General features: G+C 46.4%; 1 protein-coding gene across 1 annotated transcript; it reads right to left on the reverse strand.

Moving 5' to 3' along the window:
* Positions 1–9,461: 9,461 nt before the first annotated feature.
* Positions 9,462–88,247, reverse strand: POLR2B (RNA polymerase II subunit B). Its single transcript, XM_069742013.1, has 25 exons — positions 88,104–88,247; positions 87,954–88,026; positions 85,551–85,701; positions 80,871–80,983; positions 77,978–78,197; positions 68,958–69,116; positions 68,547–68,711; positions 56,914–57,110; positions 43,929–44,048; positions 43,635–43,821; positions 43,092–43,235; positions 38,735–38,874; positions 38,352–38,463; positions 34,827–34,981; positions 33,376–33,574; positions 32,661–32,829; positions 25,537–25,633; positions 20,209–20,303; positions 18,451–18,701; positions 17,844–17,933; positions 16,105–16,212; positions 15,905–16,018; positions 11,516–11,676; positions 11,062–11,257; positions 9,462–10,620 (listed from the first exon to the last, which is right to left on the reverse strand). The coding sequence occupies exons 1-25, from the start codon at positions 88,120–88,122 to the stop codon at positions 10,531–10,533; spliced, it is 3,525 nt and encodes a 1,174-aa protein (XP_069598114.1). The 5' UTR covers positions 88,123–88,247; the 3' UTR covers positions 9,462–10,530.
* Positions 88,248–115,302: the final 27,055 nt, after the last annotated feature.

Below are 115,302 nucleotides of genomic sequence, written 5' to 3' on the forward strand. Positions count from 1 at the left end.
ACCTTTTTACATTTCCTTCAATGTAGCTTATATTAGTGTTTTTTTTTACAGTATGAGTTGTAGTTTCTATTGGTGGGATTTTAGGGTACATATATTTTGTAGGCATGGTAGAGAAAATAAAAAGCAAATCTGCATTTTTTTTATTCATGCAAATTCCAAGTGTGGTGAAATTGCAAAAAAAAAAAAAAGATCAATTCCACAGTTTTGGTTTTTTTGTTACCATGTTCATCAAATGCTAAAACTGACCTGCCATTATGATTCTCCAGGTCATTATGAGTCCACAGACACCAAACATGTCTAGGTTCTTTTTTTACAAAAAAAATTGCAAAAAAATGCAAGTACCACATTTGCCGGATCGCGGCAAAACCGCAAGTGCCTCACATGTCCGCAAGTCCCATAGGGAATGAATGAAGCCAAACGCAGTGTTGCCGTAAGTGATCAGGAAAAACTGCCGGATTTGCTGCAAAAGGCTACTTTTACATCAGTGATTTTTGCCAAAATCACTGCCGATAGTGTGATACTTACCAATGGGGTAGGCAGCACTAAAAGTGCCTAGGGCAGCATAAATTCTAAATACGGCCCTGCCTGTAGGTTAGAAACAATCCAGCACTGAAGCAAAACCGATAAGGTCAGAACGGAGAAGGCAGGGGGAGAACGACGGTGATCTCTGCACCCTGCGAAAAACGCTTTCCAGGTGTGGTGAAAGATGTGCTCCGATAAATGCACCCCTATACAGGTTTCCGAGCGCGAAACATAGAGAAAACCACGTTACCCCTATCACAGGTATATACTACTTATGACAACAATTTGAGATGTTTCACCATCTTGATCATGCGATCATATGCACATACTATGTGAACATCCTTGCGATAGTCCTTGCGAGAAAGAGAACTATGATGCCATGGACTATAGCACCTACCCTGGATCTGCCCCATCCACCTCCCCTATGCCATGGACTATAGCCCCCACCCTGGATCTGCCCCCATCCACCTTCCCTACAGCTCCTACCCAACATCCCCACAGTCCCTATCCCTATTGTCTTTATACACTTGCTTTGGCAAAACTGATGTGTATTTGGTCCTGCCAATAAAGCTTCTTTGAATCTTGTTATTATATATGCACAGCCACTTTATATGAGTATACCCGATCATCTTGATTATATATATCATATGCACATATCATGTGAATATTGTTCGCTGCAATTATTTGATATGCACTGACATATGCACTGTCACTTTATATGAGTATATGCCACTCTTAAATTAAATTTTATTAGTACAAAAATTTATATTCTCTTTTACTTGTTGTTATGGGGTTCACAGTATATTATATATAGGTTATCAAATAATTTATTATATATTATGCATGTGTGGTACATATACTATAACACATTCACTAATTTTTAGTATACTTAATATTTTTTATTCTTGATTTGGTATTACACACATGCATATATATATATATATATATATTTTTATTTTTTTTCATATATATTTCTTTCATGATTTATTATATGTAATTTTCTGGTTCGTAAGTAGTATGCGTCCCACTACTCTGTGTTTTTGTTCCCACCCATTCCAAATTTTATATTGATTTATTAATGTTTCCAATAAAAGAATATTTTAATTATATCTGAGTTTCCTAGTCGGTGTTCTCTTCGCGTATAAATATCCCACGGCAACAGTGTCTGGCAGATAGTACATGAAGTAGTATACACAGTATGTACCTGTTACCCCATTTTAGATTCGGGAGAGATATAATGCACCACGGTATACTGGCATCTTATACTGCCAATATCCTCCAATAGGGAGAGGAGCCCAAATGAACTGCAGGGAAAGGCCAATATGGGCTGCTGTGTATGCTGCAGGGTCAGGGCTCTTACTCACGTACTTTTGCCCCAGAGTGCTGTCGGTCTGCTGTGGCCCTTTGAGACCACCACTGGGATTTCATTGGCACCGTGCCAGCCGAGAGCCGTCCGGGTGGATAAAGATGGCCCCCGGGAGATGTGGCGTGCGGAAGTCGAGCAGCGAGCGAGAAGCACCAGTTTGGGTGGCGGGGCTATGGGTTCAACGTCATCCAGAGGGCAGAACTTCGGGATTGCTCCGTGGGCCTAAATTTCAACGGCCGGCAGGAGCGTTACCCGGGGGACGCCACGGGGGAGCACACTGCAGCCAGACACAATCAGAGGAACTGAATCCCGCAGGCATTTGTGAGTCATGTTTGCGCTGGGGGCTGCTCTTGGGGTGTGCACCACGTGTAGGACCCAGACACCGATGCTGCCCCACACAAGGCCCATTTTTCACTCCCACGTATGACAGGCGCGCATACTGAGAATCTGCTGCAGGGGCCCAGCACCGTCCTGGATTCTCTTAACAGTGATGCGCGTCCTGGCATGGTACCGCCACGGATGACTGGGCTTTAGTTCTTTTTGCAATGTGGACAGTGCCGGGAACCCTCCATCCACCATCCCGTTGTCCGTGAAGTGGAATAGGACCGTCCGTCTCCTTCCATCGCCGCTGTTCCGTCAGTGGTGATGCAGTGGGGGCCGCCCAGATGCCATAAGTGCCTCTGGACATTCTAGGGGTTGACTCCCTTAGGATGGAAGGCTGTTAATCCAGCTGAAATAAGCCTGGCTCAGAAGAGGGTACATGGAGGCAACACTCCATGTTCTCGTCCGTTGTTGGTGTGGGGAGATTGGAACCCTGAAGGGAACAGTCACCCCTAAAGAAGCTCTAAATTGTCTTACCCATGTTAGTGTCCATCAGCAGCCCCCTATATATGGCCCCCTGGTGCTGTAGATAGGGAGTTCTTTATGGAAGGTCACTAACCAAAGAAATCTCCATGCTTTATAGTCTTATCGTCTCCACGCTGTAATTGGATATATATATTTTATGCACTAGGCACTTTACGTGGATATGATAATAGGATCGGGGAAATTACTGATTATGAGACATTACCTAGACCCATGTATTTTGTCTTATCTGTAGCAATTTTACATCTTGGCACCTGTGGCCTAATTTGAATAGGTCTGTTTGTACATGAATAATCTAATGATTGTTGTCTTTTTATTTGTCAAATTAAAGGGAACCTGTCACCCCCAAAATCGAAGATGAGCTATGCCCACCAGCATCAGGGGCTTATCTAAAGCATTCTGTAGCATTTGGGCGGCACGGAGTCCTGGGTTCAAACACCACCAAGGACAACATCTGCAAAAAGTTTGTATGTTCTCTCCGTGTTTGCGTGGGTTTCCTCCCACATTCCAAAGACATACTGATAGGGAATTTAGATTGTGAGCCCCATCGGGGACAGTGATGATAATGTGTGCAAACTGTAAAGCGCTGCGGAATATGTCAGCGCTATATAAAGATTATTATTATTAGATAAGCCCCCTATGTATCCTGAAAGATGAGAAAAAGAGGTTAGATGATACTCACCCAGGAGCGGTCCCAGTACGACGGGCGTCGTGGTCCGGGAGCTCCCATCTTCTTACGAGGACGTCCTCTTCTTGTATTCACGCTACGGCGTACTTTGTCTGCCCTGTTGAGGGCAGAGCAAAGTACTGCAGTGCGCAGGCAGCGGGAAAGGTCAGAGGCCCAGCACCTGCACACTGCAGTACTTTGCTCTGCCCTCAACAGGGCAAAGTATGCTTGCGCCGGAGCGTGAATACAAGAAGAAGACGTCATCGTAAGAAGATGGGAGGCCCCGCCGGACCCGACGCCTATAGGACCGCACGCCTATTGGACCGCAGCGGGACCACCCCTGGGTATAATCTAACCTCTTTTAGGTTACATCGGGGGCTTATCTACAGCATTACAGAATGCTGTAGATAATGCTGGTGGGCTTAACTCACCTTCGATTTTGGGGGTGACAGGTTTCCTTTAAAGAATAAGTATAATCTAAAAAATTTCTCTGGTGTAGTGGTGTATATGCTTCATATTTTGGTGGTATACCTCTTAACAGTGCAGGAGGGGGTATGTGGAGGCGACACTCCACTATCACGCCTGTTGTTGGTTTGGGCAGATCGGAACCCTGAAGGGATCCGTCGCTCTCTGTAATACATTAGAAGGAATAAAAAGTAAAAATAAAAAATTGTGGTCTGAAGACCAGACCCATGTGCCTCCTACAGTAACTAAGCGTGAACTGGTTTGGCTGTAGCCAGGGTAGATGCATTTTGCAGAGGAGTTAATTTTGTTATATTCACTTAGTGTCAGCAGCATACACCCATGGCCCTGTGTCCCCCAATGAGGCAAAGGACAAAATTAAATCTCTCAAAATATGGTGATGCAAAAACTTCCTTTTGGAAAAAAAAGCGTCTTTTAGTGTGTGACAGTACCAAACATAAAAAAACGGATCTAAATCTGGTATTGCTGTAATAGCACTGACCGAAGAATAAAGTTGCCTAATCACTACAACGCACGAGGAACGGCATTAAATAAATAATACCAATTCTTCACCTGCTGTGGATTTGTTCATTCTGCCTTCCAAAGATCGCAGTAAGGGCACCTTTCCACTTGGCAGGAAAAAAACGGTCCGATTTACGGATCGGAAAAACGGATGTAACGTATGCGATTGTCATGCGATTTTTTTTTTATCGCAACATCCGTATTGCTGTCCGATTTTAACGCACCGGTGTCCTTTGAAAAGCCGGTAATTCAGCGCAGTGTACAGTAAAATCACACTGATAGGTTAAATTAGAAAATCATATATACCAAACCATGCATGCACCACAGAACTTTTCAGAATATTTTCCCACACTCGAGTTCATATGAGGACATCCACCAGAGGGCGCATCACCGCAACTCGAGGTAACTACATGTCATTGACCTACATTCCATTCATTCCCCGGGGTTTTACAGGCAGGAGCACAGCTGCATTAGCAGAGCTTCTGCTTGTAAAATTAGTTAACCCCTTCAGATGGATTTACAGCGTGGGACGAGACTGATCATCGGAAGGTATGGGATATTGTTGTTTTTTTATTTTACCTTTTTTACAGAACGAGGGTCTTCAGGTGGATTACCAGTATAATAAAATATTACAAAAACCTGTGTATTTATTTCATTAAAATACTTTGTAATAATGTGTGTGCGTGTGTGTGTTTTTTACCCATTTCATACTATTGGATTAATAATGGATAGGTGTCATAATTGACGCCTCTCCATTATTAACCTGGCTTAATGTCACCTTACAATAGCAAGGTGGCATTAACCCTTCATTACCCCATATGCCACCGCTACACGGGAATGGGAAGAGAGTGGCCAAGTGCCGGAATAGGCGCATCTTCCAGATGTGCCTTTTCTGGGGTGGTTGGGGGCAGATGTTTTTAGCCGAGGGGGGGGGGGGCGCAGTAACCGTGGACCCTCTCCAGGATATTAATATCTGCCCTCAGTCACTGGCTTTACCACTCTGGCGGAGAAAATTGTGCGGGAGCCCACGCCAATTTTTTCCGTGATTTAACCCTTAAATTTAATAGCTAGAGCGCCCAAATTTTGCACCTACACATTACTAACATTAGTAGTGTGGAATATGCCAAAAAAAAAAAAAAGGGGATATAAGATGGTTTACTGTAAACCATGTCTCATATCCTGTCAGGTTTGTGAAGGAGATAGCAAAAGCCAGCATTTGAATTACCGGCTTTTCTGCTATCTAGCGCTGCATTATATATATATATATATATATATATATATATATATATATATATATATATATATATATATATATATATATATATATATATATACCCCTGATATATATATATGTATATATACCTATTCTATGTGTATATATCTACTCTAATCTAACCTGTCAGTCTGATTTTACTGTACACCGCGCAGAATTGCCAGCTTTTCAAAGGACACCGGTGCGTAAAAAAATCGGACAGCACTTGCATGATGCGAGTGCTGTGCGTTTTTTTTTTTGTCGCACCCATTAACTTGCATTGGCGACTCTCGTCCGAGAATCGCAGCAATACGCAGCATGCTGCGATTTTTTTCTCAGTCCGATTGCGGCAGAGAGAAAAAAAAAAAATCGCAAATGAAAAGACACCTATTGACTAACATTGGTCCGAGTGCAATCCGATTTTTTATCGGATTGCACTCGTCCGTTTTCCTCTACACTGAGGGCTTATACCAGGGTTTCCGTGTAAATCTCTGAAGTACGTGATTCAGATAGAACCGCCAGCGGAAGATTCCTAATAATGGGGCAGATGGAGACACTGTGAACGTCAAAGGACATGTGATCCGGCGGTGTCAGTTTTTTTAGGCGTGTATAAAAGCGCGGTCCACCATAGTTTTGTGCACCTCTGAAAGGAAGGAAGGACAAAGCTGAACAGAGGCCAGACGGAGTCAATAGTAACGCTGATGCCTCATTATAGTGAATGGATCCTTCGGGGGTTTCATCTGAATCACGTCACTCGGAGATTTAGATGGAAACTCCAAACTATGTGCTCAGCATAGCGCGCCGGTTAAATGTTATCTCAAAATTTATGAAAAATGTATCCAATAAAAAGCTTCAACTCAATCCACAAAAAAGCAAGTCCCCACTCAGTTCTGTCATCTGTTAACGGAAATATAGGGGGCTTCCACACTACTGGTAGTACAAAGGCGCTGGGAAAAGCAAAATGGCTCCTCACCCACCAAAAGAAATTCAGCGCTCCCAAATCCAAATACCCCCTCCCTTCTGAGCCCCAGTGAGCATAAACCACCTTTAGCGTTCACATATGAAAACATTTTCCAAAATGGGATCACTTTTTGGTATTTTGCTCTCTAGCACTTAGGGGCTCTGTATATGGAGTCCGCAAACTATTCTAGGAAAATCTGTGCTGCAGGAAGCAAATAGCGCTCCATCCCTACCAAGACTCTCCGTATGGCCAAGTTGTACTGTACAGCCACATATGGGGTATTGCCAAGTTCAGTAGAAATTGTGGGACAAATTTTGGTGTCATTTTTACCCACTTCTTGTGTGAAAATGTAAAATCTGGGGCTAAAACAAAATTTTTGTGGTAAAAATGTTATTTTTTCTTCACTGCTCCAATGGTATAAAATTCTGTGACCCAACGATGGTGTCAAAATGATCACTGCACCCCTAGTTTAATTGAACAAGTATATTTTGGAAAATGGGGTCACTTATGAGAAGTCCTGCTCTTCTGGCATCTCAGGCTCTCTCCCAGTGGGTCATGTTATTTATTAACTCTTGTGTGACAATGCTCTGATTTAGATTCATAAAATTAATAGTTTGAAAATTGTGACATTTTGAAAATTTTTGCCATAATTTACATTTTTTTCACAAATAAAATCATAACGAAGAAATGTTATCACCATCATAAAGTATAGTATGTTATGACAAAATCTAAGAATCAGTGGGATCCGTTGAAGCTTTCCAGAGTTATAACCACAGTAATCACATTTCAAAATTAAGGCCTGGTCATTAACCTACAAAGTGGCTTGGTCCTTAAGGGGTTAAGCTTTAAACCAGGGGTCCTCAAATTACAACACGCCGAGGACAATTATCTGGCCCCTGCAGTTCAATGACGGCGGGCCCTGTAATCGCGGGCCGGGCAGAACGACTAGGCGCGAGGAAAGGCGATGAGCGGCCCTCCGCATTCAGCACAGACCACATGATTGTCATCACACTGTGCCAGAAGAAAATGAAGTCGAGTGGGCGCCTCTTCAGAGCAGCAGGGGACATAGGCGAGTACTGTTTTTTTTGTTTGTTTTGTCTTTTTAACACCGGGTCCGGTCTATCATGCCAACTGGGGACATTTACCTGCCTATTGGGGACCTATGCTGCCTATTGGGGATACTTACCTGCTTATTGGGGACCTTTACCTGCCTATTTGGGACTATGCTTCCTAATGGGGACCTATAATGGCCTATTGGGGGAATTTACCTGCCTATTGGGGACATTTACCTGCCTATTGGGGACATTTACCTGCCTATTGGGGACATTTACCTGCCTATTGAGGACATTTACCTGCCTATTGGGGACATTTACCTGCCTATTGAGGACATTTACCTGCCTATTGGGGACATTTACCTGCCTATTGGGGACATTTACCTGCCTATTGGGGACATTTACCTGCCTATTGGGGACTCTCGCACCACACCAGTCTGACCCTGAGGTAAATGCAGAGTTCCACCAATATGGGCACTGGTGAGGCTGAAAGAGTATGGACTGGCAAGGCTGCATTGATGTGCAGTGCAGTCTGTATGTCTCTGTGTGGGCAATTTTATTGCTGGTATATTGTTTTTGTAGCACTGTATATATATTATTGGTATTTTACTACTAGCAATTTAGAATCCCTAGGAAACAATGATATTAACCTTCGTCCAGCTGAGTAGGTACAATTGTAACTATTCCGTTTTAAAATTGCAATAACTTTTTTTTCGAAAAGCCGTAGTTTTGGTTCAGAATATATTGGCCAAATTTCAATAAAATATATATGAAGGTACAATTGTACCTCTGCAGCCTGTTAACGTTGTAAAATTATGCAGCCTGACGAAGGTTAAGAAAGAGAACAATTGCTTCACTTGTTACGACTATCAGCGACAAATGTGAGTTTTTTAAACTACCATGTATTCCGGCCCTCCAATGGTCTGAGGGACCATGAACTGGCCCCCTGTTTAAAAAGTTTGAGGACCCCTGCTTTAAACGGTCAAGCCAGCATGGACGAATTCAGGAAAAGATCGATAAGTAATATACCATCATAACAGTATGAGGGCTTGCTGTTATTTTTTACAAGTCAATTGTTTTGTAAACAGCTAGTCAAACATCTTAATAATAAGAATATTCCTAAAGGGAACCTGTCACCCCCAAAATCGAAGATGAGCTAAGCCCACTAGCATCAGGGGCTTATCTACAGCATTCTGTAATGCTGTAGATAAGCCCCCGATGTATCCGGAAAGATGAGAAAAAGAGGTTAGATTATACTCACCCAGGGGCGGTCCCGCTGCGGTCCGATGAGTGCCGCGGTCCGGTGCCTTCTATCTTCATAGGATGACGTCCTCCTCTTGTCTTCACGCTGCGGCTCCGGCGCAGGTGTACTTTGTCTGCCCTGTTGAGGGCAGAGTAAAGTACTGCAGTGCGCAGGCACCGGGAAAGGTCAGAGAAGTACTGAAGTACTTTGCTCTGCCCTTAACAGGGCAGACAAAGTACACCTGCGCCGGAGCCGCATCGTGAAGACAAGAAGAGGAAGTCATTGTAAGAAGATGGGAGGCCCCGAACCGGACTGCGACGCCCATCGGGCCGCCCCTGGGGGAGTATAATCCAACCTCTTTTTCTCATCTTTCAGGATACATCGGGGGGCTTATCTACAGCATTCTAGAATGCTGTAGATAAGCCCCTGATGCTGGTGGGCTTAGCTCATCCTCGATTTTGGGGTGACAGGTTCTCTTTAAAGTACAGTATACTCATATACAAATCAATATTTGGTTAATCCACCACAGACAATAAAACCAATAAAAAAATTTTTTGACATTTATTCAAAAAGTTACATTTATTTAACAGAAAGACAAACCTAACTATACTGTTCATTCTTAAGCGAGGAAGACTGTCATATGTAATAATCATACGTAATAAAACTTCCTCAAAAACAAATGCTAACAATTAAGAACTCGGAAAACTAAATACAAATTTGGCTTAGCAGGTGTAAAGACTTGTCCAGTATTATGAAAGTAAATGGCTTCAACATTAACGACACCTAACTCCGATATAAAGTGGACAATTAAAACTGCCTTTATTTTTTATATTTATTTACTTTATTACAGTTAAAGGGAATTTGTCAGCAGGTTTTTCCCATTTAATCTAGAGCAGCATAAGGCTAAGTTCACACTGCGTTAGCAGCAGCCCGTTCAGCACATACGCTAACTGGCTGCTGTAACGCAAGTGCCAGCGTTTGCATCGCGCTAGCGCAGAGCATCTGCTAGCTCTATCTGCGCTAGCAGTGACGGACCCGGAAACGCTGAAGCCCGCGTCTCAGGGTCCGTCACTCAATGACGGCACATCCCTAGCGTACGCCCATTGTGGGCGTGCGCTAGCGATGCGTCCGACATTGCTTTCAATGGCAGCATTAACGGACTACGTTACACCGCGGTGTAACATAGTCCGTTTAACGTACCACCATAATGCAGTGTGAACCCAGCCTAACAGGGCAAGAGGGCCTGATTTACAGTGATGTCTCACTAATGTGTTGTAGTTTCAATACAAATCAGTGTTGTATCAGCAGAAGATTATCACTGCGGGCAGGGCAGTCAGGCCTGTGTAACCAAGCCCCTTCCACGGATTATCACCTCCTGATCATGTACACAAGAAACTGCCAAAATCAGGTGTGTGGGCAGGGTTATTCACAGCTCAGCACTCTGACCTCTGCTACATCTACAGCAGGAAAAAACAGGGATTCCATCAAAATTACACCAAGCAGTCCAGAAAGTGACATCCCTGAAATCAGGGTCTCTTGCCCTATATTGTGCCGTTTTTAGATTACATAGCAAAATGGTAACAGATTCCCTTCAAACGCAAGATTCATAAATATATATATTATGTTGTCATCATCCGTGGAGCAATGCTCATGGACATCAACTCTTGGAAAAGAAGTTTGCAGGCGTAAGGCATTCGTACCAAGGATATCTGTAGAGGAGAAAAAAATAAAAATATTAAGAGCAATATTGTATATACTGTGTGAACCATTTTATTAATGAAGAGTTAATACATTTACCCTAAAACACAACATTAGCAAAAAAAATTAGGACAAGGCATTTATGAAAATGTCTAGGAAACCAGTGGTTAATGGCATTGAATGATAAAACTTACAAATGGAGATGCTGACGGATTAAATGAAAATTAGCCAAACACTATAAAACTGATTTTATGGTGCCAAGAAGGTGTAACAATTTCCAATGCTCAATTGTTGGACAGATCTCGATACAGTGTTCAAGTGGCAGATAAACAGGAGAAAAATTAATATTTCCATACATAGAATTATCCTTTTGCACTAGCAGCTCAAGTACATGGTAAAGTTCTGGGAGTGACAGATTACAGAATAGTCTAGAGAAGACAAACGTTACTTACTTGTGTTTTGTTTCTGCATCCTCTGCATTCATATGTGTGAGTCCTGGTATTTGCGATTGCCATCAAACCACAGAGATTGCAGACATGTACTTGGTAGGGGTCGGACGCTTCAAATAATCTCTCCCGAAGAAACTGGGCAGCACCATGTGCAATCTGACAGTCACGCTCCATTTCTCCAAATCGCAGACCTCCATCGCTATTAAGGGACATTTTAATAGTCAGTACAACGTTTTCAGCTATACAATCATTATGGAGGTGAAAGAAGGCGACCATTAAACATTACAGATATGTTCGTAATGTAAGACAGTCCGGAGAATGACTCAATACCTACTGGAACACAAACAAGCTCATCTAATGATTAACGTGTCTCGTGTATGCCTGTCCAGCACTTTACACGGCACATAGTACACGTTGACTGGCAATCTTTTTAATCTGTGCCAAGCTACACACTTACCGTGATCTACCTTCCATAGGCTGTCTGTTCAGAATCTGAATTGGACCTCTTGCACGAGAATGAATTTTATCATCGACCATATGCTTCAATCTCTGGTAATAAGTAGGTCCAATGAAAATCTGGGATGTGATTTTACGTCCTGTGAATCCATTATAGAGAACCTGTATGTCAGAAAGTAAAACAAAATAAATGGTTAATGTAATCACAAAATATTCTTATTTTTAAATCAGGTGACTGATTGTGTGAATGTGCCTCCATATACTATTTTGATCCACACATACCAAAGACTTCTGACTGATGTGGAGCATGAGGCGAATATCTAATTAGAGGCACTTTTCACAATAGTCCAAATCTATATGGCGCATCTTATCTTCATACTTAACCCCTTCATGACCCAGCCTAGTTTGACCTTAAAGACCTTGCCGTTTTTTGCAATTCTGACCAGTGTCCCTTTATGAGGTAGTAACTCAGGAACGCTTCAACGGATCCTAGCGGTTCTGAGATTGTTTTTTCGTGACATATTGGGCTTCATGTTAGTGGTAAATTTAGGTCAATAAATTATGCGTTTATTTGTGATAAAAACGGAAATTTGGCGAAAATTTTGAAAATTTCGCAATTTTCACATTTTGAATTTTTATTCTGTTAAACCAGAGAGTTATGTGACACAAAATAGTTAATAAATAACAACATTTCCCACATGTTTACTTTACATCAGCACAATTTTGGAAACAAAATTTTTTTTTGCTAGGAAGTTATAAGGGTTAAAATTTGACCAGCGATTTCTCATTTTTACAACGAAATTTACAAAACCATTTTTTTAGGGACCACCTCACATTTGAATTCAGTTTGAGGGGTCTATATGGCTGAAAACACCCAAAAGTGACACCATTCTAAAAACTGCACCCCTCAAGGTACTCAAAACCACATTCCAGAAGTTTATTAACCCTTCAGGTGCTTCACAGCAGCAGAAGCAACATGGAAGGAAAAAATGAACATTTAACTTTTTAGTCACAAAAATTATCTTTTAGCAACAATTTTTTTATTTTCCCAATGGTAAAAGGAGAAACTGAACCACGTAAGTTGTTGTCCAATTTGTCCTGAGTACGCTGATACCTCATATGTGGGGGTAAACCACTGTTTGGGCGCACGGCAGGGCTTGGAAGGGAACGAGCGCCATTTGACTTTTTGAATCAAAAATTGGCTCCACTCTTTAGCGGACACCATGTCACGTTTGGAGAGCCCCCGTGTGCCTAAAAATTGGAGCTCCCCCACAAGTGACCCCATTTTGGAAACTAGACGCCCCAGGGAACTTATATAGATGCATAGTGAGCACTTTGAACCCCCAGGTGCTTCACAAATTGATCCGTAAAAATGAAAAAGTACTTTTTTTTCACAAAAAAATTCTTTTAGCCTCAATTTTTTCATTTTCACATGGGCAACAGGATAAAATGGATCCTAAAATTTGTTGAGCAATTTCTCCTGAGTACACTGATACCTCATATGTGGGGGTAAACCACTGTTTGGGCACATGGTAAGGCTCGGAAGGGAAGGAGCGCCATTTGACTTTTGGAATGAAAAATTATCTCCATCTAGCGGACACCATGTCACGTTTGGAAAGCTCCTGTGTGCCTAAACATTGGCGCTCCCCCACAAGTGACCCCATTTTGGAAACTAGACCCCCCAAGGAACTTATCTAGATGCATATTGAGCACTTTAAACCCCCAGGTGCTTCACAGAAGTTTATAACGCAGAGCCATGAAAATAAAAAATAATTTTTCTTTCCTCAAAAATGATTTTTTAGCCAGGAATTTCCTATTTTGCCAAGGGTAATAGGAGAAATTGGACCCCAAATGTTGTTGTCCAGTTTGTCCTGAGTACGCTGATACCCCATATGTGGGGGTAATCCACTGTTTGGGCGCACGGCAGGGCTCGGAAGGGAAGGCACGCCATTTGGCTTTTTAAATGGAAAATTAGCTCCAATCATTAGCGGACATCATGTCACGTTTGGAGAGCCCCTGTGTGCCTAAACATTGGAGATCCCCCAGAAATGACCCCATTTTGGAAACTAGTCCACCAAAGGAACTAATCTAGATGTGTGGTGAGGACTTTGAACCCCCAAGTGCTTCACAGAAGTTTATAACGCAGAGCCATGAAAATAAAAAAAAAAAATTATTTTCTCAAAAATGATCTTTTAGCCTGCAATTTTTTATTTTCCCAAGGGTATCAGGAGAAATTTGACCCCAAAAGTTGTTGTCCAGTTTGATACCCCATATGTGGGGGTAAACCACTGTTTGGGCACATGCCGGGGCTCGGAAGTGAAGTAGTGACGTTTTGAAATGCAGACTTTGATGGAATGCTCTGTGGGCGTCACGTTGCGTTTGCAGAGCCCCTGATGTGGCTTAACAGTAGAAACCCCCCACAAGTGACCCCATTTTGGAAACTAGACCCCGAAAGGAACTTATCTAGATGTGTGGTGAGCACTTTGAACCCCCAAGTGCTTCACAGAAGTTTATAATGCAGAGCCGTGAAAATAATAAATACGTTTTCTTTCCTCAAAAATAATTATTTAGCCCAGAATTTTTTAATTTTCCCAAGGGTAACAGGAGAAATTTGACCCCAATATTTGTTGTCCAGTTTCTCCTGAGTACGGTGATACCCCATATGTTGGGGTAAACTACTGTTTGGGCACATGCCGGGGCTCGGAATTGAAGTAGTGACGTTTTGAAATGCAGACTTTGATGGAATGCTCTGCGGGCGTCACGTTGCATTTGCAGAGCCCCTGATGTGGCTAAACAGTAGAAACCCCCCACAAGTGACCCCATTTTGGAAACTAGACCCCCCAAGGAACTTATCTAGATATGTGGTGAGCACTTTGAGCCCCCAAGTGCTTCACAGACGTTTACAACGTAGAGCCGTGAAAATAATAAATCATTTTTCTTTCCTCAAAAATGATGTTTTAGCAAGCATTTTTTTATTTTCACAAGGGTAACAGGAGAAATTGGACCCCAGTAATTGTTGCGCAGTTTATCCTGAGTACGCTGGTACCCCATATGTGGGGGTAAACCACTGTTTGGGCACACGTCAGGGCTCGGAATTGAGGGAGCACCATTTGACTTTTTGAATACGAGATTGGCTGGAATCAATGGTGGCGCCATGTTGCGTTTGGAGACCCCTGATGTGCCTAAACAGTGGTAACCCCTCAATTCTACCTCCAACACTAACCCCCCCACACCCCTAACCCTAATCCCAACTGTAGCCATAACCCTAATCACAACCCTAACCCCAACACATCCCTAACCACAACCCTAATTCCAACCCTAACCCTAAGGCTATGTGCCCACGTTGCGGATTCGTGTGAGATTTTTCAGCATCATTTTTGAAAAATCCGCGGGTAAAAGGCACTGCGTTTTACCTGCGGATTTTCCGCGGATTTCCAGTGTTTTTTGTGCGGATTTCACCTGCGGATTCCTATTGAGGAACAGGTGTAAAACGCTGCGGAATCCGCACAAAGAATTGACATGCTGCGGAAAATACAACGCAGCGTTTCCGCGCGGAGCATGGGGGGGGGGTGAATCGGAGCGCGGGAGGGCAGATCGGGGGGCTGGGGGGCGATCGGTGGGGTGGGGGCACATTAATGTTTCCAGCCATGGCCGATGATATTGCAGCATCGGCCATGGCTGGATTGTAATATTTCACCCGTTATAATAGGTGAAATATTACAAATCGCTCTGATTGGCTGTTGAAAGTGAAACTGCCAATCAGAGCGATCGTAGCCACGAGGGGGTGAAGCCACCCCCCCTGTGCTAAACTACCACTCCCCCTGTCCCTGCAGATCGGGTGAAATGGGAGTTAACCCTTTCACCCGATCTGCAGGGACGCGATCTTTCCATGGCGTCATGGGTCGGATTGGCACCGACTTTCATGACGCCTACGTGGCGTCAAGGGTCGGGAATGGGTTAATGATGTACTTTATTAGCTGATGATTACAAATGTACATACTGCTGGGTATCACTACTGCATGTCCTTATCTGCACTTTTTATGTGATGCTATTGTTTGTCCAATTGTGTTAATAAAATATTGTACTTTTAAAAACAAACAAACACTCCTTTTTCTATCTTTCTATCTCTCCTGTCATTTTAGGAAGAGTTTACAACAGTTTCCTCATCATCCCAGACAGGATTACAATTACAGTGACTGATACTGCTGCTGATAACACAGGATCCAATCATAACAGGTAATTTCACAGCTCCTATAACATTTCTAGAATTACTTTTTTTTTTTTTTTATTAATTAATTTAGCATTAATTAACATGCTATATGATCAGAGAAGAATATCATACAAGCCATGGTACCATGGTTTCAGAATTTAACAATATAAAATGGTTTACCTCATTTCCTCTAAGATGATATCCATAGTCTGATAACAAATTTGAAATCTTTTGCACGTTGACTGCATCATTAAACGGCGTTGCATCACCAATTTCTCCTTTGTTTGCCGATACCTATAAAAGTTTAATGTAGTATAAAACAATCCCAAAGATCACCAAGTATAATGTTACATCTGACTATAATAGAATTTCTTCTTTACCTTCCCCTGCAGACATTCAATCAAGTGACCAATAGTCATACGAGAAGGGATGGCATGAGGATTGATGATGATATCTGGTGTAATGCCTTCACATGTAAAGGGCATGTCCTAAGATTAAGCAACACATACATTAAAAAGGCAGTCATATGTCTTAAAGAGTTATTCGTATCTTATAAAATTGGCAGAGTTTGATACCATGAAAATAAGTTTACGATTGACTTGCTTTTTCAACCTGCTATGGTTCTCCTGCTAGAAGAGAGTTTGTCTTAGGCCAGTGTCACACTTGCGTGTGCAAAGCGAGAAACTCGCGCGAGTCTCTCACATCAACACCTATTACCTGGCACTGCCACCGGCACTCGGGAACGGAACGTGCGGCTGCATAGAAATACATGCAGCTGAACGCTCCGGTCCCGAGTGCCGGGTACTGATGCGAGAGACTCGCACGAGTCTCTCGCATTGCACACGCAAGTGTGACCCCGGACTTATATAGTTTATAGCCTGTTGCCAGGGGGACTTATCAGAGGGTGTCCAAAAAATGTATAATAGCTACATTCAAAACGGCAATATGACACTTATCTCCTGAGATCTCAGTCACTTTTATCCAGCCCATTATTTTCTATAGAGAAGTCTGACAGGGTTGTTCACCCACCTGACCAAGAGCTGCTGTTATCAGTCCTGCAAAAATCACAAACGTGGACCACACCCATCAGCTGTATAAAGACCTTTCATTGGATCTTTTAATTTAAACTGAGTACTTTCTCCAAATGGTGCTGATCCACTGATTCTGGAACAGGGTTTTTTCTTCTGTGCCCTCCATTCCAAAGTTATGCTCAAAGTATTTTACCGATCGGATTAATTTATTTTATATTTTGATAGATCGGACATTTCTGAACGCAGTGATACTAAATATTTGTATTTTTTTCCCAATGGTTTTGTTTTCAATGGGGCAATTTGAACTTTTTTTATCTTTAGTTAATAGTCCCCCTAGGAGACTTGAAGCTGCGATCCTTTAATTACTTGTGCTATACTTAAATGGTGCTGCAGCGATTCTATATACAGCAGAAATGACAATCTATGAACGATGGCCACAAGCCATCAACGCTCTCCAATCACGTCAAAGTCAGGGACACAACATATGATGTAAATATGTATCATGTTTTGAAGGTGCTAATGGTGAAATTTTCCCTTAAACCAACTGGGTATATACTTCTGTGGGGGTAGTTGTTTTTTGTGTTGCTTTTTCTCCTGTGATGCTGGCCAAACACTTAGACAGAAGTTATTTGGGATACACCCAGTTGGTTGAAAGGAAAAGTTGCACCACTATTACTGGGGTCATAACTTCGGAATTCAAGGATCACAGAATCAAAAGAAAACCTGTTTCAGAATCAGTGGAGCAGCAGCAATCAGACGAAGCAACAATGAAGCCAGGAGGCTGGAGAGCTGTGTGCTACTGTATACACTACCCCTTATTATATACGAGTTATATAAAATGGTATTTAATTTAAGAGGAAACAGAGCAAAAAGTCAAAATCGGTCCATTTAAAAACAGTTTTTATGATAACACATCCTGGCTGAGCGCTGTTCTAGTAAGGCCTCAGATAAAGCAGGTTATGTGGACGTGATCAGTCTGTACTACCAGCAGGAAAATCAGCATCAGGACAACAAAAATCTAACACTGGAGACCATATATTATTATTGTGCAATTTGATGTACTTTTTATGTAGGAAAACTACAAATACCTCTTGCCTGTATTGAATCCCACAGGTTCCTTTCTGCCCATGCCGACTGGCAAACTTGTCTCCAATTTGAGGAATTCGAACTGACCGTACCTAGGCCATAGGAAAAACATGGTTATTATAATTATTATTATTTATATAGCACCAATAATTCCATGGTGCTGTACATGAGACGGGGTTACGTACAAATTACATTAATTAACATCTCTTACAGTAAACAAAACTAACAGTGACAGACTGACAAAGGGGAGATGACCCTGTCCTTGCGGCTTACATTCTACAGGATCATGGGGAAGGAGACAGTAGGTTGGGGGTTGCGATAGCTCCGATGGTGTTGAGGTGGTCGTGTGGTCATTACAGGTTGTAAGCTTCTTTGATTATAACTTGGTTATAACTAACTCCACCTATGTCACAATGTATAGTGTCGGCAAATGAGACAAAATCGGACTGGTTTGCAGGTTTATTACAGCACTGATCTAATACTAGCCAGATTTCGTGATACCTCTGCCAATAAAGCATTGTCTTTACAAATGGCCTCAAGTTATCTCTGCAACATTAAGTATCACGCTCAATAGAACCTAGAGATACATGTTCATAGCACTGTTCTTACCCTGATTTTGCAAAACTTGTATCCTTCCTGATTAAGAGTAACCATGACTTGATCCACGATGCCGGTTTCACTTGTACGCAAGAAAGTGCTACAATCTCGCTTTGTGTAACGTCGATTGGTACTGTCTAGCTCATCTTCATTTTCAGGCAGAGTCACCGTTTTACCAATGATTACATCATCGCCTGAGACTCTTACACCAGGTGCAATCAGACCGTCCTCATCCAACTTGTCGTAGATGGCGTGTCTCATACCTATAGGCAACCACATCAAAATGACAAACCGGGTTAACTTTAACGCCTGAGATTTCAAAATTTAGCCAGGATGCCCAGGTTTACAAAAACAGCAACTAAATGGTCTAATAAGTTATATTTGGTGAAGAGAACGGGACTGAGCTGCTATACTACTCAGAACCCACAGACAAAGATGATGCTGTTTATTAAAAAAAAAAAAAAAAAAAAAAAAAAAGCAGCCATCCTGTGAAATCCTTTTAATCAGTTCAAAATCAGGCCATTTCCCCCATTCTTGACCCGGCACATTTTAAAGTTTTTTTTTCAAACATGTGGTTTAAAGAACTGTATAATTGGTCCCAAGATTCTGGTGTGAGGTGGCCAGTAAAGTTGAGCAAATAGGTTTGGAATCGGTTGCCAAATCTGAATTTGCCATATTTTTACCCTATTCATGCTAAATTTATGTTTGATGATCGGTTCTGAACATATTCGTTTATTTCTACTCCAACTGACTCCAATGACGTTCGGCTGTGTTCGTCAAATATTGCAAAAACAATATTCGGTGCGGATCATAATCGGAACCAAATTTTGAAAAATTTGCTCAACTCTAGTGGCCAGATCCCTCTGTTCTTCATAGCAGGTACACAAATAGGTCAGCATTATATTAGTTTGGTGGTGGAACCAGTGGTACCGGCCATTTCTCAAAAGAGTTTGAAGAACACTTTTTTACCAGGAGAACACCAGGTCTCATGTTGCTAGGGCTAGTAAGAACAACCTTCATGGCTTATACGTGCTACAATGGATTGCAGTGTTTCTGTACGTGTCCCACATTGAGCAAAAATAAGAGGTCATTGGTTGGCAATTGCAAAGGGAGCTGCCAGCAGTGGATCTTGATGATTTGAGTACCCAAATGCATATAGTGTTGCAGAACATTCTTCAGACAACGATTAATAACCTCCTTCATTGTATGCCAAAGCGTGCAAGTGCACATATTTTTGTATGTGGTACTCATACTTGATACTGAATAATTTCACAAACTTGACTGGAAGTGGCTGCAGGTAGAAAAGAACTTATTTTTCTCCCTGCAGCCGGATTTCTAAATTTACAGTCACACATTTAAAATGGCATTTACTTTAAGATTATGAATATGGTTGCAAGCAAATAAAATGGTTTGCTTAAATTTAATTAAGAAATGTTGGCAATGTTTTTTTCCTAAATCACAATGTATATTTAAATAAAAAAATTAAAGAAATCCATCCATGGTCTTCTACAAAGAACAGTAGGCGTCAATCTCAGATTTGCTCCAGTGACCAGTGCAATTTCCAGTGTAACCAGTGTAAATGTAAAGTGTAGTATGGGGGAAAAAATGTAGCAAAAATTGTATACGTTATAATGAAAAAAATAGAATAAATTGATAATAGATCATTTTATGATTATTTTTTTTTTAATTCTTTTTTACGATAAAAGTTGTTCCAATGAAAAGTTTAGAACATCCAGAGGTGAAAGTTAGCTCAATTTAATCTTTTCTTACCCTGACATGTCTCACGAGTAGGTTTCTCAAAAACTTCTTCTTGATCAAATCCTTTTTTAGACTCCTGTTCTTTGTAAGAGCGATAAAAAACAGACCTGAAGAAAAAAAAAAAGGAAATTGCATATAAATACTTCCTGAATTAACAACTACATTTTCTAAACACAGGTACAGTCCATGTTACTGAGCAGTACAGGTGGACTTTTTGCCATCTAGATCAGTGCTTTTAAACAAATTTTACCAGGAAACTTTTGGTTCTTCTGGACCTGGTTTGGAAGATACCAGTGTCAACTGACTTTATCAGAGACAAAACAAGAGAACGGAGCAACAAAATCCCAAAAGACATGATCATAAAATCATACAAATTTTATTAAACCAATATTAACACATTATCAAAGTATATAAATATACAGCAGGCATGTAGCCAAAAAGTGGAGTGTGGAGGAAACTGGTGGAAAACTTGGGAACCAGGAGGCAGTAAACAACATTACATCCAGGGATCAGCCAGAGAGATTACCATATCACATTACCATCTCATATAGTCATATCATGGTTTCAAGGACCTCAATACAAATGTCCATGGCAGAGTATATAGTTATAGACTGCCACCCTAACAGTGAACATAGTCACTAGCATGAATCAGACAGGCTTACCCATAGGTCAGGATGACTCCCTCCGGTACCACAAGCAGGCCCCCTGACGCGCGTTTCGCCGTCCGCTTTTTCAAAAGGGGTGTGTACATTGGTAGTTCTTTGGAGTTTAAATAGGGAGAGAACCGGAAGTAGCGCTGGCATATTGGCGCACGCACACTCGAGACTCGGCCCCCACAGCCCCGGTGGCCGTCATCGCTGCGCGCGCATAAGGCGGAAGTCCGCCTATTGACGTCACATAGATATGCGCGCGCAGCTTTGTCAGATAGCCCAACAGGAGGAGGAGGAACAGGGTCAAGAGCGCGCGTGCGCACGGCCGGTAGCCATCTTGCCGGAGACCATGGAGGTGGCCATCTTTCAGAAGAAATATACAAAGACAGAACTAATGTGCAGTGAAACAAGGTGCGCAAATAAGTGCAATTGAAATACCGCGCACAGAAAACATACAACACTGTGCCGCTGTTACAGTATATATAACATAATAATATTAAAAAGGCTATCTCAGCATACAACCGACCAGCGGCCATATTACCGAAGGCCATATAAATCACCATTTTTTCAGGGATACAGTGCAAGCAGCATGATGTATTAACAGTTTGTCATGCTATTTCATAATAGGTGAAAGATGCATCCTATAAGTGGAACAACCTGTGTCAATAGTCACGGTGAACATAATAACATAAGTGTAAACATTTATACAGACACATATAAAATAACCCTACATATCCACAACACAGGATAACACAATGGAAGGCAAGAGCTTCTTCGTCCATGGGAAAACGGCAGAGTATTAAGTACTGTAGTCTGGCCGATGGAAGCACGATATATAACGTAGACCCGGCACTCAACACCCATTGGATAGATAACTACAACAAAGAACAACAAAAATTAAAAACAAAATAAAAACAAAAATATGGAGGAGAATCGCAGGGGAGAGGATAAGCCTAAAAGTAGAAAAACACTGGTGGGGAAAAGTCCACACCAAAGGTCGCAAGAACAGGAGGACGAGCACAATGGAGGAACACGGCAAAGGACTAGACCCAAAATATCACAAAAAAAGGGACAAAACTTAGCTGTTCATTTAACCCCTTGGGGGACATGGTGTCAAGGGTGACAATCCACCTGCATTCTCGTTGTGCAAGTAATTGTTTTCGATTACCACCCCTGACACCCCCATGGATTTTATCAATCCCCCTCACTTTTAAACCGCTGGGATCAGATCCATGACATACACGAAAATGCCGAGGAAGAGTTTTAAGCATGGAGACATCAGTCACCTCCCTTGCAGCTATTATCTCCCGAACGTGTTCGCGCGTCCTAACTTTCAGTTCCCTAGAAGTGAGACCGACATAGATGAGGGAGCAGGGACACGTGGCATAGTATACCACATAGGTGGTATTTCAGGTGATATATTCACGAATCTTATATGAACAGCTAAGTTTTGTCCCTTTTTTGTGATATTTTGGGTCTAGTCCTTTGCCGTGTTCCTCCATTGTGCTCGTCCTCCTGTTCTTGCGACCTCTGGTGTGGACTTTTCCCCACCAGTGTTTTTCTACTTTTAGGCTTATCCTCTCCCATGCGATTCTCCTCCATATTTTTGTTTTTAATTTTTGTTGTTCTTTGTTGTAGTTATCTATCCAATGGGTGTTGACTGCCGGGTCTACGTTATGTATCGTGCTTCCATCGGCCGGACTACAGTACTTAATACTCTGCCGTTATCCCATGGACGAAGAAGCTCTTGCCTTCCATTGCGTTATCCTGTGTTGTGGATATGTAGGGTTATTTTATATGTGTCTGTATAAATGTTTACACTTATGTTATTATGTTCACCGTGACTATTGACACAGGTTGTTCCACTTATGGGATGCATCTTTCACCTATTATGAAATAGCATAACAAACTGTTAATACATCATGCTGCTTGCACTGTATCCCTGAAAAAATGGTGATTTATATGGCCTTCGGTAATATGGCCGCTGGTCGGTTGTATACTGAGATAGCCTTTTTAATATTATTATGTTATATATACTGTAACAGCGGCACAGTGTTGTATGTTTTCTGTGCGCTGTATTTCAATTGCACTTATTTGCGCACCTTGTTTCACTGCATATTAGTTCTGTCTTACCGGCCGAGCGCACACGCTCTTGACCCTGTTCCTCCTCCTCCTGTTGGGCTATCTGACAAAGCTGCGCGCGCATATCTATGTGACGTCAATAGGCGGACTTCCGCCTTATGCGCGCGCAGCGATGACGGCCACCGGGGCTGTGGGGGTCGAGTCTCGAGTGCGCGTGCGCCAATATGCCAGCGCTACTTCCGGTTCTCTCCCTATTTAAACTCCAAAGAACTACCAATGTACACACCCCTTTTGAAAAAGCGGACGGCGAAACGCACGTCAGGGGGCCTGCTTGTGGTACCAGAGGGAGTCATCCTGACCTATGGGTAAGCCTGTCTGATTCATGCTAGTGACTATGTTCACTATTAGGGTGGCAGTCTATAACTATATACTCTGCCATGGACATTTGTATTGAGGTCCTTGAAACCATGATATGACTATATGAGATGGTAATGTGATATGGTAATCTCTCTGGCTGATCCCTGGATGTAATGTTGTTTACTGCCTCCTGGTTCCCAAGTTTTCCACCAGTTTCCTCCACACTCCACTTTTTGGCTACATGCCTGCTGTATATTTATATACTTTGATAATGTGTTAATATTGGTTTAATAAAATTTGTATGATTTTATGATCATGTCTTTTGGGATTTTGTTGCTCCGTTCTCTTGTTTTGTAGATGTTTTGGAGCTCCCCGAACTGTCCTGAGGATTTGGACTTTAGCATTGGGGGAGGTTTACAAGTGTACTCCTGGCCACAAATTTACTATAGGTTTTCTGAGTTTTGTGTTAGATCTGACTTTATCAGAGGTAGACCTTAGCTCCTGGTCCGCAATGCAAAATCTGATGTCTTTGTATGTGACAACGGGGGCCTTAGCTCACAAGAGTGCAGCTGCAACTGCTATCTCTACAACCCCTATAGCGACTTGCCAGCACACCGAAGGAAAGCAGGCAAACATCTCAGCCATAACAAAGCTGGCTGATATCCGGATGCTTTAATTCTACCCGTCAGCTTCTATGAGCATAGAATATGAAATCCATGAGACACTGATATAGATTCTTAGGCCTCAATGCTGGTGTTTTGCACGCCAGTCTTAATGAAGGGAGTGCTGGAGCATGAGGTGTCAAATTTATTAAAGGGGTTTGTCCATTACTTTTATATTGATAGCCTACCTTTAGAATAGGTCATCAATATCACATTGATGGGGGTAGAAATCTGGCACTCCTGTAGGATCAGTTGTTCCCAGTGCTGGCCGATGGGATCAGTTGCAGAGCTCAATAGCACAGCTCCATCAACTGTATAGAGGCCGCAGACTTGTATTGCAGCACTCCAATGCAGCCACTATACAGTTGATGGAGCTGTGTTGTTCAACTCTGCAACTGATCACATACCACTGCAGTTGGCACCAGGAAAAGCTGATCAGGGTTGGTCCCAGGTGTCGCACACCCACTGATCTGACATCGATGACCCATCCCTAAGAATAGGCCATCAACATAAAAGTACTGGAGAACCCCTTTAAAGGGAACCTGTCACCCCCCCCCCCCCCCAGGGCCTATTAAGGTAAAAGAGCCACCTTCATCAGCACTAAGGCTGCATTCTGTGACGGTGGCTCGTGCTTAGTATCCCTAGGAATGCTGAAATAATCACTTTAATACATTTCGCGCCATACCTGTATTTCAGGGAGGTATGATTTCTCCCTGACTGAAGTACCTCGCATCCGTCCATCATCCCACCAGGCGCCGCCTCCTCTCTGTCTTGTGCAGTCACCGGCGCCTGCAATTATTTCTGGGGCATGCGCCGTGCGCGCTGCCCTGGAACTTACAATAAGTGATTTAAGTAGATCGCGCCTGCACACAGCGGAGGACCCAGATCCCACCCCGCAGTGTGTTATGATGTATTCACACTGCAGGGCTGGGAATCTGGCGCTGTGTTCCAGCATAGTGGATGGGATTTCAAGAAATCCCATGTCCATTATGCGTGCGCCGATGCTCGAGGATCACCTGCGGAAACAGACATGCGGCGCGTCTTTCCAGACCCCAGCATGTCTATATCTCGCATAGACGCTCAGTCTCCACAAGATAAATCTCACCTATACAATGTATTGGAAGCGGTGATTCCACACGGTTCAATGAATACATGCGGATTCACCTGCATTCAATAGCCGGCAGCGCTTTGGAAGCAGAGGACATGTGTTGCGTCCTAACCGCTGCAAATCACTGTCCGTGTGCACCCGGCCTTACATGTTGCTTTTTTTTTTATAATTTTTGCTAAATGTGGTGTAAATTACAAATAATTTGTTGAGCATGCTTGGCCGTGCCCTTTTCAAGCTGTTCACACGTTTCAAATAGTTGCCAGAAAATAAAAAAAGCCCAAAATCATACACTGTGCGACTTTCATTTGTGGAAAGATTCCGCAACATTTCTAGCAGTTTACTGCCAAAATTCTGTTGAAAAATGCTTGCTGAACAGGGCTTTTAGAAGCCATCTTTCTGTTCACACCTAGCTAGTAGGTTACACAGTAGATAACAGTTATCTCTATATTTCTATCCTTATACACACTTCTAAAGACCATACCTGAAAAAGCCTCTGTCCACTGCAGAGCGGTTCATAATGACAGAATCTTCCTGGTTGTATCCAGTGTATGAGGCAATAGCCACAATAGAATTAATGCCTGGAGGTTAAAATATAAAATACTCCATAACTATATCATGGGTGAATCAGGCTGACAAAGCAAAGGAGAAAGGGACGTGAGCAAAAATAGGATTTTTGGTTGCTTACCGTAAAATCTGTTTCTTGGAGCCTCCATTGGGGGACACAGGAACCATGGGACACAGGAACCATAGGTGTATGCTGCTGCCACTAGGAGGCTGACACTATGCAAATAAAAAAGTTAGCTCCTCCTCTGCAGTGTACACCCCACCGACTGGCATTATACTCTTCAGTTAGTGAGAAAGCAGTAGGAGATAAGTAACAAGGTTGAAAAACCATAACCACAAACTTGAGAACTGTAAACGTGAGAACAGTCATAAAACAGATAACAGAAAACATTGGGAGGGAGCTGTGTCCCCCAATGGAGGCTCTAAGAAACAGATTTTACGGTAAGCAACCAAAAATCCTGTTTTCTTTATCGCCTCTCATTGGGGGACACAGGAACCATGGGACGTCCCAAAGCAGTCCCACGGGCGGGAAAAACAGACTTCCATCAGGTTAGAGGACTCACCACTGCCGCCTGCAAGATCCTTCTGCCTAGGCTGGCGTCCGCCGAACCATAGGTATGGACCTTGTAAAATTTGGCGAACGTGTGGATGGAAGACCAAGTTGCCGCTTTGCAAAGCTGTAGGGCGGAAGCCCTGTGGTGCACCGCCCAGGAGGCGCCGACTGCCCGGGTAGAGTGAGCCTTAATCCCAGAAGGGGGCACTCTGTTCTTGACCCGGTAAGCCTCCAAAATTGCCATTCTAATCCAGCGAGCAATAGTCGCTTTGGAAGCCGGCTGGCCTCTGCGCGTGCCATCACGAATGACGAAAAAAGAATCCGTCTTCCGGAAAGAGGATGTTCTATCCAGATAGATCCTCACTGCCCTGACGAGGTCTAGCTTGTTCAACGATCGCTCCAGAGGATGGGTCGGAGCTGGACAAAAGGAAGGTAGACCGATGTCCTCGTTGAGGTGGAAGGTGGAAACCACCTTAGGAAGAAAAGAAGGTGGGGGCCGGAAGACCACCTTGTCCTTGTGAATGACCAAAAATGGAGGACGGCAAGACAAGGCCGCCAACTCGGAAACGCGGCGAATAGACGTGATGGCCACAAGAAAGGTCACCTTCCAAGAAAGAACCGATAGAGGAATCTCCCTAAGAGGCTCAAAGGGAGAAACCCTCAGAACGTCCAGTACCAGGTTTAAGTCCCATGCGTCCACAGGGGCCCTGTACGGCGGGACAGCGTGGGCTACTCCTTGAAGGAAGGTCTTAACCTGAGGCCGAGAAGCTAAGGTCTTCTGAAAGAGGATGGAAAGCGCAGATACCTGACCCTTCAGGAAGCTAAGAGCTAAGCCCGAATCCAGTCCTGCCTGAAGGAAGGCCAAGAGAGAAGGCAGAGAAAAGGACATGGATGGAACGCGGTTGGACTCGCACCAACGGAAGTAAGCCTTCCAGGTACGGTAGTAGATCCTGGAAGACGAAGGCTTCCGAGCCTGAATCATGGTTTGAATTACCCGGTCCGAAAGGCCGGACGCTCTTAGAACCGCGGTCTCAACAGCAACGCCGTTAAACTGAGCGACCGAGAATTCGGGTGGCAGATCGGACCCTGAGACAGCAGATCGGGCCTGTCTGGAAGGCGCCAGGGAGTCCGCGAGAAGGTTGACGAGCTCCGCGAACCAAGCTCTCCTGGGCCAATCCGGGGCGATCAAGATGACTGGCACCCCTTCCGCTTTGATCTTCTTCAACAGTTTGGGAAGTAAAGGAAGGGGTGGGAACAGGTAGGGCAGCTCGAACTGTGACCAAGGAATGGCCAGAGCGTCGACGCCCACTGCGAGAGGATCGCGGGACCTGGAGACAAACTGCGGAACCTTCCTGTTCATTCGGGACGCAGTGAGATCCACGTCCGGAGTCCCCCATCGAAGACAAATCTGATGGAAGACCTCCGGATGCAAGGACCATTCCCCTGCCGCGAGGCCTTCGCGGCTGAGGAAGTCGGCGGCCCAGTTGTCCACGCCGGGGATATGCACCGCGGATATCACCGGAACCGTTGCCTCTGCCCAAAGGAGAATCTTGGATACCTCGGCAAGGGCCAAGGAGCTCCGGGTCCCCCCCTGATGGTTGACATATGCCACAGCCGTGGCATTGTCCGTCTGGATCCGGACTGGCAGGCCCCTGAGAATCCTTTCCCAGTGGCGGAGGGACAGAAAGATGGCCCGAATTTCGAGGACATTGATCGGCAGAGTTGATTCCTGCGACGACCAACGGCCCTGAACCGTCAGGTGACGGAAAACCGCACCCCAGCCGAGCAGGCTGGCGTCCGTTGTGACCACCTGCCAGTCAACTGGAAGGAAGGACCTGCCCTGGGAGATGAGAGGTGACGTCAGCCACCAGTTGAGAGACCGCTTGACCCGAGTGAGAGTCTGATCGGCCGATCCAGGGAGAAGACAGACCTGTCCCACTGAGACAGAATGGCCTGCTGAAGGGGTCGGGAGTGGAATTGGGCGAAGGGAATCGCTTCCAAGGTAGCTACCATCCTCCCCAGAACCTTCATGGCCGATCGGAGGGAGGGAGGCCGAGGACCCTGGAGCAAGCGTATGTCCCGACAAAGAGTGGATCTCTTGTCCTTGGGAAGGAAGACTGGTCTGACGAGTGTTGAATAGCATGCCCAGAAAGATGATGCGCTGAGAAGGAATAAGGCAGGACTTCTTCCGGTTGACCAGCCACCCGAAACGGGCTAAGGTGTCGAGAACAATGGACAGGCTTTCGTGAGCCTGAGAAAAGGACGGTGCCTTGATGAGGATGTCGTCAAGGTATGGAAATAGGACCAGGTCTCTGACTCTCAATATGGCCATCAGCGCTGCCATGATCTTCGTGAACACCCTTGGAGCGGTTGCGAGACCGAACGGCAGGACGACGAATTGAAAGTGTTCCCGTTGAACTGCGAAGCGCAGGAAACGGTGATGTCCGGGAAATATCGGGACATGGAGGTAGGCGTCCTGGATATCTATTGAGCATAGAAATTCCTGAGCCTCCATGGAAGCAATTACTGAACGAAGGGATTCCATCCTGAAGTGTCTCAGGCGAACTCTCCTGTTCAGCAATTTGAGGTCCAGAATGGGGCGAACCTTGCCGTGTTTTTTCGGTACCACAAAAAGGTTCGAGTAGAAACCCGTGAACCGCTCGTTTTCTGGGACGGGAACGATTACCCCGGATTTGAGCAGAGAAGCGATGGCTGCGAAGAAGCCCGGAACTAGAGCTGGATCTCTTGGGGGACGGGATTGGAAGAAATGATCCCTGGGTCGGGAGGCGAACTCTATCTTGTATCCAGAGGATACAACTTCCCTGACCCATGCGTCCTCTACTGCGGAAATCCAGACGTCCCTGAAACGGAGAAGACGGCCGCCCAACCTGGGAGTTGGGTTGGAGTCTTGCCGAGAGTCATGCCGAGGTGGATCTTCCAGTCCTGGGCCTGGAGGATCTACCCTGGGAATAGCGAGGACGCCAGGACGGAGTGGGCCTAAAGGACACCGCCTTCTTCTCTTGACGTGCCTGTGGCCTCTGTTGCTGCTGGGAAAAGGAGTTCGGCGCAGCGAAGCGACGAAAAGGCCGAAAAGAGCGAAACTGCCATCTAGGAGGAGGGCGACGGGGCTTTGCCTGGGGGAGAAGAGAACTTGTACCCCCGGTGGCGTCCTTAATAATTTGGTCCAGCTGGGAACCAAAGAGACGAGAGCCCTGGAAGGGCAGACCAGTGAGGGACTTCTTTGAAGATAAGTCCGCCTGCCAGGCCTTGAGCCAAACGGTGGATGGCAACGGCATTGCTGGAGGCCTGAGCCGCACAAGACGCGACATCCAGGGAGGCAGAGACCAGGTATTCACCGGCGTGGGAAATCTGGTTGGCAAGCTCCGCTAGTTGTACGGGGGGCTCCCCGTCCAGGATACCTCGACGGAGCTCTTTGGCCCATTTGGAGATGGATTTAGAAACCCAAGTGGAAGCAAAAGCTGGGCATATGGCCGCTGCAGCCGCTTCAAAAGCTGACTTCGCAAAGGATTCTATAGCCCTATCGTTAGAGTCCTTCAGAGATGCTCCGCCGGACAGAGGAAGCACCGTGTTGGTGGACAGCCTGGACACAGGGGGATCCACCGAGGGAGAGACCGTCCAATTGGCGGTAAAGTTCTGGAGAAAAGGGATATAACACACCCAGGCGTTTTCCCCTCTGAAAACGCCTCGTGGGGTTCTCTCTCTCTGTGGACATGATTTCCTCGAATTCAGGATGAGGCGCAAAAAACTTGGAAGGTGGTTTGGCCCATCTAAACGAAACCGCCTGATCTGCGGGTTCCGTAGAGGGATCTTTTATGCCACAAGATTGGTTTACTGCCACAATGAGATTCTGGACCATCTCCCTCATGGTGGCGATTTGGTTAGAATCCAGCTCCGAAATATCCTCTGAGGGCGCATCAGAGAATGCCTCGCCTGACTCAGGGGAGGAGGGTGGCGAGATGGAGCGAGAAGAGGACTCAGACCGACGTTCCTGTCTGGACCTTTTGTGGCTTATCAAGGAGGGCTCGGGCGGCGGTTCCTGCGACCCGCTGGCCACGGCAGGGGTCTGCAGGGGTAACCGATCCAGCGCGGCCACCAGGGTTTGAGACACCCGAGTTAAATCGGCCACCGATTGAGACAGAGTGGAGGCCCAGCCTGGGATGGGGGTATCACTCTCGGGCGGAGCAGTCGGGGGATCCTGGGCGGTGGGAACAATTGGGTTGCTGCAGGACTGACACAGCGGGGAGGACTGACCTGAGGGAAGTTTGCTGTTACAGGACGAACATGCAAAGTACGTGACTAAGGCAGTAGATGAAGAGGAAGTAGGGGGGCGAGAGCGGCCCCCTTTAGAGGTAGACATTTTGAAAGGTCCCTGAAGAAAATGCCAGTGGGTTAGGGGACAGTGGGGCAGAGGGGAGGTGTTAGTCTGCAGTGCAGCTACTCACAGACCAGGTCCTGGAAGATGACCCACAGCGATGGAGAACTCCCTGTAGTCTGCGCAGATCGTGAGCTGTGCCACCAAAGAGTGCGGTGGCGAAGATGCGGGCGCGTTGCGATAGCTCCTGCAGCTGAGGAGCGGTGAGCATACAGACACTGTCCCATGGAGGAAGGGGCGGAGCCAGGCACAGAGGCGCCGGTGAGCAGGGCACAGAATGTCGGGCGGGAGAAAAGCCCGCCCGAGAAAAAGGAAGTGGGCGGAGCGCGGCACCGGAAGTAGGCCCCGGGGGAAGCCGGGGCCTAAATTAGCAGCCGGTGACCGCTGAAATGGGTGCCGGCGCCGAGGAAAAGGTGCGGGCGTCCCGTCTGACAGGCGCGGCAGCCGCCGCATGAACAGAGGAGCGCCGGAAGTAGGCCCCGGGAAGAGCCGGGGCCTACATTAAAAGCCGGCCGCCGCAGGAGACGACCGTGGCCGCTGTAAAGGAGGGACCGCAGCAAACTTAAAAAGGTACCGCCATGGAGATAAAAACAGAGCGGCTGCCTGTAGTGGGGCCGCGCCGCAGAGGAAAGGGTCCGATTAGAGGTGCAGAGCCACCGTGGGAAGGCAGCGCGGAAAGACATAAGAGCCGCCGCGCAAAAGATGGGCCCCGGTAATTGTCCCTAATTGCCAGTACAGAAAGGGTGCGGCCGCAGGGATAGCAGTGCGGCCGCAGAAATAGCAGTGCGGCTGCCTGTAAGGCGCCTCGCCGCAAAAAAATAGCAGGAAGAAGGGAATCCAGAGGCCCCCCAAATACTCACCTAATATCCCACGCCGTCTACTAACCTTAAAAACATGGAAGATATTAGACGTCCTTGGAGCTGGTGGACGTCCTCGTCTCCTCCGACCGACAGGCTCTGGAAGGCGAGTGGGTGGGGGACGGAGCCAGGACCGGACTTCTAAGCACGCTGGTGTGCTAGGATCTTGGTCCTGGATAGGGATCTATGAGGATACGGGGTGGCAGTACACGCCGTACTCATAGTCCGCTTTGTGGGACTACAGGTGTGACTGTTCACCCTGTATCCCCTCCGAAAACCTGAAAAGAAACTACGCACATTGAGGTAGATAAGGGTCTAATGAAAGACCCGTGTCCACCTCCTACTGACACTAAGCTAAACTGAAGAGTATAATGCCAGTCGGTGGGGTGTACACTGCAGAGGAGGAGCTAACTTTTTTATTTGCATAGTGTCAGCCTCCTAGTGGCAGCAGCATACACCCATGGTTCCTGTGTCCCATGGTTCCTGTGTCCCCCAATGAGAGGCGATAAAGAAAGGAAGATCAAAGAGCAAAAGATTTTAACCTCACAGTAGTCAGGTAACAATTACTGTAATCATCTTGTGTTTAGGAACATATTTCTTACACTACTGTATGTTCACATGTCTAGTAGTGATCAATTAGAACGGCTCCAGCAGAAATCCGTTGGCAAAAAAGTTGTGCAGACAACTTTTTCGTCTGTTTTTAAATAACCGATCTCTGCTGGATCAGTGTTTGTTTTTTTTTTTGTTTTTTTACATTGAAGTCTATAGAAAACGGGACTGTTAATTAGCCATCCGTTTTTCTTTCATTTGTAATGGATCAGTTTTTTGCTTACTGGATCCAAAAACTTCCATTTTGTAAACTAAAAACTGATCAGTTACAAATGAAGGAAAAACAGATGGCCAATAAACAGATCTGTTTTGCATACACTTCAATGTTAAAAAAAAAAAAAAACCACAGATCCAGCAGAGATCATTAATTAAAAACAGATTAAAAAGTTGTGTGTTTGCCAACGCATTGCTGCTGGATCGGTTTTAATCACTACTGACATGTGAACATAGCCTTTATCATAAGTAAATGGGACTTCCTATTCAGTCACCTGATTGCAGGCATCATCACGTCAGGTGTTAGGCAGTGGTGGGTAACACCTCTTTATCTCAAAGAGCACAAGTCCTGAGCTAGGATTCAATGAGTGATAACAAAAGCAAAAAAACATTTAAAATGGAATCTAATAACTTACCAGCAGGTAATTCTCTGAATCGCAAGTACTCCATTGATCGTGTAGTTACTAGTGGTTTTTGAGGATAATACAGCACATGAGCTAATGTATCCATCCTAACATGGAAATTAGTGATGTAGACTCCCATGGCTTGTTTACCCATAGCAGACTGATAAGTGTTCCTAGGAGACTGCAATAGAAATACAGAACCAATAAACTAGTACGCTTACTGTGACAAAAGTTATGTCTTCTTCCCAAATAAAAAATGTAAACTGAAGGCTACACAGACATTCTGTGTGTTTTGGAAAGGAATATAAACTAGGTTAGGCAGCACGGTGGCTCAGTGGTTAGCACCGTAGCCCTGCGGTCCTGGATGCAAATCACACCAAGGAGTTTGTATGTTCTCTCAACGTTTTCATGCATTTCCTCCTATATTATAAAGACATACTGGTAGAGATAAGGAATTTAGATAGTTATCCCCAATGGGGACAGTGATGATATCTGTAAAGGACTGCGGAATTAAGTGAGTAAAATAAATAAATGTTGCTGACAGACTTCTGTGGTCCCATACAGTGGGATTCTCCACTGCATTGCTCAAAAGAACTATGGTTTATTTCTATCTAAATGCATGGTTTTGGAAGTCACCTGACTGGTGAGAGGGTGTAGTGGAGCCTGATCCTGTCAGAACCTTACTAACAAAGTACACAAAACATATTACTTTAAAACAGGCAAGTACCTGGTTATGATCAGGGAATGGGATAATGGATGCACAGACTCCCAGGATCATGGAAGGGTGAATTTCACAGTGTGTGTAAGTCGAACAATATGCGACACCCTTTTCTTGTAAGTCATCTGGTGTCATGGCAAGCATAACAGTTTCCTCTTCAAGAGTGTCGATATATTCCACGACACCACTTGCTACCAGGTCCTGCCAACTACATAAGAGAAAAAAGTAAAATGTTTAAAAGGGGTTGTCCACCCCTGCAGGCGTTTCAGCAAGCCCTGCAGCCTGGCAAATCTTAGCTGTGTGCAATATACACACTGTTAGGGTACCGTCACACTATAACATTTTGATCGCTACGACGGTACGATTCGTGACGTTCCAGCGATATCGTTACGATATCGCTGTGTCTGACACGAAGCAGCGATCAGGGATCCTGCTGAGAATCGTACGTCGTAGCAGATCGTTTAGAACTTTCTTTCATCGCTGGATCTCCCGCTGTCATCGCTAGATCGGTGTGTGTGACACCGATCTAGCGATCTAGCGATGCGATCCAGCGATGCGTTCGCTTGTAACCAGGGTAAACATCGGGTAACTAAGCGCAGGACCGCGCTTAGTTACCCGATGTTTACCCTGGTTACAAGCGTTAAACTAAAAAAAAACAAACAGCACATACTTACATTCTGGTGTCCGTCAGGTCCCTTGCCGTCTCTGCTTCCCGCACTGTGACTGCCGGCCGTAAAGTGAAAGTGAAAGCACAGCGGCTGTGCTTTCACTTTCACTTTACGGCCGGCAGTCACTGAGTGCGGGAAGCAGACTGCAAGGGACCTGACGGACACCAGATGTAAGTATGTGCTGTTTTTTTTTTTTTAGTTTAACGCTTGTAACCAGGGTAAACATCGGGTAACTAAGCGCGGTCCTGCGCTTAGTTACCCGATGTTTACCCTGGTTACCCAGGGACCTCGGCATAGTTGGTCGCTGGAGAGCGGTCTGTGTGACAGCTCCCCAGCGACCACACTACGATTTACCTACGATCACGGCCAGGTCATATCGCTGGTCGTGATCGTAGGTAAATCGTATAGTGTGACGGTACCCTTAGGATGCTGCCCCGCTTACATGACAAGTTTGCAATTTGAAAAGTTGCAGTTGGGTGCCAGCTTGAGTCTCAGCCATTACTTTCAATAGAAAACTCAATAAATCACTAAGAGAAGTGACAAACTATATTTACCGCAAGTATATGATTTGCACACTTGTGGTTATGTGGTACCTGCTGGATTGGGCACGTATAAGCTTAATCCTAACTGTGCACATTACACACCGTTTGGATTTGGCAAGCTGCAGAGCTTCTGGGAAATTTCTAAAGGGATGACCAACACCTATAAGTGCAACTACTGAAATAATACATTAAAAAATAACTGAGTATCATAAAAGAATAAAGAAAAGGGTTTGTGTTACAACATTCTTACCTGTAATTATTGTATTCCCTCTCCTTTAGCTGATCTATGTGTCTCCTTTTCAACAGCAGCTTCTGCTTTTCCACAATCAGCAATGGCCTGCAGATCCTACCAGCATCTGTGTAGATTCTTATCTCTCGCTCCCTTATGTCTCTGATCATAGACACCTGAAGATGGTAATGTTACATCCATCATACACAATCTACTCATTTTCCAACTTAAAAAAGAAAATTGACAATAATATTAAAAGGGTTGTCCACTACAGGAAAAAATCCTTATTAATGGTCCTCGGGAGACTATGAAAATATAAAAAAAAAATGGATACTCGCCTCACTGACTATTTCTGATCCCCCAGAGTCATTGTGGAGCCCCTACTGGTCTGTTGGGAATGGATCAGTGCTGTCTATCTAGGAGGCGAGTAACAATACTTTTTACATTTTCCTCACCGCTGTAAGCACATTAGAAGGGGGCTGTCCAGCAGAATCACTTAACAATTACACTCCGTTAAGAAGTGCACCCATCATAAACTATATCTCAAACACAGTGTCACATTTAACACAGATAAACTGTATGAGGCTGAATTTCTGCTTGTCTAATACATAGTTCCAGATTCTCCACTGTCCTGAGAGCCAGCAATGTCAAATCTAAAAACATATGCCAGAGGTAAATATACATTTCTACAGACTCCGTGATCTTTTAGAAGCGGTCAATAGTGATTGGTGAGCATGCTTGGGTGTTATCCAAGTATCTTGGGCGTGCTCGGATAATATGTTCGAGTCCCCACAGCTGCATGTTTTGTGGCTGTTAGACAGCTGCAACACATACAGGAATTGCCTAGCAAGCAGCAACACACGCGGGGATTGACTGCCTAACAGCCGCGAATCATGCAGCCGCGAGGACTTGAACTTATTACCTGACCATGACCGAGATACTCTGATAACACCCGAGCAGCGTCGGACTGGAGCACCTTGGGCCCACCAGAGAAATCATTCTTGGGGCCCACTATGTAGCTACATAGAAATAGATACAAGACCACCAATTGTGCGGTAAAAAGCGCTAATATCAGGGTATAATATAAGGTAGTTCACGTCTTAATAATGTAGCAAGGGTTGTGGTAGCCCCCTCACAGAATATAATGTAGCCCCCTCATAAAATATAATGCGGTCCCCTCTCATAGAATATAATGCAGCACCCCACAAAATATAATGCAACCCCTTCAGGTATGACACAGTCCCCACCATAGAATATAATGTAGCACCCCCATAGGGTATAATGCAGCCCCCCTCATATAGTATGCAACCCACCACAGAATATAATGTAGTCCCCTGAGAGAATGCAGTTCCACCACAGAATATCATGCAGCCCCCCCATACAGTATACTGTAGCCCCCTCATATAGTATGATGTAGCCCCCCATAATATAATGTAGTCCCAAGAGAATAATGCAGCCCCACAACAGAATATAATGCAGCCCCCATAGAGTATACTGTAACCCCTCATATAGTATGATGTAGCCCCCCATAATATAATGTAGTCCCGAGAGAATAATGCAGCCCCACAACAGAATATAATGCAGCCCCCATAGAGTATACTGTAACCCCTCATATAGTACGATGTAGCCCCCCATAATATAATGTAGTACCCTGAGTATAATGCAGTCCCCCCACAGAATATAATGTAGCCCCCAAGGGCTGTATTTAGAGTTTCTGCTGCCCTAGGCACTTTTAGTGCTGCCTCCCCCTTTGGTGAGTATGACACTATCGGCAGTGACTTTGGCAAGAATCGCTGATGTGAAAGTCGCCTTTTGCAGCAGATCCGGCAGTTTTTCTGCATCTGCCGCGTACCGGATCACTTACAGCAACACTGCATTCGGCCTCATTCATTCCCTATGGGATTTGCAGCACTTGCCATGATCTGGCAAATGCGGTACCATACCTCCCAAATTTTGTAGTGCGCCGCAGCAAATTTTAGACCACGCCTCTGACCACACCCATTTCACAACTAGTCACACCCATATCCACGTCCCAACCACAGCCATTTAGCACTGCTGATCACACTGTTTTATATACAATAATTATAAACAAAAAAAAATATGGCCACACAATAGCCACACATGATGCTCAATACTGTAAAATGGCCACACACATGATGCTCCATACTGTATAATGGCCACACATGATGCTCAATACTGTATAATGGCCACACATCATGCTCAATACTGTATAATGGCCACACATCATGCTCAATACTGTATAATGGCCACACATCATGCTCAATACTGTATAATGGCCACACATCATGCTGTATAATGGCCACACAGTGCTCCATACTGTATAATGGCCACACATAGTGCTCCATACTGTATAATGGCCACACATAGCGCTCCATACTGTATAATGGCCACACACAGTTCTCCATATTGTATAATGATCCCACATGATGCTCAATACTGTATAATGGCCACAAATGATGCACCATACTGTAATGGCCACAAATGATGCTCCATACTGTATAACGGCCACACATGATGCTCCATACTGTATAACGGCCACACATGATGCTCCATACTGTATAATGTCCATTGGCCACACATGATGCTCCATACTGTATAATGACCCCCCCCCCCCCTCCTGTATGCATGGCTCATATCCCCCTCCTGTATGCATGGCTCATATTCCACCCCCCCCCCCAGAATGCATGGCTCATATTTCCCCCCTGAATGCATTGCTCGTATTTCCCCCCCCCTGAATGCATGGATCTTATCCCCCCCTGTATGCATGGCTTATCTCTCCACCCCCCTGCTCCCATCTTGCATGGCGTGCCAGCTTATGTCCTCCTTCAGACCCCCATGTGTGTGACAGCACTCCCTTCTTCCCCACAGACCCCCCCATGTGTGTGACAGCACCCCCTCCTTCCCCACAGACTCCCATGTGTGTGACAGCACCCCCTCCTTCCCCAGAGACCCCCACGTGACAGCACCCCCTCCCTCCCCACAGACCTCCACGTGACAGCACCCCCTCCTTCCCCACAGACCCCCACGTGACAGCACCCCCTCCTTCCCCACAGACCCCCAAGTGACAGCACCCCCTCCCTCCCCACAGACCCCCACGTGACAGCACCCCCTCCTTTCCCACAGACCCCCACGTGACAGCACCCCCTCCTTCCCCACAGACCCCCATGTGACAGCACCCCCTCCTTCCCCAAAGACCCCCACGTGACAGCACCCCTCCCCCACATTCAAAAGTCACCCTGCTCTCTGTACAGCCCCGATGTAGGAACGTCCGCTTATCTGTGCCCCCACAACCCTCAGATCAGCCCCATGGAGTACTCCTGTGTACAGAGCCCCCACCATTGCGCCGCTCCTCAGCCTCTCTCCATTGCACCCGAGCATGATCAGATAACAAGTTATCCGAGAACAGTCGCTCATCGCTAGCAGTCGCATCTTTTTTGTAGGTATGATGAGATATCCAACATACGTTTACAGCTAAAGAGAAATAATGGAAATAGCATATGTTAACATTACAAAATATTTACATACCTCAGAGACAATGATGTCCATTTGACGACGCAGCTTTCGAAGAGTATTCATCAACTGCTCTGGATCCTTGTGGATACCAACCCAGCATCCATTCACAAATATTTTTGTGGCACTACGTTTGATTAAAAAAAACATTATTCCAATAACGTTTAATACTTGCAGTATAATCCTAAGATAGAACTCTGCAAAGCTAAGTCTCAGAACGAACGTTTTAAAAAGTGAGATTCACCGAGTATTATGTAGTAATTAAAAGTTCAATCTTTTATTTTAGGGACCCATTGGGTAATGAGGTTTTGTGTTATATGCAGCAAGATACAGCATACATACAGAATAGTAAGCACAAGCAACAGCTGAGAGTATCAGTGTGTTTTAAAGTAACTTACTCTGCAATTGCTGCTGGGGAGATTTCTTCAAGATTTTCCATACTCCATTCTTCCAAAAACTCCAAAATTGGAGAAGGTTGGGATCCAACAGAAATGTAGGCCATCAGAGCCAAATTCTTCACAAGTCCTACAGCGTGGCCCTGTCAAATCACAATTAGATCATTACACTTACATACACAAATTTCATTATTAACCCCTTCCCAACATGTGATGTACTGTTAGGTCACAAGGTTGGTCCTGGAGTATGGAGTGGGCTCAGGTGCTGAGCCTATATCAAACAAAGCAGATGTCGGCTGTGATACACAGCAGAAATCTTCCTGTAACAGCAGCGGCCGGAGCTTGCTATGATCACTGCGGTTTAATCATTTAAATGCAGTTAATAATTACTGACAGTGGCGTTAAAATTGTGCTAACGCTGGAGTGTGCACCTGCTCCCATCACCCTTCTCACATGGGGATTGTGACGGAGTATGCGACAGAGCAGCAAGAGATACCAGGCCGATAAATAATCCAACAAGATTTATTGGAACAGGGAACTGGGACAACACAAATGAAAGTAATTCCACAATGAGTCCACAGAAAGGGAGTAGATCCGGAGGCGCCACCCGCCAATCCGACACCAGGGAAATCGCAATAGTCCTTGAGTGAATTCAATAGATCCAGCAGATGAGGGGCACAACAGTCCCACATGGCAGCTTACAACAATACACAAGGTCACTGTGCATGAGGTGGTTGTTGGGGTTGAGACCGATTTCTCCACTGTATAGCTGGGCAGGTGGCCTGCAGATGCCCGGGATGCCCACATCCATAACACCTGCGCTCTACTACTATCTCTCCTTGTAGCATTTCAGAGGAAGAGGCAGGACTAGCTGGAAGGTGAGTCACATGGGTATCAACATGAGGTGGTGGTCTAGTGGGGCTGAAGGACAAGAGACCACTGGTGGTGGGGTGTTTGTTTTTACTTCATCCACCAGTAATTTTTTCCATTGAGGCTTGATGGTGAGAACCTCATCAGCTAAAGCAGCAGCTTGCTCCACTGTCACTGGTTTCCTCTCTCACACCCATTCCCGAATCTCAGCGGGGCATTTGGTGTAGAACTGTTCTTTTAGGATGACCTGGAGGAAGGCCTCCCAAGTTAAGGCCCCCTCTCCCTCCAGCCAGTGGTGACACACTTGTTTGAGCCTGTGGGCATATATCTTGAAAGACACTTCCCCTCTCACAGGCTAAAGAGCGGAACTGCGCTCCGTAAGCGTCTGGAGTTACAGCATAATGTTCAAGAATGGCCTCTTTTACCTCCTCATACTCACTGCTCCACTAAGGGTCCATAGCCCTGTAGGCTTCGGCAGCTCCACGATCTAAGAGCCCCACCAGATGTCTGACTCGCTCCCTTTCCGGAACTTCCATTAATCGACATTGATGTTCGAAGTCCAGGAAGAAGCCCTCAATGTCGCCTGCAGCCTCATTAAACGGCTTAAAGTCCTTACGGGACAGCCTCGGGAATTCCCTCATGGTGTCATGGTGGGTGCCGTGGTTACAGTCTGTCTGGAGCTTCTAGCTGCTTCCACCATGCGCTGTCTCTCCTTAGCTGTGAATAGCCTCCCTCTTACCCTATATGGTGGCCTCATCCCCAAGCAATGCCATCTCCTCCTCATACCACACAACCCACTGACTTTTTTGGGTATTTACCTGCAGCTCCTGTCTTTCTTCCCTTTTCTGTGGAAATTCTTCGGTTCCATCTTGCAGGTAAGCTCCTTCCAAAGCCTTCATTAGTTGGTCCTTGGTCAGTCCTTTATAGTAGACTTCTAATTCACGGCCTTTGTTTGTAAACTCCCCACAGTCCAGTTCCTGCATCCTGAGGTTCCGGTTCCAGACATTGATGAGCCGCTGTCCTCCATTCCCTCTGCTCTGACCCCACTGCTTGCCACCAGTTTGTGACGGTGTATGCGACAGAGCAGAAAGAGACACCAGGCCGATAAACAGTCCGACAAGATTTATTGGAACAGGGAACTGGGACAACGCAAATGAAAGTAATTCTGCAGCGTCCACAATGAGTCCACAGAAAGGGAGTAGATCCGGAGGCGCCACCCGCCAATCCGACACCAGGGAAATAGCAATAGTCCTTGAATGAATTCAATAGATCCAGCAGATGAGGGGCACAACACAGTCCCCCGTGGCTGCTTACAACAATACACAAGGTCACAGGGATCTCACCTCAGCCTAAAGGTACCTTTACACTAAACGACTTACCAACGATCACGACCAGCGATACGACCTGGCCGTGATCGTTGGTAAGTCGTTGTGTGGTCGCTGGGGAGCTGTCACACAGACAGCTCTCTCCAGCGACCAACGATCAGGGGAACGACTTCGGCATTGTTGAAACTGTCTTCAACGATGCCGAAGTCCCCCTGCAGCACCCGGGTAACCAGGGTAAACATCGGGTTACTAAGTGCAGGGCCGCGCTTAGTGACCCAATATTTACCCTGGTTACCATTGTAAAAGTAAAAGAAAAAAAAAACACTACATACTCACATTCTGATGTCTGTCACGTCCCCCGCCGGCGTCCACAGGGTTAAAACTGCTTTCGGCAGGAGCGCTGCTAATGCACGCGCTGCTGCCGAGAGTTTGCCTGCACTGACAGTGTCTGCGCCGGCCGTAAAGCAGAGCACAGCGGTGACGTCACCGCTGTGCTCTGCTTTACGGCCGGCGCTGACACAGTGGACGCCGGGGGACGTGACAGACATCAGAATGTGAGTATGTAGTGTTGTTTTTGTTTTTAACTTTTACAATGGTAACCAGGGTAAATATCGGGTTACTAAGCGCGGCCCTGCGCTTAGTAACCCGATATTTACCCTGGTTACAAGTGAACACATCGCTGGATCGGCGTCACACACGCCAATCCAGCGATGACAGCGGGTGATCAGCAACCAAAAAATGGTCCTGATCATTCCCCAACGATCTCCCAGCAGGGGCCTTATCGTTGGTCGTTGTCACACATAACGAGATCGTTAGCGGGATCGTTGCTATGTCACCAAAAGCGTGACGTTGCCACGATATCGTTAACGATATCGTTATGTGTGACGGTACCTTAAGATCCAAGCCCTTTGCAAGTCACCACATAATTGAATCAGCCAACAGATGAGTCTATTGTTCTGTGTCCTGTGATCCACCCCTCCCGGGGGGAGGGCTCACCCCTACTGGTTGTTGACTCCAGCCTGATTACATAGCAGTCCAGGGACACAGGCCGGGGGAGGGACACGCTGTTACAGAGATTCAATGGGTTCTCACGGCAGCTGGGGGTTAGCAAGGCAGTTGGAATACTGAAGGCACAAATGGCTCCCATTTTTGCACTAAAGTGAAGCCTGGAGTATAAATATGTAAATATATATACTCACACACACACACACACACACCGCCCTCTAAATATCAAGTCTCTTGAGGGACTTAAAAAGACCAAAAGGTAAAAAAAACGGGGAACACCCCAAAAAAATAAATTAATCCTCTAATCAAGAAATTGTGCATAATGTAAAAGGCTTAAGGTACTGTCACACTAGACGATATCGCTAGCGATCCGTGACGTTGCAGCGTCCTCGCTAGCGATATCGTCCAGTGTGACAGGCAGCAGCGATCAGGCCCCTGCTGGGAGATCGCTGGTCGGGGAAGAAAGTCCAGAACTTTATTTCGTCGCTGGACTCCCCGTAGACATCGCTGAATCGGCGTGTGTGACACCGATTCAGCGATGTCTTTGCTGGTAACCAGGGTAAACATCGGGTAACTAAGCGCAGGGCCGCGCTTAGTAACCCGATGTTTACCCTGGTTACCAGCGTAAAAAAACAAACAGTACATACTTACATTCAGCTGTCTGTCCCTTGCCGTCTGGTTCCTGCAATGACTGCTGGCCGTAAAGTGAAAGCAGAGCACAGCCACAGCGGTGAGTCACCGCTGTGTGACTCACCGCTGTGCTGTGCTTTCACTTTCACTTTACGGCCAGCAGTCAGTGCAGGAACCAGACGGCAAGGGACAGACAGCTGAATGTAAGTATGTACTGTTTGTTTTTTTACGCTGGTAACCAGGGTAAACATCGGGTTACTAAGCGCGGCCCTGCGCTTAGTTACCCGATGTTTACCCTGGTTACCGGGGACCTCGGGATCGTTGGTCGCTGGAGAGCTGTCTGTGTGACAGCTCTCCAGCGACCAAACAGCGACGCTGCAGCGATCCGGATCGTTGTCGGTATCGCTGCAGCGTCGCTTAGTGTGACGGTACCTTTAGGCTAAGAAATACTTGGTTTGCTTTTATATAGTCACCACTGCCTATGACAAAGTTTACTAGTTTTCTGAAAGCAGACAACTTCCTTAACTTACCTCAGGGGTCTCAGCAGGACACACCATACCCCACAGAGTGTTGTGCAATTGCCTGGGTTTGGCAAGTTTACCATCTCTACCAATAGGTGAATTCAATCTCCGCAAATGAGAAAGAGTTGATGCAAAAGTCAGCCGATTCAACACCTTTAAAATTAAAGCATAATTTGAGTGTAAAAAACAAACAAAAACCACCACATTAAGCATTACAATTCAATAACCAAAAAGACAGCCTAGTTGCAATAAGACCACATTTTGCACCATCATATTTCATTTGGTTTCATGTTCATGCTCTTTTTCTATTGCACTTGGATCGTTTCTATCTTCAGCATATTTCAGGGTGGCATTGCTGAGATGTACGCCGAGTTGTTCTTATGATGTACTCAATATAAGAAGCCAAAGCTTGCACATTCTTCGGTTGTGCCTCTTCATTTTGTTACATAAATTGCAAAAGCGCAAGTATTTTTATTTAGTTACAACCTTACTAAAAACATTACAAGAGTAGCAAGCATATTTTACATTAATGCAATATAAATGCTGACTTACCTGAGACACACCAGCTCTAGCTTGATGAGCTTTCTTTTGGTCACCCCAATTACCCGTTGCTAGAGAGTATTTTAAACCATCTGAAATAATACGAGTCTTAATTGCCAGCTCCAAGTTAAAATCTTTTCCTCGGTCGATGAATTTCTGAGCATAAATCCTTACTTCTTTCAACAAGTTCTTGAACATTCTACAAGACAAAAAAAAGTGATATTGTGGACAATATGGTGAGCACACGCAACCCCTGCCCCCCCCCCCCCCACAAAAAAAAAAAACTAACAACTACTAAATTATTACCCCCTGAAGAGAAATGCAAGCAGCGGGCCCGCAAGATCCAGCCTTTTGTTTCCGTAATGATCTCTGTCATCCAACTCTCTCCTTCCAAGAGCAGCTAGGAGCAGTCTGTGTACCATGTACCTAAAACACAAAGAAAGATCAAATTAGACTAAGGAAATAAAAAGCAAAAATAAAGAAAATACAGCACAAGTGGGTTCAGCCTTACACAGACTCAAGCATACATTTTCATCTAAAAAAAACTTCCATTACAGACACACACCACTGGAAGAAGGAAGTTGTTGAAAGGGTTTCCCAATTTTAGAGAAGTGTAGCCAAATTGATTTCAGTAATAATAATGCAATATAGTACTCTCGATCACCTGCTGCTACAGTGTGTGTTTGGATGCGGCACGCATACTGAATGGACCATTTAGAGGCAGAGGAACGGACCAGCGATAGACTCGCCGACTCCCTTAAATTTTCTGGATAATAGGGAGCAGTTCTCCAGTCTGTGTGGCGGTCTCATGACACATTCCAATAAGCAGGAGAGAGATGAAGATGCGGTGTCGGACAAGATTCAAGATGGCGCCCACACCGCCAGCGGGTGGAGGCAGAGACGAGACAGGAGATGAGGCTGTACGGCTGGAGCAGTCTGACCACATGCCTCCTTCCTCAAGTACCCCGCTCAAGAGGTCAGTGTCTGCTATACAGGATATAAGGGAAACACCTGGTGAAGGCTCCCAATTTATGGCATTATCTATGAGAAGGAGATTAAACCACCTGAGCTAGGGGTAAGCCCTCAAAAGGCATAATGGAGATCCACTGCAGCCACTAAAGGGAAGAGTTGTATCCTTGAAGAGATCTCTCAGGGGGACTCACCAGTCAATAAATGCAACTTTACTGTCAATACGTTGATGGGACAAGTCAGCAATATACAAGAATCTTTCTATAAGTTGTGATGTGCAGAAAGGGGCGGAAAGCGCAGCAATTGAAAGCAGAGTTAGTGAGTTGGAAGACACTCTCCCCCTCCAGTCTGCAAAGATATTTGGAGTCACATACACAAGCAGTCGCAGCACCGATTCCTAAAGCTGAAGACCTGGTAAATAGTCAGAGACACAATAATATATAAGGCTATGTGCACACGTTGCAGATTTGGCTGCGGATTCGCAGCAGTTTTCCAGGCGTTGTACAGTACCATGTAAACCTATGGAAAACCAAATCCACAGTGCCCATGCTGCAGAAAATACCACGCAGAAACGCTGTGGTTTATTTTTCGCAGCATGTCAATTCTTTGTGCGGATTCCGCAGCATTTGACACCTGCTCCTCAATAGGAATCCGCAGGTGTAAAAACGCAGGTGACATCCGCACAAAAAAGCAGGAAATCCACGGGTAATCCGCAGGTAAAATGCAGTACGTTTTACCTGTGGATTTTTCAAAAGCTGTGCAGAAAAATCCGCACACGAATCTGCAACGTGGGCACATAGCCTTAGACTGGTTTTGGCTCTCGAAAAGGCTGAGTAGAACGAACCGGATGATTTTTTTGAAAGATGGTTACTGGATACCTTTGGCAAGGATACCCTCACTCCTTTGTTTGCAGTGGAGAAAGCACACAGGGTCCACATGAGACCAGGCTCAGTGGGCAGATCACAAGGAACATATTGATCAAAGTCCTACACTACAAGGACCCATATATCATATTAAGGAAAGCAAGAGAGAAGCAGGATATTAAGCTCGGGGGACAGAAATTCTCCTTTTTCTCCAGACTTCTCAGTGGAGGTCCAGTGTAAAAGGTCTCAATTTCTAGACATAAAAAGGAGGATTAGGGCGCTGGACCTACAATACTCAATGATTTACTCTGCCAAGCTCAGAGTGGTCGCACTTTGCACTACCACATTCTTTGAGTCCTCAAAAGACGTACTCAGATTTTATTATTATTATACATTTTTATAGCGCCATTTATTCCATGGCGCTTTACATGTGAATACGAGGCAAATATAGACAAATACATTAAACATGAGCAGATAACAGGCACACGGGTACATAAGGAGGGAGGACCCTGCCCGCGAGGGCTCACAGTCTGCAGGGGATGGGTGATGAAACACTAGGAGAGGGTAGGGCAGGTTGCGCGGCGGTTCAGTAACTTCAGATGGCTGAACAGTCATGAGTAACAAATCTGGCAGGAGGCTGGAGGGGCCAGAAGGGCACGTGATAGTCCTAATGTACGCTGAAAGTCCCTTCTCACTACCCGTTAGTATCTCCAGCAGGCCTCTCTGCTGCAGTACAGTTACAATGTGTCATCAATACTATTGTCTGCAGCTGCGTACACCTACTGGTTAAAGTTTTGATTGAGCCCCATCCCAGGTTTACAACATTAATTGTAGGGGGTTCTTCTGCATAAAAATTGTTAATACTTTTAAGAACTGGGAGTACGGTTAAATGGAACCGGTCGGTAGTTTTGGCCAATAAGAGATACGGCCACCACCTTTCAGGGCTGATATACAGTATTCTATAGTGCTGTATATCTGCCCCCAACCTGACATGTAAAAGAAAAAGAACTTTTATTATACTTACCTGCGGGGCAGTCCGGTCCGATGGGTGTCGCTCTTCTTGGTCCAGTGCCTCCCATCCTCTTGCGATGCTGCCCTCCTACTTGCTTCGTGTGGATGACGCATCTCCTCGGCACCGCTTTCCTGCGCAGGCATACTTCTCTGCCCTGTTGAGGGCAGAACAAAGTACTGCAGTGAGCAGGTGCTGGGAAAGGTCACAGAGTCCCAGGCGCACTTCAGTACTTTGCTCTGACCTCGACAGGGCAGGGAAGTACGCCTGCACAGGAGCGCTGTGCCGAGGAGACTGTGTGGATGACGAAAGGACGCGTCATCCACACACAGCTAGCAGGAGGATAGGGATCGGAAGAAGATGGGAGGTGCCGGACCAAGACCAGCAACACCCATTGGACCGGACTACTCTGCAGGTAAGTATAATAAAATGTATTTTTCTTCTCTTACAAGTTGGGTTGGGGGCAGATAAACAGCATTATAGAATGCTGTACAGCGGGTACAGAAAGTATTCAGACCCCTTTAAATTTGTCACTCGGTTTCATTGCAGCCATTTGGTAAATACAAAAAAGTTCTTTTTTTTCTCATTAATGTACACTATGCGCCCCCATCTTGACTGAAAAAAAACAGATGTAGTAATTTTTGCAAATTTATTAAAAAAGAAAAACTGAAATATCACATGGTCATAAGTATTCTGACCCTTTGCTCAGTATTGAGTAGAAGCACTCTTGAGCTAGTACAGCCACGAGTCTTCTTGGAAATGATGCAACAATTTTTCTACACCTGGATTCGGGGGTCCTCTGCCATTCTTCCTTGTAGATTCTCTCCAGTTCCGTCAGGTTTAATGGTGAACGTTGGTGGACAGCCATTTTCAGGTCTCTCCAGAGATGCTCAATTGGGTTTAGGTCTGGGCTCTGGCTGGGCCAGTCAAGAATGGTCACAGAGTTGTTCTGAAGCCACTCCTTTGTTATTTTAGCTGTGTGCTTAGGGTCATTGTCTTGTTGGAAGGTGAACCTCTGGTGGTCCCAAGCATCTTCCATTTAAGGATTATGGAGGCCCTGTGCTATTACGAACCTTGAGTACTGCAGAAATTCTGTTGCACCATTGGCCAGGTCTGTGCCTTGCCACAATTCTGTCTCTGAGCTCCTTGGCCAGTTCCTTTGACCTCATGATTCTCATTTGGTCTGACATGCACTGTGAGCTGTGAGGTCTTATATAGACAGGTGTGTGCCTTTACAAATCAAGTCCTATCAGTTTAATTAAACACAGCTGGACTCCAATGAAGGAGTAGAACCATCTTAAGGAGGATCACAAGGAAATGGACAGCATGTGACTTAAATATGAGAGTCTGAGCAAAGGGTCTGAATACTTATGACCATGTGATATTTACATTTTTTTTTTTATTAAATTTGTAAACATTTCTACATTTCTGTTTTTTTTCAGTCAAGATAGGGTGCGCAGAGTACATTAATTAGAAAAAAATAACTGCAATGAAACAAAGAGTGAAAAATTTAAAGGGGTCTGAATACTTTCCGTACCCACAGTAAATCAGCCCTGAAAGGTGATGGCCGTATTTCTTATCGGCCAAACCTGGTGATAGGTTCACTTTAACTCACAAGATCATCTTCTTTCATGGAGGCTCTTAACCCCTCTGTGACCTTAGACGTACTATCCCGTCGAGGTGCCCTGGGCTTATCTGACCCTGGACGGGATAGTACGTCATAGCCGATCGGCCGCGCTCACGGGGGGAGCGCGGCCGATCGCGGCCGGGTGTCAGCTGCTTATCGCAGCTGACATCCGGCACTATGTGCCAGGAGCGGTCACGGACCGCCCCCGGCACATTAACCCCTGGCACACCGCGATCAAAGATGATCGCGATGTGCCGGCGGTGCAGGGAAGCACCGCGCAGGGAGGGGGCTCCCTGCGGGCTTCCCTGAGCCCCCCGCAGCAACGCGATGTGATCGCGTTGCTGCGAGGGTCTCCTCACCTCCCTCCCTGCTCGAGCCCCGGATCCAAGATGGCCGCGGATCCGGGTCCTGCAGGGAGGGAGGTGGCTTCACAGAGCCTGCTCAGAGCAGGCACTGTGAAGCAGCCTGCACTCCTATCAGATCAGTGATCTGACAGAGTGCTGTGCAAACTGTCAGATCACTGATCTGTGATGTCCCCCCCTGGGACAAAGTAAAAAAGTAAAAAAAAAAATTTTCCAAATGTGTAAAAAAAATAAAAAAAAAATTCCAAAATAATGAAAAAAAAAAAAAATATTATTCCCATAAATACATTTCTTCATCTAAATAAAAAAAAAAACCAATAAAAGTACACATATTTAGTATCGCCGCGTCCGTAACGACCCGACCTATAAAACTGTCCCACTAGTTAACCCCTTCAGTAAACACCGTAAGAAAAAAAAAAAAAAACGAGGCAAAAAACAACGCTTTATTATCATACCGCCGAACAAAAAGTGGAATAACACGCGATCAAAAGGACAGATATAAATAACCATGGTACCGCTGAAAGCGTCATATTGTCCCGCAAAAAAAGAGCCGCCATACAGCATCATCAGCAAAAAAATAAAAAAGTTATAGTCCTGAGAATAAAGCGATGCAAAAATAATTATTTTTTCTGTAAAATAGTTTTTATCGTATAAAAGCACCAAACCATAAAAAAATGATATAAATGAGGTATCGCTGTAATCGTACTGACCCGAAGAATAAAACTGCTTTATCAATTTTACCAAACGCGGAACGGTATAAACGCCTCCCCCAATAGAAATTCATGAATAGCTGGCTTTTGGTCATTCTTCCTCACAAAAATCGGAATAAAAAGCGATAAAAAAATGTCACGTGCCCAAAAATGTTTTCAATAAAAACGTCAACTCGTCCCGCAAAAAACAAGACCTCACATGACTCTGTGGACCAAAATATGGAAAAATTATAGCTCTCAAAATGTGGTATTGCAAAAAATATTTTTTGCAATAAAAAGGGTCTTTCAGTGTGTGACGGCTGCCAATCATAAAAATCCGCTAAAAAACTCGCTATAAAAGTAAATCAAACCCCCCTTCATCACCCCCTTAGTTAGGGAAAAATAAAAAAAAATGTATTTATTTCCATTTTCCCATTAGGGCTAGGGTTAGGGCTAGGGTTAGGGCTAGGGTTAGGGCTAGGGCTAGGGCTAGGGCTAGGGTTAGGGTTAGGGCTAGGGTTAGGGCTAGGGTTAGGGCTAGGGTTAGGGCTAGGGTTAGGGCTAGGGTTAGGGCTAGGGTTAGGGTTAGGGTTGGGGCTACAGTTAGGGTTGGGGCTAAAGTTAGGGTTAGGGTTTAGATTACATTTACAGTTGGGAATAGGGTTGGGATTAGGGTTAGGGGTGTGTCAGGGTTAGAGGTGTGGTTAGGGTTACCGTTGGAATTAGGGTTAGGGGTGTGTTTAGATTAGGGTTTCAGTTATAATTGGGGGGTTTCCACTGTTTCGGCACATCAGGGGCTCTCCAAACACGACATGGCGTCCGATCTCAATTCCAGCCAATTCTGCGTTGAAAAAGTAAAACAGTGCTCCTTCCCTTCCGAACTCTCCTGTGTGCCCAAACAGGGGTTTACCCCAACATATGGGGTATCAGCGTACTCAGGACAAATTGGACAACAACTTTTGTGGACCAATTTCTCCTGTTACCCTTGGGAAAATACAAAACTGGGGGCTAAAAAATAATTTTTGTGGGAAAACAAAAAGATTTTTTATTTTCACGGCTCTGCGTTATAAACTGTAGTGAAATACTTGGGGGTTCAAAGCTCTCACAACACATCAAGATGAGTTCCTTAGGGGGTCTACTTTCCAAAATGGTGTCACTTGTGGGGGGTTTCTACTGTTTAGGTACATTAGGGGCTCTGCAAACGCAATGTGACGCCTGCAGACCATTCCATCTAAGTCTGCATTCCAAATGGCGCTCCTTCCCTTCCGAACCCTCCCATGCGCCCAAACGGTGGTTCCCCCCCACATATGGGGTATCAGCGTACTCAGGACAAATTGGACAACAACTTTTGGGGTCCAATTTCTCCTGTTACCCTAGGGAAAATACAAAACTGGGGGCTAAAAAATAATTTTTGTGGGAAAAAAATTTTGTTTTATTTTTATGGCTCTGCATTATAAACTTCTGTGAAGCCCTTGGTGGGTCAAAGTGCTCACCACACATCCAGATAAGTTCCTTAGGGGGTCTACTTTCCAAAATGGTGTCACTTGTGGGGGGTTTCAATGTTTAGGCACATCAGTGGCTCTCCAAACGCAACATGGCGTCCCATCTCAATTCCTGTCAATTTTGCATTGAAAAGTCAAACGGCGCTCCTTCCCTTCCGAGCTCTCCCATGCGCCCAAACAGTGGTTTACTGCCACATATGGGGTATCAGCGTACTCGGGACAAATTGGACAACAACTTTTGAGGTCCAATTTCTTCTCTTACCCTTGGAAAAATAAAAAATTGGGGGCAAAAATATAATTTTTGTGAAAAAATATGATTTTTTATTTTTACGGTTCTGCATTATAAACTTCTGTGAAGCACTTGGTGGGTCAAAGTGCTCACCACACCTCTAGGACAAATTGGACAACAACTTTTTGGGTCCAATTTCTCCTGTTACCCTTGGTAAAATAAAACAAATTGGAGCTGAAGTAAATTTTTTGTGTAAAAAAGTTAAATGTTCATTTTTATTTAAACATTCCAAAAATTCCTATTAAACACCTGAAGGGTTAATAAACTTCTTGAATGTGGTTTTGAGCACCTTGAGGGGTGCAGTTTTTAGAATGGTGTCACACTTGGGCATTTTCTATCATATAGACCCCTCAAAATGACTTCAAATGAGACGTGGTCCCTAAAAAAAAATGGTGTTGTAAAAATGAGAAATTGCTGGTCAACTTTTAACCCTTATAACTCCCTAACAAAAAAAAAATTGGTTCCAAAATTATGCTGATGTAAAGGAGACATGTGGGAAATGTTACTTATTAAGTATTTTGTGTGACATATCTCTGTGATTTAATTGCATAAATATTCAAAGTTTGAAAATTGCGAAATTTTCAAAATTTTCGCCAAATTTCCGTTTTTTTCACAAATAAACGCAGGTACTATCAAAGAAATTTTACCACTATCATGAAGTACAATATGTCACGAGAAAACAATGTCAGAATCACCAGGATCCGTTGAAGCGTTTCGGAGTTATAACCTCATAAAGGGACAGTGGTCAGAATTGTAAAAATTGGCCTGGTCATTAACGTGCAAACCACCCTTGGGGGTAAAGGGGTTAAAGATGGATACTAGGATTGATTTAGTTTTTTTTTTTTTTTATTATTCATAGGTTGAGTAACAACTCTAAAAAAATTCTTCAATATATAAAAAGATTAAACTCCACAATAGTAGGGTTACAGGAGAGCCATCTAACAAATGACATAAGATACATAGGTCCCAGATAGGGTATACCTTGCAAGTGGGTTAGTCTAATTGTACATAAAAGTATCCCATTTATGCATATTGACTCCTTTAAAGACCGGGACGGTAGATTTGTTGCGGCTATATGTAAGATCCAGCACTTTGAATGTATCACTACACAGTCTATATAACAAAAAAATTATGGCGAGAATGGCGGTATAGCCAGATATACCCTCAATGATACCGGAGAATTTTGATTTTGGTTTCTGGTAGGGGGAAATACTTTATCCCCCTTTGGTCGCCTAATCAGAGAGGTGGGGCTGTTTGACATTTGGAGGGAGAATTAACCAAATGTAACCCCTTCACCCTCGAGCATGGTGTCACTTTCATGACCAGACCAAATTTTACAATTCTGACCAGTGTCACTTTATGTAGTAGTAACTCTGGAATACTTCAACGAATCCCACTGATTCAAAGAATGCTTTTTCGTGACATTGTACTTCATGAGTGTGGTAAAACTTATTTGATATGATTTGCGTTTGTGAAAAAATTGGAAATTTGGCAAAATTTTTTTGAAAATGTAGCAACATCAGAGGAGAACATCCATGTACATTGCACCATGAAAAGAAGGTGCGCCAGGTGCGATGTTAGATGCGCATGGATACGGGTTTCCTAGCACAAATCATGGTAGAAGAAACCCCTGGAGAGAATCCGGCTTGGGCTATAATCCAGGATTCAACAGCCACGCCGTCATAGACAGGGCCCCGGAGTTCTGGTGGCAAATCGGGCCCTGTGAGAGAAGATCCATGCGATCTGGAAGCCGCCAGGGGACGTCGGCGACCATTTGGACGAGTTCCGCGTACCATGCTCGGCGCGGCCAGTCCGGCGCGATAAGGATCACCGGTCTCCCCTCTGCCCTGATCTTCTTGATGACCCTCGGGAGCAGTGGAAGGGGAGGAAAAATGTACGGCAGCTGGAACCGATGCCACGGAAGAACCAGAGCACCTGCTCCGATGGCGCAAGGATCGCGGGATCGAGCAATGAACTGGGGAACCTGGTTGTTTAGCCATGAGGCCATGAGATCCACATCCGGCATCCCCCAGCGAAAACAAATCTGCTGGAAGACCGCGTTATGCCGCGGTGTAACGTAGTCCGTTAAACGGGGCCACATAACGCAATGTGACCCTAACCTTAGCCGCATCTATGGAAGCGTTAACTACGAAGTCTCCGGCCTGAGCTATATGGTTAGAGAGTCTGGCCGCCTCTGGGCGAAGATTACTGCCGTGGACAGTAGAGGTTAACACCTCTGCCCAGACAGCCATTGCCTTAGCCAACCAGGTAGCAGCAAAAGATGGAAGGATTGCTGCTCCTGAGGCCTCAAAGACTGAGCGAGCCAGGTAGTCAATTTGACGGTCAGAAGGGTTTTTGACCGATGAACCGTCGGACAGAGACAGGATTGTTTTGGATGCGAGTCGCGATATGGCAGGATCCACAGAAGGAGAGAGAAGCAACTCCTTCATTAGGTCCTTGGAGAAAGGATATTTGGCTTCCGTGGCCTTTTGAGCCGTAAATCGCTTATCCGAGTGTTCCCTGTGTTTTTGGACAACGTCCTGAAACTCAGGGTGAGTAGCAAATCTCTTTTGGACGCGCTTAGTCTTTTTAAAAGACACGACGTGTTCCTGAGGGGATACGGATTCCTCGTCCACCATTAGTATTTTGTTGACTGCCTAAATAAGGGAGTCAAGTGTCTCCGATCGAGGAGTCTTGTGTTAAAGATTCCTCCGACTCGTATTCCGAGTCATGTACGCTGCGACCCTCAGGGGAAGGGGAGCGAGAAGTGGAGCTCGCAGATGCTGAAGCTCGAGCGTGTACGGGGGACGAGGCATGGGTTCTTTTCCTAGAACCCCGAGATTCCCGTAGTACAGTACGCCCCCTGTGGTCGGACGGCCCCGTACAGGCGCCAGATTCCGTCGCGGTCAACGGAGGAGAGTTCTGGCTTAGGGAGGATCCCCGGAAAGATTCCAATGCCTTGGCCAAAGAATCCATCGAACGTGACAAGGAAGCGGCCCACTCAGGAGGCTTAGGCTCGACGGCGTCGGTGGAGACATGGGATGAGGAGGCAGAAGGCGGCTGCGCACAGGCCGGGTCACAGTTCTGGCACAAAGGAGTAATGTGGGCACGTGGCAAAGCAGAATTGCAAGTGGCACATGAAGTAAAAAACAGTGTGCTTCTTATTGCCCCTTTTTGCCTCCTTAGATTGAGACATAGTGTATGTCTATACCTCCAATAAACTGTGATAGCGGGGCTATGCAGAGAAGGGGTTAAGCTTTTCCCTACAGAGTGGAGCAGCTTACCCACGGTTCTGTGCTGGCGTCCCCAGGGAGGAAGAGAGGAAAACTAGCGTTTTCGGCAGATTTCCCTGCAGAAGTGGAGTCCCAAGATGGCGCCCGAGATTTTGCAGGGTTCTTCTCGTTCAGAGCAAGAAGCGCCTGAGAGGTGGGTGGGGCTCCAGCGGTGGGCGGGAATTTCGACTGCGGCCTAGTCCGGCTGAAGAAGCCGGGGCCTAAATTTATGGAGCCTGACGGCGGGACGCACCGGCGGCCACGATGTAGTGCCGAATGATCGCCGCTGGCGGCTAGCCAGCGGCACCTCTTCCCAGGGACCCGGACCGCACCTTCCCACGCAGGTAGCGTGAGGAAGGGTACTACTCACCGAGTAGAGATGCAGCCTCCAGCTCAATTGATCCTCCCTATGCCGGGGGATGGAGAGTGTCTGTGCGACTTCCTATGTGCCTGCCGCAGGGAACTTACGGCTGAGCTTGCAGGCAGTACAGCCTGATACCAAGAATAAAGCTGTTCTCTCTTAGATATAACAAAGGCCTTTGATAGTGTTGAGTGAAAATATATGTGGGCACTGCTTAAGGAAACGGGATTTGGGCCTAAATTTATCAAATTAATAATGCAACTGTACAAGACCCCAAGGGGGATATGTTGGAGAGTCTTGATCTTTTTAGGAGAATAAGTGAAGGCTATCCTCTATCGCTTCTGCTTTTTGCTATTGCAATAGAACTTTAAAGGGAACCTCTCACCTCCCCCTTGGCGTTTTTAACTAATAGAGCCACCTTGTGCAGCACTAATGCTGCATTCTGTCAAGGTGGCTCTTTTAGTTGGGGTCCCTTCCAACGCTGAAATATTAGTTTTTATAATTTATCCCTCATACCTGTAGTCTGTCCGGGGGTCACATCTTATCCCGCCAGACTCAAACACCTCCCAGCCATCCCTCAGCCCCTCCATGCGCCGCCTCCTCTGCAGTCATTAACGCCCCTGGCACCTGTGCTGTAAGTTCTTTTTTCAGGCATGCGCAGTTTGCGCTGCCCTTCAACTCCCATCACATGATGGGAACTTGCAGCGCAGGTCACGGGGACGTTAATGACTACAGAGAAGGCGGCGCAAGGAAGGGCTGAGGGATGGCTGGGAGGCGTTTGTGTCCAGGGGGGGGGAAGACATGCCCCCCGGACAGACTACAGGTATGGGGGGGCAAATTATAAAAACAAATATTTCAGCGTTGGAAGGGACCCCAAGTAAAAGATAAAATGCAGCATTAGTGCTGCACAAGGTGGCTCTTTTAGTTAAAAACCCCGGGGGGAGGGGGGGTTTTGGGGTGACAGTTTCCATTTAAGACTATATTCGCACAACCTGCTCTCTTGACAGTAAAGAAGCTGTTTTTGGCTGCATGTTTTTGGTCTCATGTGCATGTTGATAAAGTTTAGTGTCCTCCAAAAAACATGATGCAACTTCCTTAAGGTTTTTGCACCAAAAACACAGCAAAACCTTTTTGCAGCGTTTTTGCACTTACTCATTGCTTTCTAAGGCTAGGGTCACATTGCGTTAGTGCAATCCGTTTAGCGCTAGCGGATTGCGCTAACGCAATGTTTTTAAAGGGTCGCGTTAACGTCCCCGCTCTCGCAGATCCCCGATCTGCGAGAGCGGGGAACGGACCTCGGGCGCGCCGCGGACGCTGCAAGCAGCGTCCGAGGCGCGCTACAAAAGACCGGCGCATAGCTAGCGCGTGCCGAAAATGACACGCGCTAGCAATGCGCTGGTACATTGCGGGCAATGGGAGCGCTAACGGACGCGTTGCATGGCGTTAATTTCGCCGTGCAACGCTGTCCGTTAGCGCTCTGACCAAAACGCAATGTGACCCCAGCCTAAGAAGTGACATGCTGCAGTAGGATTACGAAAATTGCTGAGTTTTGCAGTAAGCAAAAAAAAAAAAAGTGTGTGAATGAGATTTCTGAAATTTCAATGTTTTTGCTCGTACTGTAAAATGCAGTTTAAAACTTCAAAGCCTTTTGAATTGTCATAGTTCTCCATTAGGACAAACCACAGTGGTTTGTTCTGTTGAAGAAGTGTGACACTTTGAAACGCACTGACTAATAAACTGCATTCCTGGACTCCTAACTCCTCCATTACTCATCCGCCGGCAGCGCAGATTTAATCCGTTTTCACCCCAATTCTTGATGTTCTCATAGCTGTGGGTCTGCAGCAGCCAAGGCCTTTTTAGCAGTTGTGATCACACAACCCTACCAGTTGAGCACCACTGCCTACATTTCATTAACTTTTATCTAGATAAGACCATAAAGTGTTTATTGTAATTCCAGCTCTATATTCTAATCTCAGACAATGGCGTTTAAATGGAATGCTCACTGGTACTCGCATCCAACAGCTCCCATTGGGTTCCTGATGGGTTACCATGGCAGCTGGATCACAAATTATTCAGTATGGAGCATGACATTTTTTTTTACCTTTCAAGCATGACTGGAGCACATTTGCATAAAAATTTAGGTACTTTTTAAAAAATTTTGAATCAAGTCACAAACATCTGGAAATAAGAAACGATAGTGAACATAAAAAAAAATCCTGGCAAATATAAATTAAAAAAAAAAAAGATGCAAGTTAGAAAAATTTAGCACAAATCAAAACAAGCTTAAAACATCAACGCTAGACAGTGGCAAATGCAATAATGAAAGAAAAATTTAACTCAAACCTCACCCTAAAAAGTAGGCTTTTTTAGTCTCACAGAAATCACTGACACCAACATGTGGAAGCATCTCTTTTTGAAGAACTTCCTTGGCATATTTGATTCTTTTTTCCTTGGTGACACCAGGCTTAGCGCCTCTAGAACCAATGAAATTCAAAGCAACATTCTGTTCTTGGATAACAAAGGCTTCATCTAGGGAAGGCTTGACCTGTTGAAAACAAGACAATGGGTCCTAAAAATTGCCAAAAAAATTCTCCCAAAAACAAAAATGTGTTGTAGCCCAAAGTGCCACTGTAGCGTGAATAAAAATCATGCAAGTCTTTGCCACATTATTGAAGCATCTTCTACTTCGGCGAAACAGAAATTTATACCAAGTTCAAAACAAGTTTGGGCATTCGCAAATACAACCCAGTGATGTCCACATAGACGCACGTTTACCATACTTTTAAAGCTACCATGGTAGACTAGTCGAGAAGACTTGTGCTCGGCGGCTTGCCGTCAGGGAGTCACCCCCAAGCGTGTTTTCACCTTCATGACCTGGCCAAATTTTACAATTCTGAGCAGTGCCACTTTATGTGGTAATAACACTGGAACACTTCCAACGGATTCCACGGTTTCAGAGAATATTTTTACGTGTCTCGTTTTACTTCATGATAGTGGTCAAATTTCTTCCATATGACTTATTTGTGAAAAAAATTGGAAATTTGGTGAAAATTTTTGCAATTTCAAACTTAATTTTATGCCCTTAAAATCAGAGTTATGTCACACAAAATGGTTAATAAAAAACATTTGCTACATCTCTACTTTACAGCAGCACAATTTTTTAAAACTTTTTTGTTACAAAGTTAGAAGGGTTAAAAGGTTGTCATGTGCAAGTTTGTTACCTGAGGATGATGAACCGGTCCCTGGGAAAGAAGGTTCGGAAGCTCCAGATGTACCCAGGGGTCGGAGATGGACATCACCCTCAGCCAAGAAAACCACATCATCTTTGGCCAGAAGCACCATTAAGATCACTTTTGCCCTGTCTTCCCGGACTTTCCTCAGAACCGCCAAAATTAGGGCAGTTGGAGGAAAAGCATAGGCTAGATAGTGGTCACATGGAATCATGAAGGCATCTAACACTATGAGGTTCCCTTTGGGGTCTATTGAGCAGAATAAATCTACTTTCCTGTTCCGACTGTTGGCGAATAAATCTATGGAAGGACGTCCCCACATTTCTGCGACCTGATCAAACATTGACTGATTTAGTTCCCATTTTCCCTGTCTCAGAAGGGTCCAACTCAGGAAGTCTGCTCTGCAATTTTCTGTCCCTCTTATGTGCAGTGCAGATAGAGACCCAAGTTGCCCCTGGCAATCAGAATACCTCTGATTCTATTGAATACCAGCAATATAAATGTATCTCTTCCCCTCACCCTGACACGCCCCCGGAAGAAGCTGGTGGCGAAACGCGCGTCGGGGTGAGGGGATGCCAGGAGAACTTCTGCGACAGGTATATTGGTACACGCTTACATTCCTTTACATGCACTTGAGCCTATGGTGTTATTGCCTCGGCTAGGCGTTACTGCAATGGCACGGATTCTTGGGCTTATTACAGCCCGGGAGTTCGGTCTATATTTGATCTTAAACAATTGCCCTTTTATATTTGGGATTTATTGTATCCGTGTGTATACTTATATGCCTGCAGAACTTCGCTATCCTATGTGTGGGTGATATTTCAGCGGCCAACTATGTACCACAGGCTTAGGATCTCTGGGTATCTATGTTATTTATGATTGTCACTTATGAACATTATTTGTGGTCAAATGATGTGCCTTTATGCTGTAGTCATTTCCACTGGTTAATTTTGCACCCCCTATTACGGTTATTCCTGTTGTATTTCAATTGTTTTGAATTATTGTGAATAAAATATTGTTTTTAATTGTAGTATACCTTGTGGGATCTCTTTGTCTCATGGAGATTGACATGGGATTAGTTGTGTAGTCATGGAACCTAAGAGGGACATAGCTTTCCCGAGATATCAGGGCTATGATCTTCTGAACTTTCTCTGCCAGGAGGCGACATTCCTGATTTTTTTTTAAATGCAATATGATGCACAGATATTCCTGCACTCGGCCTGGCACGGTTTGGGATTTCTTTTGATTCAAAAGCCAGCCTAAGTTCGTCAAGTAATCCATGACTTTCTCTAGTTGTTTCTTGCAAATCATGGAGGGAGTTGACCATTATCAGAAAATCATCCAGGTATGAGACAATTAGGATATCTTGCTCCCTCAAGTGCGTCGTTACCTCTGCCACTATCTTGGTGAACACCAGTGGAGCTATGGCTAGACCGATTGGGAGGGCCGTGAACTGAGTGCTTTACTACCCCTTTTATCGAGACTGCTACCCTGAGGAATTTCTGATAGTCTCTGTGGATGAGGACGTGATAGTAGGTGTCCTTTAGTTCCAGAACAGTCATGAAATAGTCCGGAAACATTTTTACAGATGTTTTTTATTGTTTCCAATTTGAAGGTTTGAACCTTCAATAACTTGTTCAGTTTCTTTAGATTTATGATTGTCCTGAAGGTTGCATCTGTTTTTTTCTCTTCAGGAACAGTGAGGAGTAGAATCTTTCACCTTTTTCCTGGTAAGGGACCTCTTGAAGGACAGATTTCCTTATCAGGCCCAGAACCTCCTGCTCTAAGGCTAGTTGCTCTTCGTTTGAGGATCTCTGGGTTGTCACTACGAAGTTTGGTTGGGGAGTTGAGTGGAATTTAAATTTTAGACCTGATTTTAATAGGTCTAAGATCCAAGAGATGTTGGATATTATTTCCCAGGTCGAGAGAAAGAGAGATAAGATAACCTTCCCCCTCATTAGGATGGCTTCCTGTTATCATTTGGGGGGGGGGGGCGGATCTGTTGAACAAGAACCCTTTGGTCTTCCACCTTCTATCCTCCTACTTATCCTGGTCCCTGGGGGGCTTCCTCCGGATAAATTTCTTATTCCGAAAGGATTTCCTATAAGAGGTATTGCAGAGGACAGGGAAGCGGTTTTTATTATCTCCCGCTTTATCCAGAGTATCATCAAACGTAGGCTCGAATAAGAATTCGCCCTCACAGGGAATGGAGCATAATCTTGACTTTGTTTGGAGGTCTCCTGGCCAACATTTAAACCAGAGGGCTCGCCGAGCTGAATTAGAAAAAAAAATGCTGATCTGGCTGCCAGTCTGATCGAGTCCGCCGATGCGTCAGCCAAAAAAGCATATGCCCCTTTCATTACCGGGATGGAGTCTAGTATAGCGTACCTATATTTTTTTTTCTCTTAGCAGTGATTCCATCTGGTCTAGCCAGACCAGTAGTGATCTGGCAGTACAAGTCGCAACTACTGCAGGTTTTAACCCCCCGGCGGCCTCTCATGAACCCTTCAGGAAAGTATCTGCTTTTTTGGCCATGGGATCCTTCAATACCCAATGTCCTCAAAGGGAACGGAAAACTTTTTGGAAACCTTATCAGTTGCCACATCTAATTTTGGTGCCTTCTCCCAGAATGAACATGCCGGGTCATCAAATGGATATTTCCTCTTTGGGGAAAAAACTAAAAGGCCCTTTCTCTCTGTTTTTTTCTACCCTTTCCTAATTAGGGATTGGATTTTCTCATTAAGAGGGAAAGATCTTCTCTCTCTGTTCTAGTCCGCCGAACATTATGTCCTGAACTGATCTTTTTGGACGAGGGTCTACAAGCCCCATTGGTGGCCCTGACTGCTTTAACAAAGCTGTTTCCTATAAATGGAAACAGCTACGACCGCCTCTGTCTCTAGATGAAGAAGAATCGAATGTATCCAAGTCTCCCTCTTGATCCTCTAAACTGCTAGACCCAGACTCAGGGGACCTGTTCCTGGACTTTCGCTGTTTTTTCTCCTTTATCATGAACGAACTATACCTGTGACTTTATTATGGACCTAGGCTCTGAGGAAAACTTTGTTTTTTTTCCACAGATTGTTTGCTCTATACAAGAGCTGCAGAGTCTTTCTTCCCATGTAGTGGGTAACTCCTCTGGGCAAAGTGCACAGGTCCTATGTTTGGTCTTACCCGCACTTTTACTTTCTGGGATAGGCGGAGGAACCATGCTTGTAGATGGGTTCTCTCTTGGGTTCGACGCCACACTGGAGTCCTTGCTGCACTAGGACGACCTGCGAGAACGCCCACTCTCCGTTACCATGCTCGTGATGATGGGAAGGGTCCTCTTGATCAGGGCTGTGGAATCGCAGAGTCAGAGCTGGTGTCATGGAAATTGTGGAGTCGGAGGTTTGGCTTACCGACTCCACAGCCCTGCTCTTGATGTCCCGTCTCCTTATCCAGTTTTTCCTTTTGCTGTGACTGCGACAGCAGCTACTGCTGGGGTGGTGACTGGGGATGCAGAGTCTGCAGCTCCTGGTGCTCCTACACGCTCATGACTGAAGGCAAGACTGTCAAAGCTCTATCAGAAGCACTCTTCTAGTGCTTTCTGGCAGTAAATAAGCACCTCACTCACAGCATATCTGGAAGAGGATGCGCCGAACTGGATTCCCAGTCATGACTTGTAGCGCAGCATCATAGGGGCGCACCACATCCTCGCGCATGCGCACAGGAACCCAGAAGTTCCCGTGCGCGCTTCCCACCAGCGCCGACCCTGGCTGCCTGCAGAACAGGCGGTGAGAAACCAAGGAGAGGCAGCATGCCCACAGTGATGATCCATTTTCTCTGCTGCCTCTCCTCGAACATTCTAAAGGTCCACTGACAACAGTAGTAGCGCCTCAGGACACCGCACCAGCTGAGGCAGGGAACCCCCGATGCCTGAATCGGTCTTGTCCGAGGCCCAGCATCCCACGACGATCCTTCTCTTCTAGAAATCAGGTATGCCTTTACAAGTACGCCGACTGTGGGTTCCCCGTCAAGGACAGGAAACCAAATAATGCGGAAGATAGGCCCTTTTTATCTGTAGGTTTCCTGTCCTTGAAGGGCGGATCCCCTCCCTGCATGGTGCAGTCAGGATAAATTTTGTTTTAGCCCCAGATTTTACATTTTCACTCTGGAAAATGCAAAGTCTGGGGCTTATTTATCTTCAGGTGTAGTGACGATTTTGACTCCATGGGTGCTTTCCAGAAACAGGCAACAGTGTAGTGCCCAGTATGCTGTAGTCCCCAATACGCAGTAGTGCCCAGCTCGTGCTTCTGGAGACATGCACCCATAAATTAGATGGGCTCTCATGTCTACTGAAATGTTAAACATGTGGACGCTAAATGTAGTTTAGGCACACTGGAGCTCCGAATGGAGGGGCCATTTAGACTTGTGAGCAGGGGCTTACTGCGATCTTTGAGAGGCAGAATGAACAAATCAACAGCAGGGGAAGAATTTGTTTTATTTATTTTTACGCCATCCCTTGTGCAATTAAGTGATTAGACTATTATTCAGGTTAGTGCGATTACAGCGATACCAGATTTATATTGTTTTTTTCTGCTTGGCTGCTGCCACACACTAAAAGAAACTTTTTAATGCAAAAACCTATAATTTTTCCATATTTTGTCATGTGACGTCTTTTTCGCAGGACGAGTTAACAGTTTTATTGGTACCATTTTTGGACAAATGACTTTTTGATCGCTTTCTATTACGATTCTTGGGAGGCAGACTGAACAAAAATAAGCAATTAAGGATTTTTTCTTAGGGTCAGTAAGATTACAGAAATACCACATTTATATTATTTTACGTTTTGGCGCTTTTACACAAAATGCATTGCTTTATTCTCAGACCTAACACTTTATTTTTCCGCTGATAGAGGTGTATGGCGGCTTGCTTTTTTTGAGGGACAAGATGACGTATTCAGCTATACCATATTTATCTACATTCATCCGTCTGATTGTTTTTTATTCCACTTTTTGTATGGAGGTAAGAAGGCATAAAGCATAGTTGTTTTTTTTTGTTTTTTTTTTATTTAGTGTTCACTGAAAGTGTTAATTAGTGGGGCAGTGTTCCAGGTTGGTTCATCCAGAATGCAGCAATACTAAATATACTTAGTGGGTTTTTTTTACATAAAATTTCTTGTATTAACTCCTTCATTACTGGAGGTATTTCCGTTTTTCTTGCTCCCCTTCTTCCTAGAGCCATGACTTTTTTATTTTTCGGTCAATATGGCCATGTGAGGGCTTGTTTTTTGTGGGACGAGTAGTACTTTTGAACAACACCATTGGTTTTAACATATTGTGTACTGCAAAACAGGAAAAAATATTCCAAGTGTAGTGAAATTGCCAAAAAAAAAAAAAAGTGCAATCCCATAGATTTTTTTTTTTTTTTTTATGTTCACTAAATGCTAAAACTGACCTACCATTATGATTCTCCAGGTCATTACAAATTCATAGACACCAAACATGTACAGCTTTTTTATCTAAGTGGTGAAAAAAATTCCAATCTTTGGAGCAATGTTTTTATTTATTTTTTACATTTTCTGATACCCGTAGCGTCTTAATTTTTCGTGATCTCAGGTTGGGTGAGGACTTATATTTTGCACGCCGAGCTGACGTTTTTATTGATACCATTTTGGTGCAGATACGCTCTTTTGATCACCCGTTGTTGCATTTTAATGCAATGTCGTGGTGACCAAAAAAAAGTAATTCTGGCGTTTTTACTTTTTTTCTCGCTACGCCGTTTAGCGATCAGGATAATAATTTTTTTATTAATAGATCGGAGATTCTGAACGCGGCGATACCAAATAGGTGTATGTTTGATTTTTTGTATAGTTTTATTTTGAATAGGGCGAAAGGGGGGGCGATTTTAACTTTTATATTTTTAAAAACTTTTTTTTTTTTTTTTTTTTTTTACTTTTGGCATGCCTCAATAGTCTCCATGAGAGACTAGAAGCTGCCATAACCTGAACGGCTCTGCTACAAACAGGCGATGATCAGATCGCCTGTATGTAGCAGAATTACTCACTTGCTATGAGGAGACCTCTGGTTGTCATGCCAACCCCATAGGGGACCAGCGATCATGTGACTGGGGTCACAGATTGGTGGATTTCAGGCGTGCTTAATGCCACTGTCAGAGTTTGACAGTGGCATTTAACAGGTTAACAGCCACAGAAGGATCGCGATTCCTCCCACAGCTGTTAGCAGCACATCAGCTGACATGTGCAGGAAAAGATGTGGGCTCAGTGACGGAGCCCACATCAAAGGGAGGGTGTCTGACATCGGTGTATTATTATGCCCAATGTCGGAAAGGGGTTATTAGTTTTTTTTCATTTTTTTTGTTCTTTATTTTGTGATTTTTTTAAAAATATATTCTTACAATTCTTTAAAACTTTTTAACTTTCTTACCCTGTCCCAGTATGAGACATCACCTTTCCACTGACTGATTGCTGGTCTAGTACCCTGAAATGCTTTTGCATTGCAGGATATTAGAACAGTGCATCGCAAGCAGGGAGGCGGCGTGTAAGCTCCTGCTCTGAGCTTACCGACCACGGTACCTGGGTGACCCCACGGCCATCTTTTTGCCCGCAATCAACATGGAGACCATCGGCAGAACACAGCTCAATACATATAAGGTGCATGTCAGGAAGGGGTTAAACATACCTGGCTGAAATCATACAGCCAGTGCTTGATACGTTGCCTGACTCACGAACAGCATGTATCAGCTGTAAGGTTCCCTTTTAATTTCTAGAGATACATTAAAGCATTTTATTTTGGACAGTGTGAGGTCATATTCACACAATACTGGGAAAGTTCCTGATATATGTGCTAAATATGTGTATAGGGTTACATTAGTCTGACAAGGGACAAACATGGTATAAGTCAGCCTACTGGAAACACACCGAAAATAGAAACAGAGGAGCAAACAATGCCATTCCATACAACAGCAACCAAAAGGAAAGGGAAAAGAAGGGTGCGTGGAACATTTTTTTTTTTTTACATTACATGAGCCTATGGTTAAAAAGCGCAACTGTACATCATTGTTTAACCCCTTCCTGACCTATGATGCATACGCTGCGTCATGAAAGTCGGTGCCAATCCGACCTGTGACGCAGCGTATGCGTCATGGCAGGATAGCGTTCCTGCAGGTCGGGTGAAAGGGTTAACTGAAATTGCACCCGACCTGCAGGTACAGGGGGACTTGTACTTTAGCCCAGGGGGGGTGGCTTAGCCCCCACTTGGCTACGATCGCCCTGGTGACCACTTTGTCACCACCCCCCAAATCTGCTTGGAGCTAGCGTCCATGTGACGCTAGCTCTCCATTCAGATGTGGAGGGGCGGAGAAAACCATGGCTGCCTCGCTCTCCAGCTTCATGCCTTCCGTGGAAGCTGAACAGCGAGGCGCCTGCATGCTGCCCTGCCATATACTGCGATCGCCGCTGCTGCAGTTACCGCCGCCATCACCGTCGCCAGGTACTCCCCTCTGCTTCTCTTCCCCCCCCCCCCTTGCCTTGCGATTCCACGCCCCCCGACCTTCGCTCCCTCCCCCTGCCCCCTGGTGATCACCCCCTCCTCCCTGCCCCGGAGATCACCCCCCCTGCTGCTGCCGGCTGCATCCCCTGCTGCTGCCGGCTGCATTTCCTCCTGCTGCATCGCACCTGACAGCCCCCGCCCCAGTGATCCCCCTGATCGCCCCCCTGATCTTCCCCCACTGATTGCCCCCCCTAATCTCCCCCCCCCCCCCTGATCACCGCCCTGATCTGTGGATCGCCCCCTGCTCCGCTGATGTCTTCCCCTGCCACGCTGATGTCCACTCTGCCACGCTAATCTTCCCCCAGCCCCGCTGATCTCCCCCATGACCCGCTGATCTCTCCCCTTCCCCCGCTGATCTCCCCATCCCCCGCTGATCTCCCCCTGCCCTGTGGATCGCCCCCTGCTCCGCTGATGTCTCCCCCTACCCCGCAGATGTCCCCCCCTGCCCCACTGATCTCCCCTCTGCCCCGCTGAACACCCCCAGCCCCAGTTTTTCCATTAGGGTTGGGGCTAAAATTAGGGTTAGGGTTGGTGCTAAAGTTAGGGTTGGGATTAGGGGTAGGATTAGTGGGGGGTTAAAGTGGTCACCGCACATCTAGTTTCCAAAATGAAGTCACTTATAGGGGAGCTCCAATGTTTAGGCACACAGGGGCTCTCCAAATGCGACATGGTGTCCCCTAACGATTGGAGCTAATTTTTCATTCAAAAAGTCAAATGGCGCTCCTTCCCTTCCAAGCCCTGCCGTGTGCCCAAACAGTGGCTTACCCCCACATGTGAGGTATCGGTGTACTCAGGAGAAATTGCCCAATAAATTTTATGATCCGTTTATCCTGTTGCCCATGTGGAAATGAATAAATTGTGGCTAAACGAAATTTTTTGTGAAAAAAAAAAGTACTTTTTCATTTTTACAGATCAATTTGTGAAGCACCTGGGGGTTCAAAGTGCTCACTATGCATCTAGATAAGTTCCTTGGGGGGTCTAGTTTCTAAAATGGGGTCACATGTGGGGGAGCTCCAATGTTTAGGCACACAGGGGCTCTCCAAACGCAACATGGTGTCCGCTAACGATTGGAGCTAATTTTTCATTCAAAAAGTCAAATGGCGCTTCTTCCCTTCCGAGCCCTGTCGTGCACCCAAACAGTGGTTCCCCCCAACATATGGGGTATCGGCGTACTCAGGACAAATTGTACAATAACTTTTGGTGTCCAGTTTTTCCTTTTACCCTTGGGAAAATAAAAAAATTGTTGCTAAAATATCATTTTTGTGACTAAAAAGTTAAATGTTCATTTTTTCCTTCCATGTTGCTTCTGCTGCTCTGAAGCACCTGAAGGGTTAATAAACTTCTTGAATGTGGTTTTGTGCACCTTGAGGGGTGCAGTTTTTAGAATGGTGTCACTTTTGGGTATTTTCAGCCATATAGACCGCTCAAACTGACTTCAAATGTGAGGTGGTCCCTAAAAAAATGGTTTTGTAAATTTCGTTGTAAGGGTATGTTCACACGTTCAGGATTTCCATCCTTTTTTTTTCAGGACTGTTTTTTTAAAAAACTGCAGCTCTTGGCAGAAAACGCAGGTCCTTTTTTTGGTCCTTTTTTGATGCGTTTTTTGATCCTTTTTTTTATGCAGTTTTCTAACCCTAACCCTACCCCTAACCCTACCCCTATTCTAACCTTAGTGAAAAAAAAAAAAAAATCTTAATTTTTTTATTGTCCCTACCAATGGGGGTGACAAAGTGGGGGGGGTGTCATTTACTATTTTTTTATTTTGATCACTGAGATATAACCTATCTCAGTGATCAAAATGCACTTTGGAGCGAATCTGCCGGCCGGCAGATTCGGCGGGCGCACTGCGCATGCGCCCGCCATTTTGCAAGATGGCGGCGCCCAGGGAGAAGACGGCCGGACGGACACCGGGACGCCGGGTAAGTATAAGGGGGGGGAGATTAGGGCACGGGGGAGGGCATCGGAGCACTGGGGGGGGGGCATCGGAGCACGGGGGGAGGGGCATTTGAGCACGGGGGGCGGGATCGGAGCACGGGGGGGCAGCCACACTCCGCCCACGCACTTCCGCCCGCTCCCCCGCACTTCCTGCTGCAGCGGTTCTGCACATCAAATCGCAGTAAAACCCGCAGATATATTTTTGATCTGCGGGTTTTACTGCGGTTTTGACCTCACAATGGAGGTCTATGGGTGCAGAACCGCTGCGGTTCAGGAAAAAGAAGTGACATGCTCCTTCTTTTTTGCCGCAGCTATTCTGCGCGGCTTTTTAAACGAAATTCCGGATCATGTGCACAGCAGTGACTGTTTTCCATAGGGTTACATTGTTATGTACCCTGCATGGAAAACAGCTGCGGAACCGCAGCGGCAAAACCGCTGCGGTTCCGCAATAAAAAACGCACTGTGTGAACATGGCCTAAAAATGAGAAATCGCTGATCAAATTTTAACCCTTATAACTTCCTAGCAAAAAATTTTTCCAAAATTGTGCTGATGTAAAGTAGACATGTGGGTAATGTTATTTATTAATTATTTTGTGTCACAAATCTCTCACTTAACAGAATAAAAATTCAAAATTTGAAAATTGCAAAATGTTCAAAATTTTAGCCAAATTTCCATTTTTTTCACTAGTAAACGCAAAAATTATCGACCTAAATTTACCAATAACATGAAGCCCAATATGTCACGAAAAAACAATCTCAGAACCGCTACGATCCGTTGAAGCGTTCCTGAGTTATTACCTCATAAAGGGACACTGGTCAGAATTGCAAAAAATGGTCAAAATAGGCTGGGTCATGAAGGGGTTAATGCACATGTTATGCTAAGCATAATAATCAGAGACCATAATCGTGATGTGAGCAGAGTCTTACCCGCCAACTATCTATAGAGCAAAGCCCTCTTCAGGATTTTTTTTTTAGTCAAAGTAATAAGTGGATCCCAAACATAATGGAAATATTAAGGAAGGTCCTCAATCCTGCTGGACCCACTTATGGTATTAATTCAAAATCTGCAATCATTTTTCCAGCCTCATGCGGGTAATATTTCTCATCAATTTCTTGCATAATGGCAGGTGTCCCGGCAGCACACCCAAAATTCAGAGCTGTAGATTTTCAACCACATAAGGAACTGCAGCTTTCAGCATAATTGGACAGATATTGGCGTTAAATGACCCAAGACCACAGAAATCATAAGATAGTCATCTCACTTACCATTTCCATCATTTCGGGATCTTCAAAATCATATATTATATGTTCCAGAATGTCTCTATCAGACACAAACCCCAAAGCTCGAAACACAATGATGATGGGCACCTCTTGTTTAATGTAAGGCAATGTTGCAACAATACGTTGGCCAATGGCACTTTTCTTTGCACCCTTATGAGAAAAAAAAACAGTCACAGAAAAATTAATTCAGCTTTTAGTTAAAAGAAATTGAATTTTCAGGCAAAATATCTGATCAACTGAAACAAACAAAAAAAACATTTGTAAGTGGGGATCATGTGGCTGACTGCTTATTAATACATGAGAAACGACTACAATGTATTTGCAATAAACCTATAATATTAGGTCTGAAAATTACAAAGCTAGACAAATACAGAGAGGAAGAAAACTCTTCCATACCTGGCCTCCTCTTGCCAGCATGCTGACCCATATCGAACTAGTTGGCCTTGATGAGTTTTCCAGGCAAGACCTACATTCTGCAGTGTATGCATACTTTGAATCTTTCTTCGCAAACACATATACTGTGTTTGTTGCCATTTTTTCTTGGGCAATTAAGACCTAGAAAGAAAGAATGAGGCGAGTTAGTAGAATGGTTGACAAATTCAGACTTGATCCTCAGAAACTTCAGCATTCAGCCCAACATATCAGTCGTTCAAACAGTTTTTCCTTTTTTATATTTAGTTTTGATGGACACAATTTAGTTGGCAAAATTGAGTCTCCATCCTGACCCCTGACGTACATATATTTACCAAAGCGAAACCTTTGTGCAACATAGTGCACATGTATGCTGCTCCTGCCAAATGCCGCCGGCAACCGTTGACAGTGTTGCAGCTCGCAGAGATCAGCTACCTCTGCAAAGACTCCCAGGTACCCCGCAAAAGATCAATCGGATGATTCCAGTGTCACTAAAGGTACCGTCACATATAACGATATTGTTAACGATATCCTTGCTTTTTGTGACGTAGCAACGATATCGTTAACGAAATCGTTATGTGTGACAGCGACCAACGATCAGGCCCCTGCTGGGAGATCGTTGGTCGCTATGGAAAGTCCAGCACTTTATTTTGTCACTGGATCACCCGCTGACATCGCTGAATCGGCGTGTGTGATGCCGATTCAGCAATGTCTTCACTGGTAACCAGGGTAAATATCGGGTTACTAAGCGCAGGGCTGCGCTTAGTAACCCGATGTTTACCCTGGTTACCGTTGTAAATGTAAAAAAAACAAACACTACATACTTACATTCCGGTGTCTGGTCAGGTCCCTCGCCGTCAGCTTCCCGCACTGACTGGTGAGCGCCGGCCGGCCGTAAAGCACAGCACAGCGGAGACGTCACCGCTGTACTTTACAGCCGGCGCTCAGTCAGTGCGGGAAGCTGCAGGCGAGGGACCTGACCAGACACCGGAATGTAAGTATGTAGTGTTTGTTTTTTTACATTTACAACGGTAACCAGGGTAAACATCAGGTTACTAAGCGCAGCCCTGCGCTTCGTAACCCGATGTTTACCCTGGTTACCCGGGGACTTCAGGATCGTTGGTCACTGGAGAGCTGTCTGTGTGACAGCTCTCCAGCGACCAAACAGCGACGCTGCAGCGATCGACATCGTTGTCGGTATTGCTGCAGCGTCGCTTAGTGTGACGGTACCTTAAGAGATAGTATGCACAGAATAAACAGTCCTATCTAATCAGAGCTCTATATAGTGACATCCTGTCTTAAATTCTCAAGTGTGTAGTTTTTTTTACTGGAGTTTTTCTTCATGTTTTTGATGCTGCAGTTTGTCTTTTGGCATGTCATGTTTTAAATAAAGCTACTCTGTTTTTGATAACTCCTTGTATTTGATTCTGACAAAACTTTATTGATACAGTCATGAGCAGACTGACTAAATGCGTCTTTGGTACGGCACCACAGTGAAAACACACTAAACACATTTTCATTATTTTAGCTGTGGATTTTCCATATTAAATATGGTTCTATGTATTTTGTGGAGAGAAAATATGAAGTGTCAAAAAAAACTCACCAAAATCTCATTGTGGGAATTTAATCTAAGTGTTAAGGTTCAACCTAACATCAGCTCTCATTGGTTTTCCCCTAACTCATGTGCAGACAGCAGGATCATCCAAATTTGATATTTTCTAATTATTTTTCAGTGTTGAGCTAGTCCATCTAGTCCAATCCAACTTCTACATCCAGCAATTAATTTTAGTGAACAGATTTTCTTTTTGGTCAGACTATCAGTAAGGTCCCACAAGTCAGCCAACACCTTACCTCCTTGGCCACACACTGCAGTACACTTTTTTAGGCCTTTTAAAAAATGTCCACTACTAAAAAAAAAAAAAAAACTCTCAATGCGACTCAACCCACTTACACGCACGGTGACCCTAACTTTGCATCCCCTAGAAATATAGTCCCCTCATTACATTTGAAAAACTATGTATAACATTTACACCCCGCAACTGCAGATAGCGATCAACGAGTCCCCGGTGATTTTGGAGGGCAAACTTTCGGCAGGTAGCTAGAGGCAGATGCCAGCTACATAATGTAGCCAGCATCTGCTCCTGGGCTCGCTCCACCACATATACATCCGTCATGCAGACTGAGGGGGTTAAAAGATAGCTAACTGCCTTTATAGGAGAGGGGGATGCAGGGTATGGTAACCTCACAGATTCCTTAGAATGAAAATTCAGAAATGGGACCTTCAATTTAAACAGGACCTTTCCCTGGATTGTTTTTTAAATTTAAACTAAGTACCTCCTCCAGTTGTCACAGTCCCACTGATTATGAAACATTGTTTATGGCTTTATTTTTATTTTTTATAAATGTACCTTTAACCAACTGAGAATTTACCACAGAACTTCGGTCCGAAAAAAAAACCCAACAAAACTCACAGAGAAGTTCTTAGGCATTTGACTAGAAGGTTGAAGTTAAAACAGGATTTTTGGTTGCTTACCGTAAAATCTGTTTCTTGAAGCCTCCATTGGGGGACACAGGAACCATGGGTGTATGCTGCTGCCACTAGGAGGCTGACACTATGCAAATAAAAAAGTTAGCTCCTCCTCTGCAGTGTACACCCCACCGACTGGCATTATACTCTTCAGTTAGTGAGAAAGCAGTAGGAGATAAGTAACAAGGTTGAAAAACCATAACCACAAACTTGAGAACTGTAACGTGAGAACAGTCATAGAACAGATAACAACAGAAAACATTGGGAGGGAGCTGTGTCCCCCAATGGAGGCTTCAAGAAACAGATTTTACGGTAAGCAACCAAAAATCCTGTTTTCTTTATCGCCTCTCATTGGGGGACACAGGAACCATGGGACGTCCCAAAGCAGTCCCAAGGGCGGGAAAAACAGACTTCCATCAGGTCAGAGGACTCACCACTGCCTACTGCAGGATCCTTCTGCCTAGGCTGGCGTCCGCCGATGCATAGGTATGGACCTTGTAAAATTTGGCGAACGTGTGGATGGAAGACCAAGTTGCCGCTTTGCAAAGCTGTAGGGCGGAAGCCCTGTGGTGCACCGCCCAGGAGGCGCCGACTGCCCGGGTAGAGTGAGCCTTAATCCCAGGAGGGGGCACTCTGTTCTTGACCCGGTAAGCCTCCAAAATTGCCATTCTGATCCATCGAGCAATAGTCGCTTTAGAAGCCGGCTGGCCTCTGCGCGTGCCATCAGGAATGACGAAAAAGGAATCCGTCTTCCGGAAAGAGGATGTTCTATCCAGATAAATCCTCACTGCCCTGACGAGGTTTAGCTTGTTTAACGATCGCTCCAGAGGATGAGTCGGAGCTGGACAAAAGGAAGGTAGAACGATGTCCTCGTTGAGGTGGAAGGTGGAAACCACCTTAGGAAGAAAAGAAGGTGGGGGTCGGAAGACCACCTTGTCCTGGTGAATGACCAAAAACGGAGGGCGGCAAGACCGTGCCGCCAGCTCGGAAACGCGGCGAATGGACGTGATGGCCACAAGAAAAGCCACCTTCCAAGATAAAACTGATAGAGGAATCTCCCTAAGAGGTTCAAAGGGAGAAACCTTTAAAACGTCCAGTACCAGGTTTAGGTCCCATGCCTCCACAGGGGCCCTGTACGGCGGGACGGCGTGGGCTACCCCCTGAAAGAAGGTCTTAACCTGTGGCCGAGAGGCCAAGGTCTTCTGAAAGAGGATGGAAAGCGCCGAGACCTGACCCTTCAGGGAACTAAGAGCCAGGCCCGAATCCAGCCCTGCCTGAAGGAAGGCCAAAAGAGAAGGCAGGGAAAAAACCATAGGCGGAACGCGGTTGGACTCGCACCAACGGAAGTAGGCCTTCCAGGTGCGGTAGTAGATCCTGGAAGAAGAAGGCTTCCGAGCCTGAATCATGGTGTGAATCACCCGGTCCGAAAGGCCGGACGCTCTTAGAACCGCGGTCTCAACAGCCACGCCGTTAAACTGAGCGACCGAGAATTCGGGTGGCAGATCGGACCCTGGGACAGCAGATCGGGCCTGTCTGGAAGGCGCCAGGGAGCGTCCGCGAGAAGGTTGACGAGCTCCGCGAACCAAGCTCTCCTGGGTCAATCCGGGGCGATCAGAATGACCGGCACCCCTTCCGCTTTGATCTTCTTCAAAAGTTTGGGAAGTAATGGAAGGGGTGGGAACAGGTAGGGCAGCTCGAACTGTGACCAAGGAATGGCCAGAGCATCGACGCCCACTGCGAGAGGATCGCGGGACCTGGAGACGAACTGCGGAACCTTCCTGTTGATTCGAGACGCCGTGAGATCCACATCCGGAGTTCCCCATCGAAGACAAATCTGATGGAAGACCTCCGGATGCAAGGACCATTCCCCTGCCGCAAGACCCTCGCGGATGAGGAAGTCGGCGGCCCAGTTTTCCACGCCGGGGATATGCACCGCGGATATCACCGGAACCATTGCCTCTGCCCAAAGGAGGATCTTGGATACCTCGGCAAGGGCCAAGGAGCTCTGAGTCCCCCCCTGATGGTTGACATATGCCACAGCCGTGGCGTTGTCCGTCTGGACCCGGACTGGAAGGCCCCTGAGGATCCTTTCCCAATGGCGGAGGGACAGAAAGATGGCCCGAATTTCGAGGACGTTGATCGGCAGAGAAGACTCCTGCGGCGACCAACGGCCCTGAACCGTCAGGTGGCGAAAAACCGCACCCCAGCCGATCAGGCTGGCGTCCGTTGTCACCACCTGCCAGTGAACCGGAAGGAAGGACCTGCCCTGGGAGATGAGAGGTGACGTCATAAACCAGTTGAGAGACCGCTTGACCCGAAAGGAGAGTCTGATCGGCCGATCCAGGGAGAAGACCGACCTGTCCCACTGAGACAGAATGGCTTGCTGAAGGGGTCGAGAATGGAATTGTGCGAAGGGAATCGCTTCCAAGGTAGCTACCATCCTCCCCAGAACCTTCATGGCCGATCGGAGGGAGGGAGGCCGAGGACCCTGGAGCAAGCGTATGTCCCGACAAAGGGTGGATCTCTTGTCCTTGGGAAGGAAGACTCTGGACTGATGAGTGTCGAAAAGCATGCCCAGAAAGATGATGCGCTGAGAAGGAATAAGGCAGGACTTTTTCCGGTTGACCAGCCACCCGAAACGAGATAACGTGTCGAGAACAATGGACAGGCTTTCGTGGGCCTGAGCAAAGGACGGAGCCTTGATGAGGATGTCGTCGAGGTATGGAAACAGAACCAAGCCTCTGACTCTTAAGATGGCCATCAGCGCCGCCATGATTTTCGTGAACACCCTTGGCGCGGTTGCGAGGCCGAACGGCAGGGCGACGAACTGAAAATGATCTTGTTGCACTGCGAAGCGCAGGAAACGGTGATGTCCGGGAAATATCGGAACATGTAGGTAGGCGTCCTGGATATCTATAGAGCATAGAAATTCCTGAGCCTCCATGGAAGCAATTACTGAACGAAGGGATTCCATCCTGAAGTGTCTCAGGTGAACCCTCCTGTTCAGCAATTTGAGGTCCAGAATGGGACGAACCTTGCCGTCTTTTTTCGGTACCACAAAGAGGTTCGAGTAGAAGCCTGTGTACCGTTCCTTTTCTGGGACGGGAACGATTACCCCGGATTTGAGCAGAGAAGCGATGGCTGCGAAGAAGCTCGGAACCAGAGCGGGATCTTTTGGAGGACGGGATTGGAAGAAACGATCCCTGGGTCGGGAGGCGAACTCTATTTTGTATCCCGAGGATACAACTTCCCTGACCCATGCATCCTCTACTGCGGAAATCCAGACGTCCCTGAAACGGAGAAGACGGCCCCCCAACTTGGGAGTTGGGCTGGAGTCTTGCCAAGAGTCATGCGGAGGTGGATCTTCCAGTCCTGGGCCTGGACGATCTACCCTGGGAAAAGGGAGGACGCCAGGACGGAGTGGGCCTGAAGGACACCGCCTTCCTCTCTTGACGTGCCTGTGGCCTCTGTTGCTGCTGGGAAAAGGAGTTCGACGCAGCGAAGCGCCGAAAAGGCCGAAAAGAGCGAAACTGCCGTCTAGGAGGAGGGCGACGAGGTTTAGCCTGGGGGAGAAGAGAACTTGTACCCCCGGTGGCGTCCTTAATGATTTGGTCCAGCTGGGAACCAAAGAGACGAGAGCCCTGGAAGGGCAGACTAGTGAGGAACTTTTTGGAGGACAAGTCTGCCTGCCAGGCCTTGAGCCAAACGGTCCGGCGGATGGCAACGGCATTGCTGGAAGCCTGAGCCGCACACGACGCGACATCCAGGGAGGCGGAAACCAGGTATTCACCAGCGTGGGAAATCTGGTTGGCAAGTTCCGCCAATTGCGCAGGAGGTGCCCCGTCAAGGATACCTCGCCGTAGATCCTTGGCCCATTTTGAGATGGATTTTGAAGCCCAGGTGGAAGCAAAGGCTGGGCATAGCACTGCTGAAGCCGCTTCAAAGGCAGATTTCGCAAAGGATTCTATAACTCTGTCGTTAGAATCCTTCAGAGACGCTCCGCCGGACAGTGGAAGCACCGTGTTGGTGGACAGCCTGGAAACAGGGGGATCCACCGAGGGAGAGACCGTCCAATTGGCGGTAAGTTCTGGTGAAAACGGATATAACACCCCCAGGCATTTTCCCCTCTGAAAACGTCTGGTTGGATTCTCTCTCTCTCTGGCCAGGATTTCCTCAAATTCAGGATGAGGAGCGAAAAATTTTGAAGGTGGTTTGGCCCGTCTAAACGAAACCGCCTGATCTGCGGGTTCCGTAGCGGGATCCTGAATGCCACAGGTTTGGTTTATAGCCCGAATGAGGTTCTGGACCGTCTCACTCATGGTGGCGATCTGGTTAGGATCCAGCTCCGAAATATCCTCTGAGGGCCCATCAGATAATGCCTCGCCTGACTCAGGGGAGGAGGATCGGTGGGACACCAATCGCGGGGGAGGGCCGTGCGGCGAGATGGAACGCGAAGAGGACTCAGACCGACGTTCCTGTCTGGACCTTTTGTAGCTTAGCAAGGAGGTCTCGGGCGGCGGTTCCTGCGACCCGCTGGCCACGGCAGGGGTCTGCAGGGGTAACCGATCCAGCGCGGACACCAGGGTTTGAGATACCCGTGTTAAATCGGCCACCGATTGGGACAGAGAGGCGGCCCAGCCTGGGATGGGGGGATCACTCTCGGGCGGAACAGCCGGAGGATCCTGGGCGGTGGGAACAATTGGGTTGCTGCAGGACTGACACAGCGGGGAGGACTGACCTGAGGGAAGTTTGCTGTTACAGGACGAACATGCAAAGTACGTGACTAAGGCAGAAGATGAAGAAGTAGGGGGACGAGAGCGGCCCCCTTTAGAAGACATTTTGAGAGATCCCTGAAGATGCCAGTGGGTTAGGGGACAGTGGGGCAGAGAAGGGTGTCAGTCTGCAGTGCAGCTACTCACGGACCCGGTCCTGGAAGATGTCCCACTTGTCCTCGGCGGAGGACTTCCCTGAGGTGCTGATTCTGCGATGCTGAGCCACAGAAGATGCGAGTGAAGGAGCGTGGCGCGCTGTGTGAGGCACTGCGAGGGCTGCTGCTGCTGCTGAGAGAAGCGGTGCACACCGGCCGAGAGATCCACGAGGAAGGGGGTGGAGCCAGACGCAGAGGCGCCGGTGGGCAGGGCGCAGAATGTCGGGCGGGAAAAAGCCCGCCTGCAGGGGCGGAAATGGAGAGGCCGACAAACTGGAAGTAGGCCCCGGCCGAAGCCGGGGCCTAAATTAGGCACCGGCGGCCGAGAAAAGAAGCCGCGGCGCCGAAATAGCGCACCGGAACGATGCGGCGAGAGGAAGGCTGAGCCGCAGGCGCCGCGGCCTGCTAGGCTGCGCCGCTGAAGGGCGCCGCAGAAAACACCCTCCTGCGGCGCCAGAGCGATGCGCCGCAGGGGAAAGCGGCGCGAGCGCCTGCAGAGCTGCGCCGCAGAAGGGGCCGCAGATAACAACTCCCTGCGGCGCCAGAACAATGCGCCGCAGCGAGAAGCGGCGCGACCGCCTGCAGGGCTGTTGCGCTGAGGATGTGTCCCCGCCGGTCTAGGGATCCGGCCACAGGGGATAAGAGCGCGGTGGCCTAAAAGGGGCCCCGCGCTGAGACAGAAGGCCCCTGTCAGAAAGGGAGGAGAAAGAATACCGGCCGTCACTGGAAGATACAGTCAATGACCGGGTAAGAAAACGACAGGGAGCCTCTAACAAGAACCCCCCTAACAAAGATCTGGGATGGGAAGGGAGAGAATACTCACCTAAAAACATCCCACGCCGGTACTAACCTTAAAAGGGGGTGAGACGTCCAGGGGCTAATGGACGTCCTCGTCTCCGCCGACCGACAGGCTCTGGTGGGCGAGTGGGTGGGGGACGGAACCAGGACCGGACTTCTGAGCACGCTTCTGTGCTAGGATCTTGGTCCTGGAGAGGGATCTATGAGGATACGGGGTGGCAGTACACGCCGTACTCATAGTCCGTTTTGTGGGACTACAGGTGTGACTGCTCACCCTGTATCCCTCCGGGAAACCTGTAAAGGAAACGACGCACATTGAGGTAGATAAGGGTCTAATGAAAGACCCGTGTCCACCTCCTACTGACACTAAGCTAAAACTGAAGAGTATAATGCCAGTCGGTGGGGTGTACACTGCAGAGGAGGAACTAACTTTTTTATTTGCATAGTGGCAGCCTCCTAGTGGCAGCAGCATACACCCATGGTTCCTGTGTCCCCCAATGAGAGGCGATAAAGAAATTTGCTTTATTCCTTTGGAATGGAGGGGCATAAAAGAAGAAAAAAGGAAATATTCCAGAATCAGTGAAACAAACCTAATCAATAAGCTTGGCAGATATAAATAAAGCAACGTAGAGAGGCAAGATAAGGACAATGCAGACAGTTCAAGATCTGTAGCCTGGGGTACAATACAAATACCGTCCAAGTGGACAGCAAGAATGACCACTGTGGTAGAGAGAAGACTAATAGCAAAATTACCTTTTCAGATCCATTGATAATAAAGTAACCTCCGGGATCCAGCGGGCACTCATTTAACTCACAAAGATCACGATCAGTGAGGCCATTTAAAAGACAATAAGTGGAGCGCAACATGATTGGGATCTTTCCAATAAAGGTCTTTTGATGTTGAGTTTGGATTTGGTCGTCCCCTTCTTTCACAACGGTTTTTGTAATATCCACATAAAGTGGGGCTGAATACCTTAAACACAGGAAGAAAAAACTATTATGACGTACACAGAAACCACATGTCGAAGGGCTAATTCCAAAGCAAGACCTAGATTTTGGTCATTTTAACTTGATAACAGTCTATAAAAGAACTTTTCAAATGCAGTACATTTTCGAAAAGACATCATTTAATTACAGACTTGCCTATATAGTCTGATCACTTGTCTTCTTGGTGCTAACAATCTAGTTTGTTCAGTAGCAGGCTTGTCCAACATGTGCACATTTTCTGTAGTAAATGGCTTATGCACGTGGGGTCCTTGGAGTACACAACCATAGGAGTAGCGCTCATAACACTACTCAGACACATGGGCCATGTTATATACAGCTGTCTGCCTGCACTTTGGCTGAGAACAGATAACGAGGGCTTCTTCCAAGACTGCGCTGGCTTCTACTATGTGACTAGAAAGCGGTCTGATGAGGCAAGTGCAGTAATAGCCAGCAGTCACTTCGGCACGGAAAAAGCATTCACTATCCGTTCTTAGCCACAGCACAGGCAGACAGTTACCAGTCTTTCTCCTTTATATAACGGTGGCATTTGCCCTTTGCACAGGGTTATGAGCACTACTCATGATTGGTTGTGCCGCACCCTGGCCTCCGAACATAACCCATTAACCACAGAAAACATCTGCACATGCTTGAGCAGGGCAGAAGCCCAGAAAAGGACAAAATAGATTGTGAGCAGCAATAAAAAGGCAGGTAAATGGCTAGATACACAAGTCTGCAATAGAAAAATGATGCATTTTGGAAAATAACCAGTTTGAAAAGCTTATATTTCCAAAACCTTTAACAAACCATGGAATATAGTAAAGTCCCTTAAATCAGGGCCAATGTGGGAAAAGCAACAAGAAAGTAAGATGAACTGAAAATCAAAACAAAAAAAGAAATAAATAAAAGAACCAGGTATCTATAGCACTTTTTTGGATGGTAAAGATATATAGATTTAAACAGCAGAAGAGAGGAAAAAAATATTTGATATTAACCAAAAGATCACTGAGAATGTATAGATGTGGAGCGGTTAATGTCAGTAACGTTGGTGGTGTAGCGTTATACCTGGTTTCTGAGTGCCTAGGGTAGAATAGGTGAGTAATGTTTTATTCTACAGTGGTAACAGAAGTTGGATGCATACTTGTATACGTGTGGTCTAATGATAAAGTACATTTGGAGGTTGAACCAAAAAGTAAAGGGCATTTTATACCGTCCCCAACAGTGACAGGAAGTCCCAAAACAGTTCACTTTAGTAGTTTTGGTCATGAAGAACATAAGTACATTTATTGTGGAGTCAACTATTTGCATGGTGTCTTCAATTTCTGGCTTCTAATACATCTAAAACAAGAAAGAAAAATATATAACGGCACTGCTGTGGGGCCAGACAACCATATGCTGAATGGAGTGCATATGAGTCTAAACCCGTTGAAGTGCTGAGCAGCGCGAAACGGCCGTTGTCTTACACCAGCTCGCACATCCCAGCAACCTGTTCCTGTGGCCATGACATTTTAAAGTTTGAATAAAGGATGAAGTTTTAAAGTCCGGTGAGTGCTATCTGCATTTTTTTTTCTTTTTTGCTTCTAATATATCTGGCCAACCAAGGACCTATGTGTATCCTATAAAGTGTAAAACAATGGGGAGACAAAGAGCGCAATAGGGTCTTATCCACGTTGCAAAGAGGAGAACATATACCAAAATTTGCTCACCCGGTTAGGATGAGATTAAAGCATATAGATAGCGGCTGCTGCAGATCCACAGGTCTTCACCGACCAGAGAAAATAATGTCTTCAAAAGGAGATTTGTAGTTAAAATTCTGCGCTGCCGCTAAGATGAATTTCAGGAGAGTAAAGTTGATTCACAGTGGTTTTATTCAACGCGTTTCAGGGGTCTCATGCCCACTTCATCAGGAAATACCACCACCAGGTGGTATTTCCTGATGAAGGGGGCATGAGACCCCTGAAACGCGTTGAATAAAACCACTGTGAATCAACTTTACTCTCCTGAAATTCATCTTAGCGGCAGCGCAGAATTTTAACTACAAATCTCCTTTTGAAGACATTATATCCTATAAAGTGCACAGACAGAATTTAACCCTTGGAAATACAGTAGACTGACTTCTGTCTCAGAGACAGAGTCTCTTGCTATGGTTAGCTTAATGTGTGACAATTCTTTTTGTTTTTCTTAAGCTTATGTACCAAAGATTCAGTATATTGATCCTTGTGTGAGCAGAAGCTTTCCATGACTTGCTAGCATACTAGTCTAGTATCTCCGCTCAGCAAGGGTCACATAGATGAGTGTCAGCAGCGAGACAGAACTATGTGGCAGCATAGCTGTCAGTGATCGGGGCACAGCGCTTTATGAATGCTCTGCCCAATCATTTAAGAAAGCAGTTGGGAGATCTGGCACTGCTGTGATCTTCCTGACTGCAGAAAAGAAGGCGCAACAAACATAGTCAGAAATAGTCAGAAAAACACGGTAATTATTGTGTGTTGCCTGCAGTGATGTACAGAGATCAGCACTCACATCAACCCCGTGCCCAAATGAGGCTCACAATGCGAGTGCTCTATCTCAGACACACGAGATGATCAATTCTATAGGAAGAGTATGAGTGTGGGAGAGACTTCAATCTTCTACTTCCATCCTATGATATTAACATTCTTACGTTAGATTTCTAAGTCTTGCTTCATTCGGCATCATTGGTGAAGGGGCACCATCTCTTTCCCAGTGTGTAGGTTTAGACAGGTAGATTTGCTCAAACTTCAGTAGGAATCGTGGCTGTAAAATCAATACAAAAGTCAAGATATAAATGAAGTAGAAGACACATAAGCAAGAAAGAGACAGTTTAACACAAACTTACTGCAGTATTCCATCACAGAATAGCAGACACGGAAAAAATGTCCTGAAGAGTAACTCAAAGACAAATCACCCGGCCTATATACGATACCATCGTGGGTGTCTATGGTACAGTTGCGCACATTGACCCCCTTCCCTCTAAATGACATACTAATAAACCATGTAGAGGGTGCAGGAGTAAGCAGCGGGCTCAGGAGTTGTGTTATACCGCCCGCATCTGCCTCTCACAGCAGCTACTAGAGCCAGCTCTGATCACTACTGTTTAGCACCTTTAATAAATGCCACAGATAGCAGCAGCATTGAAGAAGCACACGTTTTCAGGTGTCCACTGGTCTCCAGGACTATGATTGATGGTGCTAATAAATTGCCATGCCAGTGTCATGATGAAACCCACATGGCTGGCATCCTGGTGTTACTGTGAAGCCTATGACCATCATTTTCTCTATATACTACACTGGTGTGGTAGTGAAGTACATAGAACAAGCACTTTTTTTTTTTCAAATATGAGTAAAATCAGCCCACCTTTCCCAAATTCAAAAGAAATAAAAACCATAAGGTGCTCACAGTATTTGGTGAGCTTTTTACCTCAGTATTTGTAAGCCAAAAGCAGGAGTGGGACAGTCAGAGGAAAAGTATAGTAGAGACTCGAGATGAGAAAACTTGTTTGGAATACGTTTGCCAATCTCAAATTCGGTACAAACATAGCATATACGTAGCAGACTCATGTTCGGACAACCGAACAAAAATAAATAAATCAGCAAAATTTGGCCACAGTTTGTTACATGATCACATTTGCTGTAATGCTTTTGGCTAAGATAGTAGTGCTGTATGATGAGCAGGGTGGATGGAGGGACGTCTAATGAGGGGAAGGGGTGGGAAAGGTTAGAGGAGTGGTGATCTGAGAGCCCTGCCAAATTCAGGCAACACACATGAAGGAGACCCAACTTAGAGTTCAAACATTTCCAAAAATTAGAGGCAGGCACCAGGAAAAGTGTCATCAATTTGTTTTATTGATTTATTTTACGGACTTATATAGCGCCATTTATTACACAGTGCTTTACAGACATTTTCAATTGCAGCACAGTAAAAACAATACAATGGGGCTATGACACCCCTTCCACTACAGGCAGCCCATAAGACGGAGATCCAACTTGGAGTCTCCCCATTTCATAAGATTGTTAGTAACATCAGCAGCAGCAACAGCCGGCACAGAAGACACCACAAATGTGTCACAGACCGCAATAAGGCAAGATCAATGCAGCACGCTAAAAACTACACAATCGCCTAGTCTACCCAGTCAAACTGGGGTGCAAAAGTTATTGGAGATCCATGACTTGTTGTTGATGAAAGTTAGGTGGTCTACACTGCGCTTATCCATCAGGACACCACCAGCAGCGCTGAAGACACGTTCTGAGAGAACACTGGCTGCCGGGCATGACAAAACCTCCAAGGAGTGACAGGCGAGTTTAGGCCACTCTTCCATTTTTAAAGACCAAAATGCAAAAGGGTCCAAACCACCCCTGATGGCATTGATATTGAGATACTGCACCATCTTCTACAGTCGCTCCCTGCATGTCAGACTTTTACTCTGTTCTGCTGGTGCACTGGCTGGTCTAAAATATGTGAGAAACGCCTCACAATTTTTCATTTATTTATTTACTTTATTCACTTATACAGGGGGGCCATGCATATGGATACACCTAATTAAAATGGGAATGGTTTGTGATATCAACTTCCTGTTTGTGGAACATTAGTATATAGGAGAGGGAAAACTTTTCAACATGGGTGGTGACGAGTGATGAGCAAGTGTAGTCGTTGATCGGGTTTTCCAGAGCATGCTCGGATGGTCTCCGAGTATTTGTTAGTGCCCCGAGATTTACTTTTTGTTGACACAGCTGCATTATTTACAGCTACTAGCCAGCCTGAGTACATGTGGGGGCTGCCTGGTTGCTAGGGAATCCCCACATGTAATCAAGCTGTCTAGTAGCTGCAAATCATTCAGCTACGGCAAGGAAAACTAAATCTCCGAGCAGTTACAAATACTCGGAGACCACCTGAGTGTGCTCTGGAAAACCCGAGCAACGAGTATACTCGCTCATCACTAGTGGTGACCATGGCGACCATTTTGAAGTTGGCCATTTTGGATCCATTAACATTCCCATGTTATTTAGGTGTATCCATATAAATGGCCCACCCAAAAAAATTTGCCTCATCACTGAACATAATGTTCTCTTAAAACGGAGGGTCCTGTTCCAATTTTCATTTTGCCCATTAAGCAAATTCAGTGTGCTGATCTGACATCAGTCGAACATCCCTTCGGCGGATATTAGCTACTCACAAATGGCACCCTCACAAAATCCAGCTGCTGCAGCATCTCAACGAGGAGGACCCAGATTGGCACGCTTACAAATGCGGAGGTAAAATACTGAACATGTGCACGTGGCCGAATTGGTATTGATGCGTTGGGGAAAGTCATTGGGTCTGTCAAATTATGAAGTTATTTAACCTGTATGGTAAAATAGCAAGAAAAAAAAGGAGACCAAAACATTGCATGTACCCCAAAATGGTACGAATACAAAAAAAAAAAAAAAAAGATAGTCTGCATCGCCATGCAAAAAATAAGCTTCAAACAAGCCGACCTACGGCAAAACAAAAATGTTACAGGTCTTAACCTCTTAGTGACCGGGCCAAATTTTTGAAATCTGACTAGTGTCACTTTATGTGGTAACAACTCAGGAATGCTTCAACAAATCCCAGTGATTTTGAGACTATTTTTTCGTGGCACACTATAATTTATCAGAACAGTAAAGTTAAAGGGAATCTGTCACCCCCCCAGGGCGTTTTTAAGTAAAAGAGCCACCTTCAGGAGCACTAAGGCTGCATTCTGTGAAGGTGGCTCTTATGTTTATTATACCTAGAAACGCTGAAATAATGAGTTTTATAAATTTGGCGCCATACCTCTATTGAGTCAGGGAGGTATGATTTCCCCGACTCAAGCGCCTCGCATCATCCCACCAGGCGCTGCCTCCTCTCTGTCGTGATGTCACTGTCACCTTGGTGGAGCCGAGGCCCCAGATCCCGCCCCACAGTGTGTTATGATGTATTCATACTGCGGGGCTGGGAATCGGGCTCCATTGAAGATAGTGCCGAAGTCTCGCAAGACATCGGCACTACCTTCAATGGAGCACGGAGAAACGCTCCACTGCGCAGGCGCCAGATTCCCAACCCCACAGTGTGAATACATCATAACGCAGTGCGGGGTGGGATCTGAGGTTTCCGCTGTGCGCAGGCGCGATCTACTTACATCACCTATTGTAAGTTCCAGGGCAGCGCGCACGGTGCATGCCCGAGAAATAATTGCAAGCGTGATACCATTTTAAAAACAGCACCCCTCAACATACTGAAAACTGCTGTCAGGTAGTTTATTAACCCTTCAGGTGATTTTCAGCAATTACTGTAAATTGGCATGACACAAATGAAAAAGTGTATTCTTACCACCTAAATGACTTCTGAACAGGTTACTATAACCGACAGACTCTAAGGCCGCTATTTGGCCAGCAATTACCATGGCAAGCATCAGGACCGCACAATGATGATCTCAGTGTGCTGATGGGGATAAAGAGGGAGGAATATTTTTGTCATCGTTTACATTTACTCCCCTCACACACACAAATTTTAAGTTTGGCATCATCATAATCATACTGATCTGGAGAATCAAGTTGCCAGGTAATTATTACCACACAATGAATGTGGGAAAAACTAATAACACCCTTCCTGCCCCCTCTACGCAAAAAAAAAAAAAAAACGAAACATTTTACCCCCGTACAACTTTTACTGTAATTACATTATTTTTCTCTCGTTTTCCCAGAACATTTTATGATTATATGAATGTTATAATTCTGAACTACAACCTGTCGTGCAAAAAAACAAAAAAAAACAAACAAAAAAAAAAACAGCCCTTGTATGGCAATGTTGATGGAAAATAAATAAAAAAAGCTATGGCTCTTGGAGGTGTAGGAAAAACAAAAGTGCAGAAATTGGTAGTGGAGCGGCAGGAAGAGGATAAATGGAATGTCACATATTGTCAGCTTTCTGCCTATGCACAGTGTATACAAAAATCTGCCAATCAGTGGTGTGGGCGGGATTATACAGAGCTCAGCATTCAGAGGTGGTAGGTGTACATCAGATGAAACAGTGATTTGTATCACAAGTAGAACAAGCAGCACAATAAGAGATATATTGCAGAAATCAGGATCTCAGTCCCTACATCATGTTGCTCTCATATGGGGTAGCAAAAATCTTAAGATAGATTCCCTTTAAGTAATAAAAAACAATAAGTAAATAATCAAGCCTTCCAAAGAACTGCCCCACATTACAATCTACACATATACTAAACCTGCTATTTGCTATTGCACAGGGCTGGAGTTAATAAATGTATGACTGCTATAGTAGATTCACTTCTCATCTGCTCTACATGACTGAGACCTACCGGTTCTTCTACTTCTCCTGAGGTGTGCTGAGCTTCAGCTTGTAGATCTATCGGTGGGGCATCCTCCACAATTCTCTGCACAGACATCTGAATGAACTCATCAAATGAATCAAGTTGTTGACGTACCAACCCCTTCTCATCAAAATAGGAGCTGAAGAGAGGCAAGAATGACAGAAAATACCAAGATGAGTTACCATAACATGTACAGGGTTGTCTTGTCTCTACCTCCATACCTTTCCTGCAGGATCGGACATAAAAACGACCTGTCACAAGATCTAAAGTGTCTAGTGATGCGACCCTAGGGGGTGAGGCCCGCTGATGCCTACTTCAGCTGGATGTGCATCCGAAAATGTAAATTCTGCTGAAGTGTATGGTAGTACACAGACCCATGGGCTCCCTGTGCTATTATACATGCTGCCAGTAAATCAGGGGCCAGCAGTTGACATTGGCATGCCAGTCATAAGCGGCGCATGGCAGGGACATCATTTGGTGCCGTGCTGACATACTGAAGCCAGATGACGGCTGCCTGACACATTACGTTGAGGGCGGAGGAAGGTAAGAATTGTTTATTTTGTTATGTTACCAGAATGGGGTTAAGGCTAGGTTCACACTTGCGTTGTGCAGTCCGTTCAACAAATCCGTTAAACGGACTGCACTAACGCAAGTGCCAACTTTGGCACTGCGCTAGCGCAGATGGAGCATCTGCTAGCTCCATCTGCGCTAGCAGTGCGCTACTAGTGACGGACCCAGAAACGCTGCAGCCCGCTTCTCGGGTCCGTCACTCAATGATGGCACATCGCTAGCTCACGCCCATTCTGGCAGTGTTAACGGACTACGTTACACCGCGTTATGCCGCGGTGTAACATAGTCCGTTAAACGGGTTCACATAACGCAGTGTGAACCCAGCCTAAGGATTGGGGTCATCATACCAGGAACAGGCCCAAGATGGAGGTCTTCACACAAAAATGAGGTGAAGGATAGCAGACATCATACCACGGTGGCACAGTGGTTAGCACTGCAGCATTGCACCACTGGGGTCCTGGGTTCAAATCCCACCAAGGGCAAAATCTGTAATGAGTTTGTGTGGGTTTCCTCCAGGTTCTCTGGTTTCCTCCCACATTCCAAAGACATACTGATAGGGAATTTAGATTGTGAGCTCCAACGGGGACAGTGTCACTAATGTCTGTAAAGCACTGTAGAATTAGTGGCGCTATATAAGTGCGTAAAAATGAATAAGTCCCAGGACCGGGCAGACGTCACACCAGGAACGGGCCCAGGATGGCAGACGTCACACCAGGAACGGGCCCAGGACCGGGCAGACGTCACACCAGGAACGGGCCCAGGACCGGGCAGACGTCACACCAGGAACGGGCCCAGGACCGGGCAGACGTCACACCAGGAACGGGCCCAGGACCGGGCAGACGTCACACCAGGAACGGGCCCAGGACCGGGCAGACGTCACACCAGGAACGGGCCCAGGACCGGGCAGACGTCACACCAGGAACGGGCCCAGGACCGGGCAGACGTCACACCAGGAACGGGCCCAGGACCGGGCAGACGTCACACCAGGAACGGGCCCAGGACCGGGCAGACGTCACACCAGGAACGGGCCCAGGACCAGGACCGGGCAGACGTCACACCAGGAACGGGCCCAGGACCAGGACCGGGCAGACGTCACACCAGGAACGGGCCCAGGACCAGGACCGGGCAGACGTCACACCAGGAACGGGCCCAGGACCAGGACCGGGCAGACGTCACACCAGGAACGGGCCCAGGACCAGGACCGGGCAGACGTCACACCAGGAACGGGCCCAGGACCAGGACCGGGCAGACGTCACACCAGGAACGGGCCCAGGATGGCAGACGTCACACCAGGAACGGGCCCAGGATGGCAGACGTCACACCAGGAACGGGCCCAGGATGGCAGACGTCACACCAGGAACGGGCCCAGGATGGCAGACGTCACACCAGGAACGGGCCCAGGATGGCAGACGTCACACCAGCGTCTGATCAGTGAAGATCCTACTGCTGACCAAAGCGGTTATTTGAAAAAAGCCAAACAAATCCGTCAGCTGGGTAACAATACTTTCCTACCACCGCTGCTGACATATCATACTAGCCATATAACCCTTGCCAAATGAGCACTGGTGGGATCTTCTAGCCAAATGCCACCCTTGCATTTCTTTAGTTAGGAACTAAGGTTTCACCAAAGTGAAAAATACACAAAAAGATATTTTTGTCCAATCCCCTAACCTTCCCTTTTGGGGTGTCAGTGGACGATTAGGAACCTCTAGTCTAAATGTACAGGCCACCATTACTGAAAGCAAGCAGAGATCTTGTAAATTCGATCTCCTGGGATCTGTACACATCACCCTCCAGGGGAGGGCTGGGCACCTGGCTTACCTGATCACAATCCAACAAGCCTCCTGCCATAGATCTGGAGTGATCTCATCATCCTCCTCATCATACTGCATGTCTGCAATAGAAAGCAGTCACTATCAGCACACACGTCGGCCATGATGGCGCATACACTTCGCCCCAGCAGCCTCTTACCCTCCTCCGCGTCGTACATGATGGCAGCTCACTGGGGACTGAGCCACTGAAAAAAAATCCACACACAGCGCTCAGGGTCTTCGCACTAGAACCAACCGCACAGCCGCCAACACCGGGAAAAGCAGAGGAAATAGAAGCACTTCCGCTTCCGGGTCAATTTCACGTGAGACAACAACACTATCTGACTCTATGGTTTCAGTCTGTAAGAAGGAGTCAGCCCACACAAGGATAACTGTAGTGCGCCCTGGTGGTCAGAGCCGGTACTCCCCTGCTAGTGACAGCGTTATATTAGCCTCCCGCCACCTGCAGTATGACAGAAAGATGCAGGCATTGTGGCCAATGTTTTCACATGCCCTTTTTTAGTACGCACGTGGTTTATTTCCTTACATAGCACCATCATAATCTGCAGGCTTATACACCGGACCATCACCATCATTTTTTTACATTTCCCCCCTATCTCTAAGTGAAAGGAGTGAGGGAGGAAACCCACGCAAACACGGGGTGAACGTACAAAACTCCTTGCAGATGTTGTCCCTGGTGGGATTTGAACCCAAGACCCCAGCACTTTATTAATCCAGTGAGTTGCCATGGTCTCACACAACAGATATCACACATCTCTGAAAGACAGGAATGAGGGACACATACTGTGGAGTGCACCGTGGACATTTCTGGTCTGCACTAAACCACTTCCCTAGCCTCACCCACACCTATATATGTGCCCACACAGAAATACTGCGCCTAGTGAAGCCCATTATGTTCCCACACAGTACGGTACTACTGTCAGCATCCTCACAGAGTACCCCACAAATAGTGTGAATCCACTACTGCCCCCCACACGGTATGATGTCCTCACGGTACATGGCTACACACAGTATGCTATCCCTACAGTAAATCCCCCATATACAGTATGATGTCCCCACAGTACATCCCCCCCACACACACAGTATGATGTCCCCACAGTACATTCCCACACACACAGTATGATGTCCCCACAGTACATCCCCCACACACACAAAGTATGATGTCCCCACAATACATTCCCCCACACACAGTATGATGTCCCCACAATACATTCCCCCACACACAGTATGATGTGCCCACAATACATTCCCCCACACACAGTATGATGTGCCCACAATACATTCCCCCACACACAGTATGATGTCCCCACAGTACATTCCCACACACACAGTATGATGTCCCCACAGTACATCCCCCACACACACAAAGTATGATGTGCCCACAATACATTCCCCCACACACAGTATGATGTCCCCACAATACATTCCCCCACACACAGTATGATGTCCCCACAATACATTCCCCCACACACAGTATGATGTGCCCACAATACATTCCCCCACACACAGTATGATGTGCCCACAATACATTCCCCCACACACAGTATGATGTCCCCACAATACATTTCCCCACACACAGTATGATGTCCCCACAGTACATTCCCCCCCACACAGTATGATGTGCCCACAATACATTCCCCCACACACAGTATGATGTCCCTGGAGCGCCCCCAGACACAGGGCCACGAGTTCTCGATACCGGGCTAGAGTTAGGGCTAGGGTTAGGGTTGGGGCTAAATTTAGGGTTAGGGTTGGGGCTAAATTCAGGGTTAGGGTTCTTTCACACTTACGTCGGTACGGGGCCGTCGCAATGCGTCGGCCCGAGATACCGACGCACGTTGTGAAAATTGTGCACAACGTGGGCAGCGGATGTAGTTTTTCAACGCATCCGCTGCCCAATCTATGTCCTGGGGAGGAGGGGGCGGAGTTACGGCCACGCATGCGTGGTCAGAAATGGCAGACGCGATGTACAAAAAAACGTTACATTGAACGTTTTTTGTGCCGATGGTCCGCCAAAACACAACTGATCCAGTGCACGACGGACGCGACGTGTGGCCATCCGTCACGATCCGTCGGCAATACAAGTCTATGGGCAAAAAAACGCATCCTGCGGGCACATTTGGAGGATCCGTTTTTTGTCCAAAACGACGGATTGCGACGGATGCCAAACAACGCAACTGTGAAAGTAGCCTTAGGGTTAGGGTTGGGGCTAAAGTTAGGGCTAGGGTTGGGGCTAAAGTTAGGGTTAGATTTGGGGTTAGGGTTTGGATTTGAGTTGGTATTAGGGTTAGGGTTGGCATTAGGGTTACGCTTGGGATTAGGGTTAGGTTTGGGATTAGGGTTAAGGTTAGGGTTGTGATTAGGGGTGTATTGGGATTAGGGTTAGGTTTGAGGTTAGGGTTGAGATTAGGATTAGGGGTGTGTTGGATTTAGAGTTTTGATTGGGGTTATGGTTAGGGTTGACATTAGGGTTGTTTTGGGGTAAGGGTTGTGATTATCGTTAGGGTTAGTGATTAGGATTATGGATCGGGTTGGGATTAGGGTTAGGGGTGTGTTGGGGTTAGGATTGGAGCTAGAATTGGGGGGTTTCCACTGTTTAGTTACATCAGGGGGTCTCCAAACACGCCAGCCAATTTTGCGCTCAAAAAGTCAAATGGTGCTCCCTCCCTTCTGAGCTCTGCCGTGCGCCGAAACAGTGGGTTACCCCCACATATGGGGCATCAGCGTACTCGGGATAAATTGGACAACAACTTTTGGGGTCCAATTTTTCCTGTTACCCTTGTGAAAATAAAAACTTGGGGGCTACAAAATCTTTTTTGTGTAAAAATTTTTTTTTTTTATTTTCACGACTCTGCATTCTAAACTTCTGTGAAGCACTTGGGCATTCAAAGTTCTCACCACACATCTAGATAAGTTCCTTGGGGGGTCTAGTTTCCAAAATGGGGTCACTTGTGGGGGGTTACTACTGTTTAGGTACATCAGGGGCTCTGCAAACGCAACATAACACCCACAGACCATTCTATCTAAGTCTGCATTCCAAAACAGCGCTCCTTCCCTTCCGAGCTCTGCCGTGCGACCAAGCAGTGGTTTACCCCCACATATGGCACATCAGTGTACTTGGGATAAATTGGACAACAACTATTGTGGTCCAATTTCTCCTGTTACCCTTGTGAAAATAAAAACTTGGGGGCTACAATATCTTTTTAGTGGAAAAAAAATTTTTTTTATTTTCATGACTCTGCATTCTAAACTTCTGTGAAGCACTTGGGCATTCAAAGTTCTCACCACACATCTAGATAAGTTCCATGGGGGGTCTAGTTTCCAAAATGGGGTCACTTGTGGGGGGTCTCCACTGTTTAGGCACATCAGGGGCTCTCCAAACGCGACATGGTGTCCAATCTCAATTCCAGACAATTCTACATTGAAAAAGTAAAACGGCACTCCTTCTCTTCCAAGCTCTGCGGTGCGCCCAAACAGTGGTTTACCCCCACATATTGGGTATCGACGTACTCAGGAGAAATTGCACTACCACTTTTGTGGTCTAATTTCTCCTGTTACCCTTGTGAAAATAAAAATTTGGGGGCAAAAAGATAATTTTTGTAGAAAAAATGCGATTTTTTTTTATTTTCACGGCTCAACGTTATAAACTTCTGTGAAGCACATGGGGGTTCAAAGTGCTCACTACACATCTAGATAAGTTCCTTGAGGGGTCTAGTTTCCAAAATGGTGTCACTTGTGGGGAATTTTCACTGTTTAGGCACATCAGGGGCTCTCCAAACGCGACATGGCGTCCGATCTCAATTCCAGACAATTCTACATTGAAAAAGTAAAATGGCACTCCTTCTCTTCCAAGCTCTGCGGTGCGCCCAAACAGTGGTTTACCCCCACATATTGGGTATCGACGTACTCAGGAGAAATAAAAATGCGATTTTTTATTTTCACGGCTCAACGTTATAAACTTCTGTGAAGCATATAGGGGTTCAAAGTGCTCACCACTCATCTAGATAAGTTCCTTAAGGGGTCTAGTTTCCAAAATGGTGTCACTTGTGGGGGGTTTCCACTGTTTAGGCACATCAAGGGCTCTCCAAAAGCGACATGGCGTCCAATCTCAATTCCTGCCAATTCTACATTGAAAAAGTAAAACGGCGCTCCTTCACTTCCAAGCTCTGCGGTGCGCCCAAACAGTGGTTTACCCTCACATATGGGGTATCGACGTATTCAGGAGAAATCGCGTAACAACTTTTGTGGTCTAATTTCTCCTGTTACCCTTGTAAAAATAAGAATTTGTGGGCGAAAAGATCATTTTTGTGTAAACAAATGCAATTTTTTATTTTCACGGCTCTACGTTATAAACTTCTGTGAAGCTCTTGGGGGTTCAAAGTGCTCACCACACATCTAGATAAGTTCCTTAAGGGGTCTAGTTTACAAAATAGTGTCACTTGTGGGGGGTTTCCACTGTTTAGGCACATCAGGGGCTCTCTAAACGTGACATGGCGTCCGATCTCAATTCCAGCCAATTCTGCATTGAAAAAGTCAAACTGCGCTCCTTCACTTCCAAGTTCTGCGGTGCGCCCAAACAGTGGTTTACCCACACATATGGGGTATTGGCGTATTCAGGAGAAATTGCATAACAAAATTTATGGTTACATTTCTGTTTTTACACTTGTGAAAATAAAAAAATGGTTCTGAATTAAAATGTTTGCAAAAAAAAGTTACCGTATATACTCGAGTGTTTGCCACAAAAAACTGGGAAAACTTATTGACTCGAGTATAAGCCTAGGGTGGAAATGCAGCATTTACCGGTGAATTTCAAAAATAAAAATAGATCATTATTTCCCCATAGCTGTGCCATATAGTGCTCTGCACCGTTCATATTTCCCCATAGCTGCCATATAGTGCTCTGCACTGTTCATTATTGCCCCATAGCTGTGCCATATAGTGCTCTGCACCGTTCATATTTCCCCATAGCTGTGCCATATAGTGCTCTGCACTGTTCATTATTGCCCCATAGCTGTGCCATATAGTGCTCTGCACCGTTCATATTTCCCCATAGCTGTGCCATATAGTGCTCTGCACAGTTCATTATTGTCCCATAGCTGTGCCATATAGTGCTCTGCACCGTTCATATTTCCCCATAGCTCTGCCATATAGTGCTCTGCACCGTTCATTATTGCCCCATAGCTGTGCCATATAGTGCTCTGCACCGTTCATATTTCCCCATAGATGCTCCACATAAATCTGTGCCGCTGCTGCTGCTGCTGCAATTAAAAAAAAAAAAACACATACCTTTCTTGCTTGCAGCTCCCAGTGTCCGGTCCCGACGTCTCTCCGCTCTCACTGATCAGGCAGAGGGCGCCGCGCACACTATATGCGTCTTCGCGCCCTCTGACCTGAACAGTCAGTGCGCAGAGACGCTGGGAAGATGGAGCGGCGCCCGGCGGCTGGAACGGGGACAGGTAAATATGCGATACTTACCTGGTCCCGGTGTCCGGCTCCTTCCCCCGGACAGCTGGTCTTCGGTGCCGCAGCTTCTTCCTCTATCAGCGGTCACCGGCACCGCTGATTAGAGAAATGAATAGGCGGCTCCACCCCTATGGGAGGTGGAGCCGCCTATGCATTTCTCTAATGAGTGGTCCCACGTGACTGCTGAAGAGGGGAAGAACTGCAGCACCGAAGACCGTGGGATGGCAGGGGGAGCGCCAGGATCGCTGGAAGCAGGTAAGTATGCCTCAGCGCCCTCACCCGCCGACCCTGCCACCCACCTTGACTCGAGTATAAGCCGAGAGGGGCACTTTCAGCCCAAAAATTTGGGCTGAAAATCTCGGCTTATACTCGAGTATATACGGTAAATGTTCATTTTTTCCTTCCACATTGTTTCAGTTCCTGTGAAGCACGTAAAGGGTTAATAAACTTCTTGAATGTGGTTTTGAGAACCTTGAGGGGTGTCGTTTTTAGAATGGTGTCACACTTCGTTATTTTCTATCATATAGACCCCTCAAAATGACTTCAAATGTGATGTGGTCCCTAAAAAGGTGTTGTAAAAATGAGAAATTGCTAGTCAACTTTTAACCCTTATAACTCCCTAACAAAAAAAAATTTTGTTTCCAAAATTGTGCTGATGTAAAGTAGACATATGGGAAATGTTATTTATTAACTATTTTTCGTGACATATCTCTCTGATTTAAGGGCATAAAAATACAAAGTTTGAAAATTGCAAAATTTTAAAAATTTTCGCCATATTTCCGTTTTTTTTTTAATAAATAATCGCAAGTAATATCGAAGAAATGTTACCACTAACATGAAGTACAATATGTCACGAAAAAACAATCTCAGAATCAGCGGGATCCGTTGAAGCGTTCAAGAGTTATAACCTCATAAAGTTGTCAAGGTGAAAATATATTATCTTTATATACTTTTGTACTTTTATATACTTATGCTGTGAAACAATAAGTTTTTCCCTTTATGCTTGCTAATGCAAATTTAACTGTATTTAATATGGCTGCCAGTATTCACCTTTGCCCTAGTTTTTGTTCTTGCCAAAAAGCTACTTTCGTTTCTGAAGCTAAAGTATCGTTTCTGGTGAAATGGAAACTTAAAGTGACGTGGAGGAAGGAGGATCCATCAGATGATGTCAGAGCCAACCAGAAAGACTTAATACTAGATACATTGCTTAAACCCTGCCTATCCCCGCCCTCTGCACACCTTCCTCCAATAGATCATATAATGTTGTGTATTAGAAAATAAAGTCAGTTGCTGTGATGTTGCCACTACGTGTGGAAGTACGAGCATGCAATGAGATTGAACCAGCCTTTGTCTGAATCATTCTTATCCGGTACCAGTGCTCTTATTCTGATTTGGAATGACTGGTGAAGGAAGGATATTGTCGTGACGACCCCGACAATTTGGCGCAACCAACGTGGGGCGTGGCCTGCGATCCGAGACCCCCTGGACCCATGCCTGGACGTCCGTGGACGACACCCGTAGTGGCTGACCTCGAGGACTGATCACCCTCCAAACACGGTAAGTGGAGATCACATACTATGTATGTGTCACACTTGCTAGTGTTTCAGCCATTATTGGTTAGTCTGTGGTCTCCTTGGGTCCGAGGGGTGACCGGTCGAGTGGTGAGACCGAGCGCGATCCCGTGCCACGCTTCGAACCAGCAACTGAGAGAGGTCGCACTCTGCGCGTCCTCGTGTACACCACACCTCCTCTACCGGTCATTGTACTCCATTCAACCACCCTACCCGTGACTGTTGCCTAGTAGTGATAGAGTGAAAGATTGAGAAGTTTGTGGATTGGGGGCGGCTTAGAGGAAGGGATAGGAGACATAGCCTCTGTGATATTGCACACATTGGTAATTAAGACGTCCCAAGAGGGGGACCACCAGAAACACTTGCACACACTTGCACATATTGGTAATTAAGACGTCCCAAGAGGGGGACCACCAGAAACACTTGCACACTCTTGCACATATTGGTAATTAAGACGTCCCAAGAGGGGGACCACCAGAAACACTTGCACACACTTGCACATATTGGTAATTAAGACGTCCCAAGAGGGGGACCACCAGAAACACTTGCACACACTTCCACATATTGGTAATTAAGACGTCCCTAGAGGGGGACCACCAGAAACACTTGCACACACTTGCACATATTGGTAATTAAGACGTCCCAAGAGGGGGACCACCAGAATCACAGTGGAGGGGTCTCACTAGGAGACAGCCTCCCAACGTTTAGAATATCATGACAGGGCAGACTGTAATCACTGGTGTTCAGGTTAGGGACAGGATATCGAGCGTGAGGCTCTTTATTCATAGCACGTCGAACAAGAGGGTTCCGTGTTTAGGACCAAGTGTTGTTGTCGCTGTCAGCGGCCTGCTGCAGAAGGGCGTAGTATTCTGTGAGTCATGTTGCGTCTCTTATAGCAGAAGAAGTCCGTGCCCCACAAGTTAAGTGAGAATGCTGTGGAAGTCAAGACAATAGTAGAGTCACGGGAGGGCAAGAAGGCAGTCAAGAATGTTGAGAGGTTGTACAAGCATGTAGAATTGCCCTCGTCAGGGAGATTGCAGCCGTCTACATGGCACCATCTCATGGAGAACAAAAAGAGCATGTTGAAAGATAAAGGATTGTTAGAACAAGCGCAAGCTCATCTGCGAGTTGCGCGAAGTTTAAAGAACGAGGAATGGAAAGAGGTTGATGGAGAGGGAGGATCATAGGATGCAGAGCCCGTGTTTGGTTATAAAATGTCTCAATCATTGGTTTTTCTAAGGTGTTCTGGCATATGAATTGTGTGAAGGTTTTGTAGAAATTAATTAGGTCTGAGAACTGCTGTATTCCGTTACTCTGTGTGGTTTTCCGAGACACCCGATGGGAGGGGTCAAACCGCTGCGCTATTGCTTTCTTTTGTGTTGAGGAATGCTGTGATGTTCTTATCTGTTCCGTGTTTCTGGTATGGAGGGGGCGAGTCGCTGCATCCTCTCCTTGTGTAGTAAGAATTATTGTAAGTTTAAAGTAAAATATGGTGTTTTGTTTTAGAAGGAGACTTGTAACAGATTGTTTGGTTATCAGTGTGATTGAAAGATTAGTAAAAGATTCACCTGCTTCAAGTTGAGTGGTTGATATATATAGCAAATTAAGGATTAACAAAGGACGTGAATTTGGATTTGTTTTTGTTACGTTGAAAAAAAAAAAAGAGAAAATTGTCTATTGCTATGACAAAAACTGGATGTTTTGTGGTGCAAGAAGGAACTGAGAAAGTGACTGAGATTAATGTGTTGGGAAAGCAAACAATAAGAAATTTGGTACAGGGGGGCTCCCTGTTAGGTAATATGGTCCCTCCCCAGGAAATTAAGTCTCTTCTCCCGACTGTAAGCTCTGTGCCCCTTAACCCCAAGGCACCATTATATCCTAGACTGCCGAGAAGTTCTATGGGCGTCTTATGGTAGTGTTTAAAGATCTGGGGTTTTCACTGTATAATAAAGCCCATTCACACGTTTTTGTGGTAGCTTTGATGTCAGAGTTTTAAATCTGAATTGAAAGAGGCAATAATGTCAGTTAGACCTGACATCGAGAATTCCACTCCGGACGATGCATTAAAAGTAGTACAAAGTTTCCAGAAGAACTTAACCCATTCTGTATCAGCAGCTGCGCTCTGTAGCCCCCACCGCAGCTTCAAGGAGCAGGAACAGCAGCTTCAAGGACGCAGCTCCATTCCTTATCAGTAGCCCAATAGACTCCATCTCCAGCCCCCCCTCCCTTACACAAATCCAGTGTCATGCTCCAATATCCATTTTAACCCTGTGTCTGGAAATCTCCCTCGCTATGTTAATTCTCAGATCAAGAGCTTGTTTTAATTAGAGTAGATGGCAGACCCAATAAATATACCGTACTCTCACAAAACCCATTCCTGTGGGACCTTTTCCTGAAGTTACTGCTCAGTTCGTAATCTCTCCCACATGTTCGGTAAATTTATTGGGGACAGATTTATTATCACAGTTCCGCTCCAGAGTATAATTCCAAGATGATGGTCAAATGGTATTTATGTTATATAACCCCTATGCAGATGAGCATAATGAGATGTGTATCTTATATGTCCTTTCCCAATCAGTTTGCAAAAAAAAATATGGGCGAGTGTCTTTAACCCTGTCAGTTAGAATATCCCTATGTCACGTTGCTTCAGTATGTGGGTAACCTTTTGTTGTGTACACGGACAGAGCAGAAAGCCATTGTTGCCACTGTTAGCCTTCGCAAGTATCTGGCAGATCTGAACTGTCGGGTTTCGGCCTCGAAACTTCGGTTCTGCCTTGGTCAAGTGATATTTTTGGCTCACTGTCTCCTTCAGGGTGCCAGACACCTCACAGAAGAAAGAAAAATATCCGTCAGCTACAAAGGATGAGACTGCACTCCAGCGGTTTGTTTTTTTTGGACTATGTACTTATTGTTGTCAGTGAATACCGGACGCATCCCGCATAATGCAACCTCTCTACAATGCCCTTAAAGACTGTTCAAGATATGCTGATGATTTTGGCAGATTCCACACCGGATAAGCTGTTACTACGGAAGATACTGTGTTGCCTGGAGCTGCACTCCCTCCCTCACTGTCAGGACAAGAAGCAGAATTTCAGGATCTGTCTACTACATGTACTTTGGCCAAAGACAGGCGGGCTAATAAATACACGGACTCACAGTATGCATTTGGTATTGCTCATGATTTCGGAGCCCTATGGGCTAATCGAGGATTTGTTACTACCGCCGGGACTCCAGTGAAGAATGCTGAAGCTGTTAAAACCCTCATGGACTCAATCGAATTACCTACTCAGGTGGCCATTATCAAAGTTAAGGAGCACGGTACTATGGAACAGTCCACAGACTGGTGGTAACGCCTTTGCGGATATGCAAGCAAAGGCCGCTGCTCTTCTGCCTGTTGAACTGCCCATACCAGCTATGGTGACCACACGCTCTCAGCGTAAACAGTTACAAGAAACACTGACTCTACAGGAACCTGATGATCCACGACAGACTGAGGTCTTCTGTCGGAACCCGCGAGACCGCTTAATGACGATGCAGAGAATATCTCCAAAGGAAGAAGTGAAGCAGTGGAAGGCTGATGGAGCATGTATGGACAATGGACTCTGGAAAAAGGACCAACTTGTGTGTCTCCCTAAGCGGATGTACCCTGCTATTGCCACGTGGGCGCATGGGCCCACACATCGAGGTATCTGTCAGACCTGCAATCCCGGTCAACTTCAACGTGTACCCCCGAAGCATCTTGCTAAGCCCGACTATCCTTTCCAAAAGCTCCAGGTGGACCACCTCACGTTGCCTAAGTCTGGAAGGTATGAATATTGTTTGGTGGTTGTCGATATGTTCTCCAGTTGGCCAGAAGTATTCCCCGTTACCAACGTGACTGCAAAGACCACAGCAAAGAAACTGGTGATGGAAGTCATATGCAGATATGGTGTTCCAGAAGTTGATGAAAGTGACCAAGTGACTTTTCTTCTCATGTGTATCAGGAGGTTCTGACAATGCTTGGATCCACTGTAGCCCTCCATATTCCGTACCATCCACAATCCAGTGGGAAAGTTGAGAGGCTGAACGGCACACTGAAGGGACAATTGACCAAAATGATGCAGGAGACTACGGCTCCATGGCCAGGGCTCTTATATATTCGTACTACCCCTATTGCAAAATATGGCCTGTCCCCATAGGAGATATTGTTTGGTGCTAGGTTCTTAGTTGCAAATTTTCAGTCTCAGTAGTTGTCAGAAGAAACTGACCGTGCTGTTCAATATGTTATTCAGTTTAGTAAAAATGTTGCTAACACCCATGTTTTAGCTTCTTCTTACCTTCCAGATTCAGCAGAAACCGACACTTGTCACAATTTGAAGCCTGGTGGTTTTATGGTCGTGAAAAGCTATGTCAGAAGACACGGACTAGAACCCTTGTATGACGGTCCCTACCAGGTCCTCCTCATCACTCCTATGTCAGTAAAACTTGAAGGAAAGAGCACCTGGATCCACGCTTCACACTGTAAAAGAGACCGGACCAGCGCTTAAGGTACCGTCACACTAGACGATATCGCTAGCGATCCGTGACGTTGCAGCGTCCTCGCTAGCGATATCGTCCAGTGTGACAGGCAGCAGCGATCAGGCCCCTGCTGTGCTGTCGCTGGTTGGGGAAGAAAGTCCAGAACTTTATGTCGTCGCTGGACTCCCCGCAGACATCGCTGAATCGGCGTGTGTGACACCGATTCAGCGATGTCTTCACTGGTAACCAGGGTAAACATCGGGTAACTAAGCGCAGGGCCGCGCTTAGTAACCCGATGTTTACCCTGGTTACCATCCTAAAAGTAAAAAAAACAAACACTACATACTTACCTACAGCCGTCTGTCCTCCAGCGCTGTGCTCTGCACTCCTCCTGTACTGGCTGTGAGCGTCGGTCAGCCGGAAAGCAGAGCGGTGACGTCACCGCTCTGCTTTCCGGCCGCTGTGCTCACACAGACAGTACAGGAGGAGTGCAGAGCACAGCGCTGGAGGACAGACGGCTGTAGGTAAGTATGTAGTGTTTGTTTTTTTTACTTTTAGGATGGTAACCAGGGTAAACATCGGGTTACTAAGCGCGGCCCTGCGCTTAGTTACCCGATGTTTACCCTGGTTACCGGCATCGTTGGTCGCTGGAGAGCGGTCTGTGTGACAGCTCTCCAGCGACCAAACAGCGACGCTGCAGCGATCCGGATCGTTGTCGGTATCGCTGCAGCGTCGCTAAGTGTGACGGTACCTTTAGTCGCAGCAGTGATTAAAGAAAAATGTTGTTGTTGTTTTTGGTTCTAGGGCTAGGGGCCATCCTCGCCCCTACATTTTCGGCCCCTATTGTAAATAAGAATTCCGGTTCCACCATTCTCTGGGTAAATCTAACGGCCCCGGTAAATATCTGGTGATTTGATTTCTGCGATGTAGTCAAGTGCCCCGAGACTCAACGGATGGTAGAGGGAATCATCCAGTATTATATATGTGTTACAAGAGATAACAATTGTACTGGGGAGGTATTTTCATAATGTGTTTAATGGTGGATACTATGGGAATTTAGGCCATATACAGCTCCAGGATATTAGCTTCAGACCAACCAAGGCCCCCGTTATCAGTACAGCTAAAACAGGCCCAGGTGAGCGTTTGCAAAATGTAGTTAACGAAGTAATCCCCATTCCAGGTCTTAGTTGGCAAGAAGTCTTCTCTATAGAAACACAAACAGCCCCAAGGAAAAATTTATGGTTAGAATGGGTAAGATACAATGTAAGAGTCCAGAATATTTCTGTAGGATGTATTGCTTGTGCTGCTGCGAATACACACATGCATTGTTTTTTTTTTTCCTGATGACAATACCACTGCCTGTGTTATGAATCTGTTGAGGGGTCTAAAGTCCACTGATTGCTCAGATTATGTCCCACTAATTCATGAAGAACCCAAACTAAAGGTCCCAGGGGGGATAACCGCATTAGCTGATAATTATACCTGCTATAATTCCCACGACACTACAGGTACACCAGTAGGGGTCTTCGAGACAGGTTTCTGCAAAGAGAACAGTTCCCTAGATACTGACTTGCTAGCTAATCATACACAGTATATGTACGACATTTATTGGTTATGTGGAGATGGTAAGCTCCGTCCTAGGTTGCCTAATGCCTGGACAGGTCAATGCACCCTTGTTAAACTAGCTATGCAGTTCAAGATTTTACCTTGGGATCCAGAGACACCTGATGAATATACCAGAAAGAGGAGAAGTCTCGATCAGCTCCACATGAGTTATGAAGAAGATCCATTGGTATATGTCGATGGCATTGGAGTGCCAAGGGGGGTGCCTGACCAATTTAAAGCCCAGAACCAGATCTATGCTAGCTTTGCTTCTTTAATCCACAAGTGCAGATTAATAAAAATGTTGATTGGATCAATTACATATATTACAGTGAACAAAGGTTTGTCAATTTTATCTGTGATGCTTTCCAAGGTATAGTTGAGGAATTAGGCCCTAACACTAGAATGACCCTCCAAAACCGACTAGCCCTTGATATGATCTTAGCTGAGAAAGGAGGAGTCTGTGGGATGGTGGGAGAGGAATGTTGTACCTATATCCCTCAGAACTCTGGGGTAAATGGAAAGACCATGATAGCCCTTAGAAAGATAAATGGGTTAGCAGCAGAATTAAAAACTAATGCTGGAGTAGACACATCTTTCTTTTCCGGCTGGTTGGGTGGGCTCAAAGGATTCCTTCAACAAGCTTGTCTGGTACTGATTGCTCTCCTTGTAGTTGGATCAATAATTCTCTGTTGTGTTATTCCCCTGTATAAAAAGATTATCACTGAGGCAACTCCGACAGGCACCTTCCTCAACCAAGAAGTAGATTCACCAGAGTACGATGGCACTGATCCAGGGGAGATCCCTAAGTACGTCCCCCTCAAGAAATTAGACAAAACCCCTTATTCTCAGATGTTGCTAAGAGATTTAGTTTAGGGACAGCGGGAGAACGCCATGTGAGACTAGTGAAGGGTTCAGCTGCCTGGAGGCCTCTCACAAGGAGGTGTCTGGATGAAGAAATCCACCTCCCCTTTCCCCATCACATGGACAGTCTCGAAGGATCTTTCTTTTTAGGGAAAAACTTAGTGTTTAGGGGGGATTGTCAATGTGAAAATATATTATCTGTATATACTTTTGTACTTTTATATACTTATGCTGTGAAACAATAAGTTTTTCCCTTTATGCTTGCTAATGCAAATGTAACTGTATTTAATATGGCTGCCAGTATTCACCTTTGCCCTAGTTTTTGTTCTTGCCAAAAAGCTACTTTCGTTTCCGAAGCTAAAGTATCGTTTCTGGTGAAATGAAAACTTAAAGTGACGTGGAGGAAGGAGGATCCATCAGATGATGTCAGAGCCAACCAGAAAGACTGAATACTAGATACATTGCTTAAACCCTGCCTATCCCCGCCCTCTGCACACCTTCCCCCAATAGATCATATAATGTTGTGTATTAGAAAATAAAGTCAGTTGCTGTGACGTTGCCACTACGTGTGGAAGTACGAGCATGCAATGAGATTGAACCAGCCTTTGTCTGAATCATTCTTATCCGGTACCAATGCTCTTATTCTGATTTGGAATGACTGGTGAAGGAAGGATATTGTCGTGACGACCCCGACAAATTGACAGTGGTCAGAATTGCAAAAATTGGCTCGGTCATTAAGTACCAAATTGGCTCTGTCACTAAGGGGTTAAACCCGACCAGGGTTATTTCTTAAAGGGGTCCCTTTGTTTACCCAGGATCCCTATTGTTTATAGTTCTTTTTCTATTTTTGCACAAGTTCATCATTGTTTCAAAGACTGCCGGATCATGAACAGTGAATGATTCCAAAACTGTTTTGTATATAGTTTGCACCTTCTTAAAGGTGCTCCCTACTGGTTTTACAAGCGAAAGACTTTGCGAAGATAATGCTTCTGGACATGACGCAGAAGGCCTTGCTTTCAGTGGACTGGCAGACAGAGAGAAAATCTGCACTATCTCCTAGAGACTTGGGTCCCTCTTAAAGGGAATGTTTACATGATTGCTTTAATAAAAGTTGAAACGTTAATAATGTTGAACTTTAGAAAGTTTGATAATGTTGATAGAGACTGAGGACAGGAAAGCTTGAAAGTGAACCCGTAGGGGTTAGAGAGAAAGTTCTCCTGAGAACTGTAGAAAGATGGTCGGCACAATGACAGTAGGCCCAGCCAAGGAGCTAGGCGGTCCTGCATTGGGGAAGTTAGAACGGAAAAGTTAACTTATTGTTCAAAGTTTGCACTTGGTAGAATACCCGGCTGGGTACTAAGAGTTATTTATAGTCAACATGTTATTTAAAAATATTTAATTTTGTTTGTAACGTTCAAGTGTCCTCACCTCCCATAAAGGGAAGCATTGTTCTATTTACTTGTTTTAACATTTCAAAAATTTTGTATGTCTTTTGCTGCTATGTATTGTTGTTCTTCTTCCCAGTCCAGGAGTACTGGATTTAACCGGGGGAGAGTGCAGCGCCCCAGAGATCTGGTCATTGCAGTATGACACTCTCAGGGCCGTATTTAGAGTTTCTGCTGCCCTAGGCACTTTTCGTGCTGCCTCCCCCATTGGTGAGTATAACTAATGCAGACACTATCGGCAGTGACTTAGGCTACTTTCACATCAGAGATTTTTGACATTTGCGGCAGATCGGCAGTTTTTCCGCATCCGTAACGGATCACTTATGGCAACACTGTGTTCGGCCTCATTCATTCCCTATGGGACTTGCGGCACTTGCGGTTTTGCTGCGATCCGGCAAATGCGGTACTTGCAGCAACAAGAAAAAAAATGCTGCTAGCAGTGTTTTTTTTGTCTCACCTCAAGTGCCGCACATGTCCGCAAGTCCCATAGGGAATGAATGAGACCGAACACAGAGTTGCCTGTAAGTGATATGTTACGCGACAGATGCGGAAAAACTGCAGCATCTGCAGCAAATGGAGAAAATCGCTGATGTGAAAATAGCCTTAGCAAACCTTTCCATTAGTTGTCATGTGAGAATCTGGTGGATCTCATACACCGTACATGGTCAGTTGATTCTGCCACGGTTGCAAGGTTTGGCTGACAGGTTTTTAAGGGGAACCTGTCAGTTGATTCATATTACCAAAACCACGGGCAGCATCACTCAGACTGCAAACAGGGAAGTTTATCTCTGCAATGCTGGGACGTTTCAGAGAGAATAGTTTGAAGAGCTGGATGGGTAATTTATTGAGAGAACGGACTAATCTGTTGCTATCGTCTGTGGGCTCCTCACTCCATATCTCTAGATCAGGGGTGGGCAATTTATTTTCCCAAAGGGCCAGATGAAAGACCATGACTGTTGTGGAGGCCGAACCAATAGCATGAAAAAAATTCTACTCAATATTAATTAATATTAATTATATCACTTAATATTGAGCAGAATTAAGTATGCTGACACCCCCCTATATATCTTTAAACCCCCCACAGCCCCTTATATACGGTATGAGCCCCACACAGCCTCTCCATATACAGCATGAGACCAGCCTCTCCTCTCCTCAGCAGCCTCCCCTCACCAGCCTCTCATCTCCTCTCCTCAGCAGCCTCCCCTCACCAGCCTCTCATCTCCTCTCCTCAGCAGCCTCCCCTCACCAGCCTCTCATCTCCTCCCCTCACCAGCCTCTCATCTCATCTCCTAACCAGCCTCTCATCTCCTCTCCATACCAGCCTCTCATCTCCTCTCCATACCAGCCTCTCATCTCCTCTCCTTTCCAGCCTCTCATCTCCTCTCCTTACCAGCCTTTCATCTCCTCTCCTTTCCAGCCTCTCATCTCCTCTCCTTACCAGCCTCTCATCTCCTTACCAGCCTCTCATCTCCTCTCCTTACCAGCCTCTCATCTCCTCTCCTTTCCAGCCTCTCATCTCCTCTCCTTTCCAGCCTCTCATCTCCTCTCCTTTCCAGCCTCTCATCTCCTCTCCTTTCCAGCCTCTGATCGCCTCTCCTCTCCTTTCCAGCCTCTCCTTTCCAGCCTCTCCAGCCTTTCCTCTCCAGCCTCTCATCTCCTCTCCTTACCAGCCTCTCATCTCCTCTCCTTACCAGCCTCTCATCTCCTCTCCTTTCCAGCCTGTCATCTCCTCTTCTTACCAGCCTCTCATCTCCTCTCCTTTCCGGCCTCTCATCTACTTACCAGCCTCTCATCTCCACTCCTTACCACCATCTCATCTCCTCTCCTTTCCAGCCTCTCATCTCCTCTCCTTTCCAGCCTCTCATCTCTCCAGCCTCTCCTCTCCTTTCCAGCCTCTCCGCTCCTCTCCTTACCAGCCTCTCATCTCCTCTCCTTACCAGCCTCTCATCTCCTCTCCTTTCCAGCCGCTTATCTCCTTTCCAGCCTCTCATCTCCTCTCATTTCCAGCCTCTCCTCTCCAGCCTCTCCTCTCCAGCCTCTCCTCTCCAGCCTCTCCTCTCCTTTCCAGCCTCCCCTCACCAGCCTATCATCTCCTCTCCTCAGCAGCCTCCCCTCACCAGTCTATCATCTCCTTTCCTCAGCAGCCTCCCCTCATCAGCCTCTCATCTCCTCTCCTCAGCAGCCTCCCCTCACCAGCCTCTCATCTCCTCCCCTCACCAGCCTCTCATCTCCTCTCCTCTCATCAGCCTCTCATCTCCTCTCCGTACCAGCCTCTCATCTCCTCTCCTTACCAGCCTCTCATCTCCTCTCCTTACCAGCCTCTCATCTCCTCTCCTTACCAGCCTCTCATCTCCTCTCCTGCCTCTCATCTCCTCTCCTTACCAGCCTCTCATCTCCTCTCCTTTCCGGCCTCCCATCTCCTTACCAGCCTCTCATCTCCACTCCTTACCACCATCTCATCTCCTCTCCTTTCCAGCCTCTCATCTCCTCGCCTTTCCAGCCTCTCATCTCCTCTCCTTACCAGCCTCTCATCTCCTCTCCTTTCCAGCCTCTCATCTCCTTTCCAGCCTCTCATCTCCTCTCATTTCCAGCCTCTCCTCGCCAGCCTCTCCTCTCCAGCCTCTCCTCTCCAGCCTCTCCTCTCCAGCCTCTCCTCTCCTTTCCAGCCTCCCCTCACCAGCCTATCATCTCCTCTCCTCAGCAGCCTCCCCTCACCAGTCTATCATCTCCTTTCCTCAGCGGCTTCCCTTCATCAGCCTCTCATCTCCTCTCCTCAGCAGCCTCCCCTCACCAGCCTCTCATCTCCTCCCCTCACCAGCCTCTCATCTCCTCTCCTCTCATCAGCCTCTCATCTCCTCTCCGTACCAGCCTCTCATCTCCTCTCCTTACCAGCCTCTCATCTCCTCTCCTTACCAGCCTCTCATCTCCTCTCCTTACCAGCCTCTCATCTCCTCTCCTGCCTCTCATCTCCTCTCCTTACCAGCCTCTCATCTCCTTACCAGCCTCTCATCTCCTCTCCTTTCCAGTCTCTCATCTCCTCTCCAGCCTCTCCTCTCCTTTCCAGCCTTTCCTCTCCTTTCCAGCCTCTCCTCTCCAGCCTCTCCTCTCCTTACCAGCCTCTCATCTCCTCTCCTTACCAGCCTCTCATCTCCTCTCCTTACCAGCCTCTTATCTCCTCTCCTTTCCAGCCTCTCATCTCCTTACCAGCCTCTCATCTCCTCTCCTTACCAGCATCTCATCTCCTCTCCTTTCCAGCCTCTCATCTCCTCTCCTCTCCAGCCTCTCCTCTCCAGCCTCTCCTCTCCAGCCTCTCCTCTCCAGCCTCTCCTCACCAGCCTCTCATCTCCTCTCCTCTCCAGCCTCTCCTCTCCTTTCCAGCCTCTCCTCTCCTTTCCAGCCTCTCCTCTCCTTTCCAGCCTCTCCTCTCCAGCTTCTCCTCTCCTTTCCAGCCTCTCCTCTCCTTACCAACCTCTCCTCTCCTTTCCAGCCTCTCCTCTCCTTACCAGCCTCTCCCCTCCTTTCCAGCCTCTCCTCTCCAGCCTCTCCTCTCCTTACCAGCCTCTCCTCTCCTTACCAGCCTCTCCTTTCCAGCCTCTCCTTTCCAGCCTCTCCTCTCCTTTCCAGCCTCTCCTCTCCTTACCAGCCTCTCCTCTCCTTTCCAGCCTCTCCTCTCCTTACCAGCCTCTCCCCTCCTTTCCAGCCTCTCCTCTCCTTTCCAGCCTCTCCTCTCCTTACCAGCCTCTCCTTTCCAGCCTCTCCTCTCCTTACCAGCCTCTCCTTTCCTTTCCAGCCTCTCCTCTCCATTCCAGCCTCTCCTCTCCTTACCAGCCTCTCCTCTCCTTTCCAGCCTCTCCTTTTCAGCCTCTCCTTTCCAGCCTCTCCTCTCCTTTCCAGCCTCTCATCCCCTCCCCTTAGCAGCATCCCCTCTCCTCACTCACTCACATCAGCAGACTCCCGTCTCCTCTCTCACCTCACTCCTCTCTGCAGCTTCCTCTGAGTCCTCACACACTGCCCACCTCCTCTCCCTGCTCACCGCCGACTTCAGTATCTTCTCCCACAAACATTACCTGCTTCTCTGCAGTCTGCTCCAGTGCTCTTACATTAAGATGAGCGCGCAGCGTGTCACATGACCGGCATCAGGAGGATCATGATGCACTTGGGCTGCTGCTGCTTAAAGGTACAGCACCCATTTCTGCCCCATACAGTAGTCAGGGCAGCAATGCCCTGATGGCGGCCTTGCGCCTGAGACCCCCTCCCCCCGCAGCAGCCGGGACTGAGGTGGGTGGGCGGGGCGACCCCGGACTTAAAAAAAAAAATATTATTTTTTTTTAAACGTGCTCAGGTGCCGCCCCCTGCATTGTCCCCGCCCTAGGCACGTGCCCTCAAGTGCCTAGTGGCAAATACGGCCCTGGACACTCTGCTACTAAGGATAGTGATGGTACGTCTGATGGCACTGAAGGAGTTCTCCTGACCAGGTATCACCAGAACACTTTACATTTCACACTCCGGCCACTAGGGGGAGCAAAAGGCTTTATTTATTGGGCCACTCCTCACACTGGTAAAACTAGGGGTTGGGGAGGAAGTTAGTCAGAAGCTAACTGGGTTGGATTCAGGCAACATCCCGTGGCAGGGGGTGTTGCAGGAAGAAGACACAGGGGGGTCCCTGTCAGGCGTGGGAACCTGGCAGGTGCCTAGCGAACAGAACAGAACGTAACGGAACCGCGCCTGCACTTCCTTGCGGCGGTATCCTAAGAAAGAGACAAGAAGGGAAGGACATTGTGGAACAGTGTAAACGAGATCAAGCACAAAGGAGAGCCAGTAGGAGTCGTGCCGTGAGACCGAGGCAACATCCTACTGAGGCGCGTAGCCGGTGGCCGGAACACCGCTGGAGTAACTGACTCTAAGCTTAACTTCGAACTCCGCAGGACAGTTAATTATAGGTTGGCTGTCTACCTTAAATTTCCTAAGAAGACATAGTGGGCAACAGTGCAAGAGGGGCGTCTCTAGGGTCCCGGAAGACCTCCTGGCCTTCCCGTCATACGGGTGCATCCTAGCCAAAACATACTGGGGGACGAGAAACTAGCAACATCTGGAACTAAAGAGAGAGAGAGCTGTAGAGAACGACGAACGAGAACAGCAGTTGTGAGGACTATTCCGAATGCTCAGCAGGGTAGGACTACAACACACAGGCGCTAGTGGTAGGCAACGATTTCCATCTGCGAGGGAAACTCTGGAAGTGCCCATCGGACCGGCCGGTCTCAGAAAGCCCTGTTATCCGTGCTCTGGATTGAGGATCCTGAAGTCTACAGTAAAGAGGTAAAGAGACTGCAACCTTGTGTCCTCATTATTGACTACACCTCACACCATCACCATCTACCTTACTGGGAAGCCCTGGGGACATACTTCACCTGTGGGAAGGTATACCATCCAGCTGCCATTCCATCACCCCAGCGGACCCCACAGCAGCGTTGGTCACCCTGACCGAACACCACAGGTGGCGTCACGAACCCCTGACAAACTGCACTACCTTTATTGGACGCCCCTTAGCAGGGTCGCGGACCGGGTCTAGCCACCGTGACATCCTCAGAACCGAACCAGAGAACCCTAGCCCTAACCCTAGCCCTAACCCTAGCCCTAACCCTAGCCCTAACCCTATCCCTAGCCCTAACCCTAACCCTAGCCCTAACCCTAATTTTAGCCCCAACTGCTCTTCTCCTGTTCGGCCGGCAGATGGCGATAGATGGCGGGCGCACTGCGCATGCGCCCGCCATTTTGTTTTCCTCGGCAGCCAGGAGGAGCAGCAGGAGGATCCAGGGACACCGGTAAGTATAATAGGGTCCCCGAATCCCCCTATTTCTCTGTCCTCTGATGTGCGATCACATCAGAGGACAGAGAATTACACTTTGATTTTTTTTATTTTTTTTTTGCGGTCGCCGGTAAACAGTTAATTACCGGCGATCGCAAAACAGGGGTCGGTAAAACCGACACCGATCATGTTCTTTGGGGTCTTGGCTACCCCCGGCAGCCGAGACCCCAAAGATTCTCCCGGTGCCGGCCGGCGGGCACACTGCGCATGCGCCCACCATTTTGAAGATGGCGGCGCCCACCGGGAGCCACGAGGAGCACCGGGGGAGATAGGTGAGTATCGGGGGGCTATCTGGGACCCCTTTTCTCTGTCCTCTGATGTGCGATCACATTGGAGGACAGAGAAATTAAAAAGAGATCGCGGTTTTTTTTTTGCGATCGCCGGTAAACGGTTAATTACCAGCGATCGCAAATGCGGGGTCGGTAAAAAAAACTCCGAATCATGTTCTCTGGGGTCTCGGCTACACCCGGCAGCTGAGACCCCGGAGAAAATCCGACTCTGGGGGGCGCTATTTGCTTTTTCCACAGTGCCGTTAATTACCAGCGCTGTGGTTTAAGTACCCTTAGCGGCCGCCGTTAAAAGGCGTATCGGCGGTCGCTAAGGGGTTAAAGCAGCAGCAAAAGCAGGAACTAGTCAACTATTTACATATTCTGGTTTTCGAGGTTTAGTGCTGTAATAGGTGACACGACATCAGCCGGTGGTGACCACGTCCCGGCCGGGGAAGGTCTGGCCCTGTGTCACCGTTCAGCACCATCTCCATTGGATCAGCAGTGGTCTGGGTACGAGCGGCGATGCCGGTGGCAGACTCCGCAAGCAGGACACCACCCGCCGGGGTGGTAGCGCTGGGTCCAGCGGGGTCAGGGGTCAGTGGGGTCCCGCCACCAGTTTCGGTCGTGATCGTTGTTGTGAATTCTGTTTTCGAACTCCCTCCTGTGGTCATGAATGGTACTTCGGCGAGTTCTGTCCATGGACTGCCTCTGGTGGCTGTGAGTGGAGCTGCTGCTTCTGAGGTTCCTTCCACAGGTGAAGTAGTTTATTCTTTGGCTGGCTGCTCTATTTAACTCCACTCAGATCGTTACTCCATGCCAGCTGTCAATGTTGTTGTACTGGTTCAGTTCGCTCTTGGATCTTTCTGGTGACCTGTCTACTACAGCAGAAGCAAAGTCCCTGCTAGTTATTATTTGTTCTTTGTTTCCTTGTCCAGTTAGCTATCATGATTTTGTCTTGCTAGCTGGAAGCTCTGGGATGCAGAGTGGCACCTCCGCACCGTGAGTCGGTGCGGAGGTCTTTTTGCACACTCTGCGTGGTCTTTTGTAGTTTTTTGTGCTGACCGCAAAGATACCTTTCCTATCCCCAGTCTGTTTAGTAAGTCTGGCCTCCCTTTGCTGAAACCTGTTTCATTTCTGTGTTTGTGACTTTCATCTTAACTCACAGTCAATAAATGTGGGGGGCTGCCTTTTCCTTTGGGGAATTTCTCTGAGGCAAGGTAGGCTTTATTTTCTATCTTTAGGGCTAGTTAGCTCTTAGGCTGTGAAGAGGCGTCTAGGTGGTGTTAGGTACGCTCCACGGCTATTTCTAGTTGTGTGATAGGATTAGGGGTTGCGGTCAGCAGAGTTCCCACTTCCCAGAGCTTGTCCTGTATGAGTTTAACCATCAGGTTGTTCGGGTGCTCCTAACCACCAGGTCCATAACAGTACAGCTGGCCCAAAGTATTAATGCATCTCAATAGAGGGATAGGAGAAGTTCTGAGACCATTTTTTTTTCTCTGCAGTGTTTTTTGTCTTTCTTTTCCCCTTAACCTCTGGGTGGTTCTGGACACAGGTGTAGATATGGACATTCAAGGTCTGTCCTCTTGTGTGGATCATCTCACTGCAAGGGTACAAAACATTCAAGATTTTGTGGTTCAGAATCCGATGTTAGAGCCTAGAATTCCAATTCCTGATTTGTTTACTGGGGATAGATCTAAATTCCTGAATTTCAAAAATAATTGTAAACTGTTTCTAGCTTTGAAACCCCGCTCCTCTGGTGACCCCGTTCAACAAGTAAAAATCATTATTTCTTTGTTGGGTGGTGGCCCTCAAGGCTGGGCATTTTCCCTTGCGCCAGGAGATCCTGCATTGCGTGATGTAGATGCGTTTTTTCTGGCGCTTGGATTGCTTTATGATGAACCAAATTCAGTGGATCAGGCAGAGAAAATCTTGCTGGCTTTGTGTCAGGGTCAGGATGAAGCGGAGGTGTACTGTCAGAAGTTTAGAAAGTGGTCTGTGCTTACTCAGTGGAATGAGTGTGCCCTGGCAGCAATTTTCAGAAAGGGTCTTTCTGAAGCCCTTAAGGATGTCATGGTGGGATTTCCCACGCCTGCTGGTCTGAATGAGTCTATGTCCTTGGCCATTCAGATCGATCGGCACTTGCGTGAGCGCAAAGCTGTGCACCATTTGGCGGTATTCTCTGAGCATAGGCCTGAGCCTATGCAACGTGATAGGACTTTGACCAGAGCTGAACGGCAAGAACACAGACGTCGGAATGGGCTGTGTTTTTACTGTGGTGATTCCACTCATGCTATCTCCGATTGTCCTAAGTGCACTAAGCGGTTCGCTAGGTCTGCCACCATTGGTACGGTACAGTCTAAATTTCTTTTGTCCGTTACTCTGATTTGCTCTCTGTCGTCCTATTCTGTTATGGAATTTGTGGATTCAGGCGCTGCCCTGAATTTGATGGACTTGGAGTTTGCCAGGTGCTGTGGTTTTTTCTTGGAGCCCTTGCAGTATCCTATTCCATTGAGAGGAATTGATGCTACGCCTTTGGCCAAGAATAAGCCTCAGTACTGGACTCAATTGACCATGTGCATGGCTCCTGCACATCAGGAGGAGATTCGCTTTTTGGTGTTGCATAATCTGCATGATGTGGTCGTTTTGGGGTTGCCATGGCTACAGGTCCATAATCCAGTATTGGATTGGAAATCTATGTCTGTGTCCGGCTGGGGTCGTCAGGGGGTACATGGTGATGTTCCATTGCTGTCAATTTCGCCTTCTACTCCTTCTGAAGTCCCTGAGTTTTTGTCAGATTACCGGGATGTATTTGAAGAGCCCAAATCCGGTGTCTTACCTCCTCATAGGGATTGCGATTGTGCTATTAATTTGATTCCTGGTAGTAAGTTTCCTAAGGGCCGACTGTTTAATTTATCTGTGCCAGAGCACGCCGCTATGCGGAGTTATATAAAGGAATCCTTGGAGAAAGGTCATATTCGCCCATCGTCATCACCGTTGGGAGCAGGGTTCTTTTTTGTGGCCAAGAAGGATGGCTCTTTGAGACCTTGTATTGATTACCGCCTTCTTAATAAGATCACAGTCAAATTTCAGTACCCTTTGCCGCTGCTGTCTGATTTGTTTGCTCGGATTAAGGGGGCTAGTTGGTTCACCAAGATAGATCTTCGAGGGGCGTATAATCTTGTGCGAATTAAACAGGGCGATGAATGGAAAACAGCATTTAATACGCCCGAGGGCCATTTAGAGTACCTGGTTATGCCATTCGGGCTTTCTAATGCTCCATCTGTGTTTCAGTCCTTTATGCATGACATCTTCCGAGAGTACCTGGATAGATTCATGATTGTGTATTTGGATGATATTTTGGTCTTTTCGGATGACTGGGAGTCTCATGTGAAGCAGGTCAGAATGGTGTTCCAGGTCCTTCGTGCGAATTCCTTGTTTGTGAAGGGGTCAAAATGTCTCTTTGGGGTTCAGAAGGTTTCATTTTTGGGTTTCATTTTTTCCCCTTCTACTATCGAGATGGACCCTGTTAAAGTTCAGGCCATTTCTGATTAGACTCAGCCGACATCTGTGAAGAGCCTGCAGAAGTTCCTGGGCTTTGCTAATTTTTACCGTCGCTTCATCGCTAATTTTTCTAGTGTTGCTAAACCGTTGACTGATTTGACCAAGAAAGGTGCTGATGTGGTCAATTGGTCCTCGGCGGCTGTAGAGGCTTTTCAGGAGTTGAAGCGTAGTTTTTCTTCTGCCCCTGTGTTGTGCCAGCCAGATGTTTCGCTCCCGTTTCAGGTTGAGGTTGATGCTTCTGAGATTGGAGCAGGGGCTGTTTTGTCGCAAAGAAGTTCTGATGGCTCGGTGATGAAACCATGTGCCTTCTTTTCTAGAAAATTCTCTCCTGCTGAGCGCAATTATGATGTTGGCAATCGAGAGTTGTTGGCCAAGAAGTGGGCATTCGAGGAGTGGCGACATTGGCTTGAAGGAGCCAAGCATCGTGTGGTGGTCTTGACGGATCACAAGAATTTGACTTATCTCGAGTCTGCCAAACGGTTGAATCCTAGACAGGCTCGATGGTCGCTGTTTTTCTCCCGTTTCGATTTTGTGGTTTCGTACCTTCCGGGCTCTAAGAATGTGAAGGCTGATGCCCTGTCAAGGAGTTTTGTGCCTGACTCTCCGGGTGTTCCTGAACCGGCGGGTATTCTCAAAGAGGGGGTAATTTTGTCTGCCATCTCCCCTGATTTGCGGCGTGTGCTGCAGAAGTTTCAGGCTGATAGACCTGACCGTTGTCCAGCGGAGAAACTGTTTGTCCCTGATAGATGGACTAGTAGAGTTATCTCTGAGGTTCATTGTTCGGTGTTGGCGGGTCATCCTGGAATCTTTGGTACCAGAGATTTGGTGGCTAGATCCTTTTGGTGGCCTTCTTTGTCACGGGATGTGCGTTCTTTTGTGCAGTCCTGTGGGACTTGTGCTCGGGCTAAGCCCTGCTGTTCTCGTGCCAGTGGGTTGCTTTTGCCCTTGCCGGTCCCGAAGAGGCCCTGGACGCATATGTCCATGGATTTTATTTCAGATCTCCCTGTCTCTCAAAGGATGTCGGTCATTTGGGTGGTTTGTGATCGCTTCTCTAAGATGGTTCATTTGGTACCCTTGTCTAAATTGCCTTCCTCCTCTGATTTGGTGCCATTGTTTTTCCAGCATGTGGTTCGTTTGCATGGCATTCCGGAGAACATCGTCTCGGACAGAGGTTCCCAGTTTGTTTCGAGGTTATGGCGGTCCTTTTGTGCTAAGATGGGCATTGATTTGTCTTTTTCTTCAGCTTTCCATCCTCAGACAAATGGCCAAACCGAACGAACTAATCAGACTTTGGAGACATATCTGAGATGCTTTGATTCTGCCGATCAGGATGATTGGGTGTCCTTCTTGCCTTTGGCTGAGTTCGTCCTTAATAATCGGGCCAGCTCGGCTTCTTTGGTTTCGCCTTTTTTCTGTAATTCTGGTTTCCATCCTCGTTTCTCTTCATTGCAGGTTGAGCCTTCGGACTGTCCTGGTGTGGATACGGTGGTGGACAGGTTGCAGCAGATTTGGACTCATGTGGTGGACAATTTGACATTGTCCCAGGAGAAGGCTCAACGTTTCGCTAACCGCCGGCGCTGTGTTGGTCCCCGACTTCGTGTTGGGGATTTGGTTTGGTTGTCATCTCGTCATGTTCCTATGAAGGTTTCCTCTCCTAAGTTTAAGCCTCGTTTCATTGGTCCGTATAAGATTTCTGAGGCTCTCAATCCTGTGTCATTTCATTTGGCCCTTCCGGCTTCTTTTGCCATCCATAATGTGTTCCATAGGTCGTTATTGCGGAGATACGTGGCGCCTATGGTTCCCTCCGTTGATCCTCCTGCCCCGGTGTTGGTCGAGGGGGAGTTGGAGTATGTGGTGGAGAAGATTTTGGATTCTCGTGTTTCGAGATGGAAACTCCAGTACCTGGTCAAATGGAAGGGTTATGGTCAGGAAGATAATTCCTGGGTTTTTGCCTCTGATGTTCATGCTGCCGATCTAGTTCGTGCCTTTCATTTGGCTCATCCTGATCGGCCTGGGGGCTCTGGTGAGGGTTTGGTGACCCCTCCTCAAGGGGGGGTACTGTTGTGAATTCTGTTTTTGAACTCCCTCCTGTGGTCATGAATGGTACTTCGGCGAGTTCTGTCCATGGACTCCCTCTGGTGGCTGTGAGTGGAGCTGCTGCTTCTGAGGTTCCTTCCACAGGTGACGTAGTTTATTCTTT

The sequence above is a fragment of the Ranitomeya imitator genome, chromosome 1, assembly GCF_032444005.1.
Source record: "Ranitomeya imitator isolate aRanImi1 chromosome 1, aRanImi1.pri, whole genome shotgun sequence".
Classification (NCBI taxonomy): domain Eukaryota; kingdom Metazoa; phylum Chordata; class Amphibia; order Anura; family Dendrobatidae; genus Ranitomeya; species Ranitomeya imitator.

Bases quoted from the DNA above. Each gene is read 5' to 3' on its own strand.
- POLR2B (XM_069742013.1), bottom strand. The intron at 57,111-68,546 runs GTAAGTGAGATG...TGTTTTCAACAG, and splicing joins ATCCCGAAATGATGGAAATG to GTCAAGCCTTCCCTAGATGA. The intron at 17,934-18,450 runs GTAAGAACAGTG...CCTATGGCCTAG, and splicing joins ACAAGTTTTGCAAAATCAGG to GTACGGTCAGTTCGAATTCC.